The 144,179-nt window shown below is 39.1% G+C and overlaps 1 protein-coding gene across 1 annotated transcript; it reads right to left on the minus strand.

The window, feature by feature from the left end:
- Positions 1 to 55,835: 55,835 nt before the first annotated feature.
- PCSK1 (proprotein convertase subtilisin/kexin type 1) lies at positions 55,836 to 97,880 on the minus strand. The gene is made up of 14 exons (XM_059416672.1): positions 97,534 to 97,880; positions 94,277 to 94,381; positions 90,851 to 90,961; positions 88,088 to 88,234; positions 86,685 to 86,761; positions 81,347 to 81,435; positions 78,258 to 78,430; positions 76,939 to 77,151; positions 74,361 to 74,461; positions 64,867 to 65,100; positions 62,200 to 62,357; positions 60,797 to 60,930; positions 58,030 to 58,191; positions 55,836 to 56,336 (listed from the first exon to the last, which is right to left on the minus strand). Exons 1-14 carry the CDS (start codon positions 97,711 to 97,713, stop codon positions 55,959 to 55,961), a joined length of 2,262 nt encoding a protein of 753 aa, XP_059272655.1. The 5' UTR covers positions 97,714 to 97,880; the 3' UTR covers positions 55,836 to 55,958.
- Positions 97,881 to 144,179: the final 46,299 nt, after the last annotated feature.

The raw sequence follows: 144,179 nt of genomic DNA on the forward strand, positions 1-144,179 counted from the left end.
CTTTCTTGTCATCAAGGGACTCCTTTTTCAAAGATAAGTGTGCTACCAGGGTGCTTATCCAAACCATAGAACACAGGAAATTATTTCACTAACTGTTTTCACAATTGTCCAAGGACGGGAGCTAACTGGTGCCATTCTTTGCCTAGGAGAGATATTAATTCATTATACAAAGTATGCCTTAGGGCATTAATTCTCTCCCTTTGAGAATGGCACAGTGACCCCCACATTCTGGCCTAAACTCAGTAGGCGAGGGGGATGGAAATGTATTTTTAGAATCAGTAATGAAGTTTATAAGACACTTAGGAACATACAAAATAGAAGTTTTCTTTATATAGACCCTTTTACCTGTTTCGGGTCTGTAAGGGAGAGGGGAAAATGTTGTGGTCAAAAGACTGCGGGGCTAGAAGTTAGAAGACTGATTCAACAGCTTACTCCAGGAACAACTGGGTGGTTGTTGTTAAGGGTTAGGTTAAAGGTTAACCTTTAAGGGTGGTTACCCACATTGGTGCTGAGAGCTTCTAACATCTCTGTAATGAGGGTAAGACCCATTCTGTTGACAGTATTAATTTTTGAGTGTTTTAATTCACATCATATATTTGGAAGCGTTACACAATTTTTAAAGTACTGTAGGGTTCTGAGTTATTATGAAGATGATTATTCTGCTTGACTGCCAACCTGCTTCCTTTACCAGATAACACTAATCACCCCAGATGTCTAAGAGCAACTTGACTCTTTCAGAAATGAGGAAATGAGTGGCTTTAGTTAAAACTGCCCAACTTTTATCTGTTCGTTTCCTGTCTTTCCCTCTTGTACTGCTGGGCTTCCCTTGGCCTTTTCATTGACTATGAAAGATGTATTCATGTGATACCAGTTGCTATTTCTCGCTGCTTTTCTGAAATTGTTAAAAATTTAAAGCATCTGTCCTTTCTGTGAGGTCACTTAACCAAGCTCTCGGACTACAGGGAATAGCCCAGAGAACCCAAATGAGTCTTTAATGTGCTGAATGGAGTTATCTTTTGATTCATCTTTGCAGGTTGGAAGCATGAGTGAATTTAGCTATTATTACCTTTCTTTGGATGTCAGCCAGCTACTTCAAAAAATTGAGTCTGTATTTTCTACCAGATTTCCCTTCTAGACAGTTGTGTACTTTCTCTATTCAGAATATCAGACACCAAGGTAGATTCCAGGCCAACCAACTTTTTTCTTTCTTTCTTTCTTTCTTTCTTTCTTTCTTTTTAATTTCTTTTCAGCATAATAGTATTCATTGTTTTTGCACCACACCCAGTGCTCCATGCAATCCGTGCCCTAATACCCACCACCTGGTTCCCCCAACCTCCCAACCCCGCCCCTTCAAAACCCTCAGATAGTTTTTCAGAGTCCATAGTCTCTCATGGTTCACCTCCCCTTCCAATTTCCCTCAACTCCCTTCTCTCCATCTCCCCTTGTCCTCCATGCTATTTGTTATGCTCCACAAATAAGTGAAACCATATGATAGTTGACTCTCTCTGCTTGACTTATTTCACTCAGCATAATCTCTTCCAGTCCGGTCCATGTTGCTACAAAAGTTGGGTATTCATCCTTTCTGATGGGGGCATAATACTCCATAGTGTATATGGACCACATCTTCCTTAGCCATTCATCCGTTGAAGGGCATCTTGGTTCTTTCCACAGTTTGGCAATGAAGAAGCCATGCCAGCTATCTTAATGGAGTGCAAGTTAACAAATCATCAATCTTTCTTACTAACCACTGCTGGGGGAAAAGTTACATTACCTCCAATAGCATTTCAAACCCTCTGACTTAAGACTAGAGTTAGATGTTACCTACATCCAGAAGTAATCTGGTGCTTTATTTCCAGCCAAACTATTCTATACTCACTAATTGTCAAACATGCCATGTACTGCCCCTTCATTTTTGGTTATCTTGGCTCTCCTCTTGGTGCCCTCTACCTTTTCTCTCTCACTGTGCTAAGATGCAACAAAATAGAAATCATCAATTAAAACTCTGCCTCCTTAATGCTTCCTTGTCCTCTCCTGACCCCATTTGAGATCCTTTTTCTCTTTCCCCTGATGCTATTTAACATATTACACATTTTAGGAATCATTGCTGAAAGTCTATCTGTATTTTATTTAGCAACTTTTAAAATAGCTTCATGAGTTCTTTTTCTCCAACCCAAATTGCAAGGACAACATCTTAAATATTCTTTATTGGTACAGAATTTTACCTGTATTTATAATTATGATACAAGTTTATTATTATTACCATCTACTATATATTATTAATATTATGATTAATAATACCTGTGGATTCACTGGTAATAACTGAGGGTCCAGTGGAAATTGTGGGTTGTCCCTGAACCCAGTTATATGAGAGGGTGCAACTGGCCTTACTCTTACACTTAATGAAGAAATGCTCAGAAAACCATGTGATAGCATGGGTGTGTTTAAATGTGTGAAAGCTGTGAATTTTAAAATTGTATGCATGTCAGCATATTATGTCTTCATATTTTGACTCAACCACAAAGCCTTCTTGGAGTAGGGACTTCGGCTTATGAAACTGAAGCAGTCCCTTACTGGCTCCCTCAGGAAAAAGCTGAACAAACAGATGGGCCTTCTTTGGAATGTCAACCAACAAGAGCCCTGCTTCTGCTGATAGAGGTTGTAAATTTTACTGGTGACCCCACTAGAACATAGGCTCCACTGCCCAGTTCCCCCGGGGAGCTGCAGCTAAAAATAACAAAGGCAGAGCCTATCTTTATTACACTGTTGTCTTTCTTTAAGAGGCCCAATAACCAGCAAGGCTAACACTATAAGTAGAGGTCTATTCTTCATGCCCCTAAAACTTTCTGCTCCCAACACAGCTGCAATGGTTACTGTCAAGATTTAATCCTTTCAACTACATCAAACTAAAAAGCCTCTGCATAGCAAAGGAAGCTATCACAAAATGAAAAGTCAACCTCTAGAATGGGAGAAAATGTTTGCAAATCATGTATCTGAAAAGGGACTCACATCCCTAATATAGAAATATATCAAGAACTCATAGAACTTATACGACTCAATAGCAACAAAACAAAACAACAACAAAACAATTAAAAACTGGGCAGAAGAACTGAATAGACATTCTCTCAAAGTGACCAAGAGGTGTTATGATAAGGTCCTCACTGTCATTAATCAAATGCAAATGCAAATCAAAACCGAAATGAAATATCTCCTTATACCTGTTAGAGGGGCTATCATCAGAAAGACAAGAGACAACTGCTGGGAAGGATGCGGAGCAAAGCAAACTCTTGTGCACTATTGCTGGGCATATACATTGATGCAACCACTATAGAAAACAGTATGGAGTTTCCTCAAAAAATTAAAAATAGAACTACTATAAGATCCAGCAATCCCACTTCTGGGTATTTATCCAAAGGAAATAAAATCACTGTCTCAAGAAGATACATGTATCCAATGTTTGCTGCAGCATTATTTATAATAGCCAAGACATGGAAACAACCTAAATGCCCATCAACAGATAAATGTACAAATAAGATTTATATGGGCGCCTGGGTGGCTCAGAGGGTTAAAGCTTCTGCCTTCGGCTCAAGTCATGATCCCAGCGTCCTGGGATCGAGCCCCGCATCGGGCTCTCTCCCGAGAGGGAGCTTGCTTCCTCCTCTCTCTCTCTCTGCCTGCCTCTCTGCCTACTTGTGATCTCTGTCAAATAAATAAATAAAATCATTTAAAAAAAAAGATTTATATGTATACATATACATACATACACACACAAATATATAGTGGTATGTTATTTTATATACATATATATATGCAAAATTGTATATTATTCAGTCGTTAAAAAAAGCAAATCCTGCCATTTGCAAAAATAAAAACAAGGATGGATCTTGAGAGCATTATACTAAGTGAACTAAGTCAGGAAAAGACATTTATATCTCATTTATATGTGGGGTCTAAAAAAAACCAAAACTCATAGATAGAAAAGGTTTGTTGTTGCCAGAAGTAGCTGGGGGTGGGGGAAGAATGGGTAGAGGAGGTCCAAAGGTACAAACTTATAAAGTAAATAAGCCCTGGGATGTAATATACAGCATGCTGACCAGAGTTAAGCATGGGGCACTGGGTGTGGTGCATAAACAATGAATCTTGGAACACTGGGGAAAAAAATAGAATATTGTATTGTGTGTTTGCAAGTTGCTAAGAGGGTAAATCTTAAAAGTTTTTATCACAAGAGAAAAACATCAAAGCTACATGAGGTGATGGATATTAACTGAACTTACAGTGGTAGTCATTTTATAGTATATACATATATCAGATCATTGGACTAGTACAATGTTCTGTGTTAGTTATAGCTGCATGAAACTGGGGCAGGGGAATCTACCCAATACTTTAAATTTCGCTATTTGAAAAATGATCTTTTTAACTGATAAATTCTCTAAGGAAAACCTAGGAATTTTGAGTTACAAAATAATTTAAAAAAAAATATGATTTACAGACCTGTACCTCTGAAACAAATAATACATTATATGTTAATTTTTATTTATTTTTTTAAAAGATTTTATTTATTTATTTGACAGGCAGAGATCACAAGTAGGCAGAGAGGCAGGCAGAGAGAGAGAGGAGGAAGCAGGCTCCCCACTGAGCAGAGAGCCCGATGCGGGGCTCCATCCCAGGACCCTGGGATCGTGACCTGAGCCGAAGGCAGAGGCTTTAACCCACTGAGCCACCCAGGTGCCCCCATTATATGTTAATTTAAAAAAATAATAATAAGCTTGAATAAAAAGTTTATAAAGCAAGTGATTCAGATTTTCCCTTGGGTTTGTAGGAGATGAAGACCTTCTCGAGTCTCACCTCTTAGATGATACTTATTAGAGAGGAACCAATAAACCCCATGCTCGGGAGAGGATGAGCAGCCTGGCCAGATGTTCTTTTGTTCATTCCTAAACTTACAGGAAATTAAAATAACTTTTAAACTTTAATAAGTGTCAGACCTCCTTTGCATAGAATAATCTTATGCCATACCCTACTGTTTTTAGTACTGAATATTATTTATAGAAAAATGGATAATATAAAAGGATTAGAAATAACCTACATACCCCAAAATTGGGGAAATTGGGAATTAGTTATGGTATATCCAGACTGAAAAGAAAAAAAAAATCTAACAATATCAGAGATGATGCTGATGAATCCAGAAACCTTTCTTTGTTAACAAAGGATTCCGGAGGTATTAGCTATTCCTTATTTATTGAAGAATTTCTCTTTTCCTTTAAGATGAATCCCAAAAAACCCTGCAAATGTCCCTACAGCAGCAACCTCTGCTTTGCCCAAGAGATTTGGACTCTGGACAGTGGTTTGTTAAAATGAATTCTGTAAAAAGCATTACTCTAATTCCTGAGTTGGTTTAAGAGATATCTTGGAATTTAAACATTTCTTTCTTTTTAAAAGATGATTATAATCAGTAAGAATGAGCCAACTTGATTTCATAGTGAATTATCCATCTCCTGTCTTGTCTTTTTCTCCAGAGTCTTAATCATTTCTGTAAAAGAGAAATGAGCCAGGAACACCTTGTTAATGCCAAAATGGCTAGAATGTCCTGGCTTTGGGGGTATTCTGTATACTAGGAAGCATCATATGACATTGCCCATATTTGACCATTTTTTTAATTTTCAAAGATGGTAGTTTTATAGTTCACACTAAGACATCTTTTCTCCCCATGTCCGGTGAGCATTATCTGGGCTTTCAGATATCAACAGAAGAGTAGCTCTTCCTCTGGCTTCTCCCCATTACTGTGCCAACAAGGAAGTCTAGAGGGTTAGTACTGGTTTGTCTCTCTCACTTAGCTTAGTGAATACAGAGTAAATATGGTAGTGTCTCCAGGGGGCTTTAGTTTATGGGCAAACGTGCCAATTTAGGATTTTTTAATTGTCATATCTTTTCACTAGTTCATCATTTTGTTATTCTTTCTTCTCACCCCTGCCCTTGCCAGTTAGTTCCCTTTCAGTTTATTGGCCTCTGTACTTTGAGAAGGCAATCAAAAACATGCTTTTAGAAGACTCTAACAATCAGCATGTGGCTTCAGTCATTCCAAAGTTTCACTTGATAGAGTAGTGAAGGATTTTCCTTTCAGACAAAGCTAATGGAAATAATATGTGGCAGGAGTTGTGCCAATCTAGTTTGTGAATGTCCCAAAATTCTTTTATTATTTAGTAACAAATGTAGTACACCTTGAATTCTGCACATAGGGTTCACTTCTCCTGGGGAAGTAGCCTATTATTTATGGGTGTGTAGACCCTGGAGGGATTTGGGGAATAAGTGAAAATACCCAGAGGTTCTCAGCATTGGTGGAAGACTAGGGACAGTAATAACCTCCATGTCTGTCTTCTGTCACTCTGATCCATGCCTGTTCATTGCTTCCTGTGATTCTCTGCCTCTTGCAATAATAAAATACGAGATCAGGAAGTGTCCTTAAAAGTCACCTAAGACCACAGTTGTTGACACTTGCAAATCACATGAAAATAATGTGATTTTGGATTCTCTATAATAATGTGATATTGATTCTCTAAATAATGGGATCATGGATTCTCTATCCAGGAAACTGAAATTATATAACCACTACATTTTGAGCTCTATCTTAGAAGTTTTAGGCAGCTCTTCCAGAACCTGGGGAGTCTGGTGAAGATTCCATGACTTGGGAGTCCTACCATCTTTTTTACATATAGGGAAACTGAGGACCAAGATGACATAGTTAGACTTGCCCCAGAATATAAAACTTTCAGTCACAAATTGGAGAGTGACTAAAACTATGTTCTAGTATTTCCATTTCTAGTTCTCTTCTCTTTCTTTGAGATTATTTGCCTCATTGCCATTTGCTTTCTTACACGTGGAACCCCCTAAAACCAGATTGTAGGAGGGGGTAGGAGAATTTGACAGAGGGGAGTTTTGTAGGATCCCCACTTCTAAACCATGCAACCAGGAAAGGCAGGAAGAGACTATACCAAAGGCATTAATAAACTTGGTCAGTTTGTTGAAAAAAAATACTCCATTTTTTTTAGACAAAATACCAAATCATTCATGTTTTTACTTTCTGGTTGGATCAGTTCACGCCCTACTATAGTTTATTCTCTTTATTTCTGCATGTTCACCAGCCCTGAAATAGATCTAATTCTTCTTGCCTTATTTTCTTCTGAAAGAAACGACCTAAAAGAAAGGCTGTGCTTTAAGGAAATTATTGCATTGACAATGTCATTTTCTGAATGTCAGCTTTATCCCAGCACTGAACTAAGTTACCAGATCTGCCTGGTTGGGTTTATAGACAGAAATGTCACAGATTTGGAATGCTTTTTCAATGCATAGATCACTATGCATTAAATCCTCCTCTAACTGGTTTTGCTTTTCTGGTAATAAATGCTAAAGAAATGAAGAGGAAAGATCCAGGTATAACCATTTTTGGGCCAAAGTTTATCTTTTATAAAATGCAAATTATTGTGGCCTTCCTATTTGGCCTTCAATATGTCATTGGAAGAAGGTGAAAACGGTCACTTCTTATACTTTGCCATTTTTTTGTAGGAGGCCTTTGTTAGGAACCAGAAGCCTTTCATGGCTCTCCTAATTTTACAGTCACTTAGACTATAAAATGGGGGGGGGGGGAATGTACTCCTGTCTGCAGAGTTTGAACAGAGATCACCAAAGAGCCCCCTAAAGACAAACAAAACAAAAGAAAAACAAACCTCCAGGATATCCACACGGGGTAGGAGGATTCACACTGTTGATTATAACATGATGCTTCAAACCTTGTGTTTTTGCTTCATGCTTACAGTGAGAAGCAGCTGACCACCATTGACATGACTCCTTGCTTGGGAAGCCCCTGGGCAGCATTTCCCAGATTTCAGGCTGTTATATATTACCTTCATTGTTTTTGTCAGAATAATTCTCTCTAAATTGACTAGGAATTTCCTTTTTTTAACTGGAGTAAATTTTTTTTTTTTTTTTTTTTTTTTTGGTCATAATGGGAAAATTAGGGGTGCCTGGGTGGCTCACTCAGTTAAGCATGTGCCTTTGGTTCAGGTCATGATTTCAGGATCCTGGGATCACCCCAGTCCAGTCAGGCCCTCTGCTCAGGGGCAGTCTGCTTCTCCCTCTGCCTCTTTCCCCTTCCACCACTCTGCCCTCATCCTCATTCTCCCTCTCTCTCTCTCTCTCTCTCTCAAATAAATAAGTAAATAAAACCTTTAAAATAAATAAGCGGGGCGCCTGGGTGGCTCAGTGGTTTGGGCTGCTGCCTTCGGCTCGGGTCATGATCTCAGGGTCCTGGGATCGAGCCCCGCATCGGGCTCTCTGCTCCGCAGGAAGCCTGCTTTTCTCTCTCTCTCTCTCTCTCTGCCTGCCTCTCTGCCTACTTGTGATCTCTGTCTGTCAAATAAATAAATAAAATCTTTAAAAAAAAATAAAAAATAAAAAAATAAATAAGGAAAAGAAAAAAATTAAAAAGGGAAACTTAAGTGATTAAAAAAAATATACACATAACTATGAAAATAAAAATTATCGTTTTAAAAATCGTTTTGCATTCAGAATATGTTTACCCTCCTTGGAGATGCCCCAGTCTTGGCGATTTTAGAAACTGAATTCCAGCTTACAGGTCCTGGCTTGGGGGTGGAGTAAGGACACCAAACTCTAAGAATTTGCAAAGCAATGGAGTGGTTTTATTTCCAGGTGCAAATCAGGGACAGGATGACCAACAAATTCAGCCAGCTCACACAGCGAACTGATGCGGGCCTTGGCTGGCTCCACCCAGCATGTTCTCTCCTTCCCCACCTCTCCTGGTCTCCTGGCTAGGACCCCATCTGTGCCTTCGGCTTCAGCTGCGTGGTTTCCTTTTGGCCACCAGCACTCACAGTGTGGATTTCTGCTTTGGTCCCTGTTGTTTGCCCTTATTCGCCCAAGGACCTGGGGCTTGGGCTGCCAATTTTATAGGGGAAGCCCTCCTCTTTTTATAGCTTCTCGCCTTGCAGGGCCTTGATTCCATTGAAGTCCCAGGGGCTAAGTGCTGAGTGTTGCTTTCCCCTCCTCCTTCCTCAGCAGGAAGCGGGCGTGGCCTGGTCACTGGCCGCAGGAACGCAGGGTTCCTTTACCTCTGTCACCAGTGCCAGGATTCGGTGTGGGCCCAAGTTAGACTGACCTAAACAGAGGATTCTGATACCAAGAGGCGTTTGCTGTTTTCTGCACAGATTCGAGGAGCTGTATATGTTTGGAAGAGGAGCTTGGAAAAACAAAACCCAGAATGATCAGACTTTTCCTAAGGATTTAGACTCCCCAGGTCTGTGAGCACGACTCTGGGCTTCTCATAAGCCTCAGTTCCCTTCCTGTAAGGGAACTGGGGGAGAAGAATGGAAACCCCAAGGCCTTGCGCTCCGATTCTTCAGTCCCCTCCTTCCCCTCTGCCCAGTGCGCTGCTGAGACCTGCATCTGCCTGCTTCTGGCAAGGGAGACCTCCTGGTGTCAGGTTGAGCCTGGGACAGGTCCAAAGCCTTTGTCCTGCTGCCTGAGGTCCTCTCTGAGAAGGAAGCTGGACTGACCGAGAGCTGGTCTTACCTCTTGTGGTGAGACCTGAAGTCAGGGCAGCCTCTGGCGTGCAAGGCCTGGGTAAGAGGGTGTGTACAGCTCGGGGCTCGCCCCACATGCCTGCTGAAAAGGGTGACTCCTTTAACTGAGGAGAGAATGAAGGGAAACAGGCTGAAGTTCTGCTATGCTGTGTGGCCTTAGATACAACCCTTAGTGTCTCTGAGCTTTCTCAGCTATAAAATCTATGTGCGGAAGTGACACAGCAAAGTCTAGACTAGGGAGTTCAGTAGGTCTCTTCCAGTATCAACATTCTTTGCTTCTAAAGAGCAAAGAATCTGAGTCTAAAGACTACGCATGTAAAAAATGATTTTATGTGTCACAAACCCTCAATTCAACACTCATTCCATAGTCTCCCTACTATTAGCAAAGCCTCTGTTTTATCGAGAAAATAGATATGCATTGGAATGAAGTTTCTCCATGATATTCTGATGTAAGAAATGTCATACTGCGTGTATTTTTATTTTATTTTATTTTTTTTTTAGAGAAAATTAAGTTCAGAATTCTCTCTCAAGAGTGGCAGTGCTTAGTAGCATTCATTACTGGAGCCCATTCTCTCCAGGGGGCTGTCAGGCATCCCAGGAGGACTGCTAAGTCCAAAAAAATTTGAGGAGAGACATTCTTTCTCCAGTCTATCATGGCCTAGTTGTTTATTATCTGGGCCAGAATGGTCCATTCTATGGCGGGAGTCTCTAATCCCCTAACTCACCCACCCCAATTCACCCCTGGCCCAACTTAGCTCCAGTGGCGTAGGTCTCATGACTGAGGAGCTCAGGAGACCTTACAACCATATGTTACCTCTTCAGAGACACTGCCGTGCTTCAGGGAAGGGCCTGAACTTCAGCCACTTGCACAACTTGCTGCCCCCCCAGCCCCTTCCTCTATTCCAAAAAAGTCACCTCCATGGTCTTGTCACTCACCCTCTTCAACCTCAGGGCCACCTCTACTTCTACTCCCTTCAGTATGAACATAGTCACATGGAAGTTTAATGACCATTTGTAGAATCCCAATTAAATAACAACTTCAAAGGAAAGCCTGTGAAGGAGCTGCCATCCTGGTATCCCAGAAACTTGCTTTCTGCCCCAGAAGCACAATTCATTCTGGCCCTTCCAGGCAAGACCAGGAAAACACAACACAAAGGCTGACTTGTTCATTCATTGGAGACTACTAGAGTAATAGGAGTAATATAAAAAAAATTCTCGATAAGTTATACTGCTGCAGGGGCAACTGAGCATAAGCTCCTTTGATTCCTTGCTTCCTCCATACCTACAAATTGAACTGCACCCACACCCCTCATTATTCTTCTCCAGTCTGAGAAGATGTGGTACCCCTCTTTGGTTCTGGGTCCACCCATCCTCCTTGCCAAAATCAGGCTGCCCAATCATCATTCCTCTTGAAACTTCATTCTTTCCTCTTGCAAGAGTGTGCCCCTTTCAGAATATAAGCTTATTTGGCTCCCTCCTATTCATTGGAAAAGAACCTTTGGCCTCCTGTCCCCTGGCAAATGCCCCATATCCTCTTTCCTGTTATCTAAACTTCTTAAAGGAGTAACGTGTTCATAACGTGACCACTTTATGGCCCACACGTTCCCTCTGCACCTCCTGCTGCTTCTCCTGTTAAGGCTGCCAATATTTTTGTAACCACAAAATCCAATGGCCAATTTTTTTTCTTTGTGTTTCTTTACCTTTGGGGGGCATTTGGCAATGTTGATTATAGGCACCATTGTCCCCGAAAGTAATGCACTTTCTCAGTTTGTCTCATTTGTGTCTTTCCCTTCTCAACCATGGGCTCCTCTCTCTGTCCACAATTTCCACACTAGTGTTCCCAGGTGTCTTCAGCTCACAGCTCTTCTCACTATTGACTCCCTTGTTGGGTGAATTTATCCACTCTCAGGAGTTCAACTACCATGTGTATGCTAATGACTTAATCTCCAACTCAATCCCCGCCCCCCCAAGCTGGACTCACCAACTCCATTATCTTTCAGGCACCTTCACTTGGGTACTCTTTGGATATTTCAGATTTGATTTCACAAAAACTAAGTAGCACTTCCCTCTAACTTCAGCCTTTATTTACTGTTTCACCTCTCTTTACCCTCTTTAAAATACGGGCCTTGGGGCACCAGGGTGGCTCAGGCAGTTAAGCATCTGCCTTCAGTTCAGGTCATGATCTCAGGGTCTGGGATCCAGCCCCGTGTCAGGTTCCCCATTCATCGGGGAATCTGCTTGTCCCGTGTCAGGTTCCCCATTCATCGGGGAATCTGCTTGTCCCTCTACTCCCCCTCCCTGCTCCTTTGCATGCGCTCTCTCTCTCTCTCTCTCAAATAAATAAATAAATACTTTTTAAAAAAAATGTGAGCCTTCACCTTTCTCTCTTTCTCACCCTCTTCATCCAACTGAGCATTACATGCTCATGGTTTCCTCTCCTCTGGATTTCTCAGATCCAGCCTCTCCCTGCCGCTCTTACTAACACTGCTATCCTATGTCAAATGTACTTTCTCTTGTGTGGACAGTACAATAGCCTCCTAACTCGTCTCCTGGTTTCTAGCCTTGTTGTCCTCCATTCTGCTCTTTACACAGCTACCCAAATGATCCATTTAAAACATAAATCTGACCTGCCTCTCACTGTTAAGCCATTCCATGGCTTCCTGGATTCTGTATGAGGAAGTACAACTTCCTTTCCTGGCATGCACCACCCTCTGTGGCCCTCTCTTGCCTACTTTTCAGGCCTTGGCTCCTACCACTCAGAATCCAGCAATATTCAACTAACAGTAGTTCTCTGCACCCATCTAATTCTACTCCCCTCCCCCTTTTTTCTGCTTCTGCTTTAAAAACTTAAATGTTTTACTTTAGAGTGTTAGGGTGATCTTACAAAGGAAGTTTCAAGCTCATTTTATACTCTATATTAGAGCTTTTGAACTTCGGGAAGGAGGAAAGAAGAGAAAAGGCCAAAGCTACATACCTATTTCAGTGTCTTTCTCTCCTACAAGGCCAAAAAGGGTACTGGACCGGAGATATTTGTGTGCCCTGTTTGATTTAAAGCTCTTAATAAGTCTGTCAAACATTTGAGGTTTTCACTCCAGGGAGTTCTTCTAAACCCCAGAGAATCTATCTGTTATGAAGAGTGCACTGCCCTCTAGAGGTGGCTTCCAGGGAAGGAACATAACAAATCCAAACTATGAAAGCATTCTGCAGTTTCTCGTGTAAAGCAGATTTTTGTAATAAGACCTTCGCTATTACTGGCATTTGTCCGAAATGTGATTTTTCAGATGACTAATTCTGAATGGCACATTTTCAGTCAACTTCAATATAGTGTCTGGGGAGAAAATACACGATGCACCTCAAAGAGCACTTGATTTGGAATTAAGGGACTCAAGTTTTAGTCCTGCTTTCCCACTAACGTTTGCAAACTTAGATCTCTCGTCCGTTAATCAAGGTGTGCAAGATCCCATCCACAGATGGGAATTATCAGAAAGTATATTTTAGGAATAATTGGAGCAGAAGTATCAGGAAGTATTAATCATAGACTAAGTCTATACAAGGCACTAGGCTCAGAGCTGTTTTGCAGAAGTTTTCTGTTTAGATCTTTAGAAAGTTAAATGAAAGGTATTTGCAAAGAAATTTGGAAAGAATTTGGGGTTTCAATTTAAATGGAAGAGATTAACACTGATACCATAAAAGCCTGAAAATGAAACTGAGCTAAAAGTAAAACTTACTCTGGGGTTTCCAAGAGTCTATTCCAGTATGAAAACAGAAATGAATCATATACACACTTTAATTTTCCATAAAGCTCTGGTATAAACCCCTTTTAGCCTGATTTCCCCTCCCCTATTTTCAACAAAGAGAAGAAAAACAAAGTCTTTAATTTAATGATAACAGCCAGCTATGATCTGTGTATATCTATATAATAATGACTGACAATAGGTAAATTGTATTTATTATCTTAGAATGGCAGATGGTTGCTTAGAATTTCTTAGTACGTTAAAGAAAGGGAAAAATAATTAGGACACCATTTGTGTTCATAGCGACCCTGGAAGGAAGATGCCACAGAGCCTGAAACACACTAGCTGAGAGACAAGAGGTCTGATTCCTGTGAGTCTTTCCATACTTGGAGGAACCTGGGGACACCAGGTGATCTCCTGTTATGCAGGAAACCACATCTATATCCTACGCTTATAGGGCTGCTTCCATGAAGTAGATTGTTAATGCCTTCTTTGGCATCCATCTCCTTAGATGAAAGATCCTGCCAAAGTCAGAGCTGTCCTGCTGTGTTAGGAGAGCAAAACCTGAATAGACAGAATCTTTTTCAGTTACTGATCTATCTTGGACCTAATTTATGACATCAAGTCAATCACTTTATCTCTCTCTTCATCAGGTTACTGTCTCTCACTTTACGAAGTCCTGTGGGCATTATCAGAGGGACATACCAAAGAGACTCTCCCAAACATTTTGAACACATACAAGACATTATTACCTGAAATTCTTTCTTATGATTACATAGCTAAGGAACCCTTTAAAAATGTATGTGGGTGGGTGGGTGGGTGGAGGTTGGTCTCAGCCTAGTCTTCTCGTAATTCCTTGCTGGAGGCACAGTCTTAAAATGAGGAATGAAGGGAGTGAACAGACTTTACTAATAATGTCTACTAGTGTTCATATTTTTATTCCTGGGAATTGTGGTCCAACAGTTGTTAGACCACAATCATTAAGAAATTCTCATCAGGACACCTGGGTGACTGAGTCGATTGAGTGACCCTCTCTTGATTTTGGCTCAGGTCATGGTCTCAGGGTCCTGGGATCAAGCCCTGCAATGGACTCTGTGCTCAGCAGGATGTTTGCTTGAAGAGTTTCTCTCTTCCTCTCCCTTTACTGAACCCCCCCCCAATAAATAAATAAATATTAGAAAATAAATACATTAATTCTCAGCATCACCTTCCAAGTGTTAGGCTGAAAACACCAAAAAAGTAATGAATGAATGAATAAATAAATATCAATAGAAAACAAGGACCTGGTTATATCCTGCTCTCATAATATCTCAAAAGCATCTCAAATTTGCTTTCAACTATTGTTAAGGCCAGAATCTTTGCTTGCTGCTATGGGATACTCTGATTTGTGACTTAATGCCATATGCCACCTCATGCTTCTTTGTCTGCCCTCTTTAGGGTTTGCTTCACATATTATTCTTTATTCCTCTTTATCCCTCTTCCCCCTTCCTTTATGATCTTATAATCTTATAATAATCGGTTATATATAACCGATATATATATATATATATATATATATATATAACCTATAGGAATAGGTTATATATAATCTATATAACCCTATAACTTATAACCTATATAACCCTATAACCCTATAACTAACTGCATAGTTAATAGAACTTTAAATTCCACCGCGTGTGGTCACAATGCAAGTAACTCACAAGACTTAACGGTGTATTTGGATAATGAAAAGTACTGAATGCCGAGTGGGGGCAGGGGTGGGGGCAAAGTTGTACATATCACTTCTCCCTCAAAGAAAATTGCTCTGAGATTCGGTCAAAAGAGACTGAATTCTCAGTCTGTAGAAATGTGATTTGCTCAATGGTCTTGCCTGCTCTTTCCGTGGTATATCCTGTTGCTCTTACTAGAGGAGAGCCCTGGGGAGGAGGGTACATTAGGAGCAGCAGCTGCCCTGCCCAGAGGCCAGGGTAATTGGAAATGTGGCAGAACATCCTGTTCCTGGGAGACCTTCTGCCTACTTGTTTGTGCCCTAGAGATTTGGCTCCCGCCATCCTCGCCCAGACCTTTGGACTTTGGCAAGGCCAGTTCTTTGTTTCTGTCTTCATCTCTGTGCTCTTCTGGTTCTTCACGAGGTTTCGTTTTGTGTGTGTTGTGGTGGTGAAGGCTGCTCGGGGGGCCTCGCCAACGTGCTTGCTCATGGACACTCGGTAAATGGCATAAGCAGCAACGGAAGATTAGCAAGCACTTAACTTGGAAACACAAACTATGACTTGAGCAAGAATATTACAAAACGTCTTTCCTAATTCTTGCCAAAACAATGAGTGAGGACCAGGTCTCTGGCTTGCACGGTGATTATTAATGTATTTGACTCCTGCCAGATACCACGGCTAAATACTTAGAGCCGTGCATCTTGATTGGAATAGTATATGTGAGAACAGCACGAGCAGAAGCTTTTGGACACAGACCGCCAAGTGAATATGGGAACACATTATCCTAGGGAAGTCCTTCAAGCATCTTGGTGGTGCCTCGGTCTCTGTGTCTATAAAATGGAACCAAAATGTGAAAACTGCATAACAAACCTTCCTCACTGGGGTTTTGGGAAGGATACCAGCTAGTCCTCATGAAGTATCTCACGTCTCCTTAGGGGACGGTTGTAACATTGCATACTACAGATGGGAAACGGAAGAGTGGAATGACAAAATAAAAATCACACAGTGACCTGGGAAAAATCCCAAAGTAGAGAGTAATCCAGATTTCAGGAAACATAGTCCCATCTGGGCAAAGCCCCAGAATTTAAGTGACGAGAGCACTTGAAATAGAACCTGAAGCCACAGGCACGTAGACAAGTTGTACAGCTATCCTTGTTAAACAATGCAGATGGAGTCACACTACTCGCTGCCTTTGGAGGAGAGCAGAGGTGGGTCCTGTGATTGACTTGCAGGCGCAGTGAGCACAGGACCCACTTGGGAAGTCTCCCCAGGTTCTTGATGGAGACAGGTAAGGAAGGCAGAAAGGGACAAAACGCCTCTAGTTCTGTGCAGTGGGATCCTATCATCAACCCCTCTAGCCACTAACAGTGTTGTCCAAACGCATAGCCTTTTAACTGGGAAAGTATCACAGAGAGGCTTTATGGCCATTTTTATGGAACAGGAAAAGATGACTGGGCAAGACTTTTAAGCAGTGCAAAGAAAAAGAAGGAAATTCAGGCAAGGTACAGTCTTGGCTCTTTGCCTCAAGGTTTTATTTCGCAACACATAATGGCAACAATTAAATGAGGACACAATATTATCTCATTTGTGCTGTTTACTTCCAGGATGTGGAACATTTTCTGCACAAGCCCACCTTTATCTCTAGGAGCTTCTGGCAAACAGTTCCGTTTCAGCTCAGTTCTTTCTGTAGAAGGAACTTGATGCTAAAAGCGGCTGGCTCCGGCCCTCAGCCCCCTCTGGTGGTTAACACGTTTTTCATCTTTGCCCTGAGTTTGCTCTAGTCTGGTTCAGTTTTTCTTTCTGTTAATTTTTAATGAGTTCATAACTCAATGATGCTGGCTCTGAGTCTGTGGGAGCATGGATTGTTAGTAAGGATTGAATCAGCTTGTTGGCTCGTCATAGGCTCTGAAATCCAGTAACATTCGCGGTGTGTTTATTTACCTGGGTAGTTATTGGATCCCAGTAGGAGAAAGAACTGGAGAGACGAATCCAGTCAAAGCCTCTCTGGTTGCCCAGAGAGTTCTAGTCACACCACCTCTGCCCTCACTGAAGCATCACCCCTCCAGGGAGGATGTTTCTACCCCCTACTATTACTGCTTACCCCGGTTTATGAGAACTTCCACATCTTCCAAACCAGTAAGCATTTAAGATTTGCTTCCAACCGTATTAAATATGTTGCTATGATGATCTCCTAATTAGAAATCAAATTACATTGTAGCTGTAACTGTAGATGCTAAACCTATGCAGAACGATAATGGAACTTAACTGAGTAGTGAGTAATTTGTCCCCGAAAGCTACCATTGTCACATATGCCAAGGGAAGTATTAGTGAGTATATTTAAGATACATTTAAATGAGGGGCGCCTGGGTGGCTCAGGGGGTTGAGCCTCTGCCTTCGGCTTAGGACATGATCTCAGGGTTCTGGGATCGAGTCCCGTATCGGGCTCTCTGCTCAGCAGGGAGCCTGCTTCCCTGTCTCTCTGCTTGCCTCTCCATCTACTTGTGATTTCTCTCTGTCAAATAAATAAATAAATAAATTTTTAAAAAGATACATTTAAATGAAAAACAAGGGGTACCTGGGTGGCTCAGTCAGTCAGGCATTGGACTCTTGGTTTCCACTCAGATCGTGATCTCAGGGTCATGAGATCGAGCCCCCTGTTGTGGGCTCTATGCTCATCGGGGATCTGCTTGAGATGCTTTCCTCCTCGTTCTCCCTCCTCCCTGCCCCTCCCCCGACTCAGCACGGACATGCGTGTGCTCCTTCTCTCTCTCTCTAATAAATAAAATCTATTTTAAAAATAAAAACACAAAACAAAAACAGAAATAGTGCACTAGAGAAATCCTGACTGTAGGATTAATAAAGCCATATTTTCGACTCAGATGCTTACAAGAGTATATACAGAAGGATAATTTGGGCACAGCATGTAAATAATCATGATTCTCAGTGGGGATTATTTGTATTTTAATTGCTACTGGTAATGGAGAAAGTTGTGTCTTCTTATTTGTCCTCTTGTCATTAGAAAGAGTAGTTTACCATAAATTTAATTCAAGTTTTTAATCTTAAAAATGGTATTCTAAAATCTTGGTCACAATCTCCTATTCTCCCTCTAGCTCTGTTTTATTTTATTTTGTTGTCGTTTTAAATCAACTGTTCTAACTCACTGAGTAGAGCACAAAATTGTATGTATGTGGTTTCTTGAAAGCCATCCTGAAGGTTGAATTAGGAATAGAAATCATCTCTCTGAAGAGAAGAGCTGAATTTGAAGTCTCATTAGTTTAAGTGCAAGAGTAACAACCCACAGCCGTCCTTACTATAGTGGTTCCTTTTTGCTCATTATATCCTCAAATCATCTCTACTATAATTTTCTTAGTGTTTTTTTTTTTAATGAACACTTTTCACTGAAATAAACTTTGTTGAAATGAAACTTTTAGATGATGGTTTCAGATAAGAAACCAGTATCCCCTGCCACAATAGGTGATAACCACAAAAGGAATTAATAGTGAAAATAAGAAAGCATTATTGAGATCTAGGTAAAAGCTGGAGTTCACCAAGGCACTGAGCCTAAGCCTGTCTCTCTTTTATTTTCATTCTCTCTCTCTCTTTTTTGGTCAAGTGTTAAAGGTGTACTGAAGACACCAAACGGACACTTTCTCTAGACACACTGAGGAGTGAAGGGAAATTGAAAAGGGAGGAACTTTCTCACAACATGATTTAGTGAGACTAAAACCGTACCCCAACTCCATGTTATCTTCACCTTAGTAAAGAGGAAACAGGTGCCTCAGGAAAACCACCTCACCTCTCCTAAGTTTAACAGCTGGGGGTGATAGTGGATGACCCTCCAAGTGAAGCCATGTTGGACCCGGGGCTCTTTTTCTCCAAGATTCTTCTTCCTCTTGGGAATTCTCACAGACTGCTGCTGCTGCCCCCCACCATGCCTCAGGTGAGCCCCCGGGGGCATTCTGCTTCAAGCATGAACACAGGCTTCCCTCCTTATTTCTTCTGAGGATATCTGGGAAAAGACTAGGTATTTAAATAAGACCTTTTTTTTTTTTTCTTGAGAGAGAGAGAGATCACAAGTAGGCAGAGAGGCAGGCAAAGGGAGAGGGGGAAGTACTCCCGGCCGAGCAGAAAACCCCATGCGGGGCTCGATCCCCAGACCCTGAGATCATGTCCTGAGCCGAAGGCAGAGGCTTAAGCCACTGAGCGACCCAGGCGCCCCTAAGTAAGACTTTTTAAACAAATGAACTAGCAAAAAGGAAAGACAGAGAGTGACTTAATCTTCCTTTTTATCGTTGGTTTGGAGTTTCCCAGAGGCAGTGGTTCTCAGACTTCAGCTTACATGGAAATCACCTGGAAGGCTTATTAAAACGCCGTGTGCTAGACCCCTTCCCAGAATTCAACAGGCCTGGGTTGGGGCTGAGAAGCTACATTTCAAATAAGTGCCCGGAAGAGGTTGGGGCTGCTGGTCTGGGAATCACACTGGGAGAACCACTGTCCTGAGGAGACCTGTTGCTGCCTGGCATCTCCTGCCTGGCTCCTTCGAAGCAGGCCCGTATCTGAGGTATGTGGAGAGACTCTTTAAGGGCTGGATCCTAATTCTAAAATGGAAAGGCAGAGGGCATCATAAAAAAGAGTTTGAATTCACTCTCTCAAGTAAGCAGAGATCAGCTCTTTCCTCATACTACCCACATGTCTCGCTTTCACTGGAGTCACCCAAACACATTTTCTCAATTCTAAGGAATTTTACATCACTGCAATTGGCATATGTTCCAGTTATTGTTGGTCCCGTCACAGGTGCCTGAGTGTGCAGGAACCCAGTCCTGGTTATTCAAGTTATTGTTGCTTCATGAGTTAGGTGCATTTTTGGTACCACATGAATGGACTTCAGTGTCCTCTAAATTGTCTTTAAAATTATAATATTGTGATTAAGCATTGAAACAAAAAGTTATTGTGGATGAAGAAAGGCGTGGGAGTAGGACAATGAGGCTTCCATTTGGTATTGAAGCAAATATTTTCTGCCTAGAATGATTGCAATTCCATATTTTTAAGATAAGCTATGATAAAAGTTTTATTTTTAAATAGCAACACTTACAATATACGCATACAGAGTTTATAGTTATTTAAATGGTGTAATGGTGAAAAACATTAATCTCACCTTAAAAATAAGGCATGTTAGATTTTAAAAATTCCTTTAGGGGATACATGAGCAAAAAACTGTGAAAACTTCAGCTCTAGACTGCAATTTTCCAAATGACCCTCACAGTACTGGCACCTGGCCAAAATAAATTCTTTAGCTGTCCATGGAAAAATGAGAAAGTAAGGACAACTTATTCATTTTTTAAAAATGGAGCTAAATGTTTTCAGTTTAAAGTTCTGCCTTATATTCTGAAATAATTCTTTTCTACATTTTTGGAGGCAAGGAAGTTAAAATATCCTTTCATTTCAAAATTATGGTGTTAATACTCAACAGGCTTTTTTTTTTTTCCTTTTCCACACTTCCTTTTAAAGCAACACCTGCATGCATTATGCGTCTACACAAGGAAGCTGCCCATAAATAGATGAAGCCGGGTTTCTTCTTGTTCCTGAGATACACCCAGAAGTGTGGCCTATAACTTGTTAAGCATTGCAGGGGTTTTTGTTTGTTTGTTTGTTTTGTTTTTTTAAAGGGTGAAAAGATACTTGTAAAGGTCACAGTCCAGGGATACTGGTCTACCAAAAGATGAGGGTTTTTTTTTTTTGTTTGTTTGTTCTGTTTTTATATACTTTACTTATTTATTTGACAGAGAAAGAAAGCCCAAGCAGAGGGAGAAGCAGACTCCCCACTGAGCGAGGGAGCCCAATATGGGGCTCGATTCCAGGACCCTGGGACCATGACCTGAGCTGAAGACAGACCTTCCCAACTGTGCCATCCAGGTGCCCCTAAGCATTGCAGTTGAAAGCAGAAGAATTTCCTAAATCCCTGAGGATATACAAAATGAATTCCAAAGGCACAGGACTATCATGTTAAACATGCAGTAGTTTAATCGGCATTCTTTTTTCCTTGGCGGTTCAGAAAACAGTAGTGTGAAGTACAAAAGATGTTGCTTTAGGTATGGTTCAACATTCATCTAAGCATCTAGATGCACCAACCTTCAATACATCCGTGCTGAGGGTGTTGGACTGAAACTCCTCCTTGTCTGTGATTTTGAACATTTATCTTTGTGGCCTTAATGGAACAAATAGCCCTGTGTGGTCAGGGGGATAACTGAAGGCAGACTCACATTTTAGGAGTATTGGGAGATGAGGCAAGGGACAGTATTAAGGAAGAGTACCACAAGCTCTAAAGCAGCAGGAGGGTTTATATCCCCAGTTTCCGAGGGCAGGCAGTTACTCAGGAGGGCAGCAGGTGTTGGGATGAGGAAGAAACAAGAGATATTCTTGTAGAGCCTGGCATGTAGTCAGCACTTCACTGTTTTGACAACTGGATAAGCAAATGAGGCACTTGAAAATTTTTCCCATGATGATTTTTTTTTTTCCTCACAAACCAGTATTTTATTTTTATTTTTATTTATTTTTATTTTTTTTAAAGATTTTATTTATTTGACAGAGATCACAAGTAGGCAGAGAGGCAGGCAGAGAGACGTGGGGAAGCAGGCTCCCTGCAGAGCAGAGAGTCCTATGTGGGGCTTGATCCCAGGACCCTGAGATCATGACCTGAGCTGAAGGCAGAGGCTCAACCCACTGAGCCACCCAGGTGCCCCCAGTTTTTTTTTTTTTTTAAATATTAATCTCCTCACTCCTCCAAGGCTAAATAAGGTATCAATCAAACAGTGTGAGAAATAAATCATGTATTACCCATGAAAGCGAGCAGTGGCCAATATGTCACAAAAAGAATTCAGATTTGAATGAGCAAAAACCTGGTAGAGGGCAGGGTAAATATTCTAACAACTGGAGTGTGACTTACTGAGAAATGCAACATAGTCTACATTTCCTTTATGTCCTCATTTATTTTTGTTTGGTTTTGTGGGAAGATGCTGGATTAGTTTGCTTCTGCTGACTGTGTCCTTCCTGGAAGAAAGAGAACAAGTGACTAGTACCTAGCACTGCCTCTCTGCAGATGGCAGATGGGCTGACGTGATTGGAGGGCAACTAGTGTATGTTTTCTGTGGCAAGCACGATTTCCCAGGCTGAATTATATTTGAAATTTGTTTGTCTTGGTTCCTTCATTATTATACAAAGCAAGTTTAAAAAATGGATCAAGTGTTCAAGCACTGAATCACATGATTTAATGTCTTACAGACACAAGAGGTCAGCATTTCAACACAGACGAGTCTGTGGAAGCCTTGCCTTTCTTGTTCAATTCTGCGGCACTATGGTTGGCTTGATGTGCTTGTGTGTATGAAGGCGGATAGGGAAATGAAACTCATTTGGTATTTTGCACATTGCTTTTTTTTCCAGTGAAGAATGTTGATGAGTCTCTCGTAGATGCAATTGATCTGCTATTGCCTTGGGAATGATACCTAACAGTGAATCTTCCCAGCCTCACTGGTCCCTGGGGTTTCAGCAAGCTTCAGTGAATTACTGATGGGCATAAATATTCCTCTCCCCTAAAGAAATTCTTAGCCCAAAGAGTCCTTAATCTATGCTTGCTTGATAATTATACATTTATTCCTAAGCTGTACTAATTTACTGATGCCAGTTTTCCAGGAAAAGGGACCCTGGAAAGGGCCAGTGAGATTATGTGTTGATTCTGGGCTTATTGAATAGGCCTTCTGACTTAGTATTGGGTTCCATGATCTTGCTTTGTCTTTTATCAAACATTTCACTTGCCATTCGTAACTCAGTGCAAGTGCATGGTACAATATCTCTTGCGATATGTTATATTTTTTCTCACAATTAAAAAAAATGCACAGGAAAACTCACTCCTTTTGGTGAAAAGTTCTATGAGTTTTGACAAATGAAGGGAGTTATACAAAACCACCATAATGAGGGTAAAATTCTATCACCCCAAAGTATTCTTTGCCGCTGCACCTTTGTAGTTTCCCATCCAAACCCTAGGCAATTACTGATCTGTTGACTGTCCTCATAGTTTTGCCTCTTCTAGAACATTATATAAATGGCATTGAATTGTCTGTAATCTTTGAGTCTAGATTCTTTCACTTAGCATAATGCATTTGAAATTTATCCCTGCTGTTTGGTTGTTTTCATAGCTGGCTAGTATTCCATCATGAGAAGATACCAGTCTGTTGATCCACTCACCAGTTAATGGACATTTGGGTTGTTTCTAGGTTTGCATGATGATGAATAAAGCTACTATTAATATTTACATGCAGATTTTTCTGTGAGCCTAAGTTTTCATTTCTCTTGGGTGGAAAGGTGATTTAAAATATTCTTTATTTTCAAAAGTATGATGTTAATACATAACAAGATTTTCTCCCCCTGCCTTTCCTTTTAAAGTAACAGCTATGTGCTTTACAGGCCAGCACAAGGAAGCTTCCCATAAGTGGATAAAGCTGAATTTCATTTTGTTGCTAAGATAGTCACAGAGTGTGGCCCATAACTTGCAAGGCAGCTGAAAGCACCTAGGAGTGGAGTTGCTAGGTCAAGAGTACTCTATATTTGCAATTGCTTTATCATTTTCTTTAAAACCCTCCAAACTCTCGTGAAACTTGAATACATGTATAGAATCTAGATTACTGCACTCAGAATGTTCGTGCGCTGATAGCGCTCAGGCCAAAACAGTAATAACGTTTTAAAGCCAGAAGAGATCTTCTATGACATTTTGACCTTATTTTATAAATAAGCAACTTGAGGCAAAAAGAAAGGAAGGGTTTTGCTCAAGGCAAACAGCCACAAGTCGATCTCGGGTTTTCTGCAATTGTTTTCAGGACTGTACACTCTAATTTTCTTGCCATTTTGGCAAAGGGTAATATTGGCTTCCAAATAGAGGTAACAAGAATAATTATTAATCAAAAGTGTGTGCTTTTATAATGCTTGTAATGTATTAAAAGTATTTTTATTTTGCCGTAAGCCACCCCTCCCTCGTCTTTTCCATCTGTGTTAAGAGCACCACCATCCAACCCAGTTATCGCTGATGCTCAGAACTTAGAAAGTTCCCTGTCACAGAGCAGACTTTACATAAATAATTATTCAGAGGAGGAGTATGTGAACAAATCTATGCACTTGAATATCTAAAACCTGGTGTAATTCACACTTCTTTCATATCGTAGGTTGCAAGGCATTCACATGAAGGGTTGGTCTCAAACATTCGGCATGAAAAACATTAGATGCCTTTTGGTGTGCTTATTTTTAAAGTGCTTTGAAGTAATTGACTATGTTTCATAATGCAACATGAAAGATTATCTATTTTTTTTTATTGTAAACATTCGTTTATTTCTGAAACTTGGAATTAGTCTTATTGGTGGCTGGTAAGACTCAGAATTCTGTTTACTACTATGCATTTTGTTAGGCTATATCATATGTCTGCCTACATTTTATTTAGGTTTATTTTTTAAAGATTTAATTTATTTGACAGACAGAGATCACAAGTAGGCAGAGAGGCAGGCAGAGAGAGGAGGAAGCAGGCTCCCCGCTGAGCAGAGAGCCCAATGCAGGACTTGATCACAGGACCTTGGGATCATGACCTGAGCCAAAGGCAGAGTCTTTAACCTACTGAGCCACCCAGGCACCCTTGTCTGTCCACCTTTTAAATAACAGTTTGAGACAAAATGGTTTTAACATACAATTACTTTTTATAAGGAACACCTACCAAACAAGTATTAAGTTTTCACATGACTGTGCTATTTCTGTTAATTGATGTATAATTAACATAGTGTTGTATTAGTTTCAGGTGTGCAATATAATGATAATGATTCAATCATTCTATACATGACTCAGCGCTCACCATGATAAGTGTAGTCACCATCTGCCACTCAACCTTATTACCTTATATCACCATTATATGCTTATTGACTATATTCCCTATTCTCTACTTTTGATCTCTGTGACTTATTTATCTTGTAACCAGAATTTTGTACTTATTAAGGGCTTTCATCTGTTTCTTTAGCATATTTTTATCACTCATTTTATCATTTATTCTCTTTCTTCAGGAACTATTTACAAAGTTCTTATCACATGGCAGACACTGTGTTAACACTGAGGTTAACGATCTGAACAGGAGAGTTATCTTTTCTGCCCTCAGGGAGTTGACAGTTCGGCAAGATAGTCTGACAGAACAGTGACACCTGGCCCTTATGTTGTGTGATATGTCAGGAGAGTGTGTAGCAGGGGGCTCAACTTAGTCTGGGATGGAATCAGTGAGGCCTACTGAGGGAGGTCACATCTGAGGAAGATCTAAGAGAAGGATAGCATTGAGCAGAGCAAGAGTAAGGGGATGCACAGTCCAGGCAGAGGGAACAGTGTATATGAGGTAGGAAAGAATGTGGTACACTAAAAACAAACAACCAAAAAGAAACAAAACAAAACAACCCTGAGACAAAGTTCTCTGCGGTTGGATCAGAGTGAGTGAGGGAAAGAAAACTGTGATATGAATCCAGAAAAGCAGGTGGGGCCAGCCAGATCATGTGGGTGCTTCCGAAGGTCAGGGTAAGGATTTTTTTACTTAATTCCAATAGCGATCGGAAGCAAGTTAAGGGTTTAAATAGGAAAGTGACGCAAATTATATTTTTACTTTTAAAATAAAACTTTGGTTTTGTGAAAAGATTGATTGGAAGAGGTAAGGAATGTACAAGTGGAGACCAGTTGGGAGGTTTATGCAGAATCTATTACAGCATCACAAATTTCTCCAAAATTAGCTTCCAATAAACACTGTCTCTTAGTTCGTGTCAGTCAGGAGTCCATGCCCAGCTAATTTGGGTGCCCCTACCTCACAAGCCAGCTCTCAAGGTGTCAGCCAGGGCTGCTGTCACATTTGAAACTCAGTGTGGGAGTTGACACACCTATGCTCATTAATGTGGCTGTTGGTAGGCTTCATTTCCTCATGGACTACTAGGACTGATGACTTCAGTTCCTTGCTGGTGGTTTCCCTCAGTCCCTTGTCTTTTGGATCTCTCCATAGGGCAGCTCACAACATGGCACCTGGCTTCCTTCAGAGCAAAGGAGAGAGTGAGAGAGAAGATGAAAGAGTTCTCTGTAACCATTTGAGAAGGGACATCCCAATCATTGGCCCATGTATTCTATTTTTTTTTTTAAGATTTTTATTTATTTATTTGAAAGAGAGAAAGTGAGAGAGAGCATGAGAGGGGAGAAGGTCAGAGGGGAAAGCCGACTCCTTGGGGAGCTGGAAGCCCAATGTGGGACTTGATCCGGGGACTCCGGGATTATGACCTGAGCCAAAGGCAGTTGCTTAACCAACTGAGCCACCCAGGCAATTCCCATGTATTCTACTTTTATTAGAAGTGAAAGGAGAAAGGATGACATAAGGGTGTGAATACCAGAAAGTGAGGATCATTGGGAATGATTTTGGAGGCTGCTGCCCCATAGGGTGTTGTAAGGGTCCTATTGTTAAGAGTTAATGAGTTAGAGAAAGTAAGAGGTTTAAGAATGATGGACAGTGTCTGGAAGAAAGTTCAGTTCGTGTACAGAAGGTGGGTGAATGACAACAGCCATGAGAGGGATAGAGAGTGGCAAGGCTAGGTATTAAACATGGGGCTCAGCAGGTCCAGGGTCTGCAGAGGGTAGGAAATACTCGTCTGGAACATGGACCTGTTTCCCAGCTAAGGTACTTGGTAAATTAGGAAATGTGCAAATTCTGTTAGAAAGGGCTATAAAGGAATTTAGGTTCAGCTATGAGCAAAAAGTAGAGCAAAGACAAAAGTGAGAATGTAGAGTTGTTTATCAAAGAAATAGGGTTTCTGGAGAGTAAAATGAGGAGCTTGGGAGCACGCATTGAAACAGGGATTAGGTCAGAGAGGAGAAAACCCAGAGCATTACTCAAACAAACAAAAATACTGTTCTGATTTCTTTTTCTGGTCTTCTTTATCTCTCTCTTTTTTAAAAACCAATAAAGACACCATTCCTTTCTATTCATTATTACAAACTGTTCCTTACCCAAGGCAAGCCAATTGGGGTGGATTGCAAAATTGAATTAAAATAAAGCCTAACTGGAATTGACATTTATTGGCTACACAGGTCTAAACTGAGGTGTTGTTTTTAAAGATACATTTATGTTTGAGAATTAATACAGCTCACCATTTTGCTGTGATTTTTACTAAATATAATCATCTCCTTTCTCTCTCTCTTCAACCTCACCCTGACATGGTTGAATTTTTTCCTGTAATTTTTGAGTGATCTACATTTATTTGTAAATGCAGCATATATAACTGTTCATCAAAACTTAGCTAAAGATATTTTTGCCTTCCATTTCTATTAGAAGGCCCACTGCTACCATGAGTCTTTCAAAGATCACTTGGGTCAGAGAGACACAGAAACTTAAAGAGAAGAGTAGATATGCCTGTATCTTTCAAGATAAGGGCATATGTGCAGGTGAGAAATTTCATCATTATTGATTGCATACTTCATTAAACCTGAGAGGGTGGATTGAACAATAAAGACAGTAGGTTGGCTTTAAGGAGCTGAAGGAAGACAGTGACTGTCACCATCGGACTGGAATTTCATGAGACAACTCATACTTCTGCCTGAAAGGTGTAGTAGAAAGGGACCGACTAGAGGTGAAGGCAAAGTAGGAAGCTGCTGTAATAGTCTAGGTGAACAGTAGCACGAGTCTAATCTATGCATGTGACCAGGAATACAAAAATGGTAAAAGAAAAAATTCCTATTTCTCCTCTAGTTTCAACACTTCTGACACCAAATATATGGGGCTTTTCCCCCCACACCAACCAATTTTTCAATTCTCTGGACACGAGTTAAATGTCCTATAATTCACTTATGACACTAATGACCCAGAGTTAGCACAGATCCCACAGTTTAAGAGCTCAGTCCCATAAGACTGTCCCTTAGAGACTCACTTAGATGTGAGTCTCAAGTCCAGATTGTCACCTGTGCTTCTGACTGACCAGTTGTAATTAGAGGTAACTCTCCAACTCAGGTTTGATAATTTGCAAGAGCAGCTCACAGAACTCATGAAAATGATTTATTTACTTAGATTATCGGTTTATTATAAAAGGATACAACTCGAGAACAGTTAGGTGGAAGAGATGCACTGGGCAAGGTATGAAAGAAGGAGTGTGGAGCATCCCTGCCTTCCCAAAACGTCCAAGCATTCACCAACCCAGAAGCTCTCCAAATCCCTTTGGTTAGGTTTTTATCGAAGCTTCATTTCATAGACATGATTGATTAAATTATTGGCCATTGGAGATAACATTTTTCACCCTTCTTATTCAAGAAATTCCAAGGGTTTCAGAAGCTTTATGCTAGAAACTGGGGACAGAGTTCAAAATATATATTTATTATATCATAGTTTCAGTGATAGGGATGGATAAACTAAGGATATACAACCCACACTCGATTGGCAGCTGACTAAACTGCCTGACTGGCCATATGATGCTGGAAAGGTCGTGATTCCTGACCTTCTATTTTTTCACTACTCCTATTTGAACTTCATCCTCCCCATCTGCCCCCAGATAGCTTTCTGAGCCGTAGAATTTGTGTGATGAAGGAACCCCATGTCTCCTGACATCCATATCATTAGGGAGGAGGGATGGGAAACAGTTGCGTAATTACTATTGCACAATCATGATGGGAACTGATTCTTCCAGCCTGAAATTGGCTCTTGGTTTCCCCGGGTGACATTTTCAGACCTTCATTATAAGTGAAGAACCTTGGTAACCATGTCACACGTTTTCCTGTGATCCGAAACACATTCATTTAATGAGCTGATGACCTTTATTTATCTCCAAAATGTGACTCCATTAGGCTGTTAACCAAACATACAGAGTGAAGTTGAGACAATGACTTGGAACTCTGAATCTTAGGATAGTGATGTTTTTCTAAACAGCCTCTGACTAGAATGTTAGAGAAATTGCCTCCATTACTAGGGATTTTGATATAAGAATGGATGTATTAGAGCCCCTTAATTGAGTGTGTACAATAGACCATATGACTGTTTACTGATAGTCTGTGCCCCATTTGCAAAATATTATCCTTCTCTGAGCCTTTGAAGCAAGGTTTGGTCATAGGACAGGACTTGCTTTGGTCAAAGCCATGTACGGCAGTGACTGACCTATGCTTTCTAGGTGGAAGTTTAAGAACCTGTGCATTTTTGCATCGTTCCCTTTAGCCTGCCCTTGGCAACTGACAATGCAGCCAGTGACTGCTTTCTCTTGTTGTGTCCCTGGATGAGGACAAAGTGATGCAGAGCCCTCAGCTGCCATGTGAGGGAAATGTATTACAGGCAAGATATAAACCTTTGTTGCTTTAAGCCACTGAGGTTGGGAGTTGTTACTACAACATAATGAACCTATCTTGACTGATAAAGGGTATATATTTCTACTGCACATCTGTATTATATATCTGGAGTCATTTTTAAAAGAAAGAAACACTGGGGGGGAAGGTAGTGTGGGTGTAACAAGAAAAAATTGGTAGAAAATAGTCTTTAAATTGTCACTAGAAATAGGTGAAGATAACCCACTTGTTCTTTTATGTTTAACTACATCCTGCTATAAAAATGATCAAATATTTTGTTTTAAGTGCTTAGGGGTAGAGAAGGGGGAGGAGGAACTGGGACTTCAAAATAATAAAGGTACAAAGAAATGGCAAGTTCTCCAGATTTTATAAAAGGATCAAAGCAAAATGAATGAACGGAAATGCCTCTAACCACAGAGACCAAAACAACTGCTGGTTGAGTGTTTTGCTGACTCATCATTTCAGATTGGTCTTTGCCTGTGTTGCCCACTCTGCTACTCAGATCTTAGAGGATCATTTCTCCTCAGCTGGAATAGCGGAGGAGTCTATCAGACCCGCCTATTGTCCATGAGGTGGGCAAACTGTGATACTTGAAGACTGGTTAGAAATCAAGAAAGAAGTCCCCAAAGAGCTTCTCTCTAAGGAGTTTAAGACTTTATTAGGTTGACATATGTTTTCTTGGTTAGAAAAGGTTTCTTTTGTATCTCTGGAGTGTTGTTCTTCAAAGAGAACTGTGTCAATGTGGATTAAAACGTCTGATAAGATACATGTATATATTGCAATATGATCACCACCGGTTAGCTAACTTCTCTCATGTCACATAATTATCAATTCATTTTTGTGTATGGTGTGAAAAAAATGAAGATCCCATTCTCTTAACAATTTTGAGGGTTTTTTTTTTAAGATTTTATTTATTTATGTGACAGACAGAGATCACAAGTAGTCAGAGAGGCAGGTAGAGAGAGGGGGGAAGCAGGCTCCCTGCTGAGCAGAGAGCCCGATGTGGGGCTTGATCCCAGGACCCTGGGATCATGACCTGAGCCGAAAGCAGAGACTTTAACCCACTGAGCCACCCAGGTGCCCAACAATTTTGAATTTTATAATGCAGTACTGTTCATTATAATGATCTATAAATGTCACACGTCAACACCTTGTATTAAGCTTAAGCTTACACAATGTCATATGTCAATTATCTCATTTTTTAGCCTTTCATTTTTCTCTTTTGAATATGTAAAAATACACATAATTCAAAAGTCAAAATCATATAAGTAGATAGACTGAGAGAAGTCTTCTTCCTATCCATACACCCCCACCTGCTTCCTACAAGTCCCACCTATAATTGTTGTCAATGGGTTACAGATTTATCCCTTCTGCTTTTCTTTCTGCAAAAAAAGCAAATATATATACATATATATTTTATAAATATGCATATATATTTAAATTATTCCTTCTTTCTTTTTTTTAAAGTTTTTATTTAAATTCCAGTCAATTAACATACAGTGTACTATCAGTTTCAGATGTAGAATTTAGTTCTGTCTCACTTTTTAAAAAAGTCTGAGGGAGAGGTTAAAAGGGCCTGATTTTAGTGTTACTTTGAAGAAAGTAAGTATGAGTTGCTTTGTCTAACTCAAATGTATTTTTCTTTGTTTTTGGGTGTGTATCTGTGTGTGCATGTAGAGGAGCTCCAAGGAGTTATGCATAGTCATTGACTAACAATGTCCAGTCAACTGTTTCCAGGGGTTGGTGAGGCTCTTTAACCATATTACATGAGAAATATGGCCTCAAAGTTCATTGCAACAGCCGATCTGGTACTTTTTCTCTAAGTAGGAAATAACTGTTTTCTCCATCAAGGTTATAACATCCCTTTTTAGGCAATACCTAAAATTGAATTAATTTGCCTGCAAGCACCAAAATCTCTAGATCTTGCAGTCTTTACAGTCTTGCCTGGCTATGGCCAGCATGTGCTGAAATACCAGAAAGATGCAACCACTTAAAAATACTGATTAATTAAAAACCTGAATACTTAACACTTCTCTTGGAGTGAGTACATAAACAAAAACCAAGACTTAGTTCATCACTACCTGTAAAAGCAAGTAGAATGACTACCTTATTTAAAGGGATAGGTAGGGAACTAAAGAAACCCATATTTTATCTGCAGCCTAGGTAGAACAGTCCTCTGGATGTGTTTGTGTAATCTGCCTACTAAGCAACTCCACACAGGTGTCTAACAGACATCCAAACTTACATGGCCCGCCCACACTCTTGGTCTGCCCCTCCCTTCCTCTGTCTTCCTGTAGTCTTCTCCATTCCCAGGAAATAGACACTCCATTCTTCCAGCTCCTCCGGCAAAAGATTTGCTGTCAGGTTTGACTCTCCTTTTTATCTCACATTCTATATTCAACGCATGGGTACCTTTGGTCACCTTTATTTTAAATACATATCCGGATTCTGACCGTTTATACCATCTCCTAGTTCTCAGCCTGGTCAAAGCCATGAAGCCATCCCCAGTCCTTTTCTGGACAAAGCAAGAGCCCCCACTCATCTCCTTCTAATCTTGTCCTTTTAGAGATACTTCTCCACAAAGCAGCCAATAGGATTTTTTTGATGTTTATTTTTTTTTTAATGAAGTATACATAATTTAAAGAGTCGAACAGTAGTCCCTTAATGCCACCACCCCCCATTTACTTCCTCCCAGAGGCAGCCACTTTGAACTCTTCTGGCTGACTCTGTTAATAATAACCACATTTCACTAAATTAACGATGGCTATGTTTATATGAGGCAACAAATGCTGCCAGTTACACTGTGACCACTGTGGGTTAGACATACTCTACTTTGGGGGATGTTGAAATGTGAAAAGATAATGTCTCTCAGAATTGAAGAAGAAATATGGTAATTTCATTTCTCTGAATAACCTATTCCTATGTAAATTCATATTTGTGTGTATGTGTATACACATAGTATATATATATACACACATTATATTTCATATATATAATATATACACACTACATATACACTATTATAAAATACACTATATTTCATATATATGTTTTTGTTTTTGTTTTTTTTAAAAGATTTTATTTATTTATTTGACAGAGATCACAAGTAGGCAGAGAGGCAGGCAGAGAGAGAGAGGAGGAAGCAGGCTCCCTGCTGAGCAGAGAGCCCGATGCGGGACTCAATCCCAGGACCCTGAGATCATGACCTGAGGACCTGATCTGAAGGCAGTGGCTTAACCCACTGAGCCACCCAGGCGCCCCTTGTTTTTGTTTTTTTTTTTTTTGCTATGTTCCTGGAACTCTCAGTCCCTTTCTCAACAATCCCTGTTTTTGGATCCTACATGTTTGTTCCTAATTTTCTTCCTTGTGTAGAATGCTCATTGTATTACTTTTCTGGGAAAGTTTCAAAGTAATGTTTTGAAAGCTTGCATGTCTAAAAATAATTTTATTCTCCGCTATATTTAATTACCTGGGTATGAAATTTCAAGCTAGAAAGAATTTCTCCTACTATTAGAAACTATTGCTCCATTTTTCCCCCTAATATCCAGTATTGCTGTTAGGTGAATTCTGATTTCTCCCTTTTTTGAAAGTGCTCCTTTCATTGTGGCCAGGGTTCTGAAACTTCATGGTGACTTGTCTGTAATTCCTTGAGTTACTTAATGATTTCATCTCCCTTCAATATCCTCTTCTCTTTCTTTTTAGATTTTTGTTATTTATTATTTAGAATATTGACCTTGTAGATTATTGTCTTTTTTTTACATATATATTTTATATATTTTTTTCTGTTTCTGATTTCTCATCTTTGCTTACTTTTCTGGATTCTCTCTATCTTCTAATTTCCTAGAAGATTATCATTAACCTTCTTGCTGGATTATTTCCTTTTTTATAGCATATATTTTATTTATTAGAATTGTCTTATCCATTTGTGTTTTTAAACAGTTACATATCTATTTCTTTTATCTCTGAAAACACTGAAGTTTGTTGACTTTTTTTTTTCTCCTTGTGAAGATTTTGTTTCCTCTAAGTACTGTTTCTGCTGGTTGGTTTTCTCTTCTAAACTTGAGATTAGTGGCTCCCCTCAAATATCTATCAGTCCCAGATATCTGCTCATATTTAAGTGCTGGTCACTGAAAAGCTCTTTTGGAAGCTGTGGGACTGCGCCTCATTCTACTATAACCTGGCTGAGCCATTTCAATGAACACACAACATACATCTCTTTAGATCTTTTCTGGTGGGGTAATCATATTCTTCATAGAAAGATTCCCTTTGAATCTCCTTTCTGAGGTCTAATTACACCACTGCCAAAAATCTGGGAGTAAAGGAAGAGAGCTGAGAATCTCAACTACTTAACACTCAGTAGGTCAATTTCCCTCAATTCCCCCTTTTTGCAGTTTGGTGCTCCTTCCCTCAAGTGACTCTGTCTCTTTGTCCTGCTTTATTTTCCTTTTTAGCACTCTACTGTAGGTCTACTGTAGGGCCCATCTTATTTTCAGCTGTTAATTTGTTTATTCTTTGTCTTCTCCAGTTGGAATGTAGGGTTAATGAAAACATGGATTTATCTCTTTTTGTTCACTCCCATATCCCCAATGTCTGAAAATACCTTGTACACTGAAGATGCTCCATAAGAAATTATGTGATAAGTTAGGTTAAGTCATAGGAAATGTCTGCTCTGCTATCCAACTGTTTTTGACCTTTAAAATGCAAATTCATGTAGTTCAAACTTTTTTTTTTTTTTAAGATTTTATTGATTTATTTGACAGACAGAGATCACAAGTAAGGAGAGAGACAAGCAGAGAGAGGCGGGGGGAAGCAAGCTCCCTGCTGAACAGAAAGTCCGATGTGGGGCTCGATCCCAGGACCCTGAGATCATGACCTGAGCCAAAGGCAGAGGCCCTACCCACTGAGCCACCCAGGCGCCCCCATATAGTTCAAATTTAATAAAAGAGGAGCCAAACAGCTAGGGATTATCAACATTTTCCTAATGATATGGAAGTGATTATAGGAGGTAGTAAATATCTTTTATAGTTTGTTGTATAAAAGTAATCTAATAGTGAGAAAACTCAAGACCAGAGAACTTAAATGACTTGCCCCAAAACACACAGTTTGAGGCTATAATAGAATCAGGACCAGAATCTTTTGGATACCAGCACTATTCAAGGCTCTGAGGTTAAAGTTGTGACTAAGATAGACCTGGTCTCTGCTGGGTATTTCTGGAACAAGAGAGGGTGGAAACAAGAAAAGATGGATAATAGGGCATTGAGTAGAATTGTTTTTATTACCTTTCAGTTTTAGCAAAAGGCTCCAAACTGGAGACAATAGGCAATATGAACCTCCATAAACTAAAGAGAACAATGTGGAACTACCAAACCCCTCCAGGGCCAGACTGGTTCTTCATCTCTCACCTCTATAGTTGCCTCTAGCCTATGTATGCACAATACTGAAATTCACAGGGAGAGGGGTTCTGGTTCACTGTAAGGTGTAGACCCAGGAATGGAGAGTACCATTGCTTTGTCTGTGCCATCTCTGTATTTGTGCTGGGGTATAGTAGGGAGTTTGGATTGTAAGTGCCCACCCAGGCTGCTTCTACTACATGGTGCAACTCTTACTCCAGACAGGTTTGTTGTGCTAAAATTATTAGCATATGAATGATCAATCTTCAAGCAAAATGACTAAAGGAAGCCTATATTCCTGTTTCTCCCTTAGAAGAGTGAGAAAGCTTGAAGCATTAAACTACAGATTTACCTTCATGATGTAAATCAAATTGGAGGGCTCTCCACCCATGTAGGCCTAAAAGAAACAAAGTTGATGTCCATAATACACTGACTTACTCTTCCAATTCCTAGTATTTATCTTCGTATTTAAAGGAAATGTAAAACATTTATTGAGCAGATGGCAGTCTACCTAAAGGTCCATGAAATACACCTGTGTCTCCCAGGCTGCAGTTACAATGGAAACAGCTGTTGACCTGGACCTGTCATGTGTTAGTTTTCCATTAGCTCACTGTGTTCACCAGGCCATCTGTAGTTCAGAGCTAAGTAAATGGAGTCGTTTTCCATGGTTGGCTCATTTCCATAGGTTGTTATGTAGAAAAGCGGATAAAGCATGATTGCTTCAAAAGGTAGAGGGGGAAAAACCCTCAGACATTCTGGCGAAGTTTCCAGGAAGGTCGTCATTAACAAGGCTGTTCGATAAAATCCCCACTGCCTGCAGATACTTGACTGATTCTTTGGGAGAGGGTAGGTCTACTTAGATTGCTGTCAAATGTCAATGAGGTATGGGTCAGAGACTTAGCGTGTTCTCGTTTATTTTATTTCCTCATGGTACACTGTGTCTTCTCTATCTTTTCTTTTTTTCTTCCAGAAACATTTTTGCAGTGACATCCTGATGAAATATTTTATAAGGTGACCAGATTCTCAGGTTCTTGGGGTGTGAAATAGCATGTCACCTCATCTTGAGGTCAGGAGGCTCTGTGTCTCTTTCATCTGTTGAACTATACTTTTCAGGAAGGAAGGAACCAGTTTGAGTAGTGGGTCTCTATTGCCTACCATAGCATCTATCTAGCATGTAGTAGGTGCTCAATAAATACCCTCTGGCTGAAATTATGAATAAATTTTATATATGTATTGTGAGGAATTTTGATCATAAGTCTAAATGGTCAATATATATTAGTCTTTTTTAATTTCCGTTTCAGAGGTAGAATTTAGTGATTCATCAGTTGCATATAACACTCAGTGTTCATTACATCAAGTGCTCTCCTTAATGCCCATCACCCAACTACCCCATCCCCCCACCCTCTAGCAACCTGCAGTTTGTTCCCTAAGGGTTCATCATCTCTTATGGTTTGCCTCCCTCTCATCCATATTTGTCTTTTAATAACACACTAGTTATATAGGTTAAAAATACAATTAAAATGAAGACAAGCAGAAACAAAATCCTTAAACACAACAGGATTTATAATTGAGATAGAGGTAAAAGGTACTTTATATTCTAATACTAAGGCATTATACCTAGCTGCCTTTGTTATCACGTATATAAATTCCTCTAAATCGCTTTCTGATTTTTCTTTCAAGAAATTGCCCTTGATTAGTTTCTTTTTTTCATTTTAGTTTCAATGCATACTAAAGAAAGCACTTTCTGCATCATCCTCTTAGAAGATTAGCTCTTGGATGTCTGACAGATGTATACTCAACCCAGTGAAATAGAACTTCACTGGTTTGCTGACAGTCTATGTCTCTACGCAGCTTTTGGGTAATAAGAATGGAGTCACTATATGATGCTTCCTGTAAATTCACAGTTACTCTCCGTTCCCCACATCTCTGAAAGCCCACTTTCAGCCCATCCTTCTCTTTGTTCTTTCTGATCTGTCTCCTAAACTGAACGCAGCAGTTCTTCGCTTACTGGCTTTGGTGTTCCATTTTGAATTTATTTAGTGAAATGTCCAGGCTTAGCTAGAAAGGAAATAGTTTGCTAATTGGGGCATGAACCACTCTTCCCGCCACCCCCCACTGCCTCTTTTGAGCTAGTCCTCTATTCTCTTTGCTTTCTGTCTCCTAAAAAAATCCTTAACATCTGCTTGAATTCAGGCATGTGTATCTTTCCACTGTAATACTTTGTATTTGACAGGCAGGATTGTCTTACAAGGAAAAGCTGAGCACTCTGACAGTTGATTACGTTACATGCCTTTTAAAATTTTGCTCCTAAAAGAGGACTGGATGACAGTGATGATGACCTATGAAAAGCAATTAAAGCTTCAGGATCATTTCTACTTGTGAGCTGGAAATGAGATGGCAGAGAACACTGAGGAGCTGTTTATAATGGGTAATACGCTCTTTAAGTAAGGCAGAGGGTAGGACAGGAAATATCTCAGGTTCTATAACAATGAGTTGTTTTTCTCTGCCAAAACAGGTAGACAAAGCAATAGAACTCTCTAACTTAATATTTTCTTTTTGTCCAAAAATATTCCACAGAGAGTATAGCTATTTGTCTTTTTCAGGAACAGCAGGTTTTTCTCTTAGTAAGGTAGAGGGCTTTTAGAAAATTGTTTAATATACTTGAAGATTTGCAACCCTGGACATTTCCAAAGGGAATAAGAACAGCTACTTTTTTTGAAGACAAGACTTGTGAGTAACTTCACATTTGAGAAGGGAATTGTAATATTTGAAAGCATAACAGGAGAAAGTTTGTCATTTATGAGGCTGATTATATTGGACATGGAACATGTGATTTCAGATCGGTGGAATCTGAATTGTTGGAGTCTTGTCATTCTTTGACTCACTGGAGGAAGTACCTTGAGAGATTATTTTCCTATTTTTGTGGTGGGAAGAAGCCTGAATATGAAATTTCAATCTGTCAGGATACCAGAAACCATTGGTCTTGCCACTATATTCTTAAATTGGTTGTTTTTGCTGAAAAGCATGGATATTTTGCCTATTCTGAGTATGCATAGTAGGATGTGCTGTTCAATTTAGCAAATGAAGTTGAAATGAAACCTCAGTAAAACTTAAGTAAAAACACTAAGATGGGGCACCTCATGTAGAGAACCCATTATGTTCCACAAAATTGGATGCTTGCCAGCTATTCAAATATACTTGGTAGAAAAAAAGATGAGTTTCCATGGCACCAAAGCAATGTCTGCCTGAACCATATGTTTTCCAATCCAAATGCAGGATTTTTTGGATTCAGAATGTTCTCCCCCTATATTTATCTGATTTTTGCTGATATTACAAGTGAGAAAACAGAGGGAAATATTTAGTACCATGTAACACAGATCTATTTTCAGAAAACAAGCCAGTCCTTTAGAAAAGGGTGTTGTAGAAAAACTTCTATATGCCTATGGATATGGACATTGAATCTATGCTGGAACTTTCGACATAGAGAAGATACAATGGGGAAGCATTGTGGACTGAAAGAATTTCTGATTTGCCCTTTCCAAGTGAGGACAAGTGGAAATGCTACACAATGAGAACACTGTCCCAAGACTTCTTTGTGACTCACCATATTATCTACTTCAATCTGAGTAATCCCTGTGTCAGTGAATACAATAGGCCCCTATGGCTGCTCAACATCTTTTGAAAACACTCTTAGGTCTTGATAGCTTTCACATTTTGAGTCTTACCTTGTTATGATGTAAAAGACTACAATAAAATCCCTTGTTCCTTAGGGTACAAAGGCATACAACCTAGATTACCCCCTACTTAGATGCAACCCAGACCAAGATATGGATGAGGAAGGGAGCAGTGTTAAGATATGGTCACACAGAGATCCATCTCCTGTAGAGAGCAAGAGCTTCTGGGTCTTCTGGGTTTAAGTGGTGGTGTGTCCAGCACCCAGTACCACATGTGCTCAGTGCCTGGTGTTTTCACTTGGACAGTTCCCCTACAGGTAATGTGCATGGCTCTTGTGTATTTTATCACTAGCTAATTAGCATTTTAAATATAGCTCTCTGGTGGTCCTTGAGATTCTGATGATCAATTCCTAATGTACATTGATATATCCTCTTTTGCTTAGATTAGTTAGAAATTATCCTGTGATTTGCAGTTAAAAACTCCTGACCAGAACAATGGAAACAAAACATGGTAATAGAGAAGTAATTTAACTTCAGCTGCGATAGATGGGTATTGGATATGGAAGATTTCCAGGGTCCACAGAATAAAAGAATCTGATAGATTTCAGAGGTCTTCAAATTTGGAAGGTTTGTTTTGTTTTGTTTTGTTCTTGATAAAACATGGGATTCTCCCTCCTTCACTTTCTCCATAGTTATAAAAAGAAAGACAATGGGGAGAAATTCTTGAGTATCTTTAAGAGCTTGTAAGATAGCAAGAAGAAATTAAAAATTGTTCTCATATCATCATCTGGGGTAACTTATTATTGGCTCCTTCTGCCCCCACCCCCGAGATATAATAGTCATATAAAACTGTTTACATTTAAGGTATACAATGTGATGGTTTGATAGATGTATACATTGTGAAACAATTATCATGATAGAGTTATTCAACACATCCATTGCCTCACATAGTTTATCTTTGTGTGGGTGCACGTGTGCATGTTCATGTGTTGAGAACTTCTAATACCTACTCTTAGCAGTTTTTAAGTATAAAATATAGTTATTATTTACTATAATCACCATGTTAGATTCCTTGAACTTATGGTCTTATAACTGGAAGTTTATACCTCTAAGACCACTTTAACCACCTCTTCTTACTGACTCCCTGCTCTAACTTACTTTACTTAACACAATGCCTCAAAGTTCATCCATATCCTCTCAACTGGCAGAATTTGCTGCTTGTTTCTTGCCTTGACATGTTTCTCATTTTCACTGAAAATTTGACGAAATGACCTTTGTCATCCATATTACTACCAACATTCTCTAGAGGATTATTTATGTATCTGGAAAGATAATAGCTTTTCTTTCAGGTCTTCTCTTTCTGATATCTCACCAGGATCACCCTTAATGTCCATATTTCCACATGCACCTCAAAACTCTTCCAGGTTCTACCTAACACCCAGTTCCACAGCTACTTCTAGATTTTTAGGTCTTTGTTACAGTAGCACCCCCCCACCCCCCACTTAATGGTAGAAATTCCTATCCTAGTCAGTTGGAGTTGCTATAGCAAAGAACCATAGACTGGGTGGCTCATGACATGAAAATTTATTTTTCACAATTCTTGAGAATGAAAGACTGAGCTGCAGGTATCAATATGGTTGGGTTTAGTGACAGCCCTCTTCTGGACTGCAGAATGCTCAGTGTATCCTTACATGGTGGATTAGGGAGCTATCTGGGGGTCCTTTCATAAGGACACTAATCCCATTCATAAGGGGTCCACTCTCATGACCCTAATTACCCTTGAAAGCCCATGCCTCCTAATGCTATCACACTGGGGCTTAGGACTTCAGCATGTGTATTTTGGGGTCACAGAAATATTCAGTCTATTGTACCATCATTGAAATAAAATATTCAGACTATAACCATAACTCCAAGCATTAAGTCTTGTTTATATTGTCAGTGGTATGACATTGTTTAGATATGATGGTAATCAAAGAATGATCAAGGATTGCAGTTTAGTACAGAGATGCCAGAAATCTGGTTGACATAAAATATTTGGCTACTTGGTCTTCCTAGGTATCCCAATCTGAAAGTGAAGTTGAATAATGGATTAAGGCCATATATTTGTGTAAAATGCAAACTGTGTTTGAATGCATCCACACCATTAGAAATCAAGGGATAATTAAGAGGACTGATGATTTTAATGATAAAGACTTTTCTTCAGTCTCTGTGTTTTTTAAGGAGGCAACGTTTATAATATTCCATGATTTTATATTTGTCAGGTGGATCTATTAAAATGTTAATATCAAAAAAATGACAATTTACTTCTTTTTTCCTAAATAATACTGGCTGAATATACATATATCATCTTTTCTTTAACCATTCATCTGTTAGTGGATACTTATGTGGTTTCCATGCCTTGATTATTATAAATAATACTGCAGGGAACATGAAGGTACAGAGATATCCTCAAGACAGTGATTCCACTCTGTTCAGATATATACCCAGAAGTGGAAGTGATGGATTGTATGATAGTTCCATTTTTAATTTTTTTTAAAGATTTTATTTATTTATTTATTTGACAGAGATCACAAGTAGGCAGAGAGGCAGGCAGAGAGAGAGAAAGGAGGAAGCAGGCTCCCTGCCGATGCGGGACTCAACCCCAGGATCCCGAGATCATGACTTGAGCCGAAGGCAGCGGCTTAACCCACTGAGCCATGGAAACTCCATACTATTTTCTATAGTGGCTACACCAATTTAACTTCCCACTAACAGTGTACAAAGATTCTTTTCTCCACATTTTCACTGACACTTGTCCTTTCTTGTCTTTTTGGTTAACATCCATTCTATCAGGTGTGGAGTGATATCTCATAGTGGTTTTAATTTCCATTTTGCAGATGATCAGTGATGTTGAGCATCTTATCTTATACCTGTTGGCCATTTATATGACTTCTTGGGGAAAATGTCTATTCAGTTCCTTTGTCCATTTTTCATTCTGATATTTTGTTCTTTGCTATTGAGTTGTATGAGTTTCTTATGTATTTTGGATATTAACTCCTTAGAAAATATGTGATTTGTAAATACTTTCTTCCATTCTTTAGGTTGCCTTTCCATTTCATTGATCATTTATTTTGCTGTACAGAAGCTTTTTAGTTTAATGTGGTCCGACTTGTTGATTTATATTTTTGTTGCTTATACTTTTGGTGTCCTATCCTAAAAATCATTGTCAAGACCAATGGCAAAAAACTTTTTAATTAGTTTTTTTTTTTTTACAGGAGTTTTATGGTTTCAGGTTTTAGATTTAAGTCTTTAATTCATTTCAAATTAATTTTTTGAGTGGTATAAGAGTTCAGTTTCATCCTTTTGCATGTGAAAACCCAGTTTTCCCAAAAACGTTTATTGAAGAGACTGTGTTTTCCCTATTGAGTATTGGCCTCCAACAGGATATGTTGACTGTATATTTGTGTGTTGATTTCTGAGCTCTAAATTCTATTCTATTGGTCTGTGTATCTGTTTTTATGCTAGTACTATAGTGTTTTGATTACTGTGACTTTGTAGTATAGTTTCAAACCAGGAAGTGTGATGCCTCTAGCTGTGTTTCTGCCAATATTTCAACAAAATCCTAGAAAACCAAACTCAACAATATGTTAAAAATATCACACACCAAGATCAAGTGAGATTTATTCCTGGGATGAAAGGATGGTTGAACATATGCAAATCAATAAATATTGTATATCTCATTAATAGACTGAAAGATCACAAGATCAAAATTATAGGATCTCCATAAATGCAGGGAAAGCTTTTATCAAATTTCAACATCCTTTCATGAAAAAAAAAAAAAAAACCTCAACAAATTGAGTATAGTAGGACTGAACCTCAGTATAAGAAAGACCAACTGTAAAAAGCCCACAACCAACAACATACTCAAGGGTGAAAAGTTGAAAGCTTTTCCTTTACGATCAGGAACAAGACAAGGGTATCTGCTCTCACTACTTCTTTTCAGCATAATATTGGAAATTCTAGGAGTCCTCTCAAAATATAGTCCACAGACACCAGGCAGTCCTCAAACTCTTCACACCCTTTAAGAGTATCTGCAAAGTCACAACTATTTTCTTAATAATCCTTACATTATTTGCCTTTTTCCACTTTGTTCACATTTGTGCTAATGGTCAACACAGTAGCAAGATTCAAGGCAGTGGCCCAGACTGTACTAATAGTCATTATATGCTTCACCATCACACATCCATAGTTTAAAAACAAAACAAAAATAAAAAAGACAATGAAGAATACTCTGGTGGCTAAAATAGTGACCATTGAATTCCATGCCTTTTCAATAATTCAGTTGGCAAAATGGGAAATCTATATAAAGCGCTTTGCTGTATACCAAATTATCATGTTGTCACGAAGACAAAATTAGTGCAGTTGTTTGAGATGCAAGTTAAACTACTCGGGGCTTGTTTTATTTTCACGGCATGCTATTTTTACTCGAATAAAATGACCAACAGACAAAATGAGGTTACTCTGACCTCGATATGAGGCAGAAATTTTCTTGCAAATGATTAAAGAGAGAGCCTGTCTTTTCAAAAAGAACAATTGGTAGGATTTGTTGTTAATGATAAAATTTAAACTTTCAGAGGAAATTAAAATTTTAGAAAACTTATATCTACCATAATGTGCTTGACAAATTCTTAATGCTTAAAGATTTGTCTGAGATTGGTGATGATATTAACTAGTGCATTTTTTAAAAGAATTTATTTATTTATTTGACAGAGAGAGACACAGCAAGAGAGGGAACACAAGCAGGGGGAGTGGGAGAGGGAAAAGTGGGGAGCCGGATGTGGGACTCCATCTCAGGACCCTGGGATCATTAGCTGAGCCGAAGGCAGACGCTTAACGACTGAGCCCCCCAGATGCCCCTAGTGCACTTTTAAAAAAAATATCATAGTGTGATGAAATGTGTCAACATTTGGAATATTTGCATTATTCATTGATTCAGTTTCCCAAATAACAATGCATCATATTATAGAATTATGCATAGGTAAAAATATTATTCAAAGTTCAAGATAGACCATTAGATTTTAGTTTAAGAGAATGTAAAGGGGCGCCTGAGTGGTTCAGTCATTAAGCGTCTGCCTTTGGCTCAAGTCAGGATCCCAGGGTCCTGGGATTGGGCCACCCATAGAGCTCCCTGCTCAGCAACTGGGAAGCCTGCTTCTCCTTCTCCCACTCCCCCTGCTTGTGTTCCCTCTCTCACTGTGTCTCTCTCTGTTAAATAAATAAAATAAAAAGAGAGAGAGAAAATGTAAAAGTTTATTGATATGATTTCAGAGACTTCATTATATCTCCTCTCTAGGAAACTACTTGTTGAGACATGCTGTAGTATCAAAAAGGAATATTTATGACTACACTCTCCTTTTCCAGTTATGTATATGCAAGGTTACATTTTCTTTATATATTTCAACCAAAATATCATTTTGTAGCAGATTGAATGCTGAAGTAGATAACATAGTCCAATTTTATTTTCTTAAACCAGACATTAAAAAGATTTACAAAAATATAAAATAATCTCATTCTTGTAACTTTTTGTTTTGGAAATATTTTTCATAAAAATGTTATTTATATTAATTTGCAAAGTGTTTATTATTGTAACTTAAAAATTAATAGATCTTCTCACTTTAATTTTCCAATAGATATAATGCATATCAACAAAAACTCTTTGGGGTGCTTAATGATGAATGTACAGGGGACTTGATTTGATTTCAAAAAAACCTTAAGAATCACTACCCTAATAAATTATTCCTGGGGAATTTTGCATGTGAATACCATGAAGCTATACCAAGCAAGCTAATATATCAGCCGTGGATTAGGTTGACCAGATTTCAATGTAAAATTGGGCATAATGACCAATAACAGTCACATAAATAATTAGGAGAAATCAAAAAGAAAATCAAAGCTTTAAAAGTTTACTTAATACTTTGTTCATGTGCACAGATGACTCCAGGATTTGGTTACTGACCTGTGGCAGTGAATGGGCCTTGGTCTCCTAGGGAGGCTGTTTGCTTTGCCATGTCACACGCACACTTTTTTGATCTCAGATACTCATCGTCTGTCTGACTTGCTTGTATTTAATGCCTCTGACATATTACTTGTTTCTTTGTCTACTTTTTACCACGTGATTGCCTCAGAATTCTTTGAAATCAGTATGGGGAGTGATCAGCAAACTATAATTTGGATTTAAGTGCATTTCCTTATCAAAATAAGTGGAATTATCTGGCATTCTTATGTCATCAGTTGAAGCACTGAATCTTAGACTATGTTTTATCCAACTTTACACTATAACATAGTTAAGTATTATTACCTAATATAGAACATAAAAACAAAAGAAGTAAAAAGTTGTAAAAGATCTTGATAAGTAAACCGCTGGATGAAAACAGAGAAAGGAAAGAAAGATATCTTCCTGCTGCTTTTCTGATGTCAGTGTTTGGCTTTGTGAGCTTTAAATTTCTCTTCTCATTTCCTTTTTCCCTGGGACTCTCTTTTCTCAGCTAGAGTTTAATATAACTGAAGGGTGCTATCAATAGAGTAAAGTTACCTGTGCTCACATTCATCTTCACCATTTACTTGGCCTTGATCAAGTAACTTTAGCTGTTAGTGCTCTATTTTCCTTTCTATAAAATGAGGATAATAAGTGGATCTATATCATTGAATGAAGATTAAGTGAAACAATGCATGGACCATGCCCAGTGTTCTGCCTGCTACCTATTGAATCCTCCATGAATATCAGCTATGATTCTTCTCTATTTTTACTCCTTGCAGTTTCATTTCAACTGTGCATTAAATGGATGGGAAAATAAAGAACTCAATCACATCATTCAACAATTGCATATTGAACTATTATATACCAGGCATTGTGCTAGTAATGCTCGGAATGAGGGAAACAAAGGACAAATTAACATCAATGTAGGAAGGCCAAGGAATTGGAAGGCAAATAAAATGTTCCAACATAGTAGAAAACTCTGAGAGTTTGTGCTTACACTGTAATGTCCTAATTCTCAATATGGTTTAAGCAGCTCTGGGTCTACACTACACATAAATTCATGAGGATGATTTTTGATTTAAAGGATGCTTGAGCTGTCAGGCTGGCCTGCTGTCCCCCTAAGAGAAGAAATTTGATTTATTCCAAGACATAGTCTATGTCCTTGTAGTACATTAATCTATTTCTAGTCTTTCTCAGAGTGCCTGACATATGGTAGATGTTTAACAAGTATGTGCCAATAAGCAAACAACCAACCATATGAAGTAAGTGTAATCACTCTCACCATTTTATGGATGAATAAGCTGAGACTTGGAAAGGAAGAATCATCCAGTGTCACCCAGGTAGTAAGTCACAGAGTCAGAACTGAAACCACCTCTGTTTGATTCACCTTGGAGCTAGTACCTATGCAACTCCAGGAAGGGAATGCTAGCACTAGCTACCCATGCTGCTCAAGAAGTGTGGATTTGGTTCCTTTGTTCCTAATTTTCAAGGCATACCATTGCCTGCAGATAAACCCAATGCTTAATAAAATATTCCCTAAGTATTTGAATATCCATCTTCTTAAGGAGTTTGGAGCAGTTAACATGAGAGATATTAGTGGAACTTACATTTCAACCAGAGGGACAGACACGAAAATAATGAGATACGAGATCACCCTTGAGATGAATACTCTATAGGAGCATATGGCACACTGGTCAGGAAGGCTTCCCAAAGAAGGGATTTTTAAATTGATCTCTGAGGGGTGCCTGGGTGGCTCAGTGGGTTAAAGCCTCTGCCTTCAGCTCAGGTCATGATCCCAGGGTCCTGGGATCAAGACCTACATCAGGCTCTCTGCTCAGTGGGGAGCCTGCTTCCTCCTCTCTCTCTCTCTGCCTGCCTCTCCGCCTACTTGTGATCTCTGTCTGTCAAATAAATAAAAATAAAAAATAAAATAAAATAAATTGAGCTCTGAAAGGCAAGTAGAACAGAATTAACTAGAAAGGAAGTGGAGAAGGTGCATTTCTTGCAGAATAGTGTGTCCCCAAGACTTCTTTGGGGCATTACAGTAGAAGGAAAATGGCCAGTGTGCTATACCCAGAGAGTGAGTTAAGGCAGTATGATGACATGAAGCCATAGAGACAGGTTAGGGCTACAACCTAGAGGGCTTCAAAACCAAGTCAATGTTGGCCTTTTCCGGCCTTTTCCTAAGTGCAGTGGGTTTTAGAGAAGAGATAAGATACACAATTTAGAAATAGCACAGTATGAAAGGAGATCAATGAGAACTTTGTTGAAAGAAGATGGTAGTATGGACCAGGATAGTGGCATTGGAGATGGAGACAAGTGGGTCAAAACTGATTTTATAGACTTGGTGACTTAGATCTGAAAGATGAACAGTAGGCAGGTCCAGATTTGATGAGACCCCAAAGCTTATGGAATTAGGGAGCTCCTCTAGAAATGGACTTACTATATAAGGAAAAGTTTCTAGATAGCTGGGGAGATCCAGGACAACGTATGAAGATGCAAATGAGGTCTGGATGAAGAAAGAGAGGCTTCTTTGTCTGCGTTCCTTTTTACAAAGGGAAAATACTTTGTCCAGAATCCTTCCCAGCATTCACTCTGAAATGTAGGAAAGTAGGTAGACAAAATAGATAACTGCTTTCTAATTTGGAGACTCTCTGATTATGGCGGGTAGAAAACAATTTAGGTAAATTCATTATCTGCAAGTTAAGAAGAGCATCCATACCATGCACTATTATAAGATACAATTATTGTCTAACAAGATACTTTTGAAATACTAATTTATGCTCTGTCGCAGAAATAAACTGAGTTGTCCTCAACAAAATTGGGGCCGTGGCCACTCTGTATTATGGACACAAATGACTGGTAGTTTCCCTCTTTTCCCCACATGTCTATAGTCGCCCCTCAAAGAAGATGAGTTCCAGCTGTCCTTCGGTTACCAGTTGATGGGCTCTGACTCATTTCTTGCCAACAGTTGGCACCTGTTTTCTGTCAGCTGACTGGCACTGCAGCATTTTGCACTAAGAGGAGGAGAAGGCACGAGCTATGGGCTTTATTACAGAAATGATCAGGCACATGGGGATCATAAGCCTTACTTCTGAAAGAACCTGGAATCCAACTGGGAAGTTATTAACTAAGCTAGAAGATAATGTCTACCCAAGTGAACTAACACTGGTCCTGGAAGATGGTCTAGGAAAAAAATGAATCTGTCTGGAGAGATGCATCCACATCTTGGAGAGTTACAGTGGACTCTAGTATATTAAAAAGACTTCTGAAAAATACAATGAAGAAATGTGAAAACCTCAGTTTTTAATTCAGCATTTTACAAATGTACATGACCAGGAAATCCTTTTTCTACACACACACACACACACACACACTCTCTCTCTCTCTCTCTCTGTCTCTCTCACTCCCATATACCTGCGCACAGACCCCACTGATCAATATGTTGCAGAACACACTAACACACTTCAGGGAAACAAAGGACAAATTAACATCAATGTAGGAAGGCCAAGGAATTGGAAGGCAAATAAAATGTCCCAACATAGTAGAAAACTCTGAGAGTTTGTGCTTACACTGTAATGTCCTAATTCTCAATATGGTTTAAGCAGCTCTGGGTCTACACTACACATAAATTCATGAGGATGATTTTTGATTTAAAGGATGCTTGAGCTGTCAGGCTGGCCTGTTGTCCCCCTAAGAGAAGAAATTTGATTTATTCCAAGATAGGTCAAGGAGTGATGACTGACAAGGACAACTCCCTGTGCCACTTTCAGATTTATTGGGATTTCTAAAATTGGAGGTAAGGAAGCAATATCAAATCTATCTAGCTGTTTCTGGAAGCATGAAATTACCCATTAAGATATCAATTCAAACAATTTAGATATAAAGTTAAAAACACATTAGCATAGTGAAAAGATGGGGTCAGAGAGACTAGTTTTAAAATCCTGGCTTATCCATGTGATTTTGGGCAGATGATTTAACCTTCCTGGATCTCAGTTTCTGTATCTGTAAAAGCACTTTACTTGCAGAATTATACAAACATTAGAAATAGTAGGTCTTAGGGGCGCCTGGGTGGCTCAGTGGTTAAGCCGCTGCCTTCGGCTCAGGTCATGATCCCAGGGTCCTGGGATCGAGCCCCGCATCGGGCTCTCTGCTCAGCTCTCTCTCTCTGCCTGCCTCTCTGCCTACTTGTGATTTCTCTCTGTCAAATAAATAAATAAAATCTTTTTAAAAAAAAAAAAAAAGAAATAGTAGGTCTTATTCTTATGAATTAACTCATCCTTGTGAAAATATATAATGTGTGTGTTTACTATATTGTAGTAATAACCTAATAAAAGTTATTTCTATTATTTCAAATAGCAGAAAAGAATTGATCATATAAGATGCACAGAGCTCATTAGATTCTCATATTATAAATATCTTTTAAAATTATGCCACCTTTCTATCTTTCTAATATAAGGTATACAACTTGGATTCTGGAATAACTGCCAAGTTAAAAATCTCAACTCAACCACTGTGTATCTGTGTGACCTTGAACAAACCACATTACCTCTCACTCCCTCAACTTCCTTGTCTACAATGCAGGGACAATAACATTATTTGTCTCCTATTTGTTGTATAATCCTTAAGAAAATTCAGTTAGAAAATGTACTGTGCTGTGCATATAGTTAAAAACTCATTGCTTTTCATTGTTTTTAATACTAATGTTCAATGCTGGATAAAATGTTTATATTTGAAAACTGGTATTACAACTCATTACACAAAAGAAGATTGGACACAAGACACAATTAAACAAAGGATTTCCTTTTCTTGATACCTCCTTGCTCTTTACTTGTCATCTCTGGCTTTCCCTGACCTAAGGTAACTGCTCTTTTAGTGCCAGCTGTCACTCTGAGCACTCCTTGTCATTGTAGTCTACTCTACATTGGCTACAATGTCAGTGTGAGAAGAAGGTTCACATCAGAATGGCAGTTCCCCAGACAACACCATCTTGACCAGTGAAAATTTATGGTATTCCTCTCTTTTTCATTGATTCCAATATTTTCTTCTGTATTGAATTTGTAGATAAGAACTACAAATTTGAATCTGTTCGGCTCTAAAGTCCATTTTCTTTTCATGACACCACAATAATAAGAGCAGCAGTTTCACTAATAATAAAAACTAACATTTATTGAACTTTTACTAGGTCCAGGAGCTATGCTAAATTATTTATCTGCATTACCTTATTTAATCCTAAGAGCAAACCTCAAGTGGTAGACTTCTTTGTTATAAATGAGGAAATAAGACCCAGAGAGATGAAGTAACCTGCTCCAGAGCACAGAACTGGGAGACGGGAGAGCCCAGATTCAGATTCACTTGTGGCTGTCTCAAGAGCCCACACTTCTCACCACTTTGGTTGGTATTACAATTTCAGACTTTTGGGGGGCCCTTTAATGATTAGAATAACATCCTTTACAGCAACCAATTGATAAGCTTATAGGGCCCTGTGGTTTCTGTAAGTAAAAAGAACATCATTAACAAAGTGGCAACAGATTCAGGACCATTCATTCATGTTTAGTAGATGCTGGTAAGGAATGATCAGAGCCACGGAGTGGACGTTCAGATAAATAGGATTAGCTCGATCTACCTGTGGGAGAGAGAAGTATCTGTTGGGAAAGATAAGATCTCAACAGTGCATTTTCTTCATTCTGAATCTCTCTGATAAGATATCTAGAAATAGCCCATATGTTTCTCTTTCACTTCTAGCCCCTTAAAAATTTTGGTTCAAAATTTGTACTATCCAAAAATCACTACAGCTTCCAAAACAAACTGGCACACTACTGTGGAACACCCAAGTGACACCTGCTGTAAACTGAAAATTGTGCATGAAGTAGGGAGAGTGCTAGACCCTCTCCAAGAACGAGTTTCAGGGTGGGTTCTGGTGGTGTCTGGAAAAAAAATGAATATGTGGGGCATCTGGGTGGCTCAGTTGGTAAGGTATCTGCCTTTGGCTCAGATCATGATCCTAGAATCCTGAGATCAATTCCCACATTGGGCTCCCTGCTCAGTGGAGAGCCTGCTTCTCCCTCTCCCTCTGTCCCCCAGCTTGTGCTCGCTTTATCTAAAATAAATAAATAAAATCTTTTTTTAAAAGTGATGATGCAACAAGTAACTGTAAAGGATTTAAGGTAAAGCCTAAAGACTACCTTGCTAACTTCAAAACATCATCTAGATTTCTAAATCCCTTGTCATCGGGGCTCCTAGGCACGGGGATGAAGGGATGGAGGGTGGAAGGGAATAGTCACAACAACCCTCCAGGAATAAATCCGAGAAGGTTTCCCCTATCCTCTTCAATGAACAAGAGCTCCTTTTGAGCTTGTGGCCCCCCTCTTCAGGTAAATATTCAATTAAGATACTTGCAATATGGGCTTAGATGAAGGTACAGAGTGAGTAGGTTTTGGAGGAGAGTGGAAGGGCTTTATGGAGTTCCAGGCTGCAGATTGTGTGGAAATAACACACCTGGTAGAGGCTCAGCATAGAAACCAGGAAAGTGGGAATGCCTGGCTGGCTGAGTCAGTGCGTCTGCCTTCAGCTCAGGTTGTGATCCCAGGGTCCTGGAATGGAGTCCTGCATCAGTCTCGTTGCTCAGTGGGGAGTCTGTTTCTCCCTCTCCCTTTGCCCCACCCCTCTGCTTGTACTCTGTCTTAATCTCTCACAAATAAATAAAATCTTTAAAAAAAAAAAAAAAAAACCAGGAAAGTGATTTCTGCTTCCCTCAGACATGCTATCTCTAATAACTATAGTCAACTTCTTGTCATTAATTGATGATAGAGTAATGCTTTCATAATATCTATACATAGCAATATTCAGGTAAAGCAGACTGTACAAATACACAGATTGCAATCCAAAAAGTAATGCAAAAATTATTTCTTTTTTTTTTTATGAGAGATCTTTGTTTCTATTAAGCATTGCCTTTCTAATAAGTGGTGTAAACTTGATCTGAGCCAATCAAGTTTTCTTTCCTTGCCCTGGGGTTGCATCTAACTTCTGAGAGAGGTTAATGGAAGTATCAAGACATTGGATGGGGTAGAAATGGGGGACTAAGGAGAGCATAGGTGTCTGTTCTGAATTATCTTCTACCAATGATATTATCAGTTGAAACATCAGTTCTAGTCTTTGGGAAGTCCTGGGCTGGATCAGTGTCACTTTATGTGACTCTCGGGTATGTATGAGTCACTTCTGCTCTCTACTGTTACCTCCTAAATAAATTACCCATATAAAAATCATTCATTATCTTAGCTCTGGTTTCAGGATGAACTAAGCTAAGGCATAACTTTAAAAATGACAATTTTAAAATTTGGGCGAAATCTTTGTTTAGCTATGGGATCAACATTAAAAGGTGTATGATTTAATATTAGCTCTTTTTTGTGCATGTGCTCTAGACTCAGGAATGCACAATTTGAACGGGATAGATGGTATTGATAATATAATGTACAAATGGAACTTTTATTGTATAGTCAGTTTTGTTGGCACAGTAAGGCTGCATGACAAACTACCTCAAGACTCAGTTGCTTACAACAAGTATTTATTCTCCTGCTCCTAAGTTGCCATGGTGATAAGTGCAACTTATTTAGGCAGCTGTGAGTTGGCTGGATTTGGTTCCATAATGTGAATCTGCTCTATATACATTTGTTCTGGAAACAGGCTGTAAGGACAGTAGTTCCCAGAGGCATTTACTCTTCTCGTTGCACTAGAACACTGAAAAGCAAGAGCCAAGCCAAACTGTGCAGGCAAATTGAAGGTCTTTGCTTGCATCACATCCATTGGCTAAATTAATCACTGGGTCAAGCTCAACAGGAGATGGCCCAGGAAACTATACCCGGTCCACAGGGGTTGAGGGAGTGGAGAAAATAATAATCATCATCCTGTGTATTAGTACTGTAGCCTTGCAAAATTAGGAGGCGGTTAGGAAAACATTATTCTTCTTCCTTATGGATTTGAAATTTATATTTAAGAATTAACATTTATCTTCATATGTACTTGGATTTGTACTTGCAGCCTGCATATGGCTAATCTAAAAAATTACCTCATGGGCATTCAAAGCAAAATAGAGAGCTATCTTCAGCTCTCCTAGTGGGTAGACTTTGAAGATGGCTGGATTTCAAGGACAAAAGCCAGATAGAAGTGTTCTTCTGGAATCCTTGAAAAAATTATTTTAGTTTGACTGAGTATTTATGATTCTGGAGAAAGGAATGGAGTCTGGGGAAAAACCAACCTCCTTGGGAGGAAGAGGTCAGGTTCTGAAGTAGTAGGGTGGTCATTCTAGCGATGGAGGTTTGATGCAGGAGAAGGATGTGGACCTGAGGATGGGAGATCAAAGTTGGAAGTCGGAAGTTTCTGATGAAGTGGCCTCTGGGGAGAGTCGAATGTTGAGCTACTGTAGCTGGCCTATAAAGAAATCATTTTTTACAAACTGTTGCAAGTCCTTTCACACATAGTCAGTCCCTTTAGTTTTTGTTCTTTTTTTCCTCAACACTTCAGTGAAGGCTCAGTCCTATCACTTTGGATGTTGTGAAAAAAGTAAAAGACTGAGCTATGAAGGAAAATACTTATTAAGGTAAATTCTTAAATTGCCTTTGAGAAAGCCCATTTTTCTCAAAAGAAATTAGCATCTTAATATAAACTCTCAACTTTTCTTTTTTTTACAGTTCATTTGGAAAACACAGTAAGAGAAGGGGATCTTGTTTTTGTTGGAAACATGAGCTTTTTTTCTTTTTTGACTTAGTGAGAAACCATTTATTCTTATGTATAAGCATATTTTACATATTCTGGTTAATACATCAAGTGTGTAATGTGGGAGTTCCCTTAAAAATGCTAAGACAACACATGTTAAATTCAACTACACATTGTATTAGGCTATTAGACAAATGTCACTTTTAATATCGCAACACATACATATTATACTTTTTTTTTCCACTGACAGAGGAACATGCCTTTCAAAAATATTTTATTGGATGAAACTTTCTTATTCTCAGGAAATTTTTGTTCTTTAATATAATTTATTATGCCTTTTAAAATTCTGATAAAAGCATTGGTACATTATAAATACCTGTAAAGAAAATAGAGTTTAAAATTCCGAGGAAATTATTATATAAGTTTCCTCTTTTACATTTTCACAAAAATCCACACAGGCACTGAGAAAGACTGACAAAAATATATTATGCCTGAACAATATACTCCAGGTTGGAAACATTCAAACATGACTTTATTTAAATATTAAAGCTTCTCTAGAGTGAAACTTTGGCTACAATCCAATGCGTTGGTTGGCATCTTAACCGGGAAAAGATATGTTAGAAGGATAAAAAAGAAAGCAGTGAGAATGAGAGTAGGAAAGGGGAAAAGAAGAGTTTTTTTCTATTACCATTCATTGGTAATAAACCAATGGGCCCTAGCTTTGTTTTTTTAGTTGACAACTTAACTAATAACTCTCTGGTTCTTTCTGGCTTTAATACTTCTTGATGTGCTGCAATTTTCAAAATTCCGTCCAACACTCTGTCTCCAACAACATGTGAAACTTCTAAGGATAGAGCGATACTGCAGTTGTTTGAGAAAAACATCCTTGAAGCATCATGGGGATTGCCCTGCAGATACTCCGCTTGTGCACAAATACAAATGGTAGACTAGGAGGTGAAGCTTGGTCTTACCCACCACACTTCAAACCATAGCAAGTGACAGACTCTAGTCTCCTCTTTCTGCTACTTCATCTGTAGCATCCTGAAGTCGCAACTTTACGAAAGAATTACGAACAACAAATGCAGTGGGAGAGTGCCGGCATTGTAGGTGACAGGAGCCTTTGTGAGTGCCTAGAAATTGGGAAGCTAGGGGTTGGCAGCTCATGAATTCAGTATAAACGGTGTCCAGGGGAGGCGAGATGAAACAAATATATCGAACTGGATTTCAGAGGTACTTTTAGGGGTCTCAAATGCCATTTTCCCCCACCTATAATTTAACTGGATCATGGCAAGTTCTCATAGTTATTGATTATACAGATCTTACCTGAAAGAAGTAGATGATTTTTTTTTTTCCTGAATGCATTTACACTTTGTATGTGTTGTTTCATGCAGCAGTGGGAAAAATGAGATGCTTGTTGGGTGCTGACTGGTAGGGTTGCTACAGTGAGCAACATGGAGCAGGACACATCGGGGACCCCACACTCAAATCTAGCTGGGCAGCTGCTATGCAGCACTAGCCAACTGTTGCCAGGAGGGAAAATGGGTCTGAGAATCAAACTTTATGTGAAATTTCATATTTTCAGTAATCACTCACATTTTGAAATCATTTGACATGCCGAACAAAATCTACCTGAGGGACAAATAGGACCTGTGGACTGGAGTTTGTGGCCTCTTGAGTTAAATCCTGGAAGCAATTTGGTAAACAATTAAAAATTATCAGCTGTGATATTGGGGAAGAGCCTTCAGTGGCAAGGAATGAACATTCAGTCTTAAAGAGCCAGAAAAACCTGTTCCAATGAATATAATTTAAAAGAAAAATCTCCCCTTGACTCTCCCCATTATAAATATTTTCCTGTTTACGTTGGTTCTCTGTGTCGTGAGTGGTTTCCTGTTAGTATTGTTAAAAAAAAAAATATGACTAGGAATTTGCCAAGTCCCAAGGTAAGTTTTATTCTAAGAAAGTAATATGGATTAGTTCTCTCAGTATGCAGCTTGTGGCTGAGAAAGGAAATAGGTAACAAAAACCTTCATAAGGGGAAACCTCCATAAGGGGACAGAGCACACACAGGTCCTGGACACCTTTAGAGTCACAGAGCCCTCTACACGGCTCAATAAGCAAAGAAAAATGGTCTAAAACTGCTCAAATTGGGTAACACAGATTTCGAGGACTGTTTCTGGATCTCGATGACTCTCCTTCTTCCCAAAATGGCCAAATGACCACTCCCTGAATGCATAGAACTAGGAGGTAGAAAAGCCAAGGGAATGGGTCTAATTGTGAACTCTTTTCACTTAGAAATTTTCTAAACCCTCTTGGGCATCACAGTTCAAAGAACCATGTGGCAAAGACAAGGGACAAGTTATAAGAGCAGTTTTCTTTGCTCTCATTCTTTGCATATTACGTCTTCAAATTAATCTCTAGTCTAGGCGATGCCTTTTCTTTTGAGAAATGAAGTGGGAGGGCTCAAGGAGGCATTCTAGTGCAGTGTGAGGACCATAAGCGAAATGAACTGTGGCTCCAAAAAGAACCCAACATTTCACTTGTGCACGCAGAGAAGATAGGTTTTGAAGGAGCCATGATCAATTCAGGAAGTGGGATTTTCAACCTGAGCTTGTCCCTTTTACATGTCTAGTTTGGGAAGCAAAAGCAAAAGTACCACCAAAGGATATTATAAGCATAAGAACCAATGGCAAAAACAACCACTTCAGACACAGGCAAAAATCTAAGGGGAAGGAGGAAGCATGAATATTTCCAACTCAGGACCACACACGGATGTCAATTTTCTTCCCTCAGAATGTCCACCAGAGCCTGGAGCAGCCGGTCGTCTCTGTGCTTATAAGGTTTCGTGTTATAGAAAACATCAACGTAGTCGTTATATAGACTGTCCTCAGAGTCTTTAAGCTGGGAAGGCTTGTTCAGCTTTTCCAGGGCTTCATAGAAATTTTCATAAGGGATGTGGAGCTTTGCACTTGGAGACTTCTTTGGTGATTGCTTTGGGGGTGAGTTTTTGCTGAAAGCACTTTGTAGGAGTCTCAGCATAGCCTCGGATGGGGCTGCCTCCACCAGCTCATCCCTTCTGCCCCCGGAACTGCTGCCGTTGGGGCTTTTTGATGCAAGGGGGTTCTTTTTCAGGTTCTCTTGCGTGGGCTGCTCCTGAAACACAGAATGCCACCGACAAAAGGAAAAAAAGTCCTCTTTAGAGCGAAGCAAGCCAGATTTGGCCCATGCCTACTGCCTACTCCATGGTCTCAATGGGAGACCATTGGAGAAGCAGAGAGAGCATGAGGCTTAGAAACACACTAACTCAGGGATCAGTCTTAATTTTTGTGCTTACCGATGTACCCCTGACACCTGTTTCACCTCTCTGAACTTCGCCTATAAAATGGGACCAAGAATACTTCAATGTCTGGTGGTTTTGAAGACTGAATGAGATGATGTATGTATTGCTCTCCTTCATTTGTAAGCCTGCTATAGTAGAATTCGTTTTAGGGTATTTAATAAATTTGAATTTGTTAATTTAAATTTATAAATTTTGGATGAAAGGAAAAAAATGTTTAAATAATATAGCTTCATCTTATGGAAAGTAAATAGTTGACCATTCCTACTCCCTTTCCTCCCTGCCCATGTTTTGGGATGATATTAAAATATTCAATAAGTCCCAGAGAAGGCACTAACAGTGCTGCATGTGGAAGAAGTTTCCTGGAGGCCCCTTGTTCTGTTAGGAACTACCGTTTCAGCCCTGAGTTTTAAAAAGGGGTCTTGGGAGAGACTAGGGTGATGGACTGGCTAGGGCAGAACTGGATAGAGCAAAGAAGCAGCTCTTTGTCAACCATCGTGGAAGTATCTCAACGTTTTCACAGCTACTATGTCTTATTAATAGCCCTTAAGGAATCTTGGAAGGAGAAATACCCACAAAGTCCGCTTGCCTCTGGGATTGTGAAGAGAAGGTCCTTGGAAAGGGGGGGAGGAGTGGAGGAGGTGGAGCTACTCTGCAGAATATAAATGGAGGCAGACCCTGAGTTGACGACCTCACACAGCTAGTTTATAAGTTTCTTAAATAAATATTATGTCTTTGTATCTTCCAAAACACCCATCACTGAGTCAGACGTCAGGAAAACTCATTCTGGGAATTCTGATAACCTACTTCTTACATCTGAGGCTCTGTGCTAGATGCTGGGCGATTAAGAGATAAAGAAAATGGGGTCCCTGCCCACTGTCTGATAAGGGAGAAGCCAGCAACCTCAGTGAGCCGACACTGACAGGAATGGGAATGACTGACTAGCTATCCTATGAAATTTTCTCAGAGAAATTGTGATTCAGCAGCTTCCCTTGGAGCTGCCATGAAATGTCAGCTAAGGAATTAGCAAAGAGAAGCCTACAAGACTTGGTTAGTTGAGCCTTGTTTTTCTTTTTGGAAAATGAACATACTAATGCCTACCTTCTCTAGGTTAGAGGGACCACTGATGAAATGGCACAGTGCCAAACAAACAAACAAAACAAATAAAAAACTTAAAAATCAAGTGTAATACAGATGTTAGGCATGTGTGATTTGTGCATAAAGAGAGCCGTCTTTACAATTTGTTATGTCATAAACGGAGAAAAGTCATGTCAGAGGATTTCATCATTTTGAATTCAGCAATTTTAATTGCTAAATTCTGGACAAAAGAATCAACTTAAGAAATATTAGACCTTTATGGAAAATGGGTTAGCACTCGCTTCCCTTTCCTCCCCACCCATGTTTGACTTACTTCCTGCCTGAAAGTTAGATCTAGCTCCCCTCACTACATTTTGACTAGGGTTCAAAGAAGAGTGTGCCAAGAACCCTCAGGAACAGAACCACACAGACCTCCCCTCCATCCACCATCTTCTCCACTCCTCTTCTGTCGTTCTGAACAGTATTGTAGGAAGTGTACACACGAGGCTGTTTCATGTGTTCTGGCTGAGAAGAGGTCCCATGCAAAATCAGTTTCCAGTTGACAATTCTTCCTTCATTTTGCATTCTTCCAGACTAAGGAATAAGCATACACATGATTTTAGGATGTGTTCTAAGAAACGTCAAACTCGTCAAAATAACTATAAGATCTAATTTAAAAATTCAGAACATTCCATGGGTAGAGTGCTATGTACAAAGAAGCAAGTCACCGGATTCACTGTTGCCATGAAAAATGGCATTTTCTAGGTTTAAGGATTTACAGCATGATTATTTGCTTCATTTAATTAAAAAAGCAGAACTCTTTACATGAATGTTCTTTTCTATTCTGTTCTTGGAAAGTTGACTTTACCTTCTATAAATAACATTATATTTAATAATTATCAACTTGTAGAAACATTCCAGTGGGGAGGAAAAAAGCCTCTACCAAGCATTATGAATAGCCTTCAGTATTAACCAGCCCTTAAAAACTGTATATTTATGGAACAGTAATGATTTTCAGAAGCTCAACCATTATGCTAAAAATAATATGCTGAAATGTAAAATATCTAAAAAAAAAAAAGTCTGCAAGTGTAAAGTCAGATTTTATAAACTTGATATAAAATAGTCTCATCTTGATAAACATATTTTCTTAGTTTTCTTAAAAATTGGGTTGGGGCACCTCAGTGGCAGTCAGTTAACCATCTGACTCTTGATTTTTTTTTTTCTGTGTGTATTTTGGCTTTTATTTTTAATTTATTTTTTATTTATTTTCAGCATAACAGTATTCATTATTTTTTCACCACACCCAGTGCTCCATGCAATCCTTGCCCTCTCTAATACCCACCACCCGGTACTCCAACCTCCCACCCCTCCCCCCGCCATTTCAAACCCCTCAGATTGTTTTTCAGAGTCCATAGTCTCTCATGGTTCACCTCCCCTTCCAATTTCCCCCAACTCCCTTCTCCTCTCTAACTCCCCATGTCCTCCATGCTATTTGTTATGCTCCACAAATAAGTGAAACCATATAATAATTGACTCTCTCTGCTTGACTTATTTCACTCAGCATAATCTCTTCCAGTCCCGTCCATGTTGCTACAAAAGTTGGATATTCATCCTTTCTGATGGAGGCATAATACTGCATAGTGTATATGGACCACATCTTCCTTATCCATTCATCCGTTGAAGGGCATCTTGTTTCTTTCTACAGTTTGGTGACCGTGGCCATTGCTGCTATAAACATTGGGGTACAGATGGCCCTTCTTTTCACGACATCTGTATCTTTGGGGTAAATACCCAGGAGTGCAATGGCAGGGTCATAGGGAAGTTCTATTTTTAATTTCTTGAGGAATCTCCACACTGTTCTCCAAAGAGACTGCACTAACTTGCATTCCCACCAACAGTGTAAGAGGATTCCCCTTTCTCCACCTCCCCTCCAACACATGTTGTTTCCTGTCTTGTTAATTTTGGCCATTCTAACTGGTGTAAGGTGGTATCTCAATGTGGTTTTAATTTGAATCTCCCTGATTGCTAGTGATGATGAACATTTTTTCACATGTCTGATAGCCATTTGTAAGTCTTCATTTTGACTCAGGTCATGATCTCAGGGTGAAGCCCCAGAATGGGCTCTATGCTCAGTGAGAAGTCGACTTGAGATTCCCTCTTCCTCTCCCACTGCCCCTCCTGCTCCTGCTCACTCATTCTGTATAAAATAAATAAAGTAACCTTTAAAAAAACTGAGTTGAAGAACAGAGGTCAAGTTCAAGAATAGGACCACTTCCTAAGAATATTTTCTTGCTCTCTCTAAGGAAGTAGGAATTTTACAGATTCTGGTTCTAAATTACAATTTTAGCAGTCTTTAGGAGAAAGATACTCTCGAATAAAAAAAGGAAGAATGACTATAGAATTTGTATTAATTAAATGGAGATCTTCAGAAATTTAAAATCAATTCTTTTTAAATAGTTTTCTAGATTTTGAAATCTAGTACTGATACTTGTAACATTTCTATCTTGGGAAAGGTCAGATCAGAGCTCTATTCATTAATGTGCTCAGGCTCTTAAAAATGCTGGAGAAATGATGCAAAGGTAGATAATTCAGATGTTTTTGGCTTTTTGTTCAGACATTCCTTACTCTATTTTTGTCACTGTGAGTTACAATTTTAGAAATATACCAAAGAGTGTTAGTAAACAGAGTGAAAGAGAAATGAGAAATGCTTTTCAGCTTGTTTCATAACTGAAACAAAACAAAACAAAGATGTCATGTTGAATAAGATATCTTGTCCAACAAGTAAATAGCACTGCAGTAAATATTGGTAAGAATTTCTTCGTGTGACCTCAGCAGAAAGTCATAGCAAAGGTTTTGCAGCATTTCACTATCGTTCTTAGTACAGGTGATTCTGGTGACTGGGCATGTCACAGGGCTGGCTGCATTCTGACTTTGGAACACTTGGATTTGTCACACTGTAGTATTACTAACCAATGTGTCTTCTTTTCTTTCTTGTCATAAATCTTATTTATTTAGTCAATCGATCCAACCAATCTATAGAGCTAAGTGGGCTGAGATTGAAACTCTACACCTTTTCCTTACGTTACTAGGGAGTGAACAGAGCTCCTTACGGCCTTGATGAATGATGATACGAAACTCAAAGGACTTCAAAATGTTTGAAAGTGAGCCTGCGGTCCTCTATCTTTTCATTTATACTTACCATGTCTGTAATTCGCAAAGTCCAGGTGCCTATGGGATTCTCTCCCCACGTGTGAACAGACATGAAGTCCCAATTCTTAAAGCCATTAGGAGATGTATCCCGCTCTCTTTCAGCCAACAGAACAGTGCTGGTCCCTATTTTCATACAGCAAACATCAGTTAATGAATGTCCTAACAACTCTGAAAATAGGATAAACTCTAGCATCTGCTAACTGAAAATGAAAAATGGGAGAGATTAGCCCCCACAACTTTCCCTTTTTGTAGAAGAGCAGGATAGAGACATTCATTTAAAAAAAAAAATGTTTTTATCCATAGCAGTTCGCATATTGCCTGGCATATAATAAGTTCTCAATAAATATTTTGGTAAAATATTGAATGAATATATTGGTTAAGGTTTATTTGAATAAAGAGAACCCATAGAACTACATTTATAGAGTCAAAGATCTAAAATACGTTTTAGTGTAGGCCTAAAAAAATAAAGCTATATCAACTTTGTAATTTCCTGTCTAGTATTAGTACTAATTGTTAAACCTAAGTTTTCAAATTTCAGCTCTCTCTATAGATCTCAAAATGAAACGGTCAAGTTCATACTAGGGCCACCAATAAGAAAACATCCCACCCATACTTCAGGCCAACTTCAATATATCTAGAAAGCATTACTCCAAAATTAACAGAGTCCTGTCCAAACCTCTAGGAAGTTTATATCCTGGAAGGAGATGATAACGAGAGCTCATCCTTCCTCATACATAGCTTATAGCAATCGAATTTAGTTAGGTAAATCCTACTAAAACATGAAAGAGGATTAGGAAGCATTTCCTGGTTGGATTATAGTTCATGGTTCACAAGCTCTTCCCCATCCATGATCTCATCTGAGTTAGTACTTTCTCAGGGAAGGGTAATTGCCTGTATATAATATCGTATGGCTTTTACAATATCATCATGGACTATTTGTTAGTTTTCTCAGTCCTCTTTCGTGGATCAGAATTCCTAATTTTTCAGTTGATACCTAGGATGTGTCTGATATATCTGTCAGCATTATTAACTATCAGAGTAACTTTCACTAATGTGTTACCTAAGAGAAATGAATGATATTAAATGAATGGTAAAAATGAGAACATTTTTAAAATATATAATTCCAGAAATATTAATTGATATTATTTGAATAGACCTTATTCTCTGCTTATTGAAGGACAAGTGGGAATGAGTAGGCAGAGTTCTGATGCCAAGAAAAATTAAATGAAATGAAATGAAAAATAGGCATACTTTTTTAAGTCCTGAAAAACATCTATTGGGAAACTCAGCAATATAAATAAAAAGAAAACCATGGATTTAAATTCATTCAATATACTCTTAAAAATGGAAACAAATGCTTTAGAATAAACGAGATATTTTTAAAAGGTTTACCAGCAGCAGAAGTGAGTGTAACATGAAGGTCTCCTCTTCGGGAGTATTCAATCGTTGCTTCAAATTGCACATGTTCCAGGGACTTGATGGCATTTTCTTGTCCTTCACAAGCTCTTGTTGGAATTTCAATGATAACTTCTCCATTACCTTTCAGGGCTCTAAATACATTTTTTAAAAATCACTGAATAAAGTACATCATTTCTTCTTTGCATTTTAGGCAAATATATACACATTAGTCTTGTTTAGATACTCAGCTAAGCTCTCTCTGTTAATGACTAGAACCCAAATCAGAAGTAACTATAAAGTATAAATGCTAAAGGCTATTACAGAAATTAAAAAATAAAAAATAAAAGAAATTAAAAAGGTTATTACAGAAATTAAAAATTAAAAATAAAAATAAAAAGGTTATTATAGAAATTAAAAAATTAAAAAATAATAAAAAAATTTTTAAATTCTATACTTTTTATGGTTCACAAAAGACTACTAATAGCCAAAACAACCCTGAAAAAGAAGAACAAAACTGGAGGCATTACAATTCCTCATTTGAAAATATATTTCAAAACTACAATAACCAAAGCAGTATAATACTGGCTTAAAGACAGACATATAGACCAGTGTAACAAAATAGAGAACTTAGAGTTAAACCCATGTGTATATGGTCAACTAATCTTCAACAAAAATGCCAAGAATACTCAATGGGGAAAGAGCAGTCTCTTCAGCTCAGGGTGCTGGGAAAACTGGATATCCACATGCAAATTAATGAAACTGGACACATATCTAATGCCATACAAAGATCAACTCAAAATGGAGTAAAAACTTATACACAAGACCTGAAATTGTAAGTATAGAAGAAAACATATGGAAGAGGCTTCATGACATTTGTCCTGGCAGTGATTTCATGGTTAAGGTGCCAAAAGTACAGGCAACCAAAACAACTGGGAATACATGAAGCTAAAAATCTTCTGCATATCAAAGAAGACCATCAACCAAATGAAAAGACAACCTACAAATCAGGAGAAAATATTGCAAATCATATATCTGATAAAGGGTTAATTTATAAACTATATAAAGAACTCCTACAGCTCAATAGCAATAATAATAATAATAATAATAATAACCTGCCTGAAAAGTGAGCCAACTACTTAAATAGACATTTCTCTAAAAAAAGACATACCAATGGTTGACATGGAAAAAAAAAATTTAAACTTCACTAATCATCAGGAAAATGCAAATCCAAACACCTATCAGGATGGCTCTTACCAAAAAAGGCAAAAGACAGCAAGTGTTGGAGAAGATGTGGAGAAATTTGAACCCTTGCACAATCAGTGGGAAAGCAAAGTGGTACAGCCACTATGGAAAACAGTACAGAGGTTTCTCAAAAAAATTAAAAAGAGATCCAACAATCCCACCTCTGGATATTTATCCAAAATAATTGAAAACAGGATCTTAGGATCTCGTGTTCATTGCAACACCATTCATAAGAGCTAAGATGTGTCTATTAACAGAGGAAAGGATAGAGAAGATGTGGAATGGAACATAAGCTTTTAAAAAAAAAGATGTTCTGCCATGTGCAGCAATATGGATAAACCTTGAAGACATTAAGCTAAGTAAAATAAGCCACAGACAGCGATATACTGCATAGTTCCACTTACATGAGGTATCTCATAGTCAAATTTGTTGATTCAAAAAGTGGAATTGTGGTTTCGTGGGGGTAGGGGAAGGGAAAAATAGAGTTACTAATCAATGGACATAAAATTTTAGTTAAGCAAGATGAACAAGTTTTAGAAATCAGCTTTATAACAGCTGTACTTAGAATCAACAGTAATGTGTTGTACACTTAAAGATTAAAGAGGGTAGATCACATGTTAAGTGTTCTTACCACAGTAAGATAGAATAGAAAAGAAGGTTTTAAGGAACACAGATACAAGAATACCATACTTTTTGCTGTGGGGTTGAATGGCAGGTTTGCCTTGAACCCATCAAAAAGGGGTCCATTACTGCTCTAATCGACCCTCTTCAGAAATGATACTATGTCCATAATGAAGGTACCCCAGGGCTCCCACCCTCAGGCATTTTGTGTGAGTGGGTCTTTAGTAAAATCATGGTGGCCTTGATGGAATCAACAAAACAGTCACTAGATTCTGCTTCTGTGGCCAGATCTGGTAGGCTGGATATAATCTCCATAAAAGCAGTATGGTAGAGGATATCTCATAGAAGAGAAATCATGAATCACATAGTACTGTGGCACGAAGTGAGGATCTTCTGGAAATAGGTTTGGGATAATGCTGGTTGGCACGTATTGCATATAGTCAATTCTAAGATGCATTTTTTTTAAAAAATTACCTTAATATCTTTGAATTTGGGATCAATCTTCAAACTCATCATTGGTATCAGTTTAATTGGCAGTGGTTTTTCTTAGTGATATATAAAACAATGATACATCTTAACCTGAATATAGGTAGGCCAGGAAATGGAAAAGGGTAATATGCTAACATAATTTGCAGATTTCCGATCTCTCAGTGATTCCCATGGACCCACAGGGAACTATGGCAAATACTATCTCCATCCGCTTCAGAAGGGTAGGTAAGAAAAAAACATAGAGTGACAAACATTATAATCAAATATTGCGATAGTACACATTTCTTTAAAAATCCTGGAAACACTCACCTGGGCTCAAAGTTGTTATCTTTTACCACACACTCTTTCTTCTCAGGCACACTGGTCCAGGTCCTGGGATCAGCTAAATCCACCAGAGCTTTGGCATTTAGCAACCCAAATCCAAATCGACTATTCACCATCAAGCCTGCTCCATTCTTTTTCCACCCGGGGTTATTGGCCAGTGGGTCATACTCAGAGGTCCAGACAACCAAGTGCTGCATGTCTCGCCAGGTGAGATTTGGACTGGAGGGGAAGTGACCCAGAATATTTTTCAGGGACAAAAAAAAATGTTTCCTTGTAAAATTAAGTATTAGAAACAAGCATCTTCTATTTACAGATTATAAAGTGCCTTTCGCAAGTGTACTTGTATAATTCTGGTATGTATTCCTTTTGGAATGTCTTTTCATTCAGAATTTAAAATATATACTGAAAACTTCTCCCATCTAAGTTAAGCTCCTACTATGAGTAAAATTTGGTCTTCAATATAGTAGAAATATGGGATTTGGCCCCTGATTTTTAATTACTTAAATTTAAGTGAACAAAAATTTTAAATGCCAACACTTCCTTTATGTCTTCAGTCTTCTGCTAGCTGTTGACAGCCTTGGTACTTTCAACATTATGTACCCACAGAGGAGGCCTTGAATTTTTCTTAGGAAAACTCAGATTTTAAAGACACAGTCTGGTTACCTATCCTTAAATCCTTTTGCCTCTTTTCCTTATATATAAAAATTAAGAATATACTTATCTTGAGCACTGAGTAATACATGGAACTGTTGAATCACTATATTTTATACCTGAAACTCATATAAGACTGTACATCAACGACATTCTAATGTAGTTCTAATGTAGACTACAACTAATTCCAGTAATTAAAAATTTAAACAAATTGTCAAGAAACTCTTAGCTACCTGAGATCACTCTTGCAAGGTACTACACTGAATACTTTGGGGATATTGAAGGAGGTGGTTCTTCCTTGTCTTTAGGAAGCTTACAATCCAGCAAAGGAACGAAGCCTTTGTATCACTCTAATGAATCTGCTAACTGCTGTGTTCATGATGTCATATATTACAGGAATTGAGAGAAGGAAGAATTCTGGGGGTGGAAGATCTGGGAACACTTTGCTGGGAACGCTTTGCTGGAAGGAAGTGTTCCGTCTGAACTTCGAAGACTGGGTAGAATGTCAGGGAGTGGAGAGAGGGAAAAGGAATGGGGGCGAGAGAACAAAACCTACAAGGGGGAAAGTGTAGACTATGGCTGGAGTACAGTGGGTAGTCAGGTTGGTGGGAGCAGGGAAAAGGTGCTAGAGTACTGAGCCCAATGGTGAGGACCTTGCACGCCAGGAAAAGGAGATTACACTGTATCCCTTGGGCAATGGGGAATCAAGGATTTTTGAACAAGAAATGGTGTAATCAGAAATCTTGGTGAGATTTATTTATCAGCAATATAAGATACATCAGAGACACTTGGGAATGTTGGATCTGTTAAAATGAAGATGCAGCCTTCCCAGATCACTCTATTTAAAATTTCAGTTCTCCTCACAAACTCCTGAGCTCCCTTATCCTAGTTCTTTTTTTTTTTTCTTTTATAGTATTTACCACCATTCAACTTACTGTGCAACTCATATATATGTTTCCTATATTAGTAACATCTGTCTCTCCTTCTAGAATTTGCTGTAAGAAGGGCTGGGATTTTTATCTATCCAGTTCTCCAGTGTGTACCATTCAGAAGAATGCCAGGCCCAGGGTATATGCTGAATTCAACATTGGTTGGTTGAATGACTGAATATGCCTGAGAGTTAGGTGGCCCCAATAATTTTAAAACTTTTTACTATCTGTCATTAGATTCTTTCAAGATGACAAGTTTTTCCTTAGCTTTGAGACTTGTGTTGTTTCCATCAAGCCAATTAAGTATTATTTAATAAATAAATACCCAAGTGTGTAGTCTTGAGGTTTTCCATCTTAGCACTAAATTGTGTAACAACCATCAGGGGAATCTGGCTCAATTTGCGATCTTCCCCCAGAGCCCAAAATGTGCTGGTTAAGCAATCCCCTGTTGACAAAAAAGAGGCAGTGTACCTTCTTAAACATTTTCTGGTTAAAATCCCCCATGTGATTTTCAGATCTCTTCAGAAGCATGACAAAGGCTCTACCTGGGAGGCTTTCTGGGGAAACTGCTCTGCCCATGCACTGAAGTCTGTGGAAGGAGTTGCCATCAGGGACTTAGGCCCCCTCCCCAGTCAAGCTCTTCCCGTGTTTATATTCCCACCCCTTGTGCCTTCATTTCTAGGTCACCTTATCTAAGGTGGTGGGCAGAGGTTTTCTTTGGTGTCTGACTGTGCCCTAAGCCTCTTTATGGGGAAAGGAAGAAGAGAACTTGAAGGCACTTTTACCCACTCTTGACTCAGTACCCTGTACCTCCTCTCATTCTTCACTCTTGCCTCACCCCAGAATAAATACAACTAGCAGGGCTTTTGGTTGGGGCTCCTTCAACAGTGACATGACCCCCATGTCTGCACTGTTTCAACCTTCCCTTCAACTGTACACTCTTCCATGGGGGAGAATGGAATGGGTGGGGGACGTCAGCATTATTATTATTATTTTGACTCTTGCTTAAAACACTGCAGTTAACAAAGGCTTAATTTTTTGATTTCTGATTTATTGCTTTAATCAGCTCTTCTGATACTTGGTAGGCTAGTTCTCTCTCTCTTCCATCTCAGCCCCTGACAGACATAACAGTTAACTCTGGGGGGGTGACTGATAGAGTGCATAGAGACTATAGGTCAGACTTGAGAGTCCCAGATGGCTTGCATCATAATTACCTGTTAATCATGTAAATAGTGAAAATTCCTAAATCCCATCCTAAATCAATTATTGTGTCAAAACATCTGTGGATGGAGCATGATTTTTATATTTCAAAAAACTGTCTAGCCAATTCTACATCATATCTAAAATGATAGGAGTTAGAAGAAAGCATATAGGCATATAAGCAATTCAGACAATTAGAAGTGATTTCAAATCATGAGGCCAGAATAGGGAGTAATAGAAAGCACAGCAAACCATATCCTACCAAAGACCTATGTGATCTTAAGCAAATCACTTCATTTCCCTTGGCCTGAGGTGACTCCTCTGTAAGATGAGGGGGTTGAGTATGATAATCTTCAGAATTCTTCACAATCAAGATTTCTATTTGCCCAATATCATAAATACCTCATTCAGATTGTGTTTCCATGCTGGCCAGCCCACATTAAGGAATAATTAACTAGCTGAGCATAAATGGCTATTTTCTTAATGCAGAAACTAATTCTGTTCTATGAAGCATTTTATTGAAATTCTTGCTTCCTTCCAGTTTTTTAAAGGAAGCTTTAGGTAAAAACCTCTTAATCAATGTGGTCAATGGGAAACACATCAGTTTCCCATTTGGACCATCAGGGCGAGCAGGTGTGTATATGGAAGTTGGGAAGAGGAATTGTACTAAGGTGGTGTAAGGAAAGCAGAGTTATAATAATCAAACACAAAGCATAGACTTTCTATAGAAGAACACTTACTTTATATTCCATAATATAGAAATAGTAATATAGAAAGAAGAACACTTCTTCTTTCTATAGAAGAACACTTACTTTATATTCAGTAGCAGGTTTTATTATTTTTATTTTCTTTTACCTATTCTTTGCAAAATACTCAAGGGAGCGTCATTGTCATGCAATTAGAAAAATTAAGCTTGTTTTCGTAACAGAGTTATTCTTCATTTGTGTGATTGCATTTCAGAAATGAAAAGGAGCTACTAACAATAGTGCATCTCATTCCTGACAGCCTTCCTTTGTTAATTAGTGCTCAACAGCATCCACAATAATTAAATTTTTTAAAACTGCATTAGCTTGCTAATCAAGGATATGTTTATAGAAAATAAGGGTTATGGAATTAAACATTGAAATTAAGCATTGCTTCTAATTAGTGTGGGTAAAGTAATTTGGAGACAAAATTCTTATGTGAAAAATCTTACAGGCTACCTGGTTCAGCCTCTCAACACCTGTAAGTAAGCCTTGATATTAAAGATTTTCTAAACTGGAGATTTGCCAACATTGCACAACTCTGAGTCAAGGATTTCTTTGATGTGCTTTATCCAAAGGTTTTATGCAGCATTGAAATTCTATTTCCCTTCCTCTAGACTTTCATGGAAACAGAAAATTGGTACATCTGTACAATAAGACTACGGTTATTGCTATCTTCTTAAGTATACTGACCACTTAATAATAATGGTGCCAGAGTCACTAGTTCAAGGAATTCCTGTCTCTCATTATATATATCTATAAATATATATAATATGCCTATTAAGTACCCTATCGAGCATCTTAACCACAGCTGAAGGAGATTATAGAAAAACCTTTTTACAGCAGTTGTTTCTTGAAATTTAGTAACAGTACTACCAGCATTAAAACTGGCTGGGATACTTGCTAAAAACGGGGATTCCTAGGCCACATGCCAGACGCTTGTGAATCCGAGTGGCTGGCACTGGATTTGGGAGTCTGTCTACTAATTAAACTCCTAAGGTGATTGATTATGCTGGTATTAAGAATCACTCCTCCAGGAAAGAAAAGTATTCCTCTCTACACATTTGAGCCAGGACCCGTTCTTTCTCCTTCCTTCTCCTCTTCCCATTGCCCTGCATTCCAGCTATGTCTTCTTTAATGTAGCACAATAAGTAATCTGCTTGTGACAAAGAACCGTTTATGAGAAACTCAGGAGCACACGAGTCATGGCAGTCCTTGATCAGCGTCGATCTTCTTAAGGCCCCTTTCTCTGCGGGGATGATAGACAGCCCTTTAGCATCTCCTCCCCCTTGCAGGGCTGTGGGAGGCAATGGGGGACAGTAGCTCATGGCTCAGGTTTGGGGTGACACAGACCTGAATTTGCATCTCTTTGTGGGATCTTGGTTACATTCTTCAACCTCTCTAGCCTCAATTTCTTCTTTTATAAAATGCAACTAATAATATCCTTTTCATGGGGGAGGAGGGTAGGGAGAGGGTGGAGGGGTTATGGACATTGGGGAGGGTATGTGCTACGGTGAGTGCTGTGAAGTGTGTAAACCTGGCGATTCACAGACCTGTACCCCTGGGGCTAATAACACATTATATGTTAACAAAATAATAATAATAATAATAATAATAATGTCCTTTTCACAGGGCTGTTGTAAGAATTTGAATTAGTGTTGTACACAAAGAGGTTAGCACAGTGTCCAGCCCATAGGAAGAACCTGACAAATCCTGAACATTGTTATTCTTGATGAATTTAGCCCACCATTGTCCTTCAGTCTCCATAGTTGTTCCTTGAGCAGCACCTGGTTAAATGATTTCTCCCAGTCTTCATTATCTAGGGGCACTTTTAGAAAAAGTGGCTTTGAGAGTTTCTGGAATAGTCATCTCCCGTATAAACAATTGAATAGTGTTCAGAAAACCCTCTATTTGAGAACAGACACTTCAAGAATTCCTCTGTGCTTTGGCATGAAGTATATGAAATGTAAGCTAGATTGTATCTATCTTACTGATGCTCAAATCAAAAAGAAAGGAATTCTTATCATATGTACCAGAGAGATCACAGATTCTTAATCTCTCTTAAATTTTAAACAGTGTGAGAATCCGATAGGCCCTATAGACCATTCCTTCAGAAAAATGTCATGCACACAAGCATTTCTGCGTCTGGTTTCAAAGAAGCTCATGAACCGCTGGAAAATCATCCATGTTATTTCAGGGCAATCCATGAAGCTCCTGCTTTAAAAACGACCTATTAAAAATTAACTGGGTTAATGAGGCTAGATCATTCTTAGCTCATTTTCTCCCTGCACAGAAAAATGTTTGAAATTTTAGAAATCAGAGGTTACAATTTTAAATTTTCAATTTTTTTTTTTTAAGATTTTGTTTATTTATTTGACAGAGAGATCACAAGTAGGCAGAGGCAGTCAGAGAGGGGGGGAAGCAGGCTCACTGCTGAGCAGAGAGCCCAATGCGGGGCTCGATCCCAGGACCCTGGGATCATGGCCTGAGCTGAAGGCAGGGGCTTTAACGCACTGAGCCACCCAGGTGCCCCCAAATTTTCAGTTCTTATACGAAATTAATATTCCATCTGTTCATGAGATGGGTGTTTCTATTATTCTGGTCACTAGACAAGGATCGCTTAGGCCTGGCTACTTATATTTACATGCATCTGATAAGTGTTGGGTAGAGTAGACTTAAAATTTTAAGGATTTTTTTTTTTAACAGCTCCCTGGAAGTAACAGCTTATATCCTCAAATCATAAATATTATAAGACTGTTTAACCACCTACATGAATCTGCTTGCCTTCAGTGAAACTTATTTTCTTCTACTCGGGACTTTTCTCCACCAAACTCAACAATTCATGTTGGATGACCTTTATTCACTGATATCTTCAATTTCACATCAGAGAATCTTATAAAGCAACGAGGTTTGAAAAAAGTGGTTTGCTCTGACCCCTCCATTTTCCAGATGGTAAATTAAGCCCTCAGCTGGAGATTAATTTACCTAAGGTCACATAGCTAGTGATATGCCTAGAACAACTTGAAGTCATTTGTTCCTCACATTTTTGAGTGCTTAGGTTATTTTTCCTTGAATCCAAATTCAAGGATCTGCTGACGCCATCTTCCCTTGTGTTCATAAACTCTGCCCCCGTCCATTCCCTTCCTGTTACAAATGAACTCACTCGCTACTGATGGGCCAGAGCTGCCAACATCCCTGTTTCTGACTGCGTCACTGGATTTGCTCTTCTCTTACCAGACATCTTCCCAGCCCCTCCAAAGAGGTAAATTCTTGGTACAAACCTTGCTCGGTCTGTCTTTCTTAGCCATTGTGGCCATCTCCTAGCTGAGACAGCAGGACAAACTACAACTCCACAGGTGGCCCCAGGGCTCTTAGATCTATGCTGGCCCCAGGGCTCTTAGATCTATGCTGGACTCTCCTGAACAAAGAGTTAGCAACTTCAGGGTTTTTCCACCTGTGGCAGAGGCTAAGGTGTTCTACTTTTCTGTTCTTATGAACCTCGTCTACTGAATATGACAAGAGGAGAAAGAATGTTTTGTTCTCTCTCTAAAGAATATAGATGTTCTTGTAGGATAACCTTCTTATTAAGAAGGATAACAGTAACTTACAAATTTGACCACTTCCTCTATCATGTAAACATAACGCCTGACTTGACGTTTAGTGTTCTTACCACCAGAAAGCAAAAACAAGGACAAATAGAAAGCTGTGGATACACAGTGTGCAGCAGTTAGATTTTTTTCCTCTGTATCAATAAATGGACTATTGGGTAACCAATATGAGGAACAAAATACTGTTAAATATACTGTTAAATCCCTCTTTAACATCATACACTAAAATTCCAGGGGAATTTAAACTTAAATATGGTAAAGAAAGCATAATAAAAGACATATAAATAAATGTTTATCAAATTTGAGATTATAAATATTTTCCTAAGCATGAAAGCAAAGGAAAACATCTTAAAGTATGGACAAATATAACCGTATATATACTAACTTCATTGCAATAAAAATTAGACATAAATAAAATTAAAAGTTAAATGTGAGAGATTCAAATTAAAACCACATTGAGATATCACCTTACACCAGTTAGAATGGCCAAAATTAACAAGACAGGAAACAACATGTGTTGGAGGGGTTGTGGAGAAAGGGGAACCCTCTTCCAATGTTGGTGGGAATGCAAGTTAGTGCAGTCTCTTTGGAGAACAGTGTGGAGATTCTTCAAGAAATTAAAAATAGGACTTCCCTATGACCCTGCCATTGCACTCCTGGGTATTTACCCCAAAGATACAGATGTCGTGAAAAGAAGGGCCATCTGTACCCCAATGTTTATAGCAGCAATGGCCACGGTCACCAAACTGTGGAAAGAACCAAGATGCCCTTCAACGGACGAATGGATAAGGAAGATGTGGTCCATATACACTATGCAGTATTATGCCTCCATCAGAAAGGATGAATACCCAACTTTTGTAGCAACATGGACGGGACTGGAAGAGATTATGCTGAGTGAAATAAGTCAAGCAGAGAGAGTCAATTATCATATGGTTTCACTTATTTGTGGAGCATAACAAATAGCATGGAGGACATGGGGAGATAGAGAGGAGAAGGGAGTTGGGGGAAATTGGAAGGGGAGGTGAACCATGAGAGACTATGGACTCTGAAAAACAATCTGAGAGGTTTGAAGTGGCGGGGGGGTGGGGTGGGAGATTGGGTACCAGGTGGTGGGTATCACAGAGGGCACAGATTGCATGGAGCACTGGGTGTGGTGAAAAAATAATGAATACTGTTATGCTGAAAATAAATTAAAAATAAATTAAAAAAAAAAGTTAAATATCAAACTAAACAAGCATTAGTAGCTTCTCCAAACTAAGGCTATTTAAAAAAAAAATCAAGGTCATAAATGAGCAATCACAGATGATAAATGACCAAAGAATAAAAGATATTGAGCTTCATTGCTAATGAAATGAAGGCATATAAAGCTGAGATACCATTTCCCCTATCAATAGCAAACATTTAAAAGATGACAAAAGTAACTTTGGTAAGGAAACTTGTGCTTTCACATATATGCTGTTGGGAAAAGAAAATGATACAATCTTTCTAAACAGTGACTTGTCAATGAGTACCAAAATCATTAAAAGATGTATATCCTTTGGGGCTCCTGGGTGGCTCAGTGGATTAAAGCCTCTGGGATTGGGCTCTCTACTCAGCAGGGAGCCTGCTTCCCTCTCTCTGCCTGCCTCTCTGCCTACTTGTGATCTGTCTGTCAAATAATAAAATCTTTAAAAAAAACAAACATGTACACCCTTTGAACCAGAAATTCTATTCAGGTGTGTTTGTCCTGAGGAAATTATCAGAGATGACAACCAATGTTTATGGATAAGAGTGGGCATCTAATCATGATTTGAAGACCTTAATATAATTTGCATTTATATAATGGGATACTACAAAAAGATAAAAATTCTGTTTTTAATTTTCCTGTCCTCTGATAAGTTAGATCAGCTCTAGGACTGAGTTTATATAATCTGGAAAAAAAAAAAAAAAAAAGAAAAGAAAAGGAGTTCTATAAGCTTTTTGTTCCCAATACTACCCACAGGAAGTTATCTGCACAAAGTCTTCCCTGGTGGGAAGAAACAGAATTGAAAAGGCCTTGCAGCTGTGTGGGAGGGAAATTGGGAGGAAATCGTGAATTTGTAAAGGTCAAGACACACTGATTTAGCCATGAGAGCATGCTCTTAAAAGATTATAGGATAGATATTTGAAAATGACAAAATAATGTGTATGCTGAGGTCCCTACTTTGTAAGGTATGTGTGTTAAATCTACATTGAGATTTTAACAGGAAGAGAACTTGTTTTTATGATTATTTTTTATAGTGTCCTAAGCATAATTCAGCAAACAAGATATGCTGTTAATAAGAAGAAGGAAAGGCAGCAAAGGTGATTACAAGTTTCCTGGACCTTACTTTGCTTCCAGAGCCAGAGCGAAGATGCCAGCAGCCAGGGGCGCCGAGGCCGAGGTGCCCGTGTGGGTCTCTGTGCAGTCATTGTGCAGATCAGCACTTGTCTAGGTAGCATCCGGAGGGAAAGAAATGCAGGAGAACACATGAGGAATGTACCCTGTCCCTGGGGGTTAACCCTACCTATGGCCGCATCTGCTATGATCAGGAAACTCAGCTGATTGTCTTCCCTACTTCCTCCTCTAAACCACAGGCGGATGTTTGCCATCTGCTGATATTTTAGTTCCCTCTCCTCTATATGCAACTTGTCTATAATTCTGGCATCAGGCTGCCTTTTCTGGGGATGAAGTACTCCCACTATGAATATTTTCTCTTCTGAGATTCCCAAACGAATTGCTGTCTGCGAAGAAGGGACAGTTTCAAAATCGCTGTGAATCATGCTGGCCCATTAATCAGCAGGTCCATTGTGTCTAGTCTGGCATATTTAGAAATTCTGCCTCATGTAAAATTCCCTTTTGCCTTGAGATTGACATTTAACTACCTCTTCGGCACAAGGATGGAAAGCCTCTGATTTGGGCCATTTGAGCTACTTGCACAAAATGTGTTCTGTGTGTAGTTTGCATTCACTGTTGACATAGTTTGATGGCCCTGAGTTAGCGTCCATATTTGCACTTCGGCGAGAATGGGGTTTTTCAGCTGAAAAGGATGTTAGACTCTGATCTGGTTTCAAACCATAAAACTGCTACTCAGTAGATGTGTCCCCACGGGCACGTCCCTCGGTTTCCCCATCTGTAGAATGAGGCTGACATACCCTGACTCAGATGCTGAGGCTGAAATGAGATCCTGTCTGTGCAAGCATTCTTACACAATATTACTGCACATAAGGAATTACCCGGCTAATTTTAGCTTGATGAAGAGGTTGATGAAATCGAAGGCAAGAAACCAAAAAGACTTCCAATCAGACTGCCTTAAGGACTGCAGTAGTGCTGGCTGAGCGAGTTGTCGGGCCAAAGGATTACTAACAAGACACCCACCCCGGCTCCCGCGTTATCATTTTTAGCTAGAGATTTCGATGTGTGGGAGGGAGGTGTAAAAAAATAATTTGTTCTATTATCACCTCCTCTGGCTTCCCACTTGGAGTCGCTGAATTTCGCAAGTTATGGTGGCACTGCTCCTTAGAGGGTTGCGGAAGCGAGGCTGCCCTTTTTCCCTACTGACGCATGTAAGCCCCCAGAGCTGACTGAGTTGAGGACCTGGTTTGCGTAAGACAAAGGCTACGTTATTGCCAGCGTCTCAAATAGAATCTACCAGCTGTCTTCTGCGCTGGCTGATTTACCTAAGGAGAGAGCTTTATCAAGATGGAAACTTCCTCTGGCTTCAACGCGCGATAGCTCGGCTGAGGGCCAGTCTGTGAAATGCTGACTGAAATGCCTACCAGGCCATTTTCAGAAAATCAACTCTAGATACCCCCAGGGACAACAAGAGCCAGGGGGCTCTGAGCACAAGGGGAGCAAATGTCTCTTTCAAAGGCTATCAAATAGGCCTGCCGTAAACAATTCCTGGGTAGAACATCACCATCTATCATTTGAGTAACTGAGTATAAGAGTATGAGAGGGGGACCAGTGCTTCTAAGTTGAGCCTAGGGTTTTACCATCTAAACTAAAGTTACAGAAACAGAGTTCCAGAATAGTGATCCTCTGTAAAAAAGAGCACTGACAGGTGTTGGTTTTTGTTTGTTTGTTTGTTTTGAGATGCCATTCATAGGAATTTACACACATTCCAACGTCTAACTATTATGGGGTTCACTCACACTCTAATTGGACCATGACCTATTATTCCACTGAGATTACAATCTACATGCTTTAGCCAGTTGGTTCTTTCTATATCAGGAGTTAAATTTGGGACATTTTAGAATTAAAAGTACCCTTCTCCATTCTCAGATCCCCTGAATGAATGTGCCCTTCAAGGGAAATCCAATAATTGCCCTTGGCAGTCTGACTCATGGAAGAGAAGGCACAGCCAAGTGTGAGCTAGAGATGCTCTCTGGGTATATAACCTTCCTGAGCTGTTTATTCAGCAGCTAAGAAGTTAATCTTGGGGGAAAGTGAGACTGTTATTTCCCTGCAGGTCACCCATTATTAGGAGATAGAACTAGGGTGTGCTCTGTATTTTTATCATCTGCTAAAGAGCAAGACAGACCATATCCCTGCTATTAAAGATCAACAAGTCCAAGGGTGGGACAGGCCCTACAACCCTGAAATCTTCTTTAAGGCTATTCTCAGGGAGGCATCACACAAGCAGAATAGACATTTGGATTCTTGGCTGTATGTAATGACAGCTTAGTGGCTTCTCAGGGGCAAGTTTAAAAACGGCAGGCAACATCGTCTTGGCAGAGATGTCATTATCCTTGAGAGAGAAAACTTGCCAATATACACCAGCCTTTCAGGGGAGTATGGTGCGAGTCTCCAGCTGAGCCCTCAAGCTTAAGCAAATCAACTTTACCAAAGGTACCGACCCAAGGATCTTGTGGGACACGAGCCACGCTCTCCTACCTAAGCAGAGGAGTCAGACAAAAGCAACGTACGATTCGCTGGTCGGTGTAATCCCCACTGCTGTATGAGGTGGCCAGGGTGGAGGAGCACTTCTCAGCATACCAGGGGGACAGGCCTTGCTGTGAGGCGCTGCTGATGGAGATGGTGTAGATGCTGTCCGTGTAGCCGTCACAGTCACAGTTATCACCCTGACGCCCCCCGTTCCCAGAAGCCCACACGAAGATGGAGCCCTTTCCTTGTCTCCCCTAAAGGAAAAGCCAGACTAGATCACATCCGTCATCTCTTGGGATTGCTGCACGCCCCAGTGAAATCCCCCACAAATACATGCAAGAGAGGTTCTCCGAGATAGATATTTGGAGTCGGTTTCAACGTCGGGCCCTCCAGCCTCCCTGTGGGAAAGCCCATGAGGCTGCATATAAGAAGCCTCCAGGCTGGGACTCTATCAGGCTACCTTCCTCTGGGCCCTCTCTGACATGGGTCTGAGTGAGAGCTTTTCTTTCTTTTCCTCACTGTGCAGGCCCTTAGCACTCTGGCCCTTAGCACTTGCTCATAATTTTGCACTTCTCCCTTGGCTTATGTCACTGTGTTTGAATCTTTGAACTTCCTCCCTTTCTTGCTGCTTGCATCTTCTGGCTGACTGATAGAATGACAAAAATCAGGCATTATTCAGATCTGTTTTGCAGCTGCATTAAAAGGGACTCTTCAGCTGAATGTAGCTCGTCAAGGCTACTCTTTCTATGACTTCTCAGTCTGTGCTCTCCGAAGTTCCTACTTTTGTTTGATCCTGTGCAGAATGAAGCCTTAGAATCCTGGTAAGAATGGAGTAAACAGGGCAATACCACCAAGGCACAAGTCCGCACCTGGCATGTCCAAAATGGGAATTAGCACCTAGCTTTATTTAAGGATGCATTTCCAAAGATTGGAAAGATTGGAAAGAAGTCTGGGTGGTAGTTTCCCTAGTGTACAAATCCAAAAGCCGCAGGAAAATGAAAAAGGACCTATCCAGAGTACTTCTTATTTTAAATTTATTTTATTAAACTTTTTCTGATTTATTTACTTTTTTTTTTTTTTTTTAGTTTTTTAAAATTTTATTTCCAGAATATTTTTTAAAGTAACTATTCTAAGAGTAAAGAATCTATGTTGCATGTCAGACCCAAATGGGTAAAACTCTCTGGACCCTTAACTTCTGTCCCTCTGAAGAATGATCTGGTTCTCTAAATGCATTTCAAATTGTAAATAATGACAAGAAATTCAAAGCCATTTCTCTCCATATAAGCTAAATGCTCGTCCCTTTCCTTGCTATCCAAATGGTCATGTTTCACTTCAGGTGGTTCTGTGTTAAGCACCTTACCTGCTTGACACCATATTCAAAAGCTTTCTGGGCCAGTCGGCCAGGCCCCTCCACAGTTTTCCCGTCATCATTAGGGCCCCAGCTGGCGCTGTAAATATCCACATGTCCGGGATTGAAGCCAATTGAACTGGCTTCAATGGCATCAGTCACAATGCCATCCAGCATTCTTATGCCTGAACAGTAAACCAGACAAAAAACACGTAAGTGGATGTCAGCATGTACATGTAGATGGTGTAATGCTCTTAATTTTATTTTTCTTAATATTCATTTTACAGAAGACTCTCAAAAGAGTAAAAAACAGAGTAACCACTGGATCTCAAGTGCCTGTGATCAGGGCTGCTATGAGCACAGAAGGAAGATACAAGTCACTGCCTCCATAAGCTTTGGTATCTGCCCTTTAGAGATAACTCTATGCACTAAGCAGTGACCATGATTGGTACTGATTACAAAATGTCTCCCCTCCCTTTGTTGTCCCAACAGCGTGAAAATGACAAGACAGCTTTTGAAAAAAGGCATCGAACAACCCTCCCTTGACCTGTCTGTTCATGATTATACCACGAAAGACTGTTGCCTAGCCTGTGCCACACGAAGGATTCTGTTTGGGACACTGTGTGGGTTGAAAAGATCTATCCACAATAGGAAACTAGCAAATAGGGAAAGAACTCTTGTTTCTGAGCCCTGATTAAAAATAACCTAGAGGCCATTCTTTTATGTGTTTGTGAGACACATTTTCAAGGAACATGCTTCCTTTTCTTCTAAATAATCTCAAGGATGAAATCATTGCTGTGGATTTTTCTCCTGAGGGGGAATCATTTTTCATTAGGAGAAGGCAGACGCGGTAGCTCTTTGTACTTTCTAACAGGCTGTCACCTGTCATCAGACTCATGTATTCAAGAGCCAGGAAGGCAAAAGCAATTTAGACAAATACGGAGCCAGTTATTCCTGGCTCCAGACTGATCATGTAGTAGAGTGCACAGCCTCATATTTGCATGCTATTATTTACTATGGAGCATGGGTAAAAGAACATGTAATTAACATAATTAGTGAAACTCATATTGATTGAAACAAAACTGGTTAAAAATTTACTTTGGGAAAAAGAAAAAAATCCGAGCTCTACTTACTAGCTGTGTGATCTTGGGCAAGCCACTTAAAATCTTGTGCCTCAGTTTCTTTAGTCTTTATGGGGATGGTAGCAGCTTATGTGCATTGAGGATATACTATATGCAGTGACCATGCTAAGGCCTTAAACATACAGATTCCTCTATCATTAGGACAATGATTTGAGGTTGATGTCATAATTTCCCCCCATTTTACAGGTGGACTATAAGTCCAGAGAGGGACAATGACTTGCTCAGGGCCACCCAGCTTGAAACGGGGGAGCTCGAACTTGAATCCCAGAAATTTGACAACCAAATCTCGCCTGTTAACTTAGAGTACACCATGTGTAATGTGTTGTAGAGTCAGTGGTGCCTAATAAGTGAAACGTATTATTAAAAAATGCATTCGGGTCTAGACCATCAAAGGGTGGAGTAATGAAAAAAATCTCAGTGGACTTGGAATCAGATGTCTTGTGTTTTACTTCTACACTGCCACAAACCAGCTGTTACCTTGAGAATTTTGTTCCTGATTACTTCTCTATAAAATGAAGGGATCAGAAGATTCTCTTGCAAACTATAGCTAGTTCATCATGACTTAAAATGTGAAGTATTTCTCTAGGTGATTACCTGATTTGTGCTTCTGCCTTCATTTTTTTTTTTTTAAATTAACATAGTGCTTTAAAAAAAAAGGGAAAAAACACAGCATTTTGACAATGCTGGTATCAGAGAGATCAGGAATGACACAAAATGTAATAGTATGCTGTATTAGGGAGAGATTCATTGTATGTGCCACGATGTGTTTATTTGATCTCTTAAAAGGAAATAATAACCAAACCCAATGTATGCTTGTGCAGAGTTTAAAAGGAGTTTTACTATCATTGGCATATTGTACAATTGATCTCTTTTATTGTAGTTTGGAAGACAAACTAAACGCAAAGTTGCTAGCATAACTGTAAAAGCCCAAGCTAGGGATAGTGAAAAGAGGAGAGACAATGATTATATTCTATGTGAGCCCCTGCTGGTCCACTGTCCACCCATCTTCACAGGAAGATGGACTGGGTCAATGGGTTCTCTTGTCTTCCCGTGGGCATCAGTCAACTGAAGACCGTAGCAGGAGGGTGGGGGATGAGAGGAGAATGAGGTAATCATTTGCCGGGATCCTCGTCGCCTAGAGGAAGCCCCGTCGTTGCACTCAGGGCCATAGCTCCTGTCCAGTGGTTCTCTCCCATGGCCCCAACTTTCTTCTGTTGCCACTGACCTCTCTTTCCTCTTGCTCCTTTAGGCCTAAAGATAATTACGTCTGTTTTCATTTGTTAGCCCTTGTTGGTTTCCCTTTACTATTTTTTTAAGGTTTTTTATTTTAATTCCAGTTAGTTAGCATAGAGTGTTATATTAGTTTCAGGTGTATAATATTGTGATAATTTCTTTTAAGGCTTGTAAATATTTCCTCTATTTAATTGCCCCGATGGAATTTACCATATGTTTCTCCACAAAGACTCTCACTGCAACTACTAGATTTTAAATCTGTGCTGTCAAAGATAACCTTTGGCTTCTTCATGTAACCAGTATGCATTCTTTTATTTTCTTAAGACCATTATTTGCTATGAAATGAAGAATGAGAGAATTGAGAGGCAGGGAAAGTCTTTGTCTAAATTTACCTCCTCCTTCTGTTCCCTTAGCAAGCACTCAATAACAAACCCTTGTAAATTAGCACACAGAGAAAATTAGCTTTGGTTCAAAAGCTTCTCAACATTTCCATTTTTCTCCCCATGAAGATGTATAGGCTAAATTCAGCTATCATTTTTTTTTTTTTTTTAGGAATCCAGAGCCATTGATTTGTTTTCAAATCACACTTAAATCCTACAGCACATATTACATGGAGCTCATTTCTCCCTCTGGTTGTTGAAAACCCCCTTTTCCCCCCTCATTTACACCAGGTGTTGTAAGACTTGAATTAAAGTTCAAAACTGTAGGAGCAACCCTCTGCTTTACCTCCAACTTTGGAATTATATGCAACTCCGACCCCACACTTGTGATTATTTGCTTGCATGGCGATTTCTCCTGCACATCTGGTCCCATGTCTGAAGATGAAAAATAGGAATTATAAAACAGGAATGAGTGCAACTGTCATTTGCACATGAGTCCCTGGTACGTGGCCATACTAATTTTTTGTCAACCTTGTTGCTGGTCTCCTGCCTGATAGTTTTAGATGAAGTGTAGGTATCAGATGATACAGGAACTGGAGCTGAAATATGTGATTCACTTTCCAGCTTCTGCCCCTGACCAGTGGTGTGACCTTGAGTAAGTCACCTGTCCTCGGGGGTTTGTGACAACTCATGCCATATTGCATGTACAGAACATGGAGTGGTGGCTAGTGTACTGTTTCAGAGAAATGGCTTCTGCTCCATACGTTTTGGTGAAGTTGTTCCTTAAGCCCTATCTAGTGACTTCCTTGAAGTAGGCTATCCTGGACCAGTCCTAGTAGGATAAGTAGAACAAAATTCTCCTCTCAAGCCCTCTTCCCGCCCCCTAAACATCCTCCACCAAACTAAAGCAACAGGGTTTTCTAGTACCGGGGGGAGTTTGAAATTTTAACAGGATACTACTGGCTAATTGGGAAACCAGTGTCGTCCTGCAACTCTGATTGGAGCCAGAAGCCTGAACAAGACTGGTTTTGCCATCAGGCAAAGAGGATAATTGCTGGTTTCAGAGTATCTGGAGGGAAAAGTCCATCTCTAAAACAGAGCAGAGTCCACCATCAAAACATCAGTTCTGAAAATCTGAGGATAATCATCTTTTCCCACCCCCCCGACCTTAAGAGGGTCAATAAGTCAAGAGAACTTTAATGTGAATTTATTTAATAGCTTCATCCCATAGTGGAAGCCCCTGAGAGCAGAGTAGAGGCTGTTGGTGCTTTGCAGGAGCCGCCATAGGAAAGAGGGGAAGAGTTAGCTCTCGGCAGCACTGCCAGCCACCTAGTTTTAGGCACTACTACGCTAGACATCTGTTGCAGGAATATACAAATTCTACATTGACTACCCAAAATAATTCTGTTTCATTTCTCTCTCTCATTTTTTTTTTCCTAAAGTACTAAAGATGATTTCTTGGTCTCCTTTTGCTAAACGATGTGTCTATTTCTTCATGTTAATACTGGAGAGGAATCCTAAGTCAGAACAATGTAATTATTTTTAATTCAAGGTCTTTCCTAATGTAGCAGACATCTGCTGCTTCTTCTTCTTCTTCTTCTTCTTCTTCTTCTTCTTCTTTTTTCTCCTAGCATTTCCTCCTTCAGGGAAGTACTTTCTCATACTCCTTGTGATTCTGTCATGAGTCTCCTCTTCCCAGACAGCTTTCAAGGATTATTGCATATTCTGGGGGAGAGAATTCTATTCTTTCTCTAGAATGTATAGCTTTAAGTTCCATGTGACCCATGCGGATTTTGCTGCCAAGCCAAAAAAAAAAAAAAAAAAAAAATTTTTTTCTTTTTAAGAATGTAGCTAATTGGAGGCAAGCAGCTAAGCGATAGACTGATTAAGGTCCTACTAGCATATTATTTGAGCTCTTGGATCTTGGAAAGCCTGAAGCTAGACCATTCCTTGGATGATTTTTTTTTAATCCCCACCTTACTTCATCTTTGAATTAGGATTCTCACTTGCAGCCTAAGATGCCCTGACCAACACACCCATTCTCTGAGAATTGTGTGTACATCGAGCTCATAAAAGGAGCCTTATGTTTCTTTGATGGGTTAGCTCTCTTTGCTTTTGTAGAAGAAGAAACTGAGTTGTCACCCTCCAGAAATTGTGTTTCTAGAAGTCACCACCACCTCTATTTCCATTTCCCTAGGGCCAGGATAGCAGAATGTCCAGCCTGAGCCAATAGAATCGTACTGTTGACAGATAGCACCTCTGTCCTAAGAATGATGCAAAGTGACAACACCTATGATTTATCTCTCCTTGCATACTGAAAATTATGTTCTTGAAAGGTGCAGTACGATCATGGTACAAAAAAGGATTGATACTTTTCCCTCCTCTTACCCTCACTTCCCACCTCCACAACTTGAGAAAAACGGAAGGCTTTATCAAAGTGGTACTATGTCATTCTTTGTAGACCTACAGCTTTTTTTCTTTCCTTAACTTAGGATCTGAGATAAAAGAACCCTTTATTATTTTAGAACAATGGTAGTAACTGGCATTTAAACAAATTGATTTTTAAAAAATTATTCCACAAGATAGTTTAAAGACTACTATTATCCTAGTTAAAATACCCTTGTCACCCATGTTATTTAACTAGAAAAATAATCTGTAATTGGTATTGAAATTCTGAATATAGATTCATGCCAGCTTAATAGTAAGAGTTACCTGCACTTTTGAGATTTTATTATTTAGTGATTCCTTTTTTGATTTGCAGAGGAGAATTCAAATGCAGCTTCTATTAATCTCATTTACATAGTAATAAAGAACAGCAGCAACACAGATACTTTGGAGAGATAATGCCCTTGGAATTGGGAGATAATAGGTCTCTAACTGCTATAAAGCCCAAGACAAAATGGAGCCATTCATTTTCTAAACCTAGGGGATTTATTTCTGACACATGCTAGAAGGGCAACTCTATTTTATATTTTACCTTTTGTTAAATGATAGGGATGCTCCCTTTTTGGTTGATAGTCAAGAGGACCCTGAGAGGTAGTTACTTATTGTGTAATTTTCAAAGAGCAGATTCTGAATTGGCTCAGAAAATGGACTTGTCTCTGTCACTGCTCCTCTCAGATGTTGTAATTCTTGTCATGTTGATTTCTTAGTGAAAGGAGGTCTGTCTTTGCTGCTAAATGAAGAGACTTGGTCGTCATCATCATAATCACCATAGCAAACAAAACTTTTTCTATGCACTAGATACTATACAAGCTAATTACATATATAAACTCATTTAATCTCCATAATAACCCAACAAAGTAGCTATTATTATTATCCCTTTTTAATAAATGATAAAACTGAGGCACTAAAGCAGTTAAATAATTTATTCAAGGTCACCCAACTTTAAAGTGGTAGAGCTAATATTTAACCCAAATCCAGCTGTATATCCTATACTCCTAGCTATTTGTCTGTGTCACACTAACTGGATGCTATGTGGGAGGTCCATGGCAGGCTTTGTTCTGGAAACTCAGTGTATTCAGGCACAAAGTAAGTACCATTATATGAGCTACTTCTCTGAAGGCTTTGGAGCTCTGTAAATTGAGGGAAATGTGGCTATTGCATTGGCTATCCAGTATTATGAATATTGGATATAAGACTCCCCTTTTGGGGGGGAACAAAAAAGGGAAATCTGAGCCCCTCCTTCTCATGAGTAGAGAAACTCTTGAGAATATCATTTTACCAAGTATTTGGCTATCATGCAGCCACCACACAATTTATCATCCACACTGGATCCTGGGGCCAGACCTCAAGGACATGGCCTAGGAAGAAGGCTGATGGCTCTAGCTAATAGTCTCCTCAGCTGCACCCATCCAGCTGAGAGCAGATTTCTCTTTTGGTCTTCACCAAGGGGACAGAATGAGAGTTGTCATTTTTACTTTATTCTAACTTCTTAGAATAAACTGCCCCCTTTCTTCTAAGAACTTATTGCCCATTTCCTTAGAAGTTCTGTTCAAGAGGGTAGAGAGCAAGTGCCTTATCACCCATTTGGGGAGACAAAATGAAAAATAGAGACAGGGAGAGAGGTCAATGAATTCCTCGAGGTCACCTTCTATACTGATAATTGGCAAAGCCATGACTACTAGCCATGCTAACATTACAATGTCATGCTCCAAAAGAGCACACATTCCTCCTGCCCCTGCACTGCCTTGACTTAGAAATATGGCTGAAAATTTGTCTGGGGCTCCTGCCATAAGTTCTGAGATGTCCCAGTTTCCTCCAAAGCACCCCCTGGTGGTTCTTACTGTACTGTTACTGGAGTATTCTAACTTCTATGTATTGTTTCTAGTTAACCCCTTTAAGAAATAAACCCTAGAAGTAAATGGTACAGAAAGAAGCAATATCTTGGAACCCTCCCCAAGCTTCCCTTTCTCCCCAAGAAGGAAAGATACATGCAGAAGTTGAGGCTAAGGGCATGAGCCTCAACTCTCTTCCTGGTGTTTGTTGGCCTTCTAGAGGGGGAAACCATCCAAAGACACAACTTCAGGTCAACATTACTCCACCAGCCACATGGGAACTCTGAGTCAGAATAAGGAAGAGGGAAGAAGGGAGAAAAGAGCAAGCAGGAGAGAATACAGTTGACCCAAGTTGGGTAATAGTCCAAGAGAGAGAAAGCCATACAGAGAAAAAATGAAACCCCTTTATGTAGAATCTTTACATCCCGATTGTAACAGCAAGCTCTAATTTTGCCTTGGTTTTGATCAACTCTGGGGCAAGTCTGGGTGGAGAAAATGAAGAAGAAATGAAAGAAGAAGAAATGAAATGAAGAAGAAAATGAAAATGAGGAAGGAAGTATGGAAGTCTTCTTGAAGTTACGGGAGATATTGTAAAAGAAGGCTCCTCACATGAGACCATGTGGCTAAAGGATGAAGTTTCTTTGCAGCTAGGAAAAAATGGTTAAAAAGTCTCTTGCCTCTGGCTCTTTATTTGGCTTCTTGCTTTATCAGCTCTGGTTCTTGGCCTCCCTCAACACTTTGTGGTTACTAGCAAGAATCAGGAGTCAGAAGATATTCTTTTTCTCTTCCCTTTAGTTTTACAGTACCCAGCAAAAACTTGGGGAGAGACTACTGACTTGTCCAATGCCCCCAGAAAATGCGTTGGATTTGAGGACCAGGCCTCAGAATACATCTCTGTTGTCTGGTATCTGGCCATACTTTTTGGAGGGAAATGGTGAGCGTGGCTGTAGCCACCAAAAGAAGTCATGGGAATTTGTTATCTTTGTCATCTATTTTTATTTCCACAACTAACATCAAATATGTTTGCTAATAGGAAAGGATTCATAGAGGAATTGCTAATAGGAAAGGATTCATTAAGGAATTGATGTTGGAGAAGATGGGATGTAGGATTTTGCTCTTTAAGACCCAAACATTCTTTCTAAAGCTATAACTATCAGCACCATTTGAGGGGAGCATTGCATAACCTAAGAAGAAAGTTTAATTGAAATGTGGTCCTGGAAGCCAAAAGAAACATAAAAATAGAAACATTGGTTTCTGTTTTAAAAGCAACAAAATATTGTGGTGTGCATGGTGTGCATGAAAACTTCTCTGAGAGCTGAAATATGGATCATATTTACAGTGTAATTTTCTCAAATAAGATAAAAGCATTTTAAAGTACATATTCCCCCCAAATCCACATTTACTCACTTGTTCTCATTTGTGGGATCATAACGGGGAAATGGATCATGGTCATTATCGTTAAAATCATAACTAGCGTCTGGATCCTAAAGAGACAATAGAAATAACCCTGTAGCATCATTTTAAAAAAGAAAAAAAAAAGTAGCACTTCCCAAGCTTTTTGCCTCTACTCCCTCCAGCCTGACGGATAGCTCAGAAATCTGCATTTCACAGTTTCTGGCCCAGTTATTGATCAATTGTTATACCCATAAGCCAGGCATAAAAGATGTACACAGAAAAGTGAACAACCATCCAATTCTCAGTGAACGTTAGCAGACCTATATAATTCTCTGAAGTTCATAGGCTATTAGAACCAGAAGGAATCACAGTTTACTTAGTTCGACCACCTCATTTTTTAAAAGAGAAAACTGAGACCCAGAGAGGTTGGATGATTTAACTAAGCTCTAGAGCTAGTTAGCGACACTTGGATACTCATCTCTCTTAACGATTATCGATTATCGGTGCAAATAGATGGCTGTGGGGTGGGGCTCAGGTCTGCAGCAATCTCCTTCAGCCTTTCCAGTTACATGAAATAAACATGTGATTTAATTAAAAAGAGTGTGCTTGAAATAGGAGACAAACTTCTAGGCCCACCTCCTTTTCCAAACAGATTGCTACACTTAAACATCTCCCACATAGGAGTTCTGTTAACCAGTATTTTTCTCTACATTTTCCACATCTTTCAATAACTCCTACTTTCTACTAATCTTTTTATCTCTTTTTTTTCTTCCCTTGTCCTTTGCTCTTTAACTGGGGAATTTTGAAGGAATAGAAAGGATGAGAGAAAGACGAGGGACAATCATAAAGATGAAACACTGATCTAAAGGCCTAAGATATCATGTAGTACTTAAAAGACAAGCAGTTATCATTTACTTATTTTCTGTTCATAATAAACATTTCTTTTCGCAGCTTGCCATTTTTACACCACATGGTGTACATTTTGAATTTGAATGGAAGGAATCTCATTCACATAATTTCACAATGTCAGAGATATTCACCTATAAAGGATGTGAGGAAGAAGACTGTGAAAATGATCTCAGGCATTATTCTTGATTTGCTTGTTTTAATGCCCCCAAATACCAAGTGATGTAGAGTCTGAATGGCTTTTAATAATTTAGGTGGTATAGGTGCCTCCCCACTTCCTCAACACACATGTTTTTGTGAAATCCTTGGCTTCACTGAATTCTTTCAGTGATCACGATACCAAAAAAGTTCATATTGCTGGCGGGAGGGTACAGGAAAGAGCAAAGACCTTGGCCCTAATTCCTGAGGTCAACATCAGAGCAGTCTTCCACTTGAGAAAAGGAAAGCCTTAACTATGTGTGTTTGTAGACCTCTCCCTAAGTTGTAGTCATGGGAGGGTCCAGACTCACATAATTTTCATAGATATCTGTGTGATTCCACTCCAAGCCATCATCCAGGACTGTGATAACAACTCCTTTGCCTGTGATGCCTTTTTGCCAAACAGGTATCACATGGAGATCCAGTTTGGGCAGGGCTGCAGTCATCCTAGTATCTTGCTGGTAAAGAAAAACAAAGAATTGGTAAAACCATGATATACTTGCTGCAAAATAAGAACCGAAGCTCAAGTCTGGAAACCCATCTCCCGCCATCCCCCACCCCAGGGTCACTCTACTTTTAGAAGAAAGCAATTAGGTGAAATAAAAAACAAAGTTGATGGTAAAGCCAAGTGATTCATCAGAGTGCTGTTCTCTTCCCAGTTGTTCCAATGGAAAATCACTTGAAAGGATGAATCACTCTGTGCCCCTTCTCACTGAGTTACATAGCTTCTAAGAAGTTCATCCCTAAGTTTCATTCATTTATAATGACATGCTCAAGCTTTTTATCTACCAAAGTTTTATTTGGCGTTGCATGTTCCCATCTCTCCCCAAATCCTGAGCCACCCTTGCCACACTGAGCCTACTTTACATTGTCTGGTCCATAGTCATTCATGGATGTTTTAAAAACTTTTCTAAAAGCAGAACCTGGAAGGCTCGGGAGGATGACTTTTCACCAGGACTTGCAATTTAATTGCCTATTTCCAAGTATGAGTGATGTGGTTTTTTTTTTTCCAAGTATGAGTGATTCAAGAGAGTAAGTATCTATGAGAGGGGATTTGAAATTTTCTTTCTCAGATAAATTTTCTGACAGTTACAGTGTGTGGGACTCTAAGTGAGAAAAGCTGGACAGCAAAGAAATAGAGAGGTGAGCACCTTTCCAAGTGTTTGAGGGAGAAAAGTGCCAGTTTCTGGTGAAAGGGACAGTAAGAAATTTATTAATAATAACAGCTTAAAGTATCAATGAATGAATTTCCCCTGACTGATTCTCCTCAAAAAGTAGGGGAAAACTCTTTTTTTTTTTTAAAGATGTCTTCATTCACTTTAGAGAGAGAGCACATAAAAATGAGGGAAGGTAGAGAGGGAGAGAATCTTCAAGCAGGCTCTCGACTGGACACAGAGCCCAACGTGGGGCTGGTCCTACAACTCATAAGATCTTGATCTGGCCTGAAACCAAAAATTGGGTGCTCAACAGACTGAGCCACCAAGGTGCCCCAGTAGGGGAAAACTCTTAAAAGAACTTACTAGGCCAACATGAAACTAACTGATTTAGGAGGTAGGAACTACACATGGATTTCTGGCCAAAGCCAGAGAAGGCTTCTGTGTCAGTTGCAAGAACAATCACACAATGTGGTGGTTAAGAGTATGACCTCTGGAGCCATGAATTATGGCCCTTCCATGGGTAACCAGATGACTTTGGCAAGTTACTAAACTTGCCCATGTCTCTGTCTCTTCATCTACCAAATGGGTATAATCATTGCATCTACAATATGATGTGAGACTAAATGAGCTCATTCATGTCAAACACTTAGAAGAGTATTTGACATACAGTCAATACACAAATGTTAATGAGTCTCTTCTACTGCAATGAGTGAGTATTGCCTAGGTTAAGAGAATGTCAAGAGGAATTGATCCCGGGCGCCTGGGTGGCTCAGTGGGTTAAGCTGCTGCCTTCGGCTCAGGTCATGATCTCAGGGTCCTGGGATCGAGTCCCGCATCGGGCTCTCTGCTCAGCAGGGAGCCTGCTTCCTCCTCTCTCTCTCTCTGCCTACTTGTAATCTCTCTCTGTCAAATAAATAAAAAAAATCTTAAAAAAAAAAAAAAAAAAAAAAAGAGGAATTGATCCCTTTTCCCGTCCTTTAAGCAACAAAGATATCTAAGCCTTAGCTCATGGTTGTCATGAAAATTTATCTTTTATAGTACTCTCAACAAAAATACCACTTCCATCAACATGTATTACTGACATAGAAGCTTCATATTAAAATGGAAGGGAGACAGGCATGGAGCAAGGCTCTGCAGGCAAGAAAGAGCATTTAAAATTTCTCTACTCAGGGGCACCTGGGTGGCTCAGTCGGTTAAACATCTGCCTTCAGCTTAAGTCATGATCTCAAGGTCCTGGGGAAGAGCCCCACATCAGGCTCCCTGCTCAGCAGGGAGTCTACTTCTCTCTATCCCTCTGACCCTCCTCCCCTCTTGTGCACTCTCTCTCTCTCTCTCTCTCTCTCTCTCTCTGTGTGTCTCTCTCTCTCAAATAAATAATCTTTTTTAAAAAATTTCTCTACTCAATGTCCACATATCAATGAGGATTTGGTATCTTAAAAGTAAAGCAGTTTGCAAGTCTACAAATCTGCATGTAGATGACTTTTGTCTCTCCTTGTGTTCCTTGGTTCAGAAATTCTCACTTGTTGGCATGTAAGAATTGCCACTCAGGGCTGTATATATTGAATCATGTTCACTGTGCCCTTTGGATGATTTAAAGGTTCTCAAGAGTAACTGACCAAATGTGATTTTTGCGATGATTACTGTTTTGGAACTCTTGCAAGACATGATTCTTCTGCCTTTGCTCCAGATAAGCTTTAGAAAAGAAAAGTCACAATCCTTCCTCTCATAGCAGTTAATAGCTGTGTTTCAGACACTTCCACCTAGTGAAACAGGAGATCCAGATCATGGAAGTTCCCATCAGCTCTAATCTCCAGGTAAATTGGCCTTCTACTGAATTGTCTCTTTTTAAGAAATCTATTTTGCAGATGTAACAAAATAATAGCCCAGATCCTATTCAGTCCTTCTGTAAGTACTTACCAAGTACCACTGCTGATTCCACATTGGATCGTTGAAGAGGTTTAGCGCTGAGTCTCTTAAAACTGAACGTTTACTTCTCTCTTTTTCATACTGTTGTTCAGCCCATATTACCTACAAGGAGTTTTATAGCAAGAAAATCAGCAGTCAGAAAATCACCTCTATTTAACCATCTTCCCTCTAACTAGCTCCAGTACCCTCCCCATCACAGTTGAGGCAGTTCAAAATGTTTTCGTTTGACTGCAGATCAAACTGGCAGCTTAGTGAGAAGAAGGGACTACCCACTGGGGAGATGAACATTTCCTCTATTACAGTAAACTGTACCTTTAGGGGGAGGAGAAGGAGTCAGTGAAGTGATGATTCCCTCAAATTATTTATACTATGATTCCAGTGGAAGTAAAAGTTTAGTCTCCTTTCATCAGCATATGGACCATAAGACTGATTTTTTCTTGCCATCTTAGGGTTTTGTAACTGAAAATTTGTCCATTTTAATGGAATGAGTCAACAAGCTGGGATATTCCAGAGACTGCTGTTATGGTGCTCTTTTAGCTTAATTTCTCTTTCTTTTCATGCAAAAGGTAGAAATTGCAAATGTTATGCCAGACAAGAGAGGTGCTGTGTCTTTGTAAGTCTAAAACTCTGACTTCCCTGTGCTTCAAGCTCCTGCTTAAGAGTATTTAATATGAGAAACAGATCCAGGGTGATGAATGAGTACTACTGACCATGCACACTTACCATTAATTTAGTCTCATGTATTATGCAAAGAGATCTGACAATACAAAAATTACCTTTCCCACATTGATGGCATAATCCTATTATACTTGAGACCCTGAGAGGGTGAGGGACTGCCTTGTGGTTATATTCATTGTGAAATAATACTATGCTCTTATTTCACTGGGCAACATGACTCTTTCCTACCCAAAACATATTCTCTCTGTTGTACATGTGATGACAGTCCAGTGTCTGGTGGGATGTTGTTAATGTGAGAATACTCATGAGTCAGATCCAAAAATAAAAACTAAAAAATAATTTGTTACTAAAGGATAAAACCATCCACTAAGAGTGTCCTGAATTTTCAATTAGAAAATTTATGGCAAACCTATTATAAATATTGGGAGGGACTTGAAACCCTAGACATTAGTCACTATAATTTATTTTTAAAGACCATGTATGTTCAAGCTTAATTGTTTTGGCTTAAAGTACCTCAATGCTTGGAATATACTGCCTGTCCTCTGAGTTGGTCTTTGGAAGCTGGCTGCTAGGGAACAAGTACTAATCCTTGATAGAGTCACTTACAGTTGGAGATTTCATTAACATACTTGTAAAGATAGCCTATTGCTGCATTTCAGAAGGCTATTTTGAAAGAATACTATCCCCCATCCAAGAAAAGAAAAGAAAAAAGTGAAAATCAAAAGCAATTTTTAAAAAATGGAATATAAGAAGAGGCACTCCTCCATCTGATCAGATAAAAATTCAGTTGTTGGAAACAGTGTTATGATTAATGTCATTAACTCCAAATCCCACATTAATCTCTATTAAGAGCAGACCAAATAGAATAGAGGAAATTAGGAATATCTTTCTTTTATGTATATAATAGGTATGTACTTAAATGTAAATAATCCTTTTGATTTGGGAAGAGCATTAAAGATCATCTAGCTCAACTTCCCACTGCTACCTTCTATGGGTTCTAGGATGTTTTCTAAAACAAAATAAAAATAAAGTTTAGAAAAATAAATTTTTCTAAAATAAATTTTTCATAAGATTATATGGACTCTTTTTTTATGAAGTTATGTTAGGGATTAAATTCTTAGTCTTTCTTCATTATCACTTGAGATATTTGCTCCCAAATCAACTATCCAAGAACTCTCTAAAGAATAGAACTGGGTCATTTGTTCACTTTAGTGAGATACTTTTAGTAATAATAACAGGTATTTCTCCACTCTGTCCATTTTTCTTCTGAAGATGATAAGGGAGGACAGTTTGACTTCCTTGTGCATTAATGTCAGGCATGCATTTAGGCAGACAAGGAAATCTCTTTCTTGCTTTGCTCAAGGACTAAGCCTAGCCAGAGTCTTGGAAGTTGTCCTAGTTTACACAGACCATACAATGAGTCATCTGCTTTGGGATGGCAAAAGGAAGATTTCACTGGACAAGAAACTTTTCAAATAATGTTGAGTCTGATTTGGTCTCACATATCTAATCATTGACCTGAGTAAAGGTAGCCATGGATGCCTCGGAGTTGTTGTTCTGCTGTCCATGGTCCTGATATAGTGTTCCTTGCCTAGGTGTGATTGCTGGTAACCAAGGCCCAGTCATTCCCTACTCTGATAATTTGCCTTTTTATTTTTCCTTTCAGCTTTTAAAATTCTACCAATTTACTTTAAAATTCTATCAGTTTCAGAACAAATAATATAAATAACAAATTATTTCACAGGGTTTATGAATTCCATGTACTTTCAATAGTTTTATCACCTTTCTGTCACTTATATTTTCTTTCTAGCAAGTTGAAAGGATGTATTCTATTTCTCACAAAGCTTCTATAATCTCTGGAGTGTCCTAGGCAACAGAAATCATGATAACAGAAAACAGGCCAGCCACAATAAATTTCAAACAGTATAGCACATTCTTGAGAAAAGCCAACATTGTGTATACAAATATCAATACTCCCAATATAGTCAACATTTCTATTAATATGTTTGCTGATCTTGAAAACAGACTTCAAAAATTAATAGGTACACTAGATATACATTCAAATTGTCCTCACACTATTTGCCTATATTCATTCAAGACATTTCCTGCTCTTGTCTCACCATTAAATATGTATACAAACAAGTATAAAAAGAGATCATATGCTTTCAAACATTACTATACTTTCAAAATAATACAATACTTATGGAAACATTTGGCTCATAAAGATGTAGATTTAAAACTCAATCATAAATACTAATTCCCCATATAACTAAACCAAACAGAAATGCAAAAAGGTGTTTTCAGTTATGTTGAAATTTATTAAAATCAATGTTCACATGTAAATTTCTTTGGCATCCTCACACTGGACATTAAAATGCTGATAAATAATAGGCGTATAAGAAAGGTTGTTAGTTGATTGTATTGGCATTTTTAATAGAGCTGCAATTTAATTTTTAATATTTGTTTTTGTGCTCTTCAGCTGGATTTGTGAGCTAGTATTTTAAACATATACTTTTATATATATTATATGTAAAATTTATTTAACTCAATCTATCTACTCCAATCCAGTTATTATTATGTGCAATTATAATCCTATAGAAATAACAAGAAATACTACAGACAGATAGTTGTGACCACAATTAAAATTAATCATATTTGCAAAGTGCTTTTTGCTCTTGCTGGAAATCATAAGGCAGATAAGTCAGGTTATTGGTTTGAAGACAAATGCACAACACTTACACGATCATCATCAGATAATCTCTTAGTAATATGAAGGGCACTCCTTCGAGACCTTCGGGGATGGTTTTTATGTTTGAATAAATAGTGATTTTCAAGTGATCCAATCTATAAAAGAAAAAATATTAAAATAAAAACCCACTTTATGCAAAATAAATTTATATGGGTTGTTAGACTGAAACCCATGTAACTTAGAGGCAGGCAGTTTTTATTAAGCCCATTCTTTATAAGGAAGAGACCGATGGAAGCCCTTGCTCTCTTGTCACTATATTGAGTAATTTTATCACTTGGGCTCATTGTATACTTGGGGGCTAATGATACCTCTTTTTCAGATTTCAGAGGAACTAAGTTTGTTTCTGTGTGACAATATTGTGTAGGTAGACATTTCTTTAAAAAAATATCCACTTCATCAAATTTATCTTGTCAGAGAATAATAATTTGTGGAAAGCTGGCAAACCCTTTGGGTAGTCTCTATGGTCAACATTACATTCAGCTATAATGATTTATCATTGTTATAAAATACAGCCATTGACTCAATGGTGATAATTTTTATAAGCTACTAGTAGAGACCATTCGACTTTCCACTAGTTCAAGGCTTTCCATACGTGGAGCTGGGGAGAGGGAAAAGGTCATCAATGCTTAGCTCTTCCTCTGCTATCAATTGGTTTTGCTTCTGGTCACCTCTCTAATTCTGTCTTTACCCTGAGGTAAAGACAGCTCAGGGTAGTGAAGCTAAATCACTGTAAACAAAGGGAGAAATAAACAGAATTAAGAAAACACTATCAATCTTTTACTAAGAATTACTATTTTAAAATATTTGTTAGTAATGCCATTTTCCCCCCTGGGTAAACTACAGTTTTTATTGTTTTGTACCAACTTTCTTTTTTTTTTTTTTAATTTATTTTCGGCATAACAGTATTCATTATTTTTTCACCACACCAGTGCTCCATGCAATCTGTGCCCTCTATAGTAATGCCATTTTAACTGGAAATAGCTGGAGAAAATATAGCATATGCAAATCATATGTAAATATAGATTCCCCCCACCCCCACCCCACTATTTCTTAAAGCTTCCTGTGACCATTCCAACCCTTCTTTGAAGATCTTATCAGGAAAACTGAATTATTGTTTTTTGGTTTGGGATTTGTTATTTTTTTTAAGATTTTATTTATTTCTTTGACACAGAGAGAGAAATCACAAGTAGGCAGAGCAGCAGGCAGAGAGAGAGGGGGGGGGAAGAAGACTCCCTGCTGAGCAAAAAACCCAGTGCGGGGCTCAATCCCAGGACCCTGAGATCATGACCTATGTGGAAAGCAGAGTCTTAATCCACTGAGCCATCCAGGCGCCCAAAGGGATTTGTGATTTTAAAAGCAATTCCCATAATGAATGGCCAGGTTTGGAAATATGCCTGGGGCTAACAGGTGAGAAAAAGAAAAAGGAATATTTTTGCTCTCTTACCCAATCTCTTTCCACATAGTTACCAGTACTATTTAGCTACCCAAAGGTTATAGGATTAAGTCCCCAGTTATTCCCCCACAGGATACACAAGATTTCCATGATGCCTACAGTAGCTACCAGTACAATTCCACCTACAGCTGACACTTTGCTCAGATCCCAACAATTCCTTACAGTTTCTTCTAAATTCCTTTCTTTGTATCTTCTTTGTTTCCTACAATGTTTTCTGTGCCTTGAGTGCCTTCTACAATCTCACCAAGTTCTCCTGGCAACTTGACTCTTCTTCCTAAACCCTCTACAAATGTTCCCTTCACTGGGCTGTCTTTTTACACTCCTCAATTCCTGTCCCTCTTCAATCCCTCAATCAACAAATATTGAGAATCCAGGTGCAACTTCTATTACACCAAATTACCTGCAATTCCAATTATTTGTTACTAAACCAATCTCCTCTAAATTCTTGATTCCCTGAAAGTTTCTTTTCCTCCTATTATTCCTCAGCCCCTAACAGGGAGCCTGGCACAGAACAACATCTGGGCAAAGCAAAAAGTCTTAGTCGGCTCCTGGGACACGGAGAAGTCAAACTGCGTATTGATTTTTATGCTGGGCATTTAAAGGCAATTTGGCTCATCAAGTTGGGGAATGAAGCCTCTGGCAAGGAGAGGCGTATTCCCCAGAGGATTCGATCTATGGAATCGCCAACGCCCACGCCGATTACTCATCTGTGACTTCAGCTGCATCTCTACAACCACCTCCAGAAAAAACCCGCCAAAATGTTTTACAACTCCCTCCTCCCCCGCTTTGAGGCACAGTTCCAAGGCGAGGGGCGAGGGCTTGATTCTGAGCCAAGGAAAATGAAAGCTTAGATTAGAAATCACACCCCCTGGGGTTCCCCCGGGAATCGCACACCTAAACTGTCACTCTAGTAATGCTTTAATACCCTCCTCCCAGCTATCTATGAAACCAGCTCTCCCTTGCACAGACAAGTTTTTATCACAAGCTGACACCCTCGGGGAAGCTATTAGGCATTTGGCTGGAGAACAAAAAAGAAAGAAAAGCTTTCCCCCACAGTCATTCCAGCCCCTTGACCTTTCAGGGGGTCTGACCCAGCAAAGTTGTGAAGCTCAGACTTTGCAAGTTCCCGATGAAGACCCGAACGTCCGGGTAGAGTCGAGGGGAGTGTTCCCGCGTGTTTCCGTTCACCTCTTCCCCGCCCGCTCCCCAGGCCACTCGGCGGGCCCCCAGCCTCTAGATCGTGAGCCCGGCCTCTGGCGCTCTTCCAATGCCCTGGGCGTGCCCGAAAGGCTGAGGGCGGACATCACCAAGCCTCTCTGACTCCTTGCATCAGGACTTAGATCTGATGCTGCCATATTGAAGAAAAAAAAAAAAAGGAAACAGCCGGCTCCTGACGCAGAGACCAGCTGAGTCCCAGGGGAGAGAACACAGTGCCTCTCCCGGGGGCTCTTCGTTGGTAGGATCCTGCATGCATCTCAAGTTCGGTGAACAAGCGTGGAGGGATTTTTCTCCCAAACCACGCGGGAATGGATTTAAATGCCAAAGCGGACGACAGCAAGAATAAGCTTTACCCAGCTGCAGCGGCTTCGTTCTGCCTAGCTGCTTCCAGCCCAAACAATAAATAATGCAAGCCTTCTTTCTCCAAGCGCGCCAGGAGCAAGAGCTGCAGAAGCTTCTGCTCTTTGCCACTGGGCTTAGGAGAGTGCGACCTGGGGCTCCCACTTGGGAGATCGCGCGTCAATCCCGCCAGTCCCCATGGGCCCCAGAAAGTTTCTGTAAAGTGTAAACTCTTACCTGACCCAAAAGGTCATAGCCCAGCTCCTCCGCTATGGCCGAAGCTGCCTCCGGTCCCCCGGGGATTTCTGCCGCCCATTCATTCACAAATTGCCTCTTCGCTTTTACACTGCTCAGTGCACACCAAGCGCAAAAGAGAGCGAAAGCAGTACACTGCAGAGTCCAGCCTCTTCGCTCCATGGCTCACACACTCGCTTGCACACAAGTCGGAAGGAGATGGGGGAAAGAAGCAAGAAAAGATGCAAGAAAGGAGAAAAGCCAGAAACACTAGCCCTTTTCTCCCACGGACTCTGGACCACTTCTCGCTCCCGGTGGCTCTGCTGAGATAGGAGGCGCGCGAGGAGAGGCTGGGCGGTGGCGAGCGCTCTTTGGTCTCCCGGCTGAGTGGAGCCCCAGCCCTTCCAAGCCGGAATGGAAATGAGTGTTTACACGTCAAATCGACGAAAGCCATCTCTTGACGTCAGATCTACCTGGACTAAGATCTGGATGGTATTCCCGGCGGGGTGGAGAAGCGGCTAAAATAAGCAGGGAAGGATTAAGGAAAGGAAGGAATCGATTGCGGGGATCAGTTAAGTCTGCTCCCTGACTTACTGTAAATTCTGTAGCCATGAGAAACACCTTCACTTCTCAAAGAGAAGTGCCCCTATTTGAATATTACTACCAAGAATCGAAGGCTGGGAGTTACCACACACTTTGCTGCACTCCTGTCCGCATTCTTTTCATTTACTTAGTTATCTCGTGGTTTGGGGGGCGGGAAGGGGATGAATTTTTGTAAGAGCCCTGTGGAGATGAGCACCTGCTGTGAAGAACAGGGGTCTTAAGTCTGAAATCGGACAGAGGCTGAGCAGAGAGGAGAGAAACGTCTATTGCCCAGATCCTGATCTAAATTGCCTAAGAAAGTAAGCTCCTCTGGAAGACATTGTTAAAGCGATACTTTTAAAAAATGTATTCTCAACTAACATTGAAACCACCTTAAAGAAACAAGTTTAGTTCCTTGTGTCTCTCAACTTAGTAAAACAATATCTAAAATTTTATTCTAGATATTGCAAAGCCTAGTGTCACCCCCTTACTGTGTTTATCTGAAAAATAATTAATCATTTTTAATTTTTTTAAGATTTTTAAAAATTTATTTGACAGAGAGGGAGAGAGCGCCTGAGAGAGAACACAAGCACAGGGAGTGGGAGAGGGAGAAACAGGCTTCCCACAGAGCAGGGAGCCCAACGCAGGGTTCCATCCCAGGACCCCAGGATCATGACCTGAGTCCAAGGCAGACACTTAATGACTGAGCCAACGACCCAGGTGCCCCAATCACATGATTTTTTAAAAGAAAATTACTTTCTTTAATCATCAACAAGGGAGTCTTGGAACCCCAACACTCTTGTGTTAGATCAGGGAGAGAAAGAGTGGCTTTTATTAATTTTGAACTTTACATTTTTTAATTCAGTAGAGCTCCTCTCTTGGATTTTGAGCTGAAGCTGTACCATTATTTTTCCATAAAATGCACAGCGTCACTCTGTGGAAGAATGTTTCCCCCCACCCCCCCGTGGGAATAGAATTAGCAAAAAGTCTAAATGCCCCTCCCCCGCACCTCCCACCCACCCCCACACAGACCCAAAAATGGATTCAGTCTACCTTGGCTGACTGAGGCTATCAGGATCCTCAAGAGTTGAACCTGGCTGGGAAAGCCCCAGTGTATAGTATTCAGCACCAAAGAATGGACAGCGCCACACGCGGCGGCGGCCAGAGCTGTCCTTCCATTTGAATCTCAGAAACTGCTCTCTTTTTGCAGCTAACCGAGCTGTTTCTCATTTGATCTGTGTCTTTCCCCTCTTTTAAAAAAGGTGGGGGGGAGGGATTGACTGCTGCTGGAAGGAACTGTGGTTACGTTCTTGATCGTGACTACTGGCGTCGAGCTCCCAGGAGCGTGTTGGACTCATCCCAAAAGTGAAATTGCAGAGGCTTAAAAGTCTTGTCTGTGAAGATTTTTCTTCTCTTCTCTTTTCTTTCTTCTTTTTCCCTCTTCCTTCTTTCCTTCCTTCCTTCCTTTCTTCTTTTTTTTTTTTTTTTTTTAAGCTTCAAACCACCGGGGGGCGCAGACTATTATAGAGAAAGAAGAAGGAGGCTAAGATTGGAAAAGAAGGCATAAGAGATTGGGGAGAAATACAGGAAGCAAATAAGACTTGGTGGAGGATGAGACTGAGTAGTGCTAATTCTTCATTTGCTTTCATGTTTGCGGAAGTGTAGACTAGATTGATAATTTCTTTAAACATGAATCTTCTCTTTTTTTAAGATTTTATTTATTTATTTGACAGAGAAAGATCACAAGTAGGCAGAGAGACAGGCAGAGAGAGAGAGAAAGGGAAGCAGGCTCCCTGCTGAGCAGAGAGCCTGCGGGGCTCTATCGCTGGACCCTGGGATCATGACCCAAGCCAAAGGCAGAGGCTTCAACCCACTGAGCCACCCAGGCACCCCGAAACATGAATCTTCTTAACAAAAACAAATGTCAATGTTAATAAGCCACATGATCCCTGAGATGTTGTGGAATGGGTTGAGATTAACGGCTCTTCTGTTTGCTCTGTAAATTCGCATGTAAATTCGCATGTGTGAGTGTTGATGGCTGGATGAACTTTCATTTATTCCCATTCATGTCTCAGCCTGAGTTGTGGCCTCAAGTTCTCTAGAGTGCTTCATTGTCACAGCAGACAGATGCTAACTGTGTGCTAGCAAGACAAAAGAAGTTCCTGGCACATATTTAATAAAGGTAAGTATGGCTAGAGTAAGAATATATTTTCAAGTAAATCAGTTTGCAGAGTGTTGGCAATGAGTGTCTCATTAATGAGGCGTTTGTGTTAAATGGAGCACTATACAAACCTGGAGTAAACATTTGACTGATATGCCTAATAGGTTAAACTAAATTTTGACAGCGAAAGCAGAATATTCTCATCCAAACTATATATATAATCTCAGTAATTTATTTTGAAATTGTCTCAATTTATCTTATGGACTTTATTTGCCACAATTTCTGGGATACAGAAGAAATGAATGTTTGCCAAATCTGAAGATGCAAATAGACATAGAATTCATCTTTGTCATATCAAAGGCTAGCCCTATTCTACTATGTGCATCATAGTAATAACCTCCAGACCCATCGGTGTTATATTTTGTACCATGAATTAAAAGAGCCAATTATCACCTTTAAGTTGGTTTGAATAGCGCTGGAGTCATCTGATTAATTTATATAGGAAACAGGATGATTCATAAACTGAAGAAAATTCTGTTTCTATTATGAATTATCAAGTGAGTGTTATGCCTTTCATGACTGCTTCCAACTGCCAAGTGATAAGGTTAATCATTTATTAAGTTTTCTTGGAGAGTAATAAAACCAAGGCTAGTATAAACAGCAAGTAAGAATATACTCAGAGATCTATAATCACCATATCTTTTTAGTATTAGAAAACAAGAATTTTGGGGCACCTGGGTGGTTCAGTGGTTTAAGCCTCTGCCTTCAGCTCAGGTCATGATCTCAGGGCCCTGGGATGGAGCCCCACATTGGGCTCTCTGCTCAGCAGGGAGCCTGCTTCCCCACCATCTCTCTGCCTGCCTCTCTGCCTACTTGTGATCTCTCTCTGTCAAATAAATAAATAAATAATCTTAAAAAAAAAAAAAGAAAAAATTTTTAAACTTTTGTTACTATGAAATAAAATATGTACACTAAAGGGCACAAAATAATGTGTGCAATGATTTATCACAAAGTGAACACTATGTAACCATTCAGGTCAAGAAAAAGAACATTTCTAGCCCTCTGAACAATATCCTAATTCAGTTTCAAGCAGCATAGGAGGAGCAAGGAAATAACTTAGGTTTAACATTTATTTAGTTGTTATGTATACTTACTTGTTTCCTTTGAGTAACACTAACTATATATTATGACAAGTTTGTAATTAATTAGCCTGTAAATTAAGTAAAAGATATTTGGTAAAAGAACATGTTATAGAACTAAATCTACCTATTTCAGTGTTTCCCAATATAGAAAATAACAATATTTGTATGACAAACTGGAGTAAACTAGAAGAGATTTGGAGGCATATGTATGGGATTCTGTAGAATCATAATAATGTAATGATTCATTACATTACCTTCCAGGGATACAATTTTGTTAAGGAAATAAAATGGGATGTTTAAGGAAAGATATAAAAGTGAATGTAGATAACCTTAAATTTAGGAATATGAATATACTTCCATCAATATAGCATTTTTCTCAGTTTTTATGTTTGAAAGTTTATATATAACTTCTAATCAAAACACTTTATCAATGATCTTTTCAAATTTGTTCATGGCTGCTGTCAACAAGAAATTGTATTTGTACAAATAGGGAATAAAAATTTTGAAACAACTTTTACAACCATTAAAAATTTTTCAACATTTGATTTTAAATATAGCAATTCTTTTATTTCCTCTCCAAATTTACCATTGGAATTTCATGGGGATTCTGGATGTTTAAAATTTGCCTAAATTTTATATGTCAAGTATTACAAAATAATATTGAAATTCTAAATTAGAAAATACATGTCCTTTAAAGATGCTATCATGCATCAACATTGCCACAAATGGGTAAAAGTATTTAATGTATGGGAAGATACCTAAAAATACACCTACCAAGAACTCTTGGTTTTCTTTCTCATTATCTATTCTCCTATGGCCAAATTTTGGTGGGCATGTTATGCTAATTAAGCACTTCGAACATAAACTCCTTTAGCAAATCCACAGATCCTTTTCTCGTGATGAAAAGGGACATGCTCACAGCAAGTTGCTGAAGTAGTTATCAAGGCCATAGACACTCAGCTAGGTTGAGCTCACTGCCCTAAGGCCAGACCAATGAGTGATAATCACGATTGCCTAAATGCCAATCTAGTTGGGTCTTTTTCTCAGGAGCCCAGGATAAAGCTATTTGCCTGGACTTTCCAATGGTTGAGAAGATAAATATCTTGAGGGACATCTGTAATTCCATTTGGAAAGCTCTGATCTACAGAAACGGAGATAAGAGAAAAATAAAGCAGCCTGTACACTGAAAGACTTTGAAATGGATGGATAATTACGAAGGACTTTTGTTGAATAAACTAGACAGAGTTTTGATTTTGATATAGAATTGAATTATTAAAATTGAAGAAATAAGCGCTATTAATTCTAATTATTAAAAAATTATCGGTTGTTTCTAGTGAAAGTTAATAATTAAACGTAGTTATATACAAGATTGTTTATCAGCAATCTTTCTTTCGAACAGTTCTTTTATTTTTTTTTTAAGATTTTTATTTTATTTATTTGACAGAGATCACAAGTAGGCAGAAAGGTAGTCAGGAGAGAGGCAGGAAAGCAGGCTCCCCGTTGAGCAGAGAGCCCGATGCAGGGCTCAATCCCAGGACCCTGGGATCATGACCTGAGCCGAAGGCAGAGGCTTTAACCCACTGAGCCACCCAGGTGCCCCTAGAACCGTTCTTTTAAAATGTGCATTTACTGACTGAGTTTTGGAGCATTCCTGCTTCCATTTCCAAGCATACTCCTACTTCCTTTATGCTCTCAAACACTGACATTTTCCTATGGAAAGTCCAAGACGTAACTGCTTTCTTGGTTCCTAAAGTGCATTTTTTTGACGAGAATTGTAAACTTTCAGTAGTGTAAAATGTTCTGAAAAATTATCTAGTTCCTCTGTTCTCAGAGTGCGGTCCACATACCAGCATGATAGGCATTGCTTTGGAGCTTGTTAGAAATTCCGTCTCTCGGCCCCCATCCCAGAACTTCTGAATCAGAATTTGCATTTTTAATAAGTCCTTGGTGATTCATATGCAATTAAATTCTGAGAAGCATTGATCTAGCTGAACACCCCCGACCCCGATATATGACATTCCTTGGGAATATTCCTGTCAAGAGCGAGGTAATTCATGGTCTCCCAAAACAGTCCTTTCTTTGGTTTGATCTGGCTCAAGTGATTACAGAGTCCTTCCTTGTAACGACATAAATCGTCCCTCATTACCTACTTCCAGTCAAGCATACTAATTTTGCCCTATAACACCACACGGATAAGTCTCAATCTCTTTTATATATGACAGCTCTTCAGACTTTGAAGACAGATTATTATATCTTGCCTAACATTTTTCTACTCTAGGTTAAACACCCTCAGGTTTTTTTTTGTTTGTTTTTGGTTTTTGTACCAATTTTGCATCCCAGTTGGTCTTCTCTGGATAGAATCTCTTTGTATGTACTTTTTGATACATGGCATGTGAAGTGTGATGTAGTACTGTTGGCTAAATCCATGCCGATTACAGCAAGAATCTCACCTCTTTTTGGAAACTATCCTTCTGCCACTAGAGCCTAAAATTGAGTGTGCTTTATTTTTTCTTACTGAACTTAGAGTCGACTAGGATCTTTATTCATAGTCACATGTGCTGCTGAGTCACATTTTCACCAGACTTGAACAATTTTTGTGTTTTTTGTTATCTGTATGTATGGGGCAGAGGTCTAAGCATAAGACTCATTTCAGCCTTTCAAGATATTTTGAATCTTCTTTTTGAAAAGATTTTATTTATTTATTGACACAAAGCGTACACACACAAGGAGGGGGAACAGCAGGCAGAGGGAGAGGAAGAAGCGGACTCCCCACTGAGCAGGGAGCCCCATGTGCAGGACTCAATTCCAGGACCCTGAAATCATGACCTGAGCTGAAGGCAGATGCTTAATTGACTGAGCCACCCAGGCACCCGGATATTTTGAATCTTGATTTCATCATCCAGTTATTCTCTCCTAGCTTTATGCTATATACAGATACAGTCAGTTTCCCATTGGTGTCTTTATTCAGGCTGTTAATAAAAAGATTTGCAGACAGGACAGAAGATAGAGCCACCAGAAACTTCCCTACAAGTTAACTTACTTAATAATTATTATGCATTAGAGACAGTTACTAATTTACCTAATTAAAATATCAAAAGGCTAACAGAAAGACCTTGTCACATGATAGGCTGGTCCATATATAGCGACTGCAGGACTAATTCTCACTGGCATTAGTACAACTTGCTCTATGTGATGCTAGGTGCCAGTGATCAATATTTATGTTGTGAGTCATAGAAGCCAAAATTTTAATAATTTGCTTTGAAATTAATGGTAGTCCACTGATCGAGTTCATGGAATTTTCCTTCTTTTTATTCTTGAAACTGAGACTTTTTGAGCATCTCCACTCTTTCAGTACTGATCCTTATTCTGCTTTCTAATATTCCTCAGTGATCTCTGACACCAAGTTCAGGTGTCTCCCTATTTGGATGTATTAATTCTTGAATTGAAATTTACCCATATTACTTGCCTCCTCCTCTTGAATCAGCTGCAAGTCGTAGTAGTATAACAGTATCACCTGGTACATACAACATTTTCATCTATCAAAACAAAAGTCATCTTGTTGGATCAAAATTATTTTGGTTTTAAAAGAAAATAGGTGCATCCTAGCTGAAACTAGCGTAAGCAGGGAAAAAAGAGATATATCGGTTTGTGTAATGGAAGCTTGAAGAAAGAGCTGGCCAAGGACAGTATACCCAGAGACTTAAGCAGCATTAGTGAGTATCTCTCTCTTTCCTTCTTCCATTCTCTCTCTCTTTCTCTTCCTCATTTCTCAGTTTCTACATCTTTGTAGCTCTCATTTCTCAGGCTCTTCCGTAGGGTGAATACATGACTATTGGTGCTTCTGGGATTAGGTGCTTTCCAGTTGATAACACAAGGAGAAAAAGATCTCTTTTCTGTGCTCAATATAAAAATACCAGTAATTGTCAAAGCGATGATGGGAAGAGCCACAGTATATTAATAATATCCAAATTTATATTTTTTAGATATAATAAAAATAATTTCACTTCCACATCATTTATGTTTATGACCCTAACTAGTTTTTACTTTGCACATAAGGACACTGATTTCCGGGCTTGTTGATTGTATTTCTTGCTTGTCATATCTGGAATCAAGATTGGCCCACCCTTTCAACCACAATTACAGACAATTGTTTGAGGCCTGCTTTTCTTTGTCTGTTTACAATAGCTTCCGTGCAATCCTTCAAGGTTTGCATTTATTTAAACAATAAGCAGATTAATTCCAACATTCACATTCACAGGAGGGAGATGAGAAGCAAGGTTAAAGTGTTGGGTTCAGTCCATTGTTGCATATCTTTCAGCAGCCTGGCTAGAAAGAAAACCTAAAGAAGACCCGTCCGATGGATGCTGGGGGAGGGGGACTTCAGCTGCTTCCCACCTTAGCACAGAGGACTCCATTCTCAGCTGCTCATCTCTCCTCTCCCCTCCTCTTTGACCACCACCTACTGGAAAGAAAACAAACCCATGAAAGCAAAATCAGTCCACAGCACATTACTTTAAAAATTCTAAATTGGTTTCTGACAAACTCAAAAGATATCTCATAAAAATCTAGAACTGTAAGTTTGGGATCCCTTACAACAACAGGAATCCCCATCATTCTCACACAAGAAGACAAAGTATCAAATTCTGCAGTTACGTTTATCCTCCACTTTTTTTTCTTCTTATGGTCGAGTTCAGGTAACCTTAACTCTATCAAAAGTGGGAAAACAAAACACAGCAGAGGGAACCAAGTGTTTGAAGACAATATTCTCTTAAGCCTGACTTACTCCATTCAGTTATGGTATCTGCCCGTCTCTGAATATTGGTGTTGGCCCCTTCCCCAGAGCTACCTGCAGACCTTTCCTGTACTGTTCAGACTTGGCCATGCCGTATCCCTATCATAACAGGAAAGAAGCAAAAGATCAGCTGGTCCATTATCTTAAGCAAACATGAATTAGCCAGGTCTGGGTTGTTACATCCCAGGGAGAAACTAACAGATGGCAAGAGTTCATTCCCAGGCCCTGAATTTAGGAAAGAGATGAGCCTGTGAGGGGCAGGGTGCGGGGAGCATGAAGGAGGTTAGCAAAGCAAAGAGGTCAATTTAAGGCCATTAAGATTCTTCTGACTCCGCAGTCCAGACTAATCAGGGATCTAGGGTGGGGCCACACCGACACAGGCAGGAATGTGGTGGTTTGGCAGTGGGAAAGCTGGGGACAAATGTTTTGTGGGGTACTCTGGCTGGCGATCCATTTTCTCTTCTCCTTGTGCTCTGTTGCTGGACACAGTAGAAGCAAGCGCTTTAATTTTATTTGCAAGGTTAGTTGAGAGTTCGCTGTAAAATTGGCATCATTTGACAAATCGGGCCCAAACTCTATCTGGATGGACATTATTTCAAAAAGCAGTAAGCACAGAAATGAGAGCAGACCTTGGAGCCAGACTGCCTGGGTTTGAATCTCAGTTCCGCCATTTAACAGCTGCGGATGTTTGCAGGTGTTTTGGAGCCTTCTTTGCTTCAGTTTCCTCATCTGTAAAGGCTACAATAGTAACTTTCTTGATGTCGTCATTATATATAACATACCTACAATGTTTTCCAGTGCAAATAAATAACAGTTATTGTTACTGAGAAAATAGCTCCCTGAAAACACCTGTTGGTTATAAGTGTTTTTTAAATGGAGAGGAGGTTGTGGGGTTGCGGTGGCACATGGAATAGGGAGATGATTTCAGAACTGAAGCCTGCCCATCTCCGGCAGCCCCTTCTCATATCTCCCTCCTCTTTTCCTGCTCACTAGTTTCCAGCATGCTCCTCTTGCTCTTTTATTTCTTTCTATCACAGTCTTGCATATTCTTGGCTGATTTTTCTCACAAGCCTGCTGAGAGAAGCAGGACAGATTTGATTAGCTCCAGTTCACTGAAATGCAGAAGAGTGAAGTCATTTCCCCACAGCTCCCACAGCCAACTTTAGGTAGCAGATCCTTCCCCTTCGAACTTTTGGCATTTGATTTCATGGTGGAAGATAAACAGTGACAGAGTTCAAGGTAATGGGCAGACCTAGAGACTTGCACCTTCTAAACACATTCTTTAAAAATGGCACCTTTAAAAAAGCAGGATACTATGTCGACTCAATGTTGTCAAGTGTGCTGGAAAGGAATCGTGTAGAAGCGTGAGTCAGTGCGTTCGACATTAAGAGTGGCCATCAGCTGCTGCCTTCAGCTCAGGTCATGATCTCAGGGTCCTGGGATCGAGTCCCACATCGGGCTCTCTGCTCAGCAGGGAGCCCGCTTCCTTCTCTCTCTGCCTGCCTCTCTGCCTACTTGTGATCTCTCTCTGTCAAACAAATAAATAAAATCTTCTTTAAAAAAAAAAAAAGAGTGGCCGTCAGACCTCGAGGCGCATAAAGTAAACAAAGGGAGCACCTTTAAAAAAATGTACCCCTTCACCTTGTCCTCCTGATATTAGAGCCAGCCTGTGATTCTATCTGTGCGATTGAACACTCACACAATTCTTTCATTTTAATTTCCTAACTTCGTGTGGGAATGTTTAGATCTGGCTCACACGAGCCGCGATTACCGGAATATAACAGCAGGCATTTGTATGGTTCTTGATACTTTTCACACAAAGATTTCACAGCTACCTGCTTCTCACTCCACCATTTTTCACAGACAAATGACCAAAGAAGTTGCAGACAGGGAGGCCACCAGAGTTTGCATAACTCTTCTGATAGAGCTGAAGCCACGATACAGGTCTGCAGTGCTCTGTCTGCAGACCCGGGATAGTTTGACTCGTCATAGTCTGAGCCATGGAGGGCAGAGGGTGTGAGTCCTCCGTCCCTTACTCACATTGTTAATTAGCATAATTTGCTTGCCCTGAGACTTCAGTGTCCTCCTCTGTGCAGTTGAGAAAATATTACCAAGACCTGTTCATGAGACCTCAAGGTGACTACCTCCTGTCAGTCACTGAGGACAGGGTTTGGCACAGAGTACGTGCTCAGTGAAGGCTGAACGACATGATTACTGGTCTGTCTTCTCTTGTCACTTTGTTGGCTTCATATCAAAGAGTACTGCCCATGGTCTGAGATTAATCCCAGAAGCGCTATGTCCCTGGATTTGTATTATATGAAAATATGATTGCCCTCTGTTGCTTTGGAAGGCTGGAAGCTTTAAAAAAATAAATGGGTTTGGGGCACCTGGGTGGCTCAGTGGGTTAAGCCGCTGCCTTCGGCTCAGGTCATGATCTCAGGGTCCTGGGATCGAGTCCCGCATCGGGCTCTCTGCTCAGCGGGGAGCCTGCTTCCTCCTCTCTCTCTGCCTGCCTCTCTGCCTACTTGTGATCTCTCTCTGTCAAATAAATAAATAAAATCTTAAAATAAATAAATAAATGGGTTATTATTGGATGACATCCCTGCTGTTAGTACCCAGCCTATAGTCAGCCAATAATTTTCAGCTTATAATGCATAAAACTCACCTGGAGAGCTTGTTTAAAATGCACATTCCTAAGCATCCCTCTTCTTATAGTGATTTGGGGGTAGTGTGGGCCCTAGGACTCTGCAGACTTTAGCAAATACCCTGAGAGGTCATGAGAAATATGTAAAAGTCCCTTAACTGGAGTTGGCCCAGCACTCCAACCCCACTCTTCCTCCTCTTCCTCCTCCTCCTCCCCCCCCCTCCTTTGTTGTGGTCCTGTCATCATAACCTCTTCATCCTCCTCTTCTTTCTTTCCTTTTTTTTTTTTTTTAGCATTTGAAATAGACTGCCTGAGGTTATTTTCCACTATTAGGCTAGCTCTATTATTATCTCTTTAGAGAAAATGCCACTGAACCTGGGGGGAAAAATACAGAGTAATTACTCAAAGGAAAAAATATATATATAACTTCCCTGGAAGCAATTAGAAAGACAATCATTAGATTGAAGTGATCATTTGCTCACATTTCACTGTGGGGTTCCAACCCTCTCACAAGGAGGAAAATAGCCCATGTTTGTGTCCAGAGCTTACTAATATTAGACCCAAATGTAATGCCTTGACAATAAGTTTTAAAATCTTTCCTATAAAGAAGCATCACCAGATGTAGAATCCTTATTCATGCAACCCAACAAAAAAATCTTACATATATTAATCTTCCGCTTCAAGTCAGCCCAGCACTCCAAGAAAGACATATCAGCCCCCACTTCCTACCCCAAGCCCCACCTGCTTGCACCTGAGTGCTGGGAAACTAGAGGAGAGGGCCCAGGGCCAAATTTGAAACCACATAAACTAACAAAGTGTGGCCACCTATTTGGGCGTTATGGCTACAGCTTCCAAAAAAGTAGACATTTGGCAATAGCCAGTTTTTAAAGAAATATAAATAGCCAATGCCAAGCACAGGCTTCCAAGTTTTTTTTTAGCCTCAATTATAGATTCTATTATCAGTGGTTGTCAATTCTTACTGCACACTGGAATCATTTGAAGAGCTTTTAAGCAGCACTGCTGGCACATCCAGAGATTAAGATTGAATTGGTGTGGCATGGAGCCTTCTAGGTGATTCCACTGAGCCCCAATGCATGCCTGTGAATTATGTGAATCAGATTTACTTGACAATTGCCTGCTCTCCACACCCCTCTGCAAGCTATAGATAATAGACATTAAGACTAGAAGTAAAATAAAGCAGAGAATTTTAAGAACATCTTAGTCCCCATTCCTGCATATTTTAGGGAAAGTGAAATATTAGGTCTAGGATTTCTCCCTAATTGTCTCAGTTCTCTCTTTTCTTTTGCTAGCATATACTTCATCTTGTCAAAATAACTCTCAGCACCTAAAAACATACAGAACCTCACAGACATTCCAAATGAATCTTGACAATATATGGAATGAAGGTTTAAAAAGTTAAGTCTGTTGGTTAATAATTTCTCTTGACTGAATCACAGTAGTCCTGGGAGAAGCCAGAGGCATTGAGAGTTGATTCACACACATACACACATACACACATGCACACAAGACGAGCTGGGAGATTTACATAAAGAGGGTATTCTTTGTATTCATCGGCATGTCTGGGTTAGGCCTTTTCAGTTACCATCAAAAATAGGTACATCAAGGTCATGATTTGCCAATAAGCCTTATATAACAGACTTTTTTTCAATTTTGTTGTTGCCAGGCACAAAATTTGTTTAATTTAGAAGGAGTGCTAGTAGAGTTCTATTGCTTGCTTTTCTGTATTTTTTAAATACCTTTTAGAAATTAACTTCTTTTCTGATTTTATCTCATGCTCCAAAATCTACTGGTTTATATATTAAAAATTTTTTCTTTCCAATATTTTCATCAAATCATTATAATACCTAAACATTCTCTTTTCTGTCTCATTTATAATCCTTTTCTTTTTCTTGTTGTTTTTGGGAAGTCTTTCTTAATTTATATTCCATTCTTTCCACTGACTTTTTCATTTTCATTTTTGCCATCATATTGTTTATTTCCAAGAGATCTTTTTTGTCTGTTTGTCCTAGGAATATTCCTTTTTATTTGTCCCAGCTTTTCTCTTACGGTTGCAATATTTTTTGCCATGTCTTTGAGAATATTCATACCAGGTTTGGGGGCTAGGGTTTTATTGTTTTTTTGAAGTTTTCTTCCCCCACTATGCTGCCCACCAAGTTATTTTTGTTTGTTTGTTTGATTTCGGCTCCTTCTGTCATAAAAAGTCATTTCTTTGATCTCTGGTGATCCTTGGTTCCTGGGCCTTATTTAAGTATTAGGTAAGGGGAATGCCTGATTGGCTCAGTCATTTGGGTGGCTGTCCTCGGCTTGGGTCATGATCCCAAGAACCTGGGTTCAAGTCCTTCGTTAGGCTTTCTGCTCAACAGGGAGTCTGCTTCTCCCTCTGTCTGCCTCTCCCCCAGCTTGTGCTCTTTTTCTCTGTCTCTCTCTCTCTCTCCCTGACAAATAATTAGATAAAGAGATAGATAAAGTCTTTAAAAGAAAAAAAAATCAGGTAAGGAAAGGTCAATTAGAAGTCGGGATCATTTCAACAAAGACTGACAACAGCAGGCTTTGCTATAGAATGGGCTAGCCAACTAATTGAGTTGAGGGAATTTGGAAGTCAGGTTTTTTTTTTTAATTAAATCTTTTTTTTTTTATTAAATTTTTATTTTTTTATAAACATATAATATGTTTTTATCCCCCGGGGTACAGGTATGTGGATCACCAGGTTTACACACTTCACAGCACTCACCATAGCACATACCCTCCCCAATGTCCATAACCCCACCACCCCTTCCCCCAATCCCCCTCCCCCGAAGAAGTCAGGTCTTTAAATCATTCCTCTTAGGTCAGTCACATCCTACAGAGAAGACTTGTTAACCTTCAGTCTGTAGGCAGAGGGGCTGGCTGCCAGGGGCGAGAGAAGCCTGGAGAACTCAGGATTCATTAGACCTCACTTAGTTCCTTATGAAACTTCCACCTTTAACTGTGACTGTGAATCCCTGGTGAATCCTGATTTTACTCTCTTCTTCCTCTGGGGAAGAAACCAGAAGTTTTCTTTGGCTATGGTAGCAAAAGATTCGTTTCCCGGCAGTGGAGAGTGATGGGGGAACCAGAGGTCTCGCCGCTTCTAAAACAGACTTTCAAGTAATTCTTTTCATTTTAGCATTTCTTTTTGTTCCAGCTTCCAACATAAATTAGACTGTCAGAGATACAAGTTGTTACATATAATCTATGCAATCTCAAGGCAAAAACCTATAGTAAATACACAAAAGATAAGGAGAAAGGAATATAAATACACCACTGAAGAAAGTCATCAAAGCACAAAAGAAGAGAGCTAGAGAAAAAGAAAGGAACAGAAAGGAGCAACAAAAAAAATAGCCAGTAAACAATGAACAAAATGGCAGTAAGTATGTATCTATCATTAATTACTTTAAATGTAAACAGGGCTCAAAAGGCATAGAGTGGCTGAATGGATTTAAAAAGATCATCTATATTGCTGCCTCTAAGAGACTTGCTTCAGGCGTTAGGAACACATACAGACTGAAAGTAAAGGAATGGAAAAAAGATATTCCATGCAGATGGAAACCAAAAGAAAACTGGAGTAGCTGTACTTAGACAAAATAGACTTTAAAACAAAGACAGGAATAAGAGACCAAGATGGTGTCACATAAAGATAAAAGGGTCAGTCCAACAAGAGGCTGTAACATTTTTAAATATTTACATGTCCACCACTGGAATACCTAAATATATAAAGCAATATTAATGAATTTAGAAGGAGAAATAAATAGAAATACAGTAATAGTGGAGGATTTTAATATCCCACTTACATCAATAGATAAATTATCCAGACAGAAAATCAACAAGGAAACACCAGCCTTAAATGACACATTAGACCAGAAAGACTTAATAGATCTATGCAGAACATTACGTCTAAAAGCAACAGAACACACATTCTTCTCAAGTGTACATGGAACATTTTCAGAGTATCACATACTGGGCCACAAAACAAGACTCAAAAAGTTTAAGAGGACTGAAATCACATCAAGCATCTTTTTTTTACCACAATTGTATGAAATCCAAAAATAATTATATGGAGGCCCCTGGGAGGCTCAGTCTGTTGGGAGATCAACTCTTCATTTCAGCTCAGGTCATGATCGCAGGATTATGGGATTGAGCCCCATGTTGGGCATGTGAGTCTGCTTAGGATTCTTTCTCTCTGCCTCTACCTATCCCCTGCTTGCTTGCTCGCTCGCTTGCTCTCTCTCTGTCTATCTCTCGCTCTCACAAAATACATAAATAAATAAAATCCTTGAAAGAAAAAATTAATTATATGAACAAAAGTGGAAAATTCACAAATATGTGTAGATTAAACAATGTTACTAAAAAAAAAAAAAAGTGAGTCAAAGAAGAAACCAAAAGAGAAATCGAAAATATCTTGATAGAAATACAAAAATGGAAATATAACATATCAAAATTTGTGGAGGGGTACCTGGGTGGCTCAGTGGGTTAAAGCCTCTGCCTTTGGCTCAGGTCATGATCCTCGGGTCCTGAGATCGAGCCCCGAATTGGGCTCTCTGCTCAGCAGGGAGCCTGCTTCCTCCTCTCTCTCTGCCTGCCTCTCTGCCTACTTGTGATCTCTGTCAAATACATAAATAAAATCTTTAAAAAAAAATTTGTGGAATGCAGGGAAAGGTAGTTCTAAAGGGGGAGTTTGTAGCAATAAATACCTACCTAAACAAACAACAAAAGTCCCAAATAAACAACCCAACTTTATAGCTAAAGGAACTAGGAAAAGAAAAACAAAGCAAAACAAAAAAAGCAAAGCTCAAAGTTAGTAAAAGGAAGGAAATAAAAAGATTAGAATGGAAATAAATGAAATAAACTTCAAAAAAAAAAAAAAAAGATCAATGAAACTAAGAACTGGCTCTTTGGACAAATAAATAAAATTGATAAATCTTTAGTCAGACTCACCAAGAAGAAAAAAAAAAGACCATGATAAATGAAATCAGTAATAAAAGGTGAGACATTACAACTGATACCACAAAAAATACAAAGGATCATAATGCTACTATGAAAAATTATATGCCAACAAATTGAATAACCTAGAAGAAATGGATAAATTCCTGGAAATATACAATCTTCTAAGACTAAATTATAATGAAATACACAAAAATGAATAGACTGATTACTAGTAGGGAGATTGAATCCATAATCAAAAACCTCCTAACAAAAGAAGTCCAAGACCAGATGACTTCACTGGTAAATTCTACAAAGCTTTCAAAGAATAATTAGTACCAGTCTTTCTTATGTTCTTCCAAACAATAGAATCAAAGAGAACTCTTTCAAACTCATTTTAGGAAACCAGAATGATCTTGATATCCATACCAGATAAAGACATCATAAGAAAAGAAAATTATAGGTGAATATACATGCTGAACAAAGATGCAAAAATCCTCAACAAGATAATAACAACTCAAATTTAATAATACATTAAAAAGGTTATACACCAGGGACGCCTGGGTGGCTCAGTTGGTTAAGCGGCTGCCTTCAGATCAGTCATGATCCCAGCGTCCTGAGATCGAGTCCCACACGGGGCTCCTTGCTCAACAGGGAGTCTGCTTTTCCCTCTGCGTCTGCCTGCCACTCTGCCTGTGCTCACTCTCTCTGACAAATAAATAAATAAAATATCTTAAAAATTTAAGTAAATAAATAAATATTTATTTATTTATTTAATAGATAGTGGTGCAACATTTAAAACATTTAAATCTTTAAAAAAGGTTTTTTAAAATTTATTTAAATTTTATTTATTCCAGTGATGCAACGTTCACAAATCAGTCAATGTGATATGCCATATTAACAACATTCAAGATATAAATCATACGGTCATCTCAACAGATGCAGAAAAAACATTTGATAAAAATCAGCACCCATTTATGATAAAATCTCTAAACAAAATTGGTATAGAGGGAAACACCAATACCTTGACGTATTGTTGAGGAAATACCTCAACATAAGAAAAAAAGTCATATATGACAAAGCCATAGCTAATACCATTCTCAATCGTGAAAAGCTGGAAGGCTTTCATCTAAGATCAGGAAAACACAAGTATACCTACTCTCACCACTTTATTTCAACATGGTATTGGAAACATGGTATTGGAAGTTCAAGCGAGAGCCTCCCTCTCTTAGGGAAGGAACGCAGGGAGGGAGAGAGAGGAGAGGAAAGGGAAGGAAGGAGGAAGGAAGAAAGAAAGGGAGAGAGAGAACAGGCATTATATTGGAAAGGAAGAAGTTAAATTATTATTGTTTAAAGAAATTGATTATAATAACAATAGAAAACCCTTAAGACTCCATTAAAAACCCTTAGGACTAAAAATGAATCCAGTAAAATTGATACAAAATCAATACACGAAAATCTGTTGCATTTCTATACACCAATAATAAACTCTCAGAAAGAGAAATCAAGAAAACAATTCCATTTACAATTGCATCAAAAAGAATAAAATACTTGAGAATAAACTTAACTGAGGAGATGAAAGACTTGTCTATTGAAAACTACAAGACATTAATGAAAGAAACTGAAGAAGACCTAAATACATGGAAACATGTGCCATGCCCACGGATCAAAAGAATAAAGATTGTTAAAATGTTCCTACTGCCCAAAGCAATCTGTAAATTCAATGCAATCCCTATCAAATTTCTGTTGCAATTTTTCAAGGAAATTAAATAATCCTAAAATTTGTACGGTATCATCAAAAAAGCCCAAATAGCTATAGCAATCTTGAGAAAGAAAAACAGCACTGGAGGCATCACACATCCTGACTTCACACTATATTACAAAGCTATAGTAGTTAAAACAGCATGGTATTGAAATAAAGACAGAAAAAAGGTTAATGGAACAGAATAGAGAGACAGGAATAAACACATACACATATGGTCAATTAATTTACAACACAAGAGTCAAGAATATACAATGGAGAAAGGACAATCTCTCAATAAATGGTGTTGGAGAAGCTGAGCAGTCACATGCAAAAGAATGAAACTTAACCACTGTCTTATACCATACACAAAAAATTAACTCAAAAGGAATTAAAGGCTTCTTCCTTCTGGCTGTAAAATTCTTTCATTTTGTATAGTTCCTCAGAACCCTTTTCTGTTAGATGCTTTTCATGCTCGATACATGAATCATTGAATAAAGCCAATATCATCTTTTAAAAAATAAAGGATTAAGGACTTGAATGTAAAACCTGAAACCTTAAATTCCTGAAAAAAACATAGGCAAAAATCTCCTTGACATGAATCTTAGTCAAATTTTTTTAATTTGACAGCAAAAGCAATATTAATAAAAATAAATAAGTGGACCATATCATACAAAAACCTTCTGCATGGCAAAGGAAACCATTAACAAAATGAAAAGGCAACTTGCAGAATGGGAAAAGATATTTGCAAATCATATATCTGATAAAGGGCTTATATCCAAAATATATAAAGAACTAATACAATTCAATAGTAAAACCAAACAACAACAACAGCAACAACAATTAAAAGTAATCTGATTAAAAAATGGGCAGAGATCATATGATCTCCCTGATATGAGGAAGTGGTGATGCAACATGCGGGCTTAAGTGGGTAGGAGAAGAATAAATGAAACAAGATGGGATTGGGAGGGAGACAAACCATAAGTGACTCTTAATCTCACAAAACAAACTGAGGGTTGCTGGGGGGAGGGGGTTTGGGAGAAGGGGGTGGGGTCATGGACATTGGGGAGGGTATGTGATTTGGTGAGTGCTGTGAAGTGTGTAAACCTGGTGATTCACAGACCTGTACCCCTGGGGATAAAAGTATATGTTTATAAAAAATAAAAAATAAAAACAAACAAACAAACAAAAAAAAAAAAGGGCAGAGGATTCAAAGAGACATTTTTCCAAAGGAGACACACAGATGGCCAACAGGTATACGAAAAATTGCTCAACATAATTAATTATCAAGGAAGTGCAAATCAAACCCACAATGAAAGACTGCTTCATACCTGTTAGGATGGCTGTTATCAAACAAGCAACAAATAACAAGTATTTAAAAAAAAAAAAACAAGTATTGGCAAGAATGTGGAAAAAAAGGGAACCCTCATGCACTGTTCATTGGAATCTAAATTGATGCAACCACTGTGAAAATTTCCTCAAAAAATTAAATATAGAACCGTATGATCTAGCATTTCTCCTTCTGGGTATTTAATCAAAGAAAATGAAAATAGTAACTTGAAAAGATACATGAATCCCCATGTTTGTTGTAGCATTATTTACAATAACATTATTTATAATTATTTACAATTTACATATTGTAATAATGGGCACAATAATCTAAGTGCCCATCAATGGGTGAATGGAGAAAGAAATTGTAGTATATATACTGTGGAATATTATTTAGCCATAAAGAATAATGGAATCTTGCTAGTGTGTCAACATGGATGGACCTTGAGGACACTGTGCTAAGTAAAATAAGTCTGAGAATTATAAGACCGTACAATCTCTCTCATACGTGGATTCTGAAAACAAAACAGCAACAAAAACATGCTAAAAGATACAGAGAACAGAGTGGTTGGCAGAGGTACGGGCGGAGGGTAGGAGAAACAGGTAAAAGGGGTCCAAAGGTTAAAAAGGAAAAATTAATAAATAAATATGTTGCATTACTAATCAACAACAACAACAAAAAACAAAACAGAGAGAGTCTTAAACTGACTCAAGTTGTCATGTGTAAAAGCAACCGATTTCCAGTTGTGTACGAACACATATACAACCACCTTGAAAAACAAAAAAGTGAGGGGCACCTGGGTGGCTTAATGGGTTGGGTGTCTGCCTTCAGCTTAGGTCATGATCTCAGGGTCATGGGGTCAAGCCCCACATTGGGCTCCCTGCCCAGTGGGGAGCCTGCTATTGCCTCTCTGTCTGTCTTCCCCCCATTCCGCTCATGCTTATGTTTACTCTCCCTCTCTCTCTCTCAAATAAATAATTTTTTTTTTTTTAAGTGCAAAAAGAGCCTGGATCATCTGCTCTTGGTACCATATCAGGCAAGTATGGTCCAGTACATATGAAGTAGGTACGTTCGTAACAATTGTTCAGGGGCCTGAGGTGGATTTGGAGGTGGTGAAAGTGAAACAATTAAGGCTCAGTCAAGTGTGATCCCTTGAGTCTGAGGTGATTCCACACCCATGCTGGCTGCCTATTCTCTTTACAACCTGACTCTTCCACTGGGCTCTTCATTCACACAGCTTTTCCCTCATTAGCAAAAACCAGCTCTTTTAGAGCTATTCTTTTTTTTTTTTTTTAAAGATTTTATTTATTTATTTGACAGAGAGAAATCACAAGTAGATGGAGAGGCAGGCAGAGAGAGAGAGAGAGAGAGAGGGAAGCAGGCTCCCTGCTGAGCAGAGAGCCCGATGCAGGACTCGATCCCAGGACCCTGAGATCATGACCTGAGCTGAAGGCAGCGGCTTAACCCACTGAGCCACCCAGGTGCCTAGAGCTATTCTTTAAAATAAATTCCATTTTCTTAGGTCTGCTAAACTATCTGTTTTTCTGCTTCCACAATTTTCTTGCTATTGCTTCCACTTCTGTTTTCCCTGTGCTTGAGTTTATGTTTTTAAGAAATCCCTTCACTGTAGTTTTTGAGAGCTTTTGGGAAGGATTAAGTATAGGCATAAAAATTTAATCCGGGGGCACCTGGGTGTCTCAGTGAGTTGAAGCATCTGCCTTCAGCTTAGGTCATGATCCCAGAGTCCTGTGATCGAGCCCGATCCCCTCTCTCTCTGCCTTCCTCTCTGCCTACATGTGATCTCTGTCAAATAAATAAATAAAATCTTAAAAAAAAAATTTAATCCACTCCCTTTACTTGGAAGTATGATAGCCAAATAAGTAGGCACAATCTAAATGACCCCCAATATTTGTTTGGTTAAATAAACCATAGGGCACTCAAATAATAGAAAACTTTTCAATCATTAAAAATTATGCCAATGAATACTGTTATTGACCTGGAAACATATTGATTTCCTCGTGAAAAGTCGCAGGTTAATAACATTAATCATAGTAGCTAACAAAGCACTTTCTCCATCCTCACCATTCTGCTAAGGACCATAATGGAGTTTTCCATGTAATTTCTCTCTCGCACACACACAAAATTCTGTGAAGAAGCTACTATTTTATCCATTTTATAGGTGAGGAAACTGAGGCTCAAAGAGATTAAGAAATTTGCTCAAGGTCACAACATCTTTGGTCCAGATTTGAGGAAACTAAAACTGGGCTCAAAAATGACAGAAATAGAACTCACAGGCACCAGTACGTTCTATCCACAAGCTACCCCATACATCAAAACAGTATGAGAACAATATTGACAAGGATCCCTCTGATCAAGCATAGCCTCTAGTGTTCCTTTTCTTCCTCCAGGGACAGAGCAGTGGTCAGCAGCTTGAGAAGGTGAGAAACCTGACAAGTCCAAGGGGCCCAGGGCAAAGAGTGGTCAGTCAGTCTTGGTTTCTTTCCTGTGCTTAGGCTGTTTCATTGCCCAAAAACATTTCATTCTATCATATAAAGTAAAAATTCTGTAATTTAGTATTCCTGACATCTGCCTTTGTCCAGGTTCTGGGTCCAGAGATGCTTTTTGTGAGACATTTATGTGATTTACTTTATTTTACAACTGAATTATGGGAATCTTCCATATATACGCATTTAGTACACGTCACTGGCTCTCCTTGAGGGGTGCCTTGGGGTATTAGACACAGTATTACCAGTTTCTCTGTTCCTCTAGATTGTCTTCTCTAGGGGCACCTGGGTGGCTCAGTGGGTTAAAGCCTCTGCCTTCAGCTCAGGTCATGATCCCAGGGTCCTGGGATGGAGCCCCACATCAGACTCTCTGCTCAGCAGGGAGCCTGCTTCCCCCCACTCTCTCTGCCTCCCCGCCTACTTGTGATCTCTGTCTGTCAAATAAATAAATAAATATATTTTTAAAAAGTAAATAAATAAAGTTTAGGGGGACCTAGATGGTTTAGCTGGTAGACTGTGCGATTCTTTATCTCGAGGTTGGAGTTTGAGCTCCACGTTGGGCATAAAGATTACTTAAGAAGTTAAAAAAAATAATAAAATAAAATAAAATTTAAACCTCACTGCAGAAAAGGTAATCAATGAAGTCAAGGGTACTGATATTCAAGATTCAGTTTCTTTTGATCTGCAGGAGGCCAAGCTCCCTAGGAAGTAAGGCCTAAAGTTTGTACTATAAAAAGTAGAATGGAAAGAAAATAGATGAAGAGTCCCAGTGTCCTGTTCTGGAGACTAGATGAAGTTTGCCTAGACTAGGGGAACATGTCACCCGGAAGAAAGAGCAACAGCAGTATATGGACGTGGGACTTCAACTCAGGTGACTGAGATTCCTGTCATTTAGGGGATTTGAGAGTAGAGTCAGCATTCTAATATCTAACAACCAGAAGAGCACAAATATTAGCCAATTAGAAGATATGCCCAGTCAATCCAAATGGTCATTTAGGTGCATGTTGGCTGAATAACGGACCTGAACAGAGGTCTAGACAGACCTGGGCATGACCGGGAATAATATCTGATTCCTATTTGAGAATTCAGGGTGGTGGCATCCTTGTACATGATTTTACAGGACAGTGAGGAGAGAAGAAAAAAATAAAGTGAGCCAAAGCATAAGAAAACACGAAATACCTCGGAGTTTCTCTTGGACTTCTATTTAATATGGTGACGGCTGAACGTGCAGCCCCCAGGGGGTTGGAAGTAGTAGATAGCACCAGAGACTCTAAGAAACTTGAACTCCTGTAGAAGACAGTAGAAGAGGTAGTGGGCATAAGGAGATGAGGCAATTTAAATAACAGCTGATGCCAGCAGAAAGCAAAGAACACCTCTTAGCCATATACACTCAACACACATGCACACCTACATCGGCACAAGCCCTCTCTGAAATTTGAATGGTATTTAGGGAAGAAAATGAATGGCAGAATCTTATACATTGCCTGAGTTTGAAATTTTAAAAAACTAAGCAATAATTTTACTGAGGTTACTTGGTAACATGTAATCAAGTTTTCAGCTTTTAAAAGGATATGTAGGTTTATGATGGAACTTACATTATTTTTTTGTTAAATAAAGTGTATTTTATCTATGGAGTGCCTACTCAGGGACGTGTGCATGTGTGTGTGTGTATGTGTGTGTGTGCACACATGTATATGAAACCTAGATGTCAGCTGAGGTATCTTGTCCTTTGAGATTCTAATTCAAGTGGCTCAAATGCTGACCATTGTGTGGTGAGGTCCCATAACCTTTACAATCTCTTCAAAAAACATTCAACAAGAAGTAGGACACCTGTGGAAAGAACCAAGATGCCCTTCAACGGATGAATGGATAAGGAAGATGTGGTCCATATACACTATGCAGTATTATGCCTCCATCAGAAAGGATGAATACCCAACTTTTGTAGCAACATGGACGGGACTGGAAGAGATTATGCTGAGTGAAATAAGTCAAGCAGAGAGAGTCAATTATCATATGGTTTCACTTATTTGTGGAGCATAACAAATAGCATGGAGGACATGGGGAGTTAGAGAGGAGAAGGGAGTTGGGGGAAATTGGAAGGGGAGGTGAACCATGAGAAACTATGGACTCTGAAAAACAATCTGAGGGGTTTGAAGTGGCGGGGGCAGGGTGGGAGATTGGAGGAACAAGGTGGTGGGTATTAGAGAGGGCACAGATTTCATGGAGCACTGGGTGTGGTGCAAAAATAATGAATACTGTTATGCTGAAAATAAATTAAAAATAAATTTAAAAAAAAGAAGAAGAAGTAGAACACCGCTCTACTAGAGCAGCACATTCCTACTTCAGTGGTTTTCGAACATCTTAAGCGGTAGAGATGTTATTTTGGATGGAACTCTCATATATTTAAAAAAAAAAAAAAACCAAAAACACGTCTCTGACTGCAGAGATGCAGGGCCCGGAATCAGCCTAGAACAACTCTCGAATATTTTTGTGGAATCAGAGTGCCTTTATAAAGAAAGTCATTCTGAAAACTATTGCTCTACTTCCTGCCACATGTCTTAACTGGTGTGTGGGCTATAAATCTTAAAGGCCTAGGTTTAATTCCAAAAGGAACAGGAGAATTTGTGCACAAAATGTTTCTAATTATTTCCCTTGAGCTTTTGAGTGTATCCAAGTCCCTGCCTGACTGGATTTAAAGAAGTGCAAGCAAGTAACCACATATTTTACTCTTGTCTATGCAGACCTGTCAGCTGTGCAAAAAGCAACTGGCTATAATTCATTCATTTGTTCATTTATTCATTCAACAAATGGTTATTATGCTTTAATCAAGGACCAAGTACTGTGCAAGCTGGTATGCAAACCGTTTGCCTGTCCTGTCTTGACCGTTACATCTTTACGCGAATTCTATGCACTGTGGATGTTTCTACTGCACAGTCCCCTCCAGCAGGATCAATCCAGAAACTAACTAGCCGGTTATTGTATTCACATTAAGACATATTAATGTGAATATTATTATAACCATATTAATAATATAAGACATATTTAATATGGATAATATAATACTCATATTAAGACACAGGGACACAGAGGTCATATCACTGATCAGATAATGTGGGTCAGCAGAGACCTTCACAGACTTTCTCTTTGCTGCTAAATTGGATCATCTGTCACTTAAAAAATGCAACTATTCCATAGACCTAGGCTCTTCAGATAAATCATGAAGAAAAATAGTACCTTTAAAAATATTTGATGTCTTGGGGCACCTGAGTGGCTCCGTGGGTTAAGCTTTTGCCTTCTGCTCAGGTCATGACTCCAGGGTCCTGGGATCAAGCCCTGCATCAGACTCCCTGCTCAGCAAGAAGCCTGCTTTTCCCCTCTCCCACTCGCCCTGCTTTTGTTCCCTCTCTGGCTGTCTCTCTCTCTGTCAAATAAATAAAGTCTTAAAAAAAAAAATCTGATGTCTTATTTATAGCAAATTGTATACATAGTTAGATCAACTACTTCTGCTAGGCTTATCCTGAACAGCCCTCCTCAGTCTATCCAACTTCTATTTCCTCCAAGACAACCCTTTCTACATCTCAGCTTTTAGTATTTTACCTTCATTTTATTTCCATATCTCTAAATAATAATTTCTTTTTTCATGATGTTTTTTAGTTTTAAGCATCATCTGGCCTAAAAACATCTATCTCTTCAACCACCACTGTACCCTAGTCATGCACAGTTACTTCTTTCTCTTCGTATAATTATGTCATGATCCTATTTGAACATATACTCATGATTACTTTGCATGATTGGACTAAGTCAAGTCTCTTCACCCCTGAGGCATGTTATCTACCATGATAATCTTTCCCATCTTTTTTTTTTAATATTTTATTTATTTATTTGACAGAGAGAGATCACAAGTAGGCAGAGAGAGAGAGAGAAGGAAGCAGGCTCCCTGCGGAGCAGAGAGCCCGATGTAGGACTCCATCCCAGGACCTTGGCATCATGACCTGAACCAAAGGCAGAGGCCCTAACCCACTGAGGCACCCAGGCGCCCCAATCTTTTCCTTCTTATGCACTTTGTAATGTGTGTTCTTTGGTTACTTTTCTATGTATTTATCATCATTTCATCTCTAAATTCTCCTCTTGTTATGTCCAAATACATCACTAATCCATCAGTCTTATCTTCCTGGATCCATTCTCCCCGAGCCTTCTGGCCTTGCCTGTCCGGACAGGATTCTGTCCTTCATGCCTGGTGCAACAGTGGGTACCTTCATCATTATCAGGGACTCTCTTCACCACCCTCTTGAATTGGAACCATTTTTCTGGATCCTGATTCTTTTGGCCTCTTGTTTTTATAGAGCGCTTCTTTCAACAGAGTCCTGAAAAAGTGCAGCTATCTGCGAATGCCTTCAATCTACCTTCATGCTGGACTGACAGTTTAGTACCATTTAAAATTGCCTTTGGGAAAAATAATTTTTCGTGGAATATTGTCAACATGGCTTCATTGTCTTTCCGCTTTCAGAAGTTTTGTTGAGAAGTTCAAAGTTCGTATGATTCCTGTTTTCTTTATTTTCTTCCTGGAGGTCTTAAATTTCCTTTTTAAAAATTATCCCCAATGTCCTAAAATTTCACAGTGATGTACCTCAGTGTGGGTCTATTTCCATGCATTGTGCTGGACATTCAGTGTATCTTTCAATATGGAAACTTATGTCCTTCAGGAAATCTGAAGGACAGCTTAGAAACTCATTTCCCGGAATGCCTGTGTGGCTCAGTCGGTAAAATGCCTGCCTCTGGCTCAGGTCATGATTCTTGGGTCCTGGGATCGAGTCCTGCATCAGGCTCTCTGGTCAGGGGAGAGCCTGTTCTCCCTCTGCCTGCCCCTCGCCCTGTTTGCAGTCTCTCTCTTTCTCTGAAAAATAATAAAATCTTAACAAACAAACAAAAAATAATAAACTTATTTCCATGCCATTAATATTATTCGTTCTCTTTTCCTGGGACTTCTGTTATTTAGATCTGGACCTTCTGGACTGGTCATTCTTATGGTCAGGGATTACTTCATATTCCTTTTTTTTTTCCTATGGGAGGTCATATAGAATTACCAATTTAGAACTGCTTTGTAGTAAGTTCTTTTTAAAATATTTTAATGTTTACTTTTTATTAAAGTATAGTTAATATACAGTGTTATGTTAGTTTCAGGGCACAATTTGGTCCAACAATTCTATACATTACTCGATGCTGATCACAGTGTACTCTTAATCCCTGTTATCTATTTTACCACACCCTACCCACCTAGTATCCATATTTTTCTCTCTCTGAATCCCAGATATCTTATCCTAAGCAGTTGCTCAGTCAATAATGTTGAATCTGACTAAATTGAGTGAGTTTATGTTAAGGAAATTGTCTCCTGCTGGGATGCTCTCCTTCTACACCATGTTCATTTACATGACGTTCTGCCAATTCTCTAAAATCTGACCTCTGTCCTCTCCTGTGATTCTTCTAGTCTTTCCCTGCAGCTCTAGTGCCTCTATCACTTCCCTCTTTGGTATATATTTAATTGCTTATATGAATTCTAAATAATTTTATTTTAGTTTTATTTTAAAGCTTTTATGAATTTATTTGAGAGAGGGAGAGCACAAGCAGGGGGAACAGCAGGCAGAGGGAGAACAGGGAGCCCATTGTAAGGGATCCCAGGGCCCTGGGAACATAACCTGAGCCAAAGGCAGATACTTTAACCAACTGAGACACCCAGGCATCCCTCTACATAATTTTAGATTGTAAGCCTCTGGAATGTAGGAACTTAGTCTTTTTTTTTTTAATATTTTATTTATTTATTTGACAGACAGAGATCACAAGCAGGCAGAGAGGCAGACAGAGAGAGAGAGAGAGGAGAAAGCAGGCTCCCCAACAAGAAGAGAGCCCAATGTGGGGCTTGATCCCAGAACCACAGGAACATGACCCAAGCCGAAGGCAGAGGCTTAACCCACTGAGCCACCCAGTTGCCCCTAGGGACTTAGTCTTAAACATCTTTGTGTACTCCCTACCACACACATATTACCTCCAAAAATCTAACTCAGTGCTTACTACTACCTACTTCTTAATAAATGTCTGTTGAATGAATGAATAAGTGAAAGAAACCAAGGAATGGATGTCTTCCTAGAAATCCTGTCAGAGAAACCCCAAGTAGCTAAGGAGTGACTTTAGCCAACGAATAAATGTGACCCTCAACAATTATAAAGAAAAGAAAAAAAAAAAAAAGAAGAAGAACCTGTTTATTTCAGCTAAGGAAGAATGAAGACAAAAAAAATAGGTCTACAAACTACAATGAAAAATAAACCCTCAAAGATATTGTTTCCAAATCTCAAAACACAGCAGAAAAAGCTATTTACAAATGCCAGTTGAATACTTGCTTTTCTGTTAGTTTTCACTCCAACGTGTATGCACAGATCCAAATTTGGAATCCTACTGGCATTGACTCAAGCAGAGTTATTGTACTTAAGGAAAACATATAAGCAAGCAATTGGCCAGCAAAATTATTTTCCAGATTAACTTTATTTTGCTACTACGTATGTGTGATGAAGCTTGACAGAGTACTTCTTAAAGAGGACTGTAAGCAAAGGAAACTGTGAATTGTAACTCTACTTTGGGGAATAAAATTTCTTTATGAAATCAAGCGTGGAATAATGTAAAAAGGAAAATGATCCTGGGTATATCACAATAGTATACCAATGTAGCTACGGGAGATATTTTGAGCATCACCAATAAAGCACTGTTGGAAGAGACCCACATGTGGTATTTCTATTAACAATGATGGTCTGGACAATGTTTTAGCTGAAGTCGGCATGGGTAATTGTTTCCAGAGTGTACATGGGGTATGATTCACTGACCTTTCAGGTAACATAACTCAATCAGAAGTTTGGTATATTGACATAGTCAGAAGAAATGCTTTGGCATAAAGTAAAAACCTTAAAGCTAAAAATATGTCTTTTTCCATACGCAAAAATATCCTTGAAATTAGGATGAGCAAAGTGGTGTGTCTGTGCTCCATGCTAGTGCTATATCCATGCTGCAAAAGAAAGAAGAATTTCAGAATTATTCAGATGAATCAAGACGAAAACAAGCCAAAGCAAACTAGCCTTGGTTAGTTCTAATGAGCAGATTTTTAAAATCTGGAATGCCTGAATTATTCCCTCAATATTTTTCTCTAATCTGTATCCACAGAAATGACTTCTTGACTTTGCTAATCCTCCAAAAGGAATTTTTTTACTTCTCGACTGTAATAAAATCTCAGGCCTTAGAACTCTTGTAGCCTATCTGTGTTATCTTCAAAAACACCTCCAAATTATTGAGACCCTACTATGTGATGGCCATATTGTATATGTTACCTCACTACTCCTGACAACATTCCTATGGGAAAGGTGTTATGAGACCCTTTTTAACAGACAAGGACACCAGACCCTTTCCCGAAAGCAAGGTTTGATGATGATTCTGGACCTATTACACGTCAGATGGGCCGTGGCACCTCCGAGTGGCACAGAAAATACATAAACAACCTAGCCAAGGTCTGAAACTAGTGAGTTTACCTAAGCTTAGATTTGAACCTAGGTTTAAAGTTAATTCCCCTTTTAAAATGCTATATTGCTACTTTTAGGTAGTTATATATAACCCAGAAGAGATGTTGGTGATTCACTGTCAGTAGTCCCAGCACTATGATTTTATTGTCTCGGAGTTCAGCCATCTCACTGTGCCCGAATCTTTGTAATCAAAATAACAGATTTGCAGATGTCTGCCAAAAGGGGAAAAGCAGGGTTATCAACATCAAGCTGGCACTGATGGGCTGTCTCTCTTGCACTCAGTTTGTGCTGAGCTTAATGGGACCCAGAAAACACTGGAAGATCTAGTCCCCCTCTTTGATAACCTAAACAGACATTGCTTCCTTGAAAATTTCTTCCTATCTCACACGTGTTTCACCAGTGACAATTAAAAGGATTTGAGGTGGTTCACCAAACCCTGAATTAAGTAATGTGGGATCTTGAACAGAGATGTATTCCCTTTTCTATCCTACAGCAACCATCAAGAAGAATGGCTGTTTGGTGGTTGTATGCTTTTAAAAACTCCTGCCAATCTCTTTTGCCAATAAAGTGAAAACAGGCATTTGGTTCAGAGGCTTTGGCAAGCAAGAGAATATTTTTTTGCAAGGGGGGGGGGATCCTCTATTTATGACAATTGATTCTAACCTTCCATTTACCATGGTGATATAAATTGTCTAAAATGAATTTAGGCTAAGGACTGAGTCATTGAAATAAAGATAATAAAAATCTAATAATACAGGCATATGTCAATAATACATGTTAAATAATAATATAAGGATAGGGCAAGAAATCTAACTCTGAAAATCAAAAGAGAACAGGCAGGGTCTTAGGTCATCCTGCAGCAGACCTTGGAAAAGGCTCTGCCCCAGCTCATTTGCAAGGAAAATCTGTCTCCAACTTCTTCTATAAAAAATAAACAGAAGTGGAAAATTATTTTCTGTAGAAAAGAAATTGTACATTAAAAAAATTATTCATATAAGCCTCATTCTCAGTAAGAAGGAGCGATCACAGAGTGACCAATAAATGACTTTCATTGCAGACAAAGTATAAATAATCTCCGGAAATAAGATCAAGTTATTTATAAAAAGATACAGATAATAAACCTTGATATCATGGTTCTAGCCATTAAAAGAGTTTCCTTTGAGGAAATACAATGTAATTTATCTACTCCTTAGTAATAACAACCAAAGAGCATCTGCCTTCTGTAGAAACTTTCCTCTTAAGATGCACATCCAGGCAACTTAACAAGGGCCTTCCTGTCCAACATCAGCCAAGAATATATATCCCACATAAAGCAAACATCCCAGATACAAAGATAATGGGATGAAATAATGATTTCATCCCATTATCTGGCTAGAAACACCTTCTATGTGCTATCACTCCTAGGTCAGCTCTGTGAGGATGGGAATTTCATCTCTTTGCTGGAACATGTGGTAAGCAGTCCTGCGTATTTGCTGATTGAATTCATGAAGACTGCCACTTAAGCTCCTGATTTCATATAATCATTCCAGAAGGAAATCCTTCTGTAGTGTTATTCACTCTTCCCCCACTCTCTCCATAGCGTGATTCAACATTACCTCCACATGGCAGGGCTGTCACCATGGAAATTAAATAAAATCAGAATATTTGGAAAGCATCTGATCTCCTCAGGTGCTCTTAAGTGGTAAACTCCTGCCACTGCTTTTTACATTTTCCTTTCTCTGCCATTGCTGCAAGACTGTCGGCTATCTTTGCACTGTCAAAGTACCTGATTTTTGCAACTTCCTTTAAAAATCTGGCAAGGCTTCTTCTAGATCGTCAGGCTTATTAGAATTCTGGGATATGTATATACACATACAAGTATATGTAAGATATATATATCTCTTGGTGCTCCTGTGCTTTATAGAATGAGTCCCCTTGATGGAGAGTTCTGGCTCCCACATTGTCTCTTCTGCTTTATCCATAGAAAATACTGAGGTCGAGAGATGAATAAAATCATCCATCTTTCCTACGTATCAGCAGTAAATGGTTGCTTTCTGGGGCTGATTGGGATGGTCTAGTGTTGGCTATACAAACATAGCAGAATGCTCCTTAAAATTTCTTTTTATAGAATTCATTTCTCTTATGGTCTTGTGACATAGATCACAAGTTCAAGAGCCTTTTGCATATTACTCCTGTGGCACAGTCAGGTGAGGTCCATATGAAAAGGGTAACTGAGTTTAAAAGCCTATGACCATCTAGAAATAATACCAAGAGGAAACTTAATATAGTAGTTGAAATATATAATTTGCTGGCTTCAAGAAAAATGGGCCATGATGGCTCTTTAAAAAAAAAAAAAAAAAAAAAAAAAAATTAGGTAATTATAGGATTCAGCTGCTTAAGCTTTGATTCGGCATAGGACCAAAGAGCCCTCAGGATTCCTGTGGAGTTTCCTCTCTGCCTCCCTGCCAGAGCTAACCCTTCAAAGTAATTAAGAAATAATTTCATAGTAGCCACACATGTAGGCAATCAGACCCAATATAGGAAACACCTGTTTTTACTTCAATTCTGGCCCGCTTACTAATAGGGCATATTTGTCTTGGGACATTGTGTTTGCTTGTGTAATTGTGCATAGCACATTTACAGATTTTACCACAGATGGATCCTGAAAGCAGTTCTGAGTGAGTGTGTCTGGGAAAACAAGACGCAGAAAGCCTTCCTCATCTTCTGTACAAACAGACGTAAGCAGAATGAGGCCCGGCCTACCCTCTGCCCACACTGAGCTGGGCAAACAGGAAGCAGTTGGTGAACAGCTTTAGTCTTTCCAGGCTTAGCAACCAGGTTTCTTTTGTTTGGTTAACAACTCCAGGCCCATCCAACCAAGAAGAGTGGAAAATATGCAGGTCAACAGCCAGACAACGGTAAATGCTGACGAACAGGCCTATTGTCAGAGAAGTAGAAGCAGCTCAGAGCGAAGACATGCTTCAAGTGTTTGGGGTTTCAATATTGTGCGTGATGGCTGGACTTTGACGAGTGCTCTCATGACCCAGCCCGGAAGAAGGATGTTCTGAGTCACAAAAGATTGGGAAAGAGTTGTTCGAGAATGTGGAGCCAGGGAGAAGAATTGCAAGGAAAACTTGGATAGAGGAGATTCCAAAGTCCAAAGAACCAGGTCAGAATGAAAAGTGGCGTTCGCTCACTTTATTTACATGAATGGAAATGAGGTGGAGAACAGGGTCAGTGGAATGAAAAAAATACATGCTTGCAAAAAGTAGATGCATATTTATGCTAAGAGTAATTGAGGCTTGAATTAGCTCACCTTTTCCTCAAATTTATACTTTGTTTTGGGTGGATAGACATATAGGAAAATATTAATATTAATATTCATGTCTTCTCTATAAAGTGTGTGCTTAGACACAATTGTTTAGGTAGTAGTTTTATTGACGTATAATTCATATACTGTAAAATTTATCCTTTTTAAGTGTACAGTTTAGTGGGGACCCTTTTCATATATTGCCAGAGCTGTGCCCCTCGTTTTAGAATATTCCATCACCACCCCCCTCAAAACGTCTATGCCCCTTACCAGTCACCCTTTCATTCCCTCCCCCAGCCTCTTCAACTCCTAATCTGCTCTCCATCTCTATGGCTTTACCCGTGGTAGACCTTTCACATACAAGGAACCATACAATATGTGACATTTTGTGGGTACTTACTTTGCTCAATAGGATGTTTTCAAGGTGCGTCCGTGTGGTAGCAGAAAACATTACTTCCATCCTTGTTATGCCTAAATAATATTCCACTGTGTGGGTTCCTCACATGTTGCTTATCCATTCATCAGTTGATAGACACGCATTTCCATTTTGGGCACTTAGGAGTAATGCTACCAGGAACACTCATGTTCAGATTTTTGTACGTATGTACATTTTTAATTATCTTGGGTACTTAGGAGTGGAGTTGCTAGACCATGGGTAACTTTATGTTTTGCTTTTTGAGAAACTACCCAGAATTATTTTCCAAAGCAACCACCCAGGGGTGCCTGGGTGGCTCATTTGGTTAAGCGTCTGCCTTTGGCTCAGGTCATGATCCCAGGGTGCCAGGATCAAGCCCCACATTGAATCCCAGGCAGTCTCTTCTCCTTCTGACCCTACCTCCTCTTGCTCTCTCTCTCTACATAAATAAATAAAATCCAAAGCAACGGCCTGATTTTCTGTTCCCTCCAGTAATGAATGAGGATTCTAATTTCTTCGTATACTCTCCAATGCTTGTCCCTATCCCCCTTTTTGAGAAGAGCCTCCTTACTGAGTGGTCAGTTATGATTCTGAGTAGTCCTCCAACATGCTCTAACATGTTGAGCATGTTAGGCCTGGGTCTTTCATTGGGTTTTACCATCTGATCCATATTATTTGGGAGTTGTGGACTGAATTAATTAAATTAAGGATGCATACGTTATCCTAATTTAGGGCTGGCTTTACCCTCTGTCAGTAGATATCACGTAATGTGGGTCATGTTTTAATAATTATCATGGACATAATATGCATGTACTTCAATTTGCAAAGTCAAGTTTTGGGTTAAGTGCTGATGATGTACCCCAAGCAATGAAACTAATACCCACCTTGAAGTTGATAAGCACTCTGTTTGCTGGGACACGATCAACATCAACTGTAACTGTGTGCTAACCAAACAGAATAGTGCAGGTAGACAACCGTAGCAATGGCTGATGAGGCCTTTTCCTAATGGAGGTACATCAAGACAGTACATATAGTCTGGGGTATTGAAAAGAAGCCTGGCCCAATAACCAGGGCTCTGGATTTCAGTTCTGTGAATGAATTGTACCCATACAGCCTTGTTCCCTAGCACTGACTCTTTCCTACCAGGTTACATATGACTGCTCTTTGCTTATTGTGTTGTCTCCTGTACTTCTATGGAGTGGACTTAAAATGTTTTACATTATTGCTTCCTTACTTGACTACCTTTAGCCCCTCGACTGAAGCTCTTTCATGTCTTTTTTTCTCCCCTTTCATTTTTAGTGCTTTAATCCAGTAACTGACAAAAAGTAGCTGGTTTTTAAATACTGTGAGGATCTTCTCAATGAACTGTAACTTCAGTTTGACATTAGAATAGAGTATTATTTACCTACGTAGTACCTCCCTCTCCAGTTTCTTACTTATAAAAGGTAAATTGGGAGTATTAGTAGTACCTACCTCATTGTGTTGTTATGAGGAACAAATTAAATATAAATTAAGACACTTAAACTGGTGGCACACAGTAAACAATAAATGTGCATCAGTATGATAATTTTGATCCTCACTCCCCAATATCATTTTCTCAAAAATTAAAAAGGGTTCAGTGAGCATCTCCTTAACATGCCTCCCATTGCCAATATTCTGGCAATACATTTGCTAGCATGATAAGTCAGTTTCATGGTGTGTATGAATTTCCATTTCCGGAGCAGGTGATACGGTGTTCACATGTGGATGTAGGAACTTGTTAACAATGGAAGTTCCTGATTTCATTCATGGAGACAAAATTACATTTGAAAACAGCTATTTTTCTCTAAAACATCTGTGCTTTGAAAGCTTTATTTTTCTCTTGTACATTGATGATGTACAGTGAAGTATTGGGGTAGGTTTAGAAAAGTTTCAGAAAATGTCAAGTATCCTTTGTGGTGAAATAAAATTCTGTGCGTTGGTTGCTTTTTGATTTAGAGAAGGTCATCATCATGGACCATTTCAAATTTCCAAAGTAACTTTAAGGGCCCTCTGCTTCTCTGGGGAACCACATAATAGGGAAAACACTGGCCCTTTCTGGTTTTCTAAGGATGCTCTGAAACTCTACCTTGAATTCCTTATCTTATCCAGGAGGAAAATGCAGTATTAGTTCCCACCCTTCTGAAACCATTTTCTTTAAAATGACAAACCTACAGTTGGGGAAAATGGCTATTACTCAGATTCAGTCCATTTATACCAAGACTGATATATGTTGAAGGACAATCAAATTGGTATTGTCAGTTATATTTGGATGAATGGAGCATAGATGATTGTACTCCAGTTAAACCTCTTGGGTAAATTTCATTTCCCTCAAACTATCTTTGAGTTTCTCCTTCCTCTTCCATCTTCCCTAACCAAGACTAAACCTTCCATGTCTCTTCTCTTTTATCTTTCTTGGTTTTACCTTCTATAATCACTTGATTTTTATTTCACCTCCATCTTACTCTTTTTCCAATCCCCAGAGTTTTCTGAGGCCTCAGAAAACTAGAAGATGAGAAGAAAAATCTGAAGGAGAATGTAGAAGCAGAGATCATTGTGATTGAGGAAGATAAAATGAAAGAGAGGGCAGGCTACCAAAACACTTTGAGAAACATATGGGATATGTTTTCCTGGGAATGAATCTGGGGGCCAAAAGGTTTAAAGAGAAAGCGCCAAAGCTAGATACCAACACACTTTTACTAACATTGGAAAAAAAACAAAAAACCTGCAGAAAAATGTTCTGGTAAAAGGACCATGTTATTTGGCTTTTTAATAAACCCACTTCCTCTTTAAAATAGACAATTATAGACAAAGTATTTTTCTAGATTGTTTTCGCTCCCATTATTACTTAGGAAATCTTTTGTTCAGCCAAAAAATGACAGTATTTACTACCTCTGACGTGTTTAAATAGACTTTCTGATAAACAGTAGTTATTTAATTGAATTCAAGGGCCAGACCCAAACTGTATATGAAAGAGAGATTTTAGTAAAAGTCCTAGTTTTTACATAATCTATTCTTACAAGATAATGTCGCAATACTTAAGATTTCTATAGCTAATTCTACTCAGGTCAAGGAGTATTTAGCCAAAATACCACTGAGCAAATCACATATTACATGGCTTTCAGACATTTGCAGTCCAAATACTTAATACCCATGAATAAATCTTGGTTGGAATGATAGAATGCCAAAAATCTTCTTTTTTAATACCCTTGCTCAGATATCCCTTTTATTGTGAAATGTAACTCAGGAGAAAGCGTTCCAAAATCAAGTGAGTAAACCTAAATGAATAGGGTAATGTATATTTTAAGTACTCATGTAGTCATTATATATAGCTCAAGAAATGCAACATTACAAGCTATAGGTTTATAGGAATCTTGACATTTGGTATGGTTTGAATGTTTCTGTCTCCCCTCTCTTCTCCTCCCCACTGCCTCACAAATTCATATCCTAATCCCCAAAGGTGATGGTATTACTAGGCGGAGCCTTTGGGAGGTGATTAGGTCATGAGAATGGAGTCCTCATGAACAGATCAGTGTTCTTATAAAAGATCCCACAGAACACCCCAGCTCTGTTTCTTGTAGCTCTATATGAGGTTACAAGTAGTCTACAGCCTGAAGAGGACCCCTGCCCAAATATGCTGGCATATTCATCAGCTGTCAGTCTCCAGAATTGTGAGAAATATATTTCTGTTCTTTTTTTTTTTAAGATTTTATTTATTTATTTGACAGACAGATCACAAGTAGGCAGAGAGGCAGGCAGAGAGAGAAGAAGGGGAAGCAGGATCCCTGCTGAGCAGAGAGCCTGATGTGGGGCTCGATCCCGGGATCCCAGGACCCCAGGACCCTAGAATCATGACTTGAGCTGAAGGCAGAGGCTTTAACCCACTGAGCCACCCAGCTGCCCTTACTTCTGTTCTTTATAAGCTCTCCTGTCTGTGGTGTTCTGTTAATAGCAGCACAAAGGGACAAAGACACATCCAGTAGACCAAGTTCTCCACCTTGTCCTTCAAGAAGGGTTTGCTCTTCACTGTTGTTGCGTTTACATTTTAGAAATAGATTTTCAAGTTCTAACAAAAATTCTGTTGGATTCCTAGATTAATATAGAAACAAAATATATTTATCAATTACTTATTTAGATCTCGTTTTTTAACAAGTTTTGTAATCATCTCTATGAAAGTCTGACATATGCTTTGGCAGATTTATTTCTAAGTACTGATCTTATAAGGATTATCTCATAAAATTTTGAAATTGTATGTATAGAAGTTTTGAACGTATTTTTATGGATTTTTCCTTAGTTATTTGAATTTATAATGTTGTAAATGCTTTTTCCATTTAAAGTTTACTTTTAATATTTTGTCATTTAGAAAGAAAATTAATTGATGTATATTTCCTTTCTATCCTGAAACCTTGACCAGCTGTCTTTTTAATTCTAAGAATATAACTTTAGATTCCTTTAGTTTTTTTTTTTTCATTGATTTCTAATTTCATACATTTGTAGTGTGGTGAGAAAAGATTCTTGGTATGATTTCAATCTTCTTAAATTTACTGAAACTTGTTTTGTGGTCTAAGACGTGATTTGTCTTGGAGAATGTTTCATGTGCACTTGAAAAGAATGTGTATTCTGTTGAGTTTGAATGGAATGTTCTGTACATATCTGTTAGGTCCATCTGGTCTAATGTGTCATTCAAAACTGGTATTTCCTTGTTGATTTTATGTGTAGATGATTTATCCATTGATGGGGTGTTAAAGTCCCCTACTGTTATTATATTAACTGTCAATTTCTCCCTTTATGTCTTTTGGTTCCTTTAGATTTTTTAATTTACAAAACCATATATTTATAAATAATAATTTTCATTCTTCTTTTTAATCCTTATAATACTTTTCTTACCTTTACAACATCATCTAGGACTTCCAGTTACATGTGAAATAGAAGTCTTAATGCAAGATGTTATATCTTTTCTTTTCTTTTTTATTTATTTATTTATTTTTGACAGACAGAGATCACAAGTAGGCAGAGAGGCAGGTGGGGAGAGAGAGAGAGAGAGGAGGAAGCAGGCTGCCTGCTGAGCAGAGAGCCCAATATGAGGCTCAATCCCACGACCCTGGGATCATGACCAGAGCTGAAGGCAGAGGCTTTAACCCACTGAGCCACCCAAGCACCCCAAGAACTTCTGTCTTGAAAGAGAAACTTTCATTATTTTAAGCATTAGGAATAATGTATGTTAAAGGTGTTTACAGATAATCTTTGTCCAATTAAGGACATCTTGTTTTTTCCTCAGTTTGCTATGGGATTTAGTTTTTTAATCATGATGGATATTGAATTTTTTCGAGATCTAGGTACTCATTGTAACAAATCTCATTGCTTCTAGAACTTTTTAGTGAGCTAATAAATATATGTAAAGATACTTGATATCCATCTGTGTGTGTGTGTGTGTGTTTGTACCCATAAGTTTACAAATGATGACTTCCTCCTTTCCTTCTTTGCAATTCCTTTCTCCACTGAGAGAAGCCCAGATTTCATTATCCAGAATATAGTTATATATTTATGTATTTTCTCAGTCCTAAAATACATACAATTTTAGAATTTCTTTCTTTCCTCTTTCTTCTTCTTCTTTTTGTTTTTTTTTTTTGTTTTGTTTTGAGAGAGAGAGAGAGAGAGTATGTGAGGGAGCAAGAAGGTAGGGGAAGGGGGCGCCTGGGTGGCTCAATGGATTAAGCCGCTGCCTTCGGCTCAGGTCATGATCTCAGGGTCCTGGGATCGAGTCCCGAATCGGGCTCTCTGCTCAGCAGGGAGCCTACTTCCCTCTCTCTCTCTCTCTGCCTGCCTCTCTGTCTACTTGTGATTTCTCTGTCAAATAAATAAATCTTTAAAAAAAAAAAAAAAAAAAGAAGGTAGGGGAGGAAAGAGAGGGAGAGAGAGAATCCCAAGCAAACTTCACACTCAATGCAGAGCCTGATCCCATGAACCTGAGATCATGACCTGAGCCAAAATCAAGAGTCAGATGATTAACTGGCTGAGCCACCCAGCTACCCCTAGTTTTAGGATTTCTAACCCGTAATCCTGTGAAAAAAATTTGCTAGCTGGAGTACTGTATTTGTATAGTTTCTTTTGTCCTTAGCCTTAGAATTACTGTGAAAATATTGTTTTACAGTTACTTAGGTCCCTTTCCCCTACCCCTTTCATGTGATTATGGTGTTGGTTTGTATTACAGTTGGGTATATTTGTTACTGCTTATATTCCACTTGGGGTTGCTTTCACAATATAGATGAATTATTTTTTTATTTTGAAATAAAATTAAAATAAATTAATATTTAATATTATTAAATAGTAATTTAGTAGTAGTAGTAGTAGTAAATTAGTAAAATAAATTAATACTTAGTATATAACATGGTAATGTCTTACCATGGTTCTATAAGTCAGTTTATGAAAGGGTACACTCAGAACCTTGTCACTCTGATCACCCCTCTTTCCTGTTTCACTTCTCCCATTCTTTCTACCCTGTTCCCATCCACCCTTTGTAGGTAACCTCTCTCATTAGTTTTTATTTTATCCTTCCTGTATTTGTTTTGCATAGATGAATAGATAAATAAATTTTATCTCATACCCCATTTCTTGTATAAGATAGCATCGCATAGATATTTTGCATTTTGCTTTTTTATATTTAATGTTCTATCCTAGAAATGATTCCATTTCTGTTCATAAATAACTCTTTCTACCTTTTTATTACAGCTGCATGGTATCCTATGATTTATTGAACCACTCTCTTTTATGTAGAGATTTTGAATGTCTCCAACATTTTGCAATGCAAGCAATGTAACAATGACTCACTCCGTACATGTGTATTTTTGAGTTGTTAGAGGTGTCAATTCCTAGACATAGGATCACTTCCTCAAAGGCAAATGCATGTGTAACTTTGTTAGAAATTGCTAACTTCTTCTAGAGTGGTTGTACCAGTTTACCTTTGCATCAGCAGTGTATGAGAGTTTTGCCCCCCAGCCTCGCCACATGAATGTGTTTTCCTATGTTCTAATAGTTGCTGATCTGATAGACAAGAAATATTATCTCAGTATTTTATTTTTTATTTATTTGTTAGTGATTTCAAACACCTTTTGATATGCTTAAGGACCATTTTATGTCCTTTTTCTCTGTAAACTGTCTTCTATATCTTTTTTTCCATTTTCCTGTTGTTTTTTCATTTGTTTGTCCTTCACGTTTTAAGAGTTCTTAGTAAATTGCAGATGTTAGTCCTTGGTCTGTGATATTTGTTGAAAATATTTTCTCTTAGTGTATCATCGGTTCTCTTTTGACTTAGATTATGATGTGGTTTTTCTCCCTGCACAAGTATTTGTTCTTGTTGTATAATTTATTAGTTGTTTCTTTCATTCCCTTGAGATTTTAAGGCATAATTGGAAAGACTTCTACAATAAGAGTAAAGGGAAATTTGGTCACTTATTTCTTTTAGTATTTGTGTAGTTTCATTCTCTATATTAGGTCTGCAATTTTCTTCGAGTTCACTTATGTGTGGATCAAATTGTGTATTTTTCAAATGACTGCTCAGTTTCTCAGCACCATTTATTAATAAGTTCATCTTTCTAAATGCATTAGTGTCTGAGGCTCCATGTCCTCTTTGGTAAAATGTAGATAATATCTCTTGCAAATACTGGTGTGCAACTTACATGACGTAACCTACACTCCATGGAAGACAATAGGTGTTGGTTACCTTCCTTTAAAACAACTTACTCTCTGTTGATTTAATGTATCAAGATGAAACCTGCTTCTGACTAGAGCAGCAGCTCTCAAATAGCAATGGTCATGAAAATCATCTGGGATGTTGGCCAAAATGCACATGACTTGGCCCTGTCCTTTAGATGGCCTAGCCCAGTGGGTCTGGTGGTGGCTCAGGAATCTGCCTTATAACCAGACCCATATGTAATTTTGAGACCAAACCCCAAGAAGCATTAACTTGAGAGATGTGCCGATCTCATCCGATCCTATGGTAATGATTACAAATATACAAAATTTATAAGCCAGCCAGGGTAATAGATCCGTATATTCATGAAACTATTTTACATCGGCTACAGAGCAATGTGTGGTAAAAATACTGAATATTTCGGGTGCCTGGGTGGCTCAGTGGGTTAAGCCGCTGCCTTCGGCTCAGGTCATGATCTCAGGGTCCTGGGATCGAGTCCCGCATCGGGCTCTCTGCTCAGCAGGGAGCCTGCTTCCCTCTCTCTTTCTCTGCCTGCCTCTCCATCTACTTGTGATTTCTCTCTGTCAAATAAATAAATAAAATCTTTTAAAAAAATACTGAATATTTCAAAAGTAAAAGTGTGATTAGAGTTGATTTTAGTTCATTTAAAATAGGTACTTTTGGGAGACAGATCATGAAGAAATGAGGAATACAGATATAAAGGGAGCAATGGCATTATGTGTTTAGTGACTCTTGCTGTGTTAGTATGCTGTCTGCATCGAAACATCCTCCCTTAGAATCTGGCAACATGGAGGAAAAAGATGGAGAGATTTACTTTTATATTGGCATTTCAAAACTAATGAGAGAAAATAAAAGAAAAAGGGAATCTCTTCTAGAACAGATATCTTTTTTAGTTCCACTTAAACTAAAAATAATGTGTGCTTGACTTATGCATGAACTTACATTTTATGCCAGAAAAATCTCTCTCCAGCTACTTACTTCAATAAATAGATTGATGCTAAAAGTGCATTTACTGTTTAGAACCCATTACAGTGGAATGCTGTCGCTGTGTCTCTTACTCCATTACTGATATATGTAGCAGGTGACAGGGAGACCATAGCTATGATTCATTTACAAGTATTGTGTCTAAAAGTAATTTTTGTGGCAGCTCAACCACTGAGTGATTTCAGATTTCTAAATAGATGGTAAAGTACATCAGCGTGATTAAATGCATTCCCACAAGAACAAGTGTTTGTTCTCAATATCATCATGTAGCCTGTACAACTCTAATTTGAGAGTCTAGATGTTCAAAAACACCTGTCACAGTATATTGTACATGATTATGTTTTGTGTGGTGGGATGATGTGTGACAAGCTGAGTCTCTTGACTGAAAAGTAAAACATGAAGTTGCCTCCTTTCCCCAATAAGGATTCAACTGCTAAAGGGATTTTTTTCTATTATCAAGGAATTTTTAAAGATTAGGTACCAACTTTGCATATTCAGAAAACTTCGCCATTTTTTCTTCCAGTTGGATGATTTGTCAGGTAGGTGACTTTGAGGGTCAAATATAATTGAGATGAGGACTCGCCCTGTCTCTTTCTAATGGGGCAAATAGGATGCATTGAAAATAAGATACTGTACAAATAATACATTTATGTATATGCATGTGATTACATCAAGTACTGTTTTCTTGTTTGGCGATCATATCGTGGTCTCTTTAAAAATATCTCTGTGAAGGAGCATACCTCACATAATAGAAGGGGAGAAGAGGGTAAATAAATATACTTACTTTATGTTTGTAGAAATTTTCCAAGGAAGGTAATGTTGAAGTGATTTCAACATTATTATAAAGATGGTGTGACTTAAAACATTAAACATGAGTGTATCATTTTTTTTATGAATCTACATTATATCTACCTTGTTCTATTTCGTTATATGCAAGTCTGTACCATTATATCTCAGACTTCAGTGTGTCCTTCCTTGGCCGGACCCAAAATCCCATACCATGCCCAGCACCCCACCTATTTCCCACTCCCCAAAGGAGAAAAAAACTAGGTGAAGACAAGGAAGTACTACTATATAAGTAAGTACACAGATACACACACACACACACACACACACACACGTACGCACAGTACAGACACATGGAGAGAGAGAGGGTACATTCTGATTTTAGATATGGTAGAATGGATGATTCATAGTGAAACCACGTAACAGGCACATACAGTCCAGTATTACAGAAATTGTGGGCCACAGGCCAAAAATACTGTTGATGTCCGTTGATGTCCACATCACCACACACTATATACAGCACTTACCACAGGACCACAATAATTAGACAGATAATAGTGTAGCTAAAATGATAATAATTTAGAATGGAAAGACAAAATGAACAACATCTAAAAATGAAGTCTGTTTTAACACAGTGTTATATCAGTTCCTGAGTTCTGGCATTCAAATTATGCGTATGAACAAAAGAGTCAGAATCTACCACATTTGACAGCATAACATGTCAGCTGGTCCTCAGAGTAGGATACTGAATTTAAGTGCTCAGTATGCCCAGGCATCAGTAACTTATCCTGCAAATACCAAACTTAAATACCTCTAAGAGGTCACCCAGTAATTTAGTAATAAATAACTTAAAGTCCTAAGAGAAAATGAGAGTCTGTGGACTTAATTTCCCTTCATACAACAACCTAGAAGGGACTTGCCTTTCGAGAGAATTGGGAAGTATATTGCTAGCCTGTCTTAGAGCTTCCTTTATGTGCCATTGGTTACTTGGCCAAAGGGAAAGTGCATATTCTTTTTTTTTAATAGCCATAAATTAGTATATGCAGACGTCACCAATTGTTTGACTGGACAATTTCATACTGTAAGATCTTAATGAGAGTCGGTGCCCAGTGTCGCTGGTTAGGCTGACCTCAGGACCTTTTCACACAAAAACACATTATAAAGTTGAGAAGGATTTTCAGGTCATGTAGGGGCAACTTTCCTCCCAATAACTCTGCAGTGGGATTAAACACACTTGGAGGTCACTGTAATGGTTTTAGGACCGGAGGATTTCAGTAGCTTTAAATGACTTGACTGATGTCACAAGCCAGACAGTTCAAATTTGCACAGTCCTGTAATTACCAAATATCAAATCAATAACTCCAAGATTCATATTCCTCAGATTACCAGCTGATGGAGAATAGAATATTTGCCAAAAAATATTTATCAGGAAAACCACACTGAAGCCATGCCTTACCTTGAACCTAAGTATCCCGCTGAGACTACCATAATGACCCCAGATTTCCGCAGTCTCCAGCCAAAATTACAATCCATTTCCTCTTTTTGCAATTGAGTTACAGTGAAGAAAATGAGTTTGCTTGAAGTAACTGAAAAGAGACCTCAGGTATGGTCAGAGGACGTGGTATAACAGGAACTGAGATGGGTGGTATGTTGATATCAAAATGGCTGCTCTACACAGCCTGGAGAATTTAGGATTGTCACAGATGATGAAGTTTGATTAATCTGGAAAACAGATTGGCTACAGAGCATCTGCTTCCAGTCTATTCCTGACTCTCACCAAATTTTAGAACTGGCTTGATTGGGGTCAAGGGAGCACCTAAAGGTTAACACTTTAAGTTAACCTTTCAAATTGAGTGTGTGTGTGTGTGTGTGTGTGTGTGTGTGTGTGTGTGTGTGTATGCCTGTGTGTGTGAGAGAGATTTGTATTTGCATACTGGAGTGGTTAAGTCTTTAAATTAGCTTACATTTTTTTCTACTATCTCTCAGAAGTTTGGCTGAAGACACTTTCAACCCTACACCAGCTTTATTCCAGACAAACTATCCTCAGCTATTGTATTACTTGTCTGTAACATCTCCCAACATCTAGCTTTACTATCTCCTGAAGAATTAAGCTCTTTCCTCACTGATGCCCAGTCAGAATTTCTCCAGACTCTGATTCAGGCAGGAGAAATGTCTTCAACTCTTCCCCTGAGCTTTAGCAGTCTGTTTGGTCTACCAGTGAAACTTACTCAGCCCCCCTCACCAAACGGGTCTGGAAGTACTGTGTTCTTTCAACATTGTAATAAGAAAGAGCTGCCAATAGACATGAGTGGAATGAGTTGTTTATGTAAGTTCCAAAGAAGAGATACACAATATTGTGGGAACTGCTAGAAAAGCCAATGCTATGATCAGATCCAATCTGGAAGGACAGCAGGTATAAGAGAACCTGCTTCAATTCCTCCCTCCCCTGTTTATGGGTGACATCTTTAATGTATCACGGTTCTCTTTCCATTGCCAGTTCTTTGGAGACAGAGATTTGCTGACTTTGCTCTTTTGTGTTTAGTGGATTTCTAGGACCCAAAATATTACCTGGTGTAGTCGCATAACAGGCATTCTATAAATAATTGTTGAATAAATGGCATGAATGGCTCAGAGGCATCTTCAGAATGTTAGGCAACACGATACTAGACAGTCAAAATGAAATCTGTCTGCCATCCTTGGATTCTGGGTTCTTGCATGCTGATTTCATTATGAACATGCCAGGACATGGAATATGGCAACAACAATTGTTAGTTCACAAAGCAGGCATCTCTAATACCTATTTTGGCTCTGATCTCTCCCACATTATGGCTCTAGGGAATTACTGAGGTTGGTGACTCTAACACAAGACAGAATTTTGCAGATCTAAGCAATGCAGGCATGGTCATTATGTCAGATTCTTAGAATTTCCATAACAAGTTTCCACCAACAGCTGATGGCTTTAAAGAATAGAAATGTATATACAGTCTTATCGGGAGGTTAGATATTTGAAATCACATTTTCTGAAGTACCATTCATTCTATCTGCGAAGGCTCTAAGACAGAATGCTTCCTCACCTCTTAAGACTTCATCTTAATTTGCTTATGTCTACAAAATCCCTATTTCCAAATAAGGTCACTTTCATGGGTACTAGTTGTAAGGTTTTATAGGCGAGATAAACTCAACACCAGGCGAGGTAGGCACAAGGCAAGATTTATTAAAGGCACTCTCCGGTGAAGTTTCAGGGCTCAGGAGAGAGGAGGTGGGTACCCTCGAGCAAGGTTCCGCGACTCTGCAGAGTCGGGGAAGTCGCACTGGGACGGAGTTGGCAGGGGTCTTTTATCTGGCCAAGGCAGGGCATGGGCTCACATCCATATGTGGTAGGGTATTTGGTGATCGGAGAGTATGGGGTGGGGGGTCCTGTTACTTCTGTTTACTGCATAGGTATCGGGTTACCTATGGAGACGTGACCTGGGCTTCTCCATTCCCGGAGCCACCGACCCAACACTAGTGATGAAGTTTTAGAATATAAGTGAGGTTTGGTGGCATGAGGTCCAGAGCCGATGACCAAGAAAGGATTCTTGAGACATTTTTGTGCAAAATGGTGGTTTATTAAAGCACGGAGACAGGAGGGGGGCGGTGCAGAAAGAGCTGCTGCCCACAACCGGGGGTTGTGAGGGGTGGCTGATTATATACTATGGGGTTGTGGGAGGTAAGGAAAAAGGGAGATTTCAATAGAACTTGCATATGCTAGAGAAGACCTACAAGATACCAGATAGCAGAGGCCTCTCCATTGTCAAGTTAAGGTTGGTTTTCCTCTCTAGCAAGGTATTAACATTAGACGGGAGATTCCCAGAAGAATATCACACACATTCCACCCAGGAGTGGGGTGGGGGCGTGGAGGAGAAGGTGCAAGGGTCAGCTTGTGCTCGCTCAGCTAGCCTTCTGTTCCCTCGTCACTAGGAGTTATGATTAGGGCCTAACTTTTGGAGAGCACAGTTCAACCTACTCCAGTCACTGTGTTGATGGAGCTCACAA

Source organism: Mustela nigripes, chromosome 12, assembly GCF_022355385.1.
Source record: "Mustela nigripes isolate SB6536 chromosome 12, MUSNIG.SB6536, whole genome shotgun sequence".
Taxonomy (NCBI): Eukaryota; Metazoa; Chordata; class Mammalia; order Carnivora; family Mustelidae; genus Mustela; species Mustela nigripes.

Bases quoted from the DNA above. Each gene is read 5' to 3' on its own strand.
- PCSK1 (XM_059416672.1), bottom strand. From the start codon at position 97,713: ATGGAGCGAAGAGGCTGGACTCTGCAGTGTACTGCTTTCGCTCTCTTT. The intron at 86,762-88,087 runs GTGAGTCTGGAC...TTGTCTCTTTAG, and splicing joins CAGATATCTATGAAAATTAT to GATCCAGACGCTAGTTATGA. The intron at 58,192-60,796 runs GTAAGTATAAAT...CTTATTCCTTAG, and splicing joins CTTTGCGAATTACAGACATG to TCTGGAAGAATGCAAAATGA.